Source organism: Oncorhynchus mykiss, chromosome 1 (assembly GCF_057628025.1).
Source record: "Oncorhynchus mykiss isolate SJ-2025 chromosome 1, ASM5762802v1, whole genome shotgun sequence".
In the NCBI taxonomy this organism is placed as follows: Eukaryota; Metazoa; Chordata; class Actinopteri; order Salmoniformes; family Salmonidae; genus Oncorhynchus; species Oncorhynchus mykiss.
Genome location: NC_143022.1, coordinates 3,889,946 through 4,034,124, shown reverse-complemented (window position 1 = coordinate 4,034,124; position 144,179 = coordinate 3,889,946). Strand labels below are relative to the sequence as shown.

General features: G+C 44.2%; 3 protein-coding genes across 5 annotated transcripts in view; all 3 read left to right on the top strand.

The window, feature by feature from the left end:
* Positions 1-4,929, top strand: part of amotl2a (angiomotin like 2a) — a 14,454-nt gene extending 9,525 nt beyond the window's left edge. Inside the window, exons 8-10 of the mRNA XM_036981812.2 lie at positions 1-287; positions 2,285-2,524; positions 3,372-4,929. The exon at positions 1-287 is cut by the window's left edge and continues 123 nt beyond it. Of these exons, the coding sequence (XP_036837707.2) occupies positions 1-287; positions 2,285-2,524; positions 3,372-3,454 (610 nt within the window). The 3' untranslated portion in view covers positions 3,455-4,929. The remainder of the gene's footprint in view (positions 288-2,284; positions 2,525-3,371) is intronic.
* A 61,725-nt stretch (positions 4,930-66,654) lies between these two features.
* inpp5d (inositol polyphosphate-5-phosphatase D) lies at positions 66,655-130,940 on the top strand. Of its 3 annotated transcripts, none has more exons than XM_036981538.2 (27): positions 66,655-67,145; positions 68,609-68,672; positions 81,866-82,001; positions 88,333-88,498; positions 88,948-89,088; positions 91,364-91,454; positions 92,592-92,669; positions 93,048-93,125; positions 93,396-93,519; positions 95,907-96,010; positions 97,639-97,741; positions 97,968-98,164; positions 98,807-98,924; positions 100,108-100,204; positions 100,691-100,829; positions 105,270-105,378; positions 107,146-107,234; positions 107,955-108,036; positions 108,145-108,234; positions 108,425-108,535; positions 116,703-116,782; positions 116,903-116,990; positions 128,216-128,362; positions 128,456-128,522; positions 128,622-128,855; positions 129,205-129,674; positions 130,476-130,940. In XM_036981538.2, the coding sequence occupies exons 1-27, from the start codon at positions 67,003-67,005 to the stop codon at positions 130,523-130,525; spliced, it is 3,396 nt and encodes a 1,131-aa protein (XP_036837433.2). In that variant the 5' UTR covers positions 66,655-67,002; the 3' UTR covers positions 130,526-130,940. The 3 variants fall into 3 exon arrangements, 2 of the variants coding, with proteins under 2 accessions (XP_036837433.2, XP_090088501.1); XR_005052360.2 differs by having other exon boundaries at positions 66,764-67,145; positions 128,593-128,855; XM_090232375.1 differs by lacking the exons at positions 128,216-128,362; positions 128,456-128,522; positions 128,622-128,855; positions 129,205-129,674; positions 130,476-130,940 and adding an exon at positions 117,233-117,605 and having other exon boundaries at positions 66,722-67,145.
* A 2,899-nt stretch (positions 130,941-133,839) lies between these two features.
* lsm2 (LSM2 homolog, U6 small nuclear RNA and mRNA degradation associated) lies at positions 133,840-142,004 on the top strand. Its single transcript, XM_036981414.2, has 5 exons — positions 133,840-133,934; positions 134,304-134,371; positions 139,236-139,266; positions 139,352-139,411; positions 141,368-142,004. The coding sequence occupies exons 1-5, from the start codon at positions 133,932-133,934 to the stop codon at positions 141,491-141,493; spliced, it is 288 nt and encodes a 95-aa protein (XP_036837309.1). The 5' UTR covers positions 133,840-133,931; the 3' UTR covers positions 141,494-142,004.
* The last annotated feature ends 2,175 nt before the right edge of the window (positions 142,005-144,179 follow it).

The window sequence follows — 144,179 nt, the reverse complement described above, 5'->3', positions numbered from 1 at the left end:
CTCCATCAGCAACGAGCAACATTACCTCCGTCCAGCCAGGTCCGTCCCCTCAATCAGCACCGAGCAGCAGGACCTCCGTCCAGCCAGGTCCGTCCCCTCAATCAGCACCGAGCAGCAGGACCTCCGTCCAGCCAGGTCCGTCCCCTCAATCAGCACCGAGCAGCAGGACCTCCGTCCAGCCAGGTCCGTCCCCTCCATCAGCACCGAGCAGCAGGACCTCCGTCCAGCCAGGTCCGTCCCCTCCATCAGCACTGATGGCCCAGTGGAGCAACCCATCCAGGGGAAAGGTGAGCTCTAGGGCCCAGGTCACAAGTCAAACACTAAGTCTGGGTCCCAAATAGTACCCTATAGTGCTCTACTCAGGGCTCTTCTTAAGACTCTACTTGGGGCTCTAATTAGGGCTCTACTTAGGGCTCTAATTAGGGCTCTGCTTAGGGCTCTGCCTAGTGCTCTACTTACTTTCGCTTACTTAGCTGGTGTGAAATGCAGTTAGCTAGTTGAGCGTACTTAAACACCCAGGTCAAACAGAGAGGGATGCTATGTTAGCTAGCTGGCTATGGCTATCCAACAGAGAGGGATGCTATGTTAGCTAGCTGGCTATGACTATCCAACAGAGAGGGATGCTATGTTAGCTAGCTGGCTATGGCTATCCAACAGAGAAGGATGCTATGTTAGCTAATTGGCTACGGCTATCTAACAGAGAGGGATGCTATGTTAGCTAGCTGGCTATGGCTATCCAACAGAGAGGGATGATATGTTAGCTAGCTGGCTATGGCTATCCAACTGAGAGGGATGCTATGTTATCTAGCTGGCTATGGCTATCCAACAGAGAGGGATGCTATGTTAGCTAGCTGGCTACGGCTATCCGACACTGGTAACTCTTCCAAGTCAAGGTAAAGCTTTTAGTTTTATTAATGTATTGCCACCGGGCCCCGCCGGTGTAACTGCTAAACTGCTTGCTGCTGACTGCACACAGTACTGCAGGATAGTAGCAGCTTTACTAACACGGTAGTTCTAGTAACCATGTTGACTGTCAAACGATTTAGCTTATGTCTAGCGGTTATCAGTTATGATATGAAGGTTTGGCTTGGAGTGTCTTTTTTTTGTTGTTGCCTGGTCACAAGACAGCTGATCTGTTGTGCACTGTAATCCACAAGCGAGGGGAAAAGGTGAGATGAGGAGAGAACGTAGATAGATGAGAGTAGGAATTATATATACAACGAGCTGTTTGCATGTGTCTGGTATGAAAGTGAACTGTGTTTGCGTGTGATCAGGGGGTATATTCAACTCCCCTCACCTGGTTGTCTAGGTCTCAGTAAGGAACTCCCCTCACCTGGTCGTCTAGGTCTTAGTAAGGAACTCCCCTCACCTGGTCATCTAGGTCTCAGTAAGGAACTCCCCTCACCTGGTTGTCTAGGTCTCAGTAAGGAACTCCCCTCACCTGGTCGTCTAGGTCTTAGTAAGGAACTCCCCTCACCTGGTCATCTAGGTCTCAGTAAGGAACTCCCCTCACCTGGTTGTCTAGGTCTCAGTAAGGAACTCCCCTCACCTGGTCGTCTAGGTCTCAGTAAGGAACTCCCCTCACCTGGTCGTCTAGGTCTTAATTAAAATAGAAAAACCAAAACCCCACAGACACCCGGCCCTCTGTGGAATGAGTTTGACATCCTTCACCTACACTGATTGAAGTGGAATCAACAAGTGACATCAATAAGGGATCATAGCTTTCACCTGGATTCACCTGGTCAGTCGATGTCATGGGAAAAAGCAGGTGTTCCTAATGTTTTGTTTACTCGGTGTAGCTCCTCCCTGAAGAATCTTTGTTGAATTATGACATCGCCTGTCTTCTTCTTTTGAGTGTTCTGGGCGGAGGGGGGGGGGGGGGGGGGGGGGTTCACAGGTCACAGGTCATAACGCCTGGAGGAATGTCAGATCTTAAACAGCCCATGTCATTATCTCAAGAGAGAACTGGCGTCTGTTGAGTGCTTAGTGCGTAGTGTCGCCAGACAGAATGTTAAACTTCCTAAAATAACTACTGTTGGGGAGAAATCCCGGTGAGGGACCTTCCTCGAGTAGATGATGACATTTTTGTTGTTGTAATAAAAATGCATGTACTGTATGTTGTTTCCCCTCTCCGGGATAGCCGCTCTAGGATAGATGTGGCAGGGAAGCTGACAGAGTAGATGTTTGAGCGTGCGTGATTGGTTGATCTGGTAATTAACCATCTTCCTCTTGTTGTCTGTGCTCAGACAATTAACCATCTTCCTCTTGTTGTCTGTGCTTGTAGGGAAGAGCCTCTCTGATGACCAGACGGCTGCTGCAATGTCTCCTCTCTCCCTGCCCCCGCACCAACACCCCTACGCCCCGTTGGCCCTGCCCACGCTGTTGCTCCTGTCCAAGCCCCAGAGCAGGGACTGCAGCACCCAGTGTGACCGTGATGTGCTAGCCCAGGAGACGGATCTTACAGTGGATCCCACCAGCATGCTAGCACCCTCTGAGACTTCCTCGACCTCAACACCTGCCTGCGGTGTGTAGCCTACTGTTTCCTATTCCTGAAATGTTTGTTGTGTGTGTAGAAACAGTACCCGGGACCCAGAATGAGCTCGGACACCTAGTCACCAATGAGCTCGGACACCTAGTCACCTATGAGCTCGGACACCTAGTCACCTATGAGTTCGGACACCTTGTCACCTATGAGCTCGAACACCTAGTCACCTATGAGCTCGGACACCTAGTCACCTATGAGCTCGAACACCTAGTCACCTATGAGTTCGGACACCTAGTCACCTATGAGTTCGGACACCTAGTCACCTATGAGCTCGGACACCTAGTCACCTATGAGCTCGGACACCTAGTCACCTATGAGCTCGGACACCTAGTCACCTATGAGCTCGGACACCTAGTCACATACAATACAGAGAAAATTACGTGTTGAGTGGATTTACAACGGAACACAGGCTTTATACGATGATGTAATAACAAATAATTTTATCTGTGTGCTGGTTGAAGTGTAACCAGACACCCCAGGGTCACAGCAGACCGTCTGCATCCCAAATGGCACCCTTCCAGGCTCAGAGAGGGGAAGTAGTGGACTTATTCATTCGTACCAGCCAGAGTTACAGCATGTGTCTGTGTGTGTTGGCTACGGAGTCACCGTTTAGTCAAGGCCGGTAGCTTCCCAAGTAGCAGACATTACAGCTTGATTGTCTTTGTCAAACATCACGGCTTGATTGTCTTTGTCAAACATCACGGCTTGATTGTGGCCCACTGACCCTCTGTCTATGTTGTACTGCTTAACTCATTGTGGAGCTGAAATCCTGCAGTTTTTAATCTAGTGTCTAAAACATGGTTATTTTTTTTCCTTTACACCTCAGAGCACTTCCTGGCACCACTCAACACACACCAGAGCTCCAGAAGTTCAGACTCAGCAGCAGAAGTGGTGGAAATCCTAGTTTAAGAAACGCCGAACTGTGGGATCCGCTGTGGGATGGATGGTGACAACACGGTAGACGACCGAGAGATCCTCATGTCCTGTATGTCCCTCCCAACGAGGAGAAGACAACCTGTCTGTCTCTGGTCAGACTGACCTCCAGATGGACACTTCCTTTGGAGAAGGACAGACAGTTTGGAGACAGTGTGGAGAATGTTTGGAGACATGGACATGTTCTCCCTACCTACGTACCTAGCTACCTAGCTACCTACCTACCTACCTAACAATCTACCTACGTACCTACCTAACTATCTATCTACCTACCTAACAATCTACCTACCTACCTAACAATCTACCTACCTACCTACCTACCTTCCTACCTATCTACCTACCTACCTATCTACGTACCTACGTACCTACCTACCTACCTACCTACCTAACTATCTACCTACGTACCTACATACCTACCTACCTAACTATCTACCTACATACCTACCTACCTACCTACCTACCTACCTACCTACCTACCTACCTACCTACCTACCTACCTACCTACCTACCTTCCTACCTACCTAACTATCTACCTACCTACCTACCTACGTACCTACATACCTACCTACCTACCTACCTACCTACGAGGGAAGAATCCAGAAGTGGATTCAGAAGTGTTTAGCAGACAGAGCAGAGTGGAGAGCTGCTCTTCCCTGGACCATTTCTCTCTTTTCCACCTAGAAAAGTGAAGAGGAACTTTAGTTGTCTGTGTTCTCTAGTGAACCTGCCAGGTGTAACTAGTGGACCTGCCAGGTGTAACTAGTGAACCTGCCAGGTGTAACTAGTGAACCTGCCAGGTGTAACTAGTGGACCTGCCAGGTGTAACTAGTGAACCTGCCAGGTGTAACTAGTGGACCTGCCAGGTGTAACTAGTGAACCTGCCAGGTGTAACTAGTGAACCTGCCAGGTGTAACTAGTGGACCTGCCAGGTGTAACTAGTGAACCTGCCAGGTGTAACTAGTGAACCTGCCAGGTGTAACTAGTGAACCTGCCAGGTGTAACTAGTGGACCTGCCAGGTGTAACTAGTGGACCTGCCAGGCGTAAGTAGTGGACCTGCCAGGTGTGAGTAGTGGACCTGCCAGGTGTTCTCTAGTGGACCTGCCAGGTGTTACTAGTGGACCTGCCAGGTGTTACTAGTGGACCTGCCAGGTGTTACTAGTGGACCTGCCAGGTGTTACTAGTGGACCTGCCAGGTGTTCTCTAGTGGACCTGCCAGGTGTTCTCTAGTGGACCCGCCAGGTGTTCTCTAGTGGACCTTCCAGGTATAACTAGTGGACCTGCCAGGTGTTCTCTAGTGGACCTGCCAGGTGTCACTATGACAGTCTCCGTCTAAAAGCCTCCAAGGTGCACGGACAGGATTCTGCATCGCTGCACAAGCCTGTATGTCATTGGTGTTATGTTTTAATTTAATGTATTTATATTCCTATTAAAGTGTTGCTCATTGTGTGAAGAGTTGAGTTGTGTTGTTTGGCCTTTAAGAAAGTCGGTCTGTCTGTCTGTCTGTCTGTCTGTCTGTCTGTCGATCAGCCTATCAGTGTGTGTCTCCACCCCTGCTGGTCTATACACATCTATTCATACTGCATATCTGTTTCCTTCAAGGACAGACAGTGTGTTAGCTACATTGAGCTCACCATGCCAAGTCAAATGATCCAACATGCCTGGATCAAATTCTCCCACAGCTACTCAAGCTTGTTCTACAATTACACACATCCTACCTATAATACTTTGACAGTAATATGTGTGCTTAGTGAAGTCAGTTGTACTAGTAATCTCTCCTCCTACCCAGACAGCCTCTACCCAGAATGCCACTCCCCCCGCCCGCCCTACCTCTCTCCCACTCTCCTACACACTCCGAGAAACATTCTATCTAGTCTGACCCCTCACCCTGATAACATGGCATGCATTCTGAGGAGTCTATCTAGTCTGACACCTCACCCTGTTAACATGGCATGCATTCTGCATTCTGAGGAGTCTATCTAGTCTGACACCTCACCCTGTTAACATGGCATGCATTCTGCATTCTGAGGAGTCTATCTAGTCTGACACCTTACCCTGTTAACATGGCATGCATTCTGCATTCTGAGAATCGATTCTCTTTTTCAGTCTATTTATTTCTGTCAAGCCTCCATGGTAGCAGGAGCATCTGAGCGTCTTCTAAATCGATGACAGGTTGTATTCAGCTACATGTCTTAGAGAGAGAGAGAGAGAGAGAGAGAGAGAGAGAGAGAGAGAGAGAGAGAGAGAGAGAGAGAACCGTTAACTGGTCAATGTCTCTGTCAGAACCAGTAGCAGGTCAATGTCTCTGTCAGAACCAGTAGCAGGTCAATGTCTCTGTCAGAACCGTTAGTTGGGTCAATGTCTCTGTCAGAACCGTTAGTTGGGTCAATGTCTCTGTCAGAACCGTTTGTATTTTGATGAACACCCATGTCGCTATTTAATATAACTTTGTTTACATAAAGGGTTGTTATTTTGAAATGAGAGAAGAAGTTCATGTATTTTGTATATTATTTCCTTTTTAAGTACTTGGTAATGTGAGACACAATGCCAGAGGTTAGATACTAACCGTACGGCAGGGTTCAGAGTAAACAAACCCTTTGCTCTCTCTGGTTGAACTGTGATCTTCTGAAATGGGGCATTTCATTAATATAAATAAAACCTTAATATATATCTTTAAAACTTGGTTTAAAATGTACTTCCACACACTGTGTACTTGCAAATATGTAAATCATGAAAGGGCAACAATTCAATCACATAGCTTTCAAAGTTGTACACACACAACTTGTACATCTATACAACAGCTCCTGTGTCAGGAATAGAGTGGTCACCTCACAGACATGTATTACAAGTTAGTTCAAGGCCCTCTTGTCAGACCCCCTAGACAGGCATGAATATCATCTTCCCTATAAAGCAGTGAGGAATGTCGCTTCATTCCAACTCTGCCACGTGTTTGACTGTTGGCAAGCAACCTGTATCACATTTTACACACACACACACACACACAAACACACACACACACACACACACACACACACACTATACCCCCTTGCCCAGTCAGGAGGAGGAATGCAAAGTATTTTCTCTAGTTCACAAAACAAAGAGTCTGTCTAGTTGTCAGTTGTGCTGGTCTCTTTCTTAGCACTCCTTTACCAGTAGACAAGGCTGGTCTGTATCAATAGACAAGGCTGGTCTCTCTCTTAGCACTCCTTTACCAGTAGACAAGGCTGGTCTGTATCAATAGACAAGGCGGGTCTCTTTCTTAGCAGTCCTTTACCAGTAGACAAGGCTGGTCTGTATCAATAGACAAGGCTGGTCTCTCTCTTAGCACTCCTTTACCAGACTGGTCTCTTTCTTAGCACTTCTTTACCAGTAGTCAAGGCTGGTCTCTCTCTTAGCACTCCTTTACCAGACTGGTCTCTTTCTTAGCACTTCTTTACCAGTAGTCAAGGCTGGTCTCTCGCTTAGCACTCCTTTACCAGACTGGTCTCTTTCTTAGCACTCCTTTACCAGTAGACAAGGCTGGTCTCTTTCTTAGCACTCCTTTACCAGTAGACAAGGCTGGTCTGTATCAATAGACAAGGCTGGTCTCTCTCTTAGCACTCCTTTACCAGTAGACAAGGCTGGTCTTTCTCTTAGCACTCCTTTACCAGTAGACAAGGCTGTTCTCTCTCTTAGCACTCATTTTCCAGTAGACAAGGCTGTTCTCTCTCTTAGCACTCCTTTTCCAGTAGACAAGGCTGTTCTCTCTCTTAGCACTCCTTCACCAGTAGACAAGGCTGTTCTCTCTCTTAACACTCCTTTACCAGTAGACAAGGCTGGTCTCTCTCTCTTGCCACTCCTTCACCAGTAGACAAGGCTGGTCTCTCTCTTAGCACTCCTTTACCAGTAGACAAGACTGGTCTCTCTCTTAGCACTCCTTTACCAGTAGACAAGGCTGTTCTCTCTCTTACCACTCCTTCACCAGTAGACAAGGCTGTTCTCTCTCTTACCACTCCTTTACCAGTAGACAAGGTTGGTCTCTCTCTTAGCACTCCTTTATCAGTAGACAAGGCTGGTCTCTCTCTTAGCACTCCTTTTCCAGTAGACAAGGCTGTTCTCTCTCTTAGCACTCCTTCACCAGTAGACAAGGCTGTTCTCTCTCTTACCACTCCTTTACCAGTAGACAAGGCTGGTCTCTCTCTCTTGCCACTCCTTCACCAGTAGACAAGGCTGGTCTCTCTCTTAGCACTCCTTTACCAGTAGACAAGACTGGTCTCTCTCTTAGCACTCCTTTACCAGTAGACAAGGCTGTTCTCTCTCTTACCACTCCTTCACCAGTAGACAAGGCTGTTCTCTCTCTTACCACTCCTTTACCAGTAGACAAGGCTGGTCTCTCTCTTAGCACTCCTTTACCAGTAGACAAGGCTGGTCTCTCTCTTAGCACTCCTTCACCAGTAGACAAGGCTGTTCTCTCTCTTACCACTCTTTTACCAGTAGACAAGGCTGGTCTCTCTCTTAGCACTCATTCACCAGTAGACAAGGCTGGTCTCTCTCTTAGCACTCCTTCACCAGTAGACAAGGCTGTTCTCTCTCTTACCACTCTTTTACCAGTAGACAAGGCTGGTCTCTCTCTTAGCACTCATTCACCAGTAGACAAGGCTGTTCTCTCTCTTACCACTCCTTCACCAGTAGACAAGGCTGTTCTCTCTCTTACCACTCCTTTACCAGTAGACAAGGCTGGTCTCTCTCTTAGCACTCCTTTACCAGTAGACAAGGCTGGTCTCTCTCTTAGCACTCCTTTTCCAGTAGACAAGGCTGTTCTCTCTCTTAGCACTCCTTCACCAGTAGACAAGGCTGTTCTCTCTCTTACCACTCCTTTACCAGTAGACAAGGCTGGTCTCTCTCTCTTGCCACTCCTTCACCAGTAGACAAGGCTGGTCTCTCTCTTAGCACTCCTTTACCAGTAGACAAGACTGGTCTCTCTCTTACCACTCCTTCACCAGTAGACAAGTAGTTAGCAAATGTTAGCTTGTAGCCTGCTTCAAATTTGCATTAGCTAAATACCATAATACCTGGGTCTGGTTCACTCCATGGTTTACTACTATAGTCCCTGGGTCACTCCATGGTTTACTACTATAGTCCCTGGGTCACTCCATGGTTTACTACTATAGTCCCTGGGTCACTCCATGGTTTACTACTATAGTCCCTGGGTCACTCCATGGTTTACTACTATAGTCCCTGGGTCACTCCATGGTTTACTACTATAGTCCCTGGGTCACTTCATGGTTTACTACTATAGTCCCTGGGTCACTCCATGGTTTACTACTATAGTCCCTGGGTCACTCCATGGTTTACTACTATAGTCCCTGGGTCACTCCATGGTTTACTACTATAGTCCCTGGGTCTGGGTCACTCCATGGTTTACTACTATAGTCCCTGGGTCACTCCATGGTTTACTACTATAGTCCCTGGGTCACTCCATGGTTTACTACTATAGTCCCTGGGTCACTCCATGGTTTACTACTATAGTCCCTGGGTCACTCCATGGTTGACTACTATAGTCCCTGGGTCACTCCATGGTTTACTACTATAGTCCCTGGGTCACTCCATGGTTTACTACTATAGTCCCTGGTTCACTCCATGGTTTACTACTATAGTCCCTGGGTCACTCCATGGTTTACTACTATAGTCCCTGGGTCACTCCATGGTTTACTACTATAGTCCCTGGGTCACTCCATGGTTTACTACTATAGTCCCTGGTTCACTCCATGGTTTACTACTATAGTCCCTGGGTCACTCCATGGTTTACTACTATAGTCCCTGGGTCACTCCATGGTTTACTACTATAGTCCCTGGGTCACTCCATGGTTTACTACTATAGTCCCTGGGTCACTCCATGGTTTACTACTATAGTCCCTGGGTCACTCCATGGTTTACTACTATAGTCCCTGGGTCACTCCATGGTTTACTACTATAGTCCCTGGGTCACTCCATGGTTTACTACTATAGTCCCTGGTTCACTCCATGGTTTACTACTATAGTCCCTGGGTCACTTCATGGTTTACTACTATAGTCCCTGGGTCACTCCATGGTTTACTACTATAGTCCCTGGGTCACTCCATGGTTTACTACTATAGTCCCTGGGTCTGGGTCACTCCATGGTTTACTACTATAGTCCCTGAGTCACTCCATGGTTTACTACTATAGTCCCTGGGTAACTCCATGGTTTACTACTATAGTCCCTGGGTCACTCCATGGTTTACTACTATAGTCCCTGGTTCACTCCATGGTTTACTACTATAGTCCCTGGGTCACTTCATGGTTTACTACTATAGTCCCTGGGTCACTCCATGGTTTACTACTATAGTCCCTGGGTCACTCCATGGTTTACTACTATAGTCCCTGGGTCACTCCATGGTTTACTACTATAGTCCCTGGGTCACTCCATGGTTTACTACTATAGTCCCTGGGTCACTCCATGGTTTACTACTATAGTCCCTGGGTCACTCCATGGTTTACTACTATAGTCCCTGGGTCACTCCATGGTTTACTACTATAGTCCCTGGGTCACTCCATGGTTTACTACTATAGTCCCTGGGTCACTCCATGGTTTACTACTATAGTCCCTGGGTCACTCCATGGTTTACTACTATAGTCCCTGGGTCTGGGTCACTCCATGGTTTACTACTATAGTCCCTGGGTCACTCCATGGTTTACTACTATAGTCCCTGGGTCTGGGTCACTCCATGGTTTACTACTATAGTCCCTGGGTCTGGGTCACTCCATGGTTTACTACTATAGTCCCTGGGTCACTCCATGGTTTACTACTATAGTCCCTGGGTCACTCCATGGTTTACTACTATAGTCCCTGGGTCTGGGTCACTCCATGGTTTACTACTATAGTCCCTGGGTCACTCCATGGTTTACTACTATAGTCCCTGGGTCACTCCATGGTTTACTACTATAGTCCCTGGGTCACTCCATGGTTTACTACTATAGTCCTTGGGTCACTCCATGGTTTACTACTATAGTCCCTGGGTCTGGGTCACTCCATGGTTTACTACTATAGTCCCTGGGTCACTCCATGGTTTACTACTATAGTCCCTGGGTCACTCCATGGTTTACTACTATAGTCCCTGTGTCACTCCATGGTTTACTACTATAGTCCCTGGGTCACTCCATGGTTTACTACTATAGTCCCTGGGTCACTCCATGGTTTACTACTATAGTCCCTGGGTCTGGGTCACTCCATGGTTTACTACTATAGTCCCTGGGTCACTCCATGGTTTACTACTATAGTCCCTGGGTCACTCCATGGTTTACTACTATAGTCCCTGGGTCTGGGTCACTCCATGGTTTACTACTATAGTCCCTGGGTCACTCCATGGTTTACTACTATAGTCCCTGGGTCACTCCATGGTTTACTACTATAGTCCCTGGGTCTGGGTCACTCCATGGTTTACTACTATAGTCCCTGGGTCTGGGTCACTTCATGGTTTACTACTATAGTCCCTGGGTCACTCCATGGTTTACTACTATAGTCCCTGGGTCACTCCATGGTTTACTACTATAGTCCCTGGGTCACTCCATGGTTTACTACTATAGTCCCTGAGTCACTCCATGGTTTACTACTATAGTCCCTGGGTCACTCCATGGTTTACTACTATAGTCCCTGGGTCACTCCATGGTTTACTACTATAGTCCCTGGGTCACTCCATGGTTTACTACTATAGTCCCTGGGTCACTCCATGGTTTACTATTATAGTCCCTGGGTCACTCCATGGTTTACTACTATAGTCCCTGGGTCACTCCATGGTTTACTACTATAGTCCCTGGGTCACTCCATGGTTTACTACTATAGTCCCTGGGTCACTCCATGGTTTACTACTATAGTCCCTGGGTCACTCCATGGTTTACTACTATAGTCCCTGGGTCACTCCATGGTTTACTACTATAGTCCCTGGGTCTGGGTCACTCCATGGTTTACTACTATAGTCCCTGGGTCACTCCATGGTTTACTACTATAGTCCCTGGGTCTGGGTAACGCCATGGTTTACTACTATAGTCCCTGGGTCACTCCATGGTTTACTACTATAGTCCCTGGGTCTGGGTCACTCCATGGTTTACTACTATAGTCCCTGGGTCACTCCATGGTTTACTACTATAGTCCCTGAGTCACTCCATGGTTTACTACTATAGTCCCTGGGTCTGGGTCACTCCATGGTTTACTACTATAGTCCCTGGTTCACTCCATGGTTTACTACTATAGTCCCTGAGTCACTCCATGGTTTACTACTATAGTCCCTGGGTCACTCCATGGTTTACTATTATAGTCCCTGGGTCACTCCATGGTTTACTACTATAGTCCCTGGGTCACTCCATGGTTTACTACTATAGTCCCTGGGTCTGGGTCACTCCATGGTTTACTACTATAGTCCCTGGGTCTGGGTCACTCCATGGTTTACTACTATAGTCCCTGGGTCACTCCATGGTTTACTACTATAGTCCCTGGGTCACTCCATGGTTTACTACTATAGTCCCTGGGTCTGGGTCACTCCATGGTTTACTACTATAGTCCCTGGGTCACTCCATGGTTTACTACTATAGTCCCTGGGTCACTCCATGGTTTACTACTATAGTCCCTGGGTCACTCCATGGTTTACTACTATAGTCCCTGGGTCACTCCATGGTTTACTACTATAGTCCCTGGGTCACTCCATGGTTTACTACTATAGTCCCTGGGTCACTCCATGGTTTACTACTATAGTCCCTGGGTCACTCCATGGTTTACTACTATAGTCCCTGGGTCACTCCATGGTTTACTACTATAGTCCCTGGGTCACTCCATGGTTTACTACTATAGTCCCTGGGTCACTCCATGGTTTACTACTATAGTCCCTGGGTCTGGGTAACTCCATGGTTTACTACTATAGTCCCTGGGTCACTCCATGGTTTACTATTATAGTCCCTGGGTCACTCCATGGTTTACTACTATAGTCCCTGGGTCTGGGTCACTCCATGGTTTACTACTATAGTCCCTGGGTCACTCCATGGTTTACTACTATAGTCCCTGGGTCACTCCATGGTTTACTACTATAGTCCCTGGGTCACTCCATGGTTTACTACTATAGTCCCTGGGTCACTCCATGGTTTACTACTATAGTCCCTGAGTCACTCCATGGTTTACTACTATAGTCCCTGGGTCACTCCATGGTTTACTACTATAGTCCCTGGGTCACTCCATGGTTTACTACTATAGTCCCTGGGTCACTCCATGGTTTACTACTATAGTCCCTGGGTCACTCCATGGTTTACTACTATAGTCCCTGGGTCACTCCATGGTTTACTACTATAGTCCCTGGGTCACTCCATGGTTTACTACTATAGTCCCTGGGTCACTCCATGGTTTACTACTATAGTCCCTGGTTCACTCCATGGTTTACTACTATAGTCCCTGGGTCACTTCATGGTTTACTACTATAGTCCCTGGGTCTGGGTCACTCCATGGTTTACTACTATAGTCCCTGGGTCTGGGTCACTCCATGGTTTACTACTATAGTCCCTGGGTCACTCCATGGTTTACTACTATAGTCCCTGGGTAACTCCATGGTTTACTACTATAGTCCCTGGGTCACTCCATGGTTTACTACTATAGTCCCTGGGTCTGGGTCACTCCATGGTTTACTACTATAGTCCCTGGGTCTGGTTCACTCCATGGTTTACTACTATAGTCCCTGGGTCACTCCATGGTTTACTACTATAGTCCCTGGGTAGCTCCATGGTTTACTACTATAGTCCCTGGGTCACTCCATGGTTTACTACTATAGTCCCTGGATCTGGGTCACTCCATGGTTTACTACTATAGTCCCTGGGTCACTCCATGGTTTACTACTATAGTCCCTGGGTCTGGGTCACTCCATGGTTTACTACTATAGTCCCTGGGTCACTCCATGGTTTACTACTATAGTCCCTGGGTCACTCCATGGTTTACTACTATAGTCCCTGGGCCTGGGTCACTCCATGGTTTACTACTATAGTCCCTGGGTCACTCCATGGTTTACTACTATAGTCCCTGGGTCTGGGTCACTCCATGGTTTACTACTATAGTCCCTGGGTCACTCCATGGTTTACTACTATAGTCCCTGGGTCACTCCATGGTTTACTACTATAGTCCCTGGGTCACTCCATGGTTTACTACTATAGTCCCTGGGTCACTCCATGGTTTACTACTATAGTCCCTGGGTCACTCCATGGTTTACTACTATAGTCCCTGGGTCACTTCATGGTTTACTACTATAGTCCCTGGGTCACTCCATGGTTTACTACTATAGTCCCTGGGTCACTCCATGGTTTACTACTATAGTCCCTGGGTCACTCCATGGTTTACTACTATAGTCCCTGGGTCACTCCATGGTTTACTACTATAGTCCCTGGGTCTGGGTCACTCCATGGTTGACTACTATAGTCCCTGGGTCACTCCATGGTTTACTACTATAGTCCCTGGGTCTGGGTCACTCCATGGTTTACTACTATAGTCCCTGGGTCACTCCATGGTTTACTACTATAGTCCCTGGGTCACTCCATGGTTGACTACTATAGTCCCTGGGTCACTCCATGGTTTACTACTATAGTCCCTGGTTCACTCCATGGTTTACTACTATAGTCCCTGGGTCACTCCATGGTTTACTACTATAGTCCCTGGGTCACTCCATGGTTTACTACTATAGTCCCTGGGTCACTCCATGGTTTACTACTATAGTCCCTGGGTCACTCCATGGTTTACTACTATAGTCCCTGGGTCACTCCATGGTTGACTACTATAGTCCCTGGGTCACTCCATGGTTTACTACTATAGTCCCTGGGTCACTCCATGGTTTACTACTATAGTCCCTGGGTCACTCCATGGTTTACTACTATAGTCCCTGGTTCACTCCATGGTTTACTACTATAGTCCCTGGGTCACTTCATGGTTTACTACTATAGTCCCTGGGTCACTCCATGGTTTACTACTATAGTCCCTGGGTCACTCCATGGTTTACTACTATAGTCCCTGGTTCACTCCATGGTTTACTACTATAGTCCCTGGTTCACTCCATGGTTTACTACTATAGTCCCTGGGTCACTTCATGGTTTACTACTATAGTCCCTGGGTCTGGGTCACTCCATGGTTTACTACTATAGTCCCTGGGTCTGGGTCACTCCATGGTTTACTACTATAGTCCCTGGGTCACTCCATGGTTTACTACTATAGTCCCTGGGTAACTCCATGGTTTACTACTATAGTCCCTGGGTCACTCCATGGTTTACTACTATAGTCCCTGGGTCTGGGTCACTCCATGGTTTACTACTATAGTCCCTGGGTCTGGTTCACTCCATGGTTTACTACTATAGTCCCTGGGTCACTCCATGGTTTACTACTATAGTCCCTGGGTAACTCCATGGTTTACTACTATAGTCCCTGGGTCACTCCATGGTTTACTACTATAGTCCCTGGATCTGGGTCACTCCATGGTTTACTACTATAGTCCCTGGGTCACTCCATGGTTTACTACTATAGTCCCTGGGTCTGGGTCACTCCATGGTTTACTACTATAGTCCCTGGGTCACTCCATGGTTTACTACTATAGTCCCTGGGTCACTCCATGGTTTACTACTATAGTCCCTGGGTCACTCCATGGTTTACTACTATAGTCCCTGGGTCACTCCATGGTTGACTACTATAGTCCCTGGGTCACTCCATGGTTTACTACTATAGTCCCTGGGTCACTCCATGGTTTACTACTATAGTCCCTGGGTCACTCCATGGTTTACTACTATAGTCCCTGGGTCACTCCATGGTTTACTACTATAGTCCCTGGGTCACTCCATGGTTTACTACTATAGTCCCTGGGTCACTCCATGGTTTACTACTATAGTCCCTGGGTCACTTCATGGTTTACTACTATAGTCCCTGGGTCACTCCATGGTTTACTACTATAGTCCCTGGGTCACTCCATGGTTTACTACTATAGTCCCTGGGTCACTCCATGGTTTACTACTATAGTCCCTGGGTCACTCCATGGTTTACTACTATAGTCCCTGGGTCTGGGTCACTCCATGGTTGACTACTATAGTCCCTGGGTCACTCCATGGTTTACTACTATAGTCCCTGGGTCTGGGTCACTCCATGGTTTACTACTATAGTCCCTGGGTCACTCCATGGTTTACTACTATAGTCCCTGGGTCACTCCATGGTTGACTACTATAGTCCCTGGGTCACTCCATGGTTTACTACTATAGTCCCTGGTTCACTCCATGGTTTACTACTATAGTCCCTGGGTCACTCCATGGTTTACTACTATAGTCCCTGGGTCACTCCATGGTTTACTACTATAGTCCCTGGGTCACTCCATGGTTTACTACTATAGTCCCTGGGTCACTCCATGGTTTACTACTATAGTCCCTGGGTCACTCCATGGTTGACTACTATAGTCCCTGGGTCACTCCATGGTTTACTACTATAGTCCCTGGGTCACTCCATGGTTTACTACTATAGTCCCTGGGTCACTCCATGGTTTACTACTATAGTCCCTGGTTCACTCCATGGTTTACTACTATAGTCCCTGGGTCACTTCATGGTTTACTACTATAGTCCCTGGGTCACTCCATGGTTTACTACTATAGTCCCTGGGTCACTCCATGGTTTACTACTATAGTCCCTGGGTCTGGGTCACTCCATGGTTTACTACTATAGTCCCTGAGTCACTCCATGGTTTACTACTATAGTCCCTGGGTAACTCCATGGTTTACTACTATAGTCCCTGGGTCACTCCATGGTTTACTACTATAGTCCCTGGGTCTGGGTCACTCCATGGTTTACTACTATAGTCCCTGGGTCACTCCATGGTTTACTACTATAGTCCCTGGGTCACTCCATGGTTTACTACTATAGTCCCTGGGTCACTCCATGGTTTACTACTATAGTCCCTGGGTCACTCCATGGTTTACTACTATAGTCCCTGGGTCACTCCATGGTTTACTACTATAGTCCCTGGGTCACTCCATGGTTTACTACTATAGTCCCTGGGTCACTCCATGGTTTACTACTATAGTCCCTGGGTCACTCCATGGTTTACTACTATAGTCCCTGGGTCACTCCATGGTTTACTACTATAGTCCCTGGGTCACTCCATGGTTTACTACTATAGTCCCTGGGTCACTCCATGGTTTACTACTATAGTCCCTGGGTCACTCCATGGTTTACTACTATAGTCCCTGGGTCTGGGTCACTCCATGGTTTACTACTATAGTCCCTGGGTCACTCCATGGTTTACTACTATAGTCCCTGGGTCTGGGTCACTCCATGGTTTACTACTATAGTCCCTGGGTCTGGGTCACTCCATGGTTTACTACTATAGTCCCTGGGTCACTCCATGGTTTACTACTATAGTCCCTGGGTCACTCCATGGTTTACTACTATAGTCCCTGGGTCTGGGTCACTCCATGGTTTACTACTATAGTCCCTGGGTCACTCCATGGTTTACTACTATAGTCCCTGGGTCACTCCATGGTTTACTACTATAGTCCCTGGGTCACTCCATGGTTTACTACTATAGTCCCTGGGTCACTCCATGGTTTACTACTATAGTCCCTGGGTCTGGGTCACTCCATGGTTTACTACTATAGTCCCTGGGTCACTCCATGGTTTACTACTATAGTCCCTGGGTCACTCCATGGTTTACTACTATAGTCCCTGGGTCACTCCATGGTTTACTACTATAGTCCCTGGGTCACTCCATGGTTTACTACTATAGTCCCTGGGTCACTCCATGGTTTACTACTATAGTCCCTGGGTCTGGGTCACTCCATGGTTTACTACTATAGTCCCTGGGTCACTCCATGGTTTACTACTATAGTCCCTGGGTCACTCCATGGTTTACTACTATAGTCCCTGGGTCTGGGTCACTCCATGGTTTACTACTATAGTCCCTGGGTCACTCCATGGTTTACTACTATAGTCCCTGGGTCACTCCATGGTTTACTACTATAGTCCCTGGGTCTGGGTCACTCCATGGTTTACTACTATAGTCCCTGGGTCTGGGTCACTTCATGGTTTACTACTATAGTCCCTGGGTCACTCCATGGTTTACTACTATAGTCCCTGGGTCACTCCATGGTTTACTACTATAGTCCCTGGGTCACTCCATGGTTTACTACTATAGTCCCTGAGTCACTCCATGGTTTACTACTATAGTCCCTGGGTCACTCCATGGTTTACTACTATAGTCCCTGGGTCACTCCATGGTTTACTACTATAGTCCCTGGGTCATTCCATGGTTTACTACTATAGTCCCTGGGTCACTCCATGGTTTACTATTATAGTCCCTGGGTCACTCCATGGTTTACTACTATAGTCCCTGGGTCACTCCATGGTTTACTACTATAGTCCCTGGGTCACTCCATGGTTTACTACTATAGTCCCTGGGTCACTCCATGGTTTACTACTATAGTCCCTGGGTCACTCCATGGTTTACTACTATAGTCCCTGGGTCACTCCATGGTTTACTACTATAGTCCCTGGGTCTGGGTCACTCCATGGTTTACTACTATAGTCCCTGGGTCACTCCATGGTTTACTACTATAGTCCCTGGGTCTGGGTAACTCCATGGTTTACTACTATAGTCCCTGGGTCACTCCATGGTTTACTACTATAGTCCCTGGGTCTGGGTCACTCCATGGTTTACTACTATAGTCCCTGGGTCACTCCATGGTTTACTACTATAGTCCCTGAGTCACTCCATGGTTTACTACTATAGTCCCTGGGTCTGGGTCACTCCATGGTTTACTACTATAGTCCCTGGGTCACTCCATGGTTTACTACTATAGTCCCTGAGTCACTCCATGGTTTACTACTATAGTCCCTGGGTCACTCCATGGTTTACTATTATAGTCCCTGGGTCACTCCATGGTTTACTACTATAGTCCCTGGGTCACTCCATGGTTTACTACTATAGTCCCTGGGTCTGGGTCACTCCATGGTTTACTACTATAGTCCCTGGGTCTGGGTCACTCCATGGTTTACTACTATAGTCCCTGGGTCACTCCATGGTTTACTACTATAGTCCCTGGGTCACTCCATGGTTTACTACTATAGTCCCTGGGTCTGGGTCACTCCATGGTTTACTACTATAGTCCCTGGGTCACTCCATGGTTTACTACTATAGTCCCTGGGTCACTCCATGGTTTACTACTATAGGCCCTGGGTCACTCCATGGTTTACTACTATAGTCCCTGGGTCACTCCATGGTTTACTACTATAGTCCCTGGGTCACTCCATGGTTTACTACTATAGTCCCTGGGTCTGGGTCACTCCATGGTTTACTATTATAGTCCCTGGGTCTGGGTCACTCCATGGTTTACTACTATAGTCCCTGGGTCACTCCATGGTTTACTACTATAGTCCCTGGGTAACTCCATGGTTTACTACTATAGTCCCTGGGTCACTCCATGGTTTACTACTATAGTCCCTGGGTCACTCCATGGTTTACTACTATAGTCCCTGGGTCACTCCATGGTTTACTACTATAGTCCCTGGGTCACTCCATGGTTTACTACTATAGTCCCTGGGTCACTCCATGGTTTACTACTATAGTCCCTGGGTCACTCCATGGTTTACTACTATAGTCCCTGGGTCACTCCATGGTTTACTACTATAGTCCCTGGGTCACTCCATGGTTTACTACTATAGTCCCTGGGTCACTCCATGGTTTACTACTATAGTCCCTGGGTCACTCCATGGTTTACTACTATAGTCCCTGGGTCTGGGTAACTCCATGGTTTACTACTATAGTCCCTGGGTCACTCCATGGTTTACTATTATAGTCCCTGGGTCACTCCATGGTTTACTACTATAGTCCCTGGGTCTGGGTCACTCCATGGTTTACTACTATAGTCCCTGGGTCACTCCATGGTTTACTACTATAGTCCCTGGGTCACTCCATGGTTTACTACTATAGTCCCTGAGTCACTCCATGGTTTACTACTATAGTCCCTGGGTCACTCCATGGTTTACTACTATAGTCCCTGGGTCACTCCATGGTTTACTACTATAGTCCCTGGGTCACTCCATGGTTTACTACTATAGTCCCTGGGTCACTCCATGGTTTACTACTATAGTCCCTGGGTCTGGGTAACTCCATGGTTTACTACTATAGTCCCTGGGTCACTCCATGGTTTACTATTATAGTCCCTGGGTCACTCCATGGTTTACTACTATAGTCCCTGGGTCTGGGTCACTCCATGGTTTACTACTATAGTCCCTGGGTCACTCCATGGTTTACTACTATAGTCCCTGGGTCACTCCATGGTTTACTACTATAGTCCCTGAGTCACTCCATGGTTTACTACTATAGTCCCTGGGTCACTCCATGGTTTACTACTATAGTCCCTGGGTCACTCCATGGTTTACTACTATAGTCCCTGGGTCACTCCATGGTTTACTACTATAGTCCCTGGGTCACTCCATGGTTTACTACTATAGTCCCTGGGTCACTCCATGGTTTACTACTATAGTCCCTGGGTCACTCCATGGTTTACTACTATAGTCCCTGGGTCACTCCATGGTTTACTACTATAGTCCCTGGTTCACTCCATGGTTTACTACTATAGTCCCTGGGTCACTTCATGGTTTACTACTATAGTCCCTGGGTCTGGGTCACTCCATGGTTTACTACTATAGTCCCTGGGTCTGGGTCACTCCATGGTTTACTACTATAGTCCCTGGGTCACTCCATGGTTTACTACTATAGTCCCTGGGTAACTCCATGGTTTACTACTATAGTCCCTGGGTCACTCCATGGTTTACTACTATAGTCCCTGGGTCTGGGTCACTCCATGGTTTACTACTATAGTCCCTGGGTCTGGTTCACTCCATGGTTTACTACTATAGTCCCTGGGTCACTCCATGGTTTACTACTATAGTCCCTGGGTAACTCCATGTTTTACTACTATAGTCCCTGGGTCACTCCATGGTTTACTACTATAGTCCCTGGATCTGGGTCACTCCATGGTTTACTACTATAGTCCCTGGGTCACTCCATGGTTTACTACTATAGTCCCTGGGTCTGGGTCACTCCATGGTTTACTACTATAGTCCCTGGGTCACTCCATGGTTTACTACTATAGTCCCTGGGTCACTCCATGGTTTACTACTATAGTCCCTGGGCCTGGGTCACTCCATGGTTTACTACTATAGTCCCTGGGTCACTCCATGGTTTACTACTATAGTCCCTGGGTCTGGGTCACTCCATGGTTTACTACTATAGTCCCTGGGTCACTCCATGGTTTACTACTATAGTCCCTGGGTCACTCCATGGTTTACTACTATAGTCCCTGGGTCTGGGTCACTCCATGGTTTACTACTATAGTCCCTGGGTCACTCCATGGTTTACTACTATAGTCCCTGGGTCACTCCATGGTTTACTACTATAGTCCCTGGGTCACTCCATGGTTTACTACTATAGTCCCTGGGTCACTCCACAGTTTACTACTATAGTCCCTGGGTCACTCCATGGTTTACTACTATAGTCCCTGGGTCTGGGTCACTCCATGGTTTACTACTATAGTCCCTGGGTCACTCCATGGTTTACTACTATAGTCCCTGGGTCACTCCATGGTTTACTACTATAGTCCCTGGGTCTGGGTCACTCCATGGTTTACTACTATAGTCCCTGGGTCACTCCATGGTTTACTACTATAGTCCCTGGGTCTGGGTCACTCCATGGTTTACTACTATAGTCCCTGGGTCACTCCATGGTTTACTACTATAGTCCCTGGGTCACTCCATGGTTTACTACTATAGTCCCTGGGTCACTCCATGGTTTACTACTATAGTCCCTGGGTCACTCCATGGTTTACTACTATAGTCCCTGGGTCACTCCATGGTTTACTACTATAGTCCCTGAGTCACTCCATGGTTTACTACTATAGTCCCTGGGTCACTCCATGGTTTACTACTATAGTCCCTGGGTCACTCCATGGTTTACTACTATAGTCCCTGGGTCACTCCATGGTTTACTACTATAGTCCCTGGGTCACTCCATGGTTTACTACTATAGTCCCTGGGTCACTCCATGGTTTACTACTATAGTCCCTGGGTCACTCCATGGTTTACTACTATAGTCCCTGGGTCACTCCATGGTTTACTACTATAGTCCCTGGGTCACTCCATGGTTTACTACTATAGTCCCTGGGTCACTCCATGGTTTACTACTATAGTCCCTGGGTCACTCCATGGTTTACTACTATAGTCCCTGAGTCACTCCATGGTTTACTACTATAGTCCCTGGGTCTGGGTCACTCCATGGTTTACTACTATAGTCCCTGGGTCACTCCATGGTTTACTACTATAGTCCCTGGGTCACTCCATGGTTTACTACTATAGTCCCTGGGTCACTCCATGGTTTACTACTATAGTCCCTGGGTCACTCCATGGTTTACTACTATAGTCCCTGGGTCTGGGTCACTCCATGGTTTACTACTATAGTCCCTGGGTCACTCCATGGTTTACTACTATAGTCCCTGGGTCTGGGTCACTCCATGGTTTACTACTATAGTCCCTGGGTCTGGGTCACTCCATGGTTTACTACTATAGTCCCTGGGTCTGGGTCACTCCATGGTTTACTACTATAGTCCCTGGGTCACTCCATGGTTTACTACTATAGTCCCTGGGTCACTCCATGGTTTACTACTATAGTCCCTGGGTCACTTCATGGTTTACTACTATAGTCCCTGGGTCACTCCATGGTTTACTACTATAGTCCCTGGGTCTGGGTCACTCCATGGTTTACTACTATAGTCCCTGGGTCACTCCATGGTTTACTACTATAGTCCCTGGGTCACTCCATGGTTTACTACTATAGTCCCTGGGTCACTCCATGGTTTACTACTATAGTCCCTGGGTCACTCCATGGTTTACTACTATAGTCCCTGGGTCACTCCATGGTTTACTACTATAGTCCCTGGGTCTGGGTCACTCCATGGTTTACTACTATAGTCCCTGGGTCTGGGTCACTCCATGGTTTACTACTATAGTCCCTGGGTCACTCCATGGTTTACTACTATAGTCCCTGGGTCACTCCATGGTTTACTACTATAGTCCCTGGGTCACTCCATGGTTTACTACTATAGTCCCTGGGTCACTCCATGGTTTACTACTATAGTCCCTGGGTCACTCCATGGTTTACTACTATAGTCCCTGGGTCTGGGTCACTCCATGATTTACTACTATAGTCCCTGGATCACTCCATGGTTTACTACTATAGTCCCTGGGTCTGGGTCACTCCATGGTTTACTACTATAGTCCCTGGGTCACTCCATGGTTTACTACTATAGTCCCTGGGTCTGGGTCACTCCATGGTTTACTACTATAGTCCCTGGGTCACTCCATGGTTTACTACTATAGTCCCTGGGTCACTCCATGGTTTACTACTATAGTCCCTGGGTCACTCCATGGTTTACTACTATAGTCCCTGGGTCACTCCATGGTTTACTACTATAGTCCCTGGGTCACTCCATGGTTTACTACTATAGTCCCTGGGTCACTCCATGGTTTACTACTATAGTCCCTGGGTCACTCCATGGTTTACTACTATAGTCCCTGGGTCACTCCATGGTTTACTACTATAGTCCCTGGGTCACTCCATGGTTTACTACTATAGTCCCTGGGTCTGGGTCACTCCATGGTTTACTACTATAGTCCCTGGGTCTGGGTCACTCCATGGTTTACTACTATAGTCCCTGGGTCACTCCATGGTTTACTACTATAGTCCCTGGGTCACTCCATGGTTTACTACTATAGTCCCTGGGTCACTCCATGGTTTACTACTATAGTCCCTGGGTCACTCCATGGTTTACTACTATAGTCCCTGGGTCACTCCATGGTTTACTACTATAGTCCCTGGGTCACTCCATGGTTTACTACTATAGTCCCTGGGTCACTCCATGGTTTACTACTATAGTCCCTGAGTCACTCCATGGTTTACTACTATAGTCCCTGGGTCACTCCATGGTTTACTACTATAGTCCCTGGGTCACTCCATGGTTTACTACTATAGTCCCTGGGTCTGGGTCACTCCATGGTTTACTACTATAGTCCCTGGGCCACTCCATGGTTTACTACTATAGTCCCTGGGTCACTCCAAGGTTTACTACTATAGTCCCTGGGTCACTCCATGGTTTACTACTATAGTCCCTGGGTCACTCCATGGTTTACTACTATAGTCCCTGGGTCACTCCATGGTTTACTACTATAGTCCCTGGGTCACTCCATGGTTTACTACTATAGTCCCTGGGTCACTCCATGGTTTACTACTATAGTCCCTGAGTCACTCCATGGTTTACTACTATAGTCCCTGAGTCACTCCATGGTTTACTACTATAGTCCCTGAGTCACTCCATGGTTTACTACTATAGTCCCTGGGTCTGGGTCACTCCATGGTTTACTACTATAGTCCCTGGGTCACTCCATGGTTTACTACTATAGTCCCTGGGTCACTCCATGGTTTACTACTATAGTCCCTGGGTCACTCCATGGTTTACTACTATAGTCCCTGGGTCACTCCATGGTTTACTACTATAGTCCCTGGGTCTGGGTCACTCCATGGTTTACTACTATAGTCCCTGGGTCACTCCATGGTTTACTACTATAGTCCCTGGGTCACTCCATGGTTTACTACTATAGTCCCTGGGTCACTCCATGGTTTACTACTATAGTCCCTGGGTCACTCCATGGTTTACTACTATAGTCCCTGGGTCACTCCATGGTTTACTACTATAGTCCCTGGGTCACTCCATGGTTTACTACTATAGTCCCTGGGTCTGGGTCACTCCATGGTTTACTACTATAGTCCCTGGGTCTGGGTCACTCCATGGTTTACTACTATAGTCCCTGGGTCACTCCATGGTTTACTACTATAGTCCCTGGGTCACTCCATGGTTTACTACTATAGTCCCTGGGTCACTTCATGGTTTACTACTATAGTCCCTGGGTCTGGGTCACTCCATGGTTTACTACTATAGTCCCTGGGTCACTCCATGGTTTACTACTATAGTCCCTGGGTCACTCCATGGTTTACTACTATAGTCCCTGGGTCACTCCATGGTTTACTACTATAGTCCCTGGGTCACTCCATGGTTTACTACTATAGTCCCTGGGTCACTCCATGGTTTACTACTATAGTCCCTGGGTCACTCCATGGTTTACTACTATAGTCCCTGGGTCACTCCATGGTTTACTACTATAGTCCCTGGGTCACTCCATGGTTTACTACTATAGTCCCTGGGTCTGGGTCACTCCATGGTTTACTACTATAGTCCCTGGGTCACTCCATGGTTTACTACTATAGTCCCTGGGTCTGGGTCACTCCATGGTTTACTACTATAGTCCCTGGGTCACTCCATGGTTTACTACTATAGTCCCTGGGTCACTCCAAGGTTTACTACTATAGTCCCTGGGTCACTCCATGGTTTACTACTATAGTCCCTGGGTCACTCCATGGTTTACTACTATAGTCCCTGGGTCACTCCATGGTTTACTACTATAGTCCCTGGGTCTGGGTCACTCCATGGTTTACTACTATAGTCCCTGGGTCTGGTTCACTCCATGGTTTACTACTATAGTCCCTGGGTCTGGGTCACTCCATGGTTTACTACTATAGTCCCTGGGTCACTCCATGGTTTACTACTATAGTCCCTGGGTCACTCCATGGTTTACTACTATAGTCCCTGGGTCTGGGTCACTCCATGGTTTACTACTATAGTCCCTGGGTCACTTCATGGTTTACTACTATAGTCCCTGGGTCACTCCATGGTTTACTATTATAGTCCCTGGGTCACTCCATGGTTTACTACTATAGTCCCTGGGTCACTCCATGGTTTACTACTATAGTCCCTGGGTCTGGGTCACTCCATGGTTTACTACTATAGTCCCTGGGTCACTCCATGGTTTACTACTATAGTCCCTGAGTCACTCCATGGTTTACTACTATAGTCCCTGGGTCACTCCATGGTTTACTACTATAGTCCCTGGGTCTGGGTCACTCCATGGTTTACTACTATAGTCCCTGGGTCACTCCATGGTTTACTACTATAGTCCCTGGGTCTGGGTCACTCCATGGTTTACTACTATAGTCCCTGGGTCACTCCATGGTTTACTACTATAGTCCCTGGGTCACTCCATGGTTTACTACTATAGTCCCTGGGTCTGGGTCACTCCATGGTTTACTACTATAGTCCCTGGGTCTGGTTCACTCCATGGTTTACTACTATAGTCCCTGGGTCTGGGTCACTCCATGGTTTACTACTATAGTCCCTGGGTCACTCCATGGTTTACTACTATAGTCCCTGGGTCTGGGTCACTCCATGGTTTACTACTATAGTCCCTGGGTCACTCCATGGTTTACTACTATAGTCCCTGGGTCACTCCATGGTTTACTACTATAGTCCCTGGGTCACTCCATGGTTTACTACTATAGTCCCTGGGTCACTCCATGGTTTACTACTATAGTCCCTGGGTCTGGGTCACTCCATGGTTTACTACTATAGTCCCTGGGTCACTCCATGGTTTACTACTATAGTCCCTGAGTCACTCCATGGTTTACTACTATAGTCCCTGGGTCACTCCATGGTTTACTACTATAGTCCCTGGGTCTGGGTCACTCCATGGTTTACTACTATAGTCCCTGGGTCACTTCATGGTTTACTACTATAGTCCCTGGGTCACTCCATGGTTTACTACTATAGTCCCTGGGTCACTTCATGGTTTACTACTATAGTCCCTGGGTCACTCCATGGTTTACTACTATAGTCCCTGGGTCACTCCATGGTTTACTACTATAGTCCCTGGGTCACTCCATGGTTTACTACTATAGTCCCTGGGTCACTCCATGGTTTACTACTATAGTCCCTGGGTCACTCCATGGTTTACTACTATAGTCCCTGGGTCACTCCATGGTTTACTACTATAGTCCCTGGGTCACTCCATGGTTTACTACTATAGTCCCTGGGTCACTCCATGGTTTACTACTATAGTCCCTTGGTCACTCCATGGTTTACTACTATAGTCCCTGGGTAACTCCATGGTTTACTACTATAGTCCCTGGGTCTGGGTCACTCCATGGTTGACTACTATAGTCCCTGGGTCACTCCATGGTTTACTACTATAGTCCCTGGGTCACTCCATGGTTTACTACTATAGTCCCTGGGTCACTCCATGGTTTACTACTATAGTCCCTGGGTCACTCCATGGTTTACTACTATAGTCCCTGGGTCACTCCACGGTTTACTACTATAGTCCCTGGGTCACTCCATGGTTTACTACTATAGTCCCTGGGTCTGGGTCACTCCATGGTTGACTACTATAGTCCCTGGGTCTGGGTCACTCCATGGTTTACTACTATAGTCCCTGGGTCACTCCATGGTTTACTACTATAGTCCCTGGGTCACTCCATGGTTTACTATTATAGTCCCTGGGTCTGGGTCACTCCATGGTTTACTACTATAGTCCCTGGGTCTGGGTCACTCCATGGTTTACTACTATAGTCCCTGGGTCACTCCATGGTTTACTACTATAGTCCCTGGGTCTGGGTCACTTCATGGTTTACTACTATAGTCCCTGGGTCACTCCATGGTTTACTACTATAGTCCCTGGGTCACTTCATGGTTTACTACTATAGTCCCTGGGTCACTCCATGGTTTACTACTATAGTCCCTGGGTCACTCCATGGTTTACTACTATAGTCCCTGGGTCACTCCATGGTTTACTACTATAGTCCCTGGGTCACTCCATGGTTTACTACTATAGTCCCTGGGTCACTCCATGGTTTACTACTATAGTCCCTGGGTCACTCCATGGTTTACTACTATAGTCCCTGGGTCACTCCATGGTTTACTACTATAGTCCCTGGGTCACTCCATGGTTTACTATTATAGTCCCTGGGTCACTCCATGGTTTACTACTATAGTCCCTGGGTCACTCCATGGTTTACTACTATAGTCCCTGGGTCTGGGTCACTCCATGGTTTACTACTATAGTCCCTGGGTCTGGGTCACTCCATGGTTTACTACTATAGTCCCTGGGTCACTCCATGGTTTACTACTATAGTCCCTGGGTCACTCCATGGTTTACTACTATAGTCCCTGGGTCTGGGTCACTCCATGGTTTACTACTATAGTCCCTGGGTCACTCCATGGTTTACTACTATAGTCCCTGGGTCTGGGTCACTCCATGGTTTACTACTATAGTCCCTGGGTCACTCCATGGTTTACTACTATAGTCCCTGGGTCACTCCAAGGTTTACTACTATAGTCCCTGGGTCACTCCATGGTTTACTACTATAGTCCCTGGGTCACTCCATGGTTTACTACTATAGTCCCTGGGTCACTCCATGGTTTACTACTATAGTCCCTGGGTCTGGGTCACTCCATGGTTTACTACTATAGTCCCTGGGTCTGGTTCACTCCATGGTTTACTACTATAGTCCCTGGGTCTGGGTCACTCCATGGTTTACTACTATAGTCCCTGGGTCACTCCATGGTTTACTACTATAGTCCCTGGGTCACTCCATGGTTTACTACTATAGTCCCTGGGTCTGGGTCACTCCATGGTTTACTACTATAGTCCCTGGGTCACTTCATGGTTTACTACTATAGTCCCTGGGTCACTCCATGGTTTACTATTATAGTCCCTGGGTCACTCCATGGTTTACTACTATAGTCCCTGGGTCACTCCATGGTTTACTACTATAGTCCCTGGGTCTGGGTCACTCCATGGTTTACTACTATAGTCCCTGGGTCACTCCATGGTTTACTACTATAGTCCCTGAGTCACTCCATGGTTTACTACTATAGTCCCTGGGTCACTCCATGGTTTACTACTATAGTCCCTGGGTCTGGGTCACTCCATGGTTTACTACTATAGTCCCTGGGTCACTCCATGGTTTACTACTATAGTCCCTGGGTCTGGGTCACTCCATGGTTTACTACTATAGTCCCTGGGTCACTCCATGGTTTACTACTATAGTCCCTGGGTCACTCCATGGTTTACTACTATAGTCCCTGGGTCTGGGTCACTCCATGGTTTACTACTATAGTCCCTGGGTCTGGTTCACTCCATGGTTTACTACTATAGTCCCTGGGTCTGGGTCACTCCATGGTTTACTACTATAGTCCCTGGGTCACTCCATGGTTTACTACTATAGTCCCTGGGTCTGGGTCACTCCATGGTTTACTACTATAGTCCCTGGGTCACTCCATGGTTTACTACTATAGTCCCTGGGTCACTCCATGGTTTACTACTATAGTCCCTGGGTCACTCCATGGTTTACTACTATAGTCCCTGGGTCACTCCATGGTTTACTACTATAGTCCCTGGGTCTGGGTCACTCCATGGTTTACTACTATAGTCCCTGGGTCACTCCATGGTTTACTACTATAGTCCCTGAGTCACTCCATGGTTTACTACTATAGTCCCTGGGTCACTCCATGGTTTACTACTATAGTCCCTGGGTCTGGGTCACTCCATGGTTTACTACTATAGTCCCTGGGTCACTTCATGGTTTACTACTATAGTCCCTGGGTCACTCCATGGTTTACTACTATAGTCCCTGGGTCACTTCATGGTTTACTACTATAGTCCCTGGGTCACTCCATGGTTTACTACTATAGTCCCTGGGTCACTCCATGGTTTACTACTATAGTCCCTGGGTCACTCCATGGTTTACTACTATAGTCCCTGGGTCACTCCATGGTTTACTACTATAGTCCCTGGGTCACTCCATGGTTTACTACTATAGTCCCTGGGTCACTCCATGGTTTACTACTATAGTCCCTGGGTCACTCCATGGTTTACTACTATAGTCCCTGGGTCACTCCATGGTTTACTACTATAGTCCCTTGGTCACTCCATGGTTTACTACTATAGTCCCTGGGTAACTCCATGGTTTACTACTATAGTCCCTGGGTCTGGGTCACTCCATGGTTGACTACTATAGTCCCTGGGTCACTCCATGGTTTACTACTATAGTCCCTGGGTCACTCCATGGTTTACTACTATAGTCCCTGGGTCACTCCATGGTTTACTACTATAGTCCCTGGGTCACTCCATGGTTTACTACTATAGTCCCTGGGTCACTCCATGGTTTACTACTATAGTCCCTGGGTCACTCCATGGTTTACTACTATAGTCCCTGGGTCTGGGTCACTCCATGGTTGACTACTATAGTCCCTGGGTCTGGGTCACTCCATGGTTTACTACTATAGTCCCTGGGTCACTCCATGGTTTACTACTATAGTCCCTGGGTCACTCCATGGTTTACTATTATAGTCCCTGGGTCTGGGTCACTCCATGGTTTACTACTATAGTCCCTGGGTCTGGGTCACTCCATGGTTTACTACTATAGTCCCTGGGTCACTCCATGGTTTACTACTATAGTCCCTGGGTCTGGGTCACTTCATGGTTTACTACTATAGTCCCTGGGTCACTCCATGGTTTACTACTATAGTCCCTGGGTCACTTCATGGTTTACTACTATAGTCCCTGGGTCACTCCATGGTTTACTACTATAGTCCCTGGGTCACTCCATGGTTTACTACTATAGTCCCTGGGTCACTCCATGGTTTACTACTATAGTCCCTGGGTCACTCCATGGTTTACTACTATAGTCCCTGGGTCACTCCATGGTTTACTACTATAGTCCCTGGGTCACTCCATGGTTTACTACTATAGTCCCTGGGTCACTCCATGGTTTACTACTATAGTCCCTGGGTCACTCCATGGTTTACTACTATAGTCCCTGGGTCACTCCATGGTTGACTACTATAGTCCCTGGGTCACTCCATGGTTTACTACTATAGTCCCTGGGTCACTCCATGGTTTACTACTATAGTCCCTGGGTCACTCCATGGTTTACTACTATAGTCCCTGGGTCACTCCATGGTTTACTACTATAGTCCCTGGGTCTGGGTCACTCCATGGTTTACTACTATAGTCCCTGGGTCACTCCATGGTTTACTACTATAGTCCCTGGGTCACTCCATGGTTTACTACTATAGTCCCTGGGTCACTCCATGGTTTACTACTATAGTCCCTGGGTCACTCCATGGTTTACTACTATAGTCCCTGGGTCACTCCATGGTTTACTACTATAGTCCCTGGGTCACTCCATGGTTTACTACTATAGTCCCTGGGTCACTCCATGGTTTACTACTATAGTCCCTGAGTCACTCCATGGTTTACTACTATAGTCCCTGGGTCACTCCATGGTTTACTACTATAGTCCCTGGGTCACTCCATGGTTTACTACTATAGTCCCTGGGTCACTCCATGGTTTACTACTATAGTCCCTGGGTCTGGGTCACTCCATGGTTTACTACTATAGTCCCTGGGTCACTCCATGGTTTACTACTATAGTCCCTGGGTCTGGGTCACTCCATGGTTTACTACTATAGTCCCTGGGTCACTCCATGGTTTACTACTATAGTCCCTGGGTCACTCCATGGTTTACTACTATAGTCCCTGGGTCACTCCATGGTTTACTACTATAGTCCCTGGGTCACTCCATGGTTTACTACTATAGTCCCTGGGTCACTCCATGGTTTACTACTATAGTCCCTGGGTCTGGGTCACTCCATGGTTTACTACTATAGTCCCTGGGTCTGGTTCACTCCATGGTTTACTACTATAGTCCCTGGGTCTGGGTCACTCCATGGTTTACTACTATAGTCCCTGGGTCACTCCATGGTTTACTACTATAGTCCCTGGGTCACTCCATGGTTTACTACTATAGTCCCTGGGTCTGGGTCACTCCATGGTTTACTACTATAGTCCCTGGGTCACTTCATGGTTTACTACTATAGTCCCTGGGTCACTCCATGGTTTACTATTATAGTCCCTGGGTCACTCCATGGTTTACTACTATAGTCCCTGGGTCACTCCATGGTTTACTACTATAGTCCCTGGGTCTGGGTCACTCCATGGTTTACTACTATAGTCCCTGGGTCACTCCATGGTTTACTACTATAGTCCCTGAGTCACTCCATGGTTTACTACTATAGTCCCTGGGTCACTCCATGGTTTACTACTATAGTCCCTGGGTCTGGGTCACTCCATGGTTTACTACTATAGTCCCTGGGTCACTCCATGGTTTACTACTATAGTCCCTGGGTCTGGGTCACTCCATGGTTTACTACTATAGTCCCTGGGTCACTCCATGGTTTACTACTATAGTCCCTGGGTCACTCCATGGTTTACTACTATAGTCCCTGGGTCTGGGTCACTCCATGGTTTACTACTATAGTCCCTGGGTCTGGTTCACTCCATGGTTTACTACTATAGTCCCTGGGTCTGGGTCACTCCATGGTTTACTACTATAGTCCCTGGGTCACTCCATGGTTTACTACTATAGTCCCTGGGTCTGGGTCACTCCATGGTTTACTACTATAGTCCCTGGGTCACTCCATGGTTTACTACTATAGTCCCTGGGTCACTCCATGGTTTACTACTATAGTCCCTGGGTCACTCCATGGTTTACTACTATAGTCCCTGGGTCACTCCATGGTTTACTACTATAGTCCCTGGGTCTGGGTCACTCCATGGTTTACTACTATAGTCCCTGGGTCACTCCATGGTTTACTACTATAGTCCCTGAGTCACTCCATGGTTTACTACTATAGTCCCTGGGTCACTCCATGGTTTACTACTATAGTCCCTGGGTCTGGGTCACTCCATGGTTTACTACTATAGTCCCTGGGTCACTTCATGGTTTACTACTATAGTCCCTGGGTCACTCCATGGTTTACTACTATAGTCCCTGGGTCACTTCATGGTTTACTACTATAGTCCCTGGGTCACTCCATGGTTTACTACTATAGTCCCTGGGTCACTCCATGGTTTACTACTATAGTCCCTGGGTCACTCCATGGTTTACTACTATAGTCCCTGGGTCACTCCATGGTTTACTACTATAGTCCCTGGGTCACTCCATGGTTTACTACTATAGTCCCTGGGTCACTCCATGGTTTACTACTATAGTCCCTGGGTCACTCCATGGTTTACTACTATAGTCCCTGGGTCACTCCATGGTTTACTACTATAGTCCCTTGGTCACTCCATGGTTTACTACTATAGTCCCTGGGTAACTCCATGGTTTACTACTATAGTCCCTGGGTCTGGGTCACTCCATGGTTGACTACTATAGTCCCTGGGTCACTCCATGGTTTACTACTATAGTCCCTGGGTCACTCCATGGTTTACTACTATAGTCCCTGGGTCACTCCATGGTTTACTACTATAGTCCCTGGGTCACTCCATGGTTTACTACTATAGTCCCTGGGTCACTCCATGGTTTACTACTATAGTCCCTGGGTCACTCCATGGTTTACTACTATAGTCCCTGGGTCTGGGTCACTCCATGGTTGACTACTATAGTCCCTGGGTCTGGGTCACTCCATGGTTTACTACTATAGTCCCTGGGTCACTCCATGGTTTACTACTATAGTCCCTGGGTCACTCCATGGTTTACTATTATAGTCCCTGGGTCTGGGTCACTCCATGGTTTACTACTATAGTCCCTGGGTCTGGGTCACTCCATGGTTTACTACTATAGTCCCTGGGTCACTCCATGGTTTACTACTATAGTCCCTGGGTCTGGGTCACTTCATGGTTTACTACTATAGTCCCTGGGTCACTCCATGGTTTACTACTATAGTCCCTGGGTCACTCCATGGTTTACTACTATAGTCCCTGGGTCACTCCATGGTTTACTACTATAGTCCCTGGGTCACTCCATGGTTTACTACTATAGTCCCTGGGTCACTCCATGGTTTACTACTATAGTCCCTGGGTCACTCCATGGTTTACTACTATAGTCCCTGGGTCACTCCATGGTTTACTACTATAGTCCCTGGGTCACTCCATGGTTTACTACTATAGTCCCTGGGTCACTCCATGGTTTACTACTATAGTCCCTGGGTCACTCCATGGTTGACTACTATAGTCCCTGGGTCACTCCATGGTTTACTACTATAGTCCCTGGGTCACTCCATGGTTTACTACTATAGTCCCTGGGTCACTCCATGGTTTACTACTATAGTCCCTGGGTCACTCCATGGTTTACTACTATAGTCCCTGGGTCACTCCATGGTTTACTACTATAGTCCCTGGGTCACTCCATGGTTTACTACTATAGTCCCTGGGTCACTCCATGGTTTACTACTATAGTCCCTGGGTCTGGGTCACTCCATGGTTTACTACTATAGTCCCTGGGTCACTCCATGGTTTACTACTATAGTCCCTGGGTCTGGGTCACTCCATGGTTTACTACTATAGTCCCTGGGTCACTCCATGGTTTACTACTATAGTCCCTGGGTCACTCCATGGTTTACTACTATAGTCCCTGGGTCACTCCATGGTTTACTACTATAGTCCCTGGGTCACTCCATGGTTTACTACTATAGTCCCTGGGTCACTCCATGGTTTACTACTATAGTCCCTGGGTCACTCCATGGTTTACTACTATAGTCCCTGGGTCACTCCATGGTTTACTACTATAGTCCCTGAGTCACTCCATGGTTTACTACTATAGTCCCTGGGTCACTCCATGGTTTACTACTATAGTCCCTGGGTCTGGGTCACTCCATGGTTTACTACTATAGTCCCTGGGTCACTCCATGGTTTACTACTATAGTCCCTGGGTCACTCCATGGTTTACTACTATAGTCCCTGGGTCACTCCATGGTTTACTACTATAGTCCCTGGGTCACTTCATGGTTTACTATTATAGTCCCTGGGTCACTCCATGGTTTACTACTATAGTCCCTGGGTCACTCCATGGTTTACTACTATAGTCCCTGGGTCACTCCATGGTTTACTACTATAGTCCCTGGGTCACTCCATGGTTTACTACTATAGTCCCTGGGTCACTCCATGGTTTACTACTATAGTCCCTGGGTCACTCCATGGTTTACTACTATAGTCCCTGGGTCACTCCATGGTTTACTACTATAGTCCCTGGGTCACTCCATGGTTTACTACTATAGTCCCTGGGTCACTCCATGGTTTACTACTATAGTCCCTGGGTCTGGGTCACTCCATGGTTTACTACTATAGTCCCTGGGTCACTCCATGGTTTACTACTATAGTCCCTGGGTCACTCCATGGTTTACTACTATAGTCCCTGGGTCTGGGTCACTCCATGGTTTACTACTATAGTCCCTGGGTCACTCCATGGTTTACTACTATAGTCCCTGGGTCTGGGTCACTCCATGGTTTACTACTATAGTCCCTGGGTCTGGGTCACTCCATGGTTTACTACTATAGTCCCTGGGTCACTCCATGGTTTACTACTATAGTCCCTGGGTCACTCCATGGTTTACTACTATAGTCCCTGGGTCACTCCATGGTTTACTACTATAGTCCCTGGGTCACGCCATGGTTTACTACTATAGTCCCTGGGTCTGGGTCACTCCATGGTTTACTACTATAGTCCCTGGGTCACTCCATGGTTTACTACTATAGTCCCTGGGTCACTCCATGGTTTACTACTATAGTCCCTGGGTCACTCCATGGTTTACTACTATAGTCCCTGGGTCACTCCATGGTTTACTACTATAGTCCCTGGGTCACTCCATGGTTTACTACTATAGTCCCTGGGTCTGGGTCACTCCATGGTTTACTACTATAGTCCCTGAGTCACTCCATGGTTTACTACTATAGTCCCTGGGTCTGGTTCACTCCATGGTTTACTACTATAGTCCCTGGGTCACTCCATGGTTTACTACTATAGTCCCTGGGTCACTCCATGGTTTACTACTATAGTCCCTGGGTCACTCCATGGTTTACTACTATAGTCCCTGGGTCACTCCATGGTTTACTACTATAGTCCCTGGGTCACTCCATGGTTTACTACTATAGTCCCTGGGTCTGGGTCACTCCATGGTTTACTACTATAGTCCCTGGGTCACTCCATGGTTTACTACTATAGTCCCTGGGTCACTCCATGGTTTACTACTATAGTCCCTGGGTCACTCCATGGTTTACTACTATAGTCCCTGGGTCACTCCATGGTTTACTACTATAGTCCCTGGGTCTGGGTCACTCCATGGTTTACTACTATAGTCCCTGGGTCACTCCATGGTTTACTACTATAGTCCCTGGGTCACTCCATGGTTTACTACTATAGTCCCTGGGTCACTCCATGGTTTACTACTATAGTCCCTGGGTCACTCCATGGTTTACTACTATAGTCCCTGGTTCACTCCATGGTTTACTACTATAGTCCCTGGGTCACTCCATGGTTTACTACTATAGTCCCTGGGTCACTCCATGGTTTACTACTATAGTCCCTGGGTCACTCCATGGTTTACTACTATAGTCCCTGGGTCACTCCATGGTTTACTACTATAGTCCCTGGGTCACTCCATGGTTTACTACTATAGTCCCTGGGTCACTCCATGGTTTACTACTATAGTCCCTGGGTCACTCCATGGTTTACTACTATAGTCCCTGGGTCACTCCATGGTTTACTACTATAGTCCCTGGGTCACTCCATGGTTTACTACTATAGTCCCTGGGTCACTCCATGGTTTACTACTATAGTCCCTGGGTCACTCCATGGTTTACTACTATAGTCCCTGAGTCACTCCATGGTTTACTACTATAGTCCCTGGGTCACTCCATGGTTTACTACTATAGTCCCTGGGTCACTCCATGGTTTACTACTATAGTCCCTGGGTCTGGGTCACTCCATGGTTTACTACTATAGTCCCTGGGTCACTCCATGGTTTACTACTATAGTCCCTGGGTCACTCCATGGTTTACTACTATAGTCCCTGGGTCACTCCATGGTTTACTGTAGGCCTATAGGCTGGTTCTCCCTAGACTCATCATTCCCAATGTTTTTCAGAGGGTACCTTATACACATGCATAACTCAGGGGCTAGATCCAATGTTTTTCTGTGGGTTTATTCTTCTAGGTCTACACATACCTTTGGGGTGATGCCGGTGGTTATCTGGCTGAGAGGTCGTAATTATATGACTGAGCGCTGAGCCAAGGTTAAACATCTGTGTTCCCTGAGCTCCCATTTCCTTGGTTCCTCGCTGCATCGCTCAGAGCGGAGGGAGGTTCCTGGAAATCAGTTGCTTCAGCAAGCCCACTATCATCCACCCTTCTCCCTCCTCTCCACCTCTTTCCACCCGAGATCTCTCCTACCCCGCAGGGACTGCGTGAGCATTCCTGAGACATCTGGAGTTTTCCAAGAAAGATTCCATTGGTTTTGCTGTATGCCTGCCAAAAGGTGACTGTTTCATATTGGTTTACTACATGCCTGCCATAACTTGTTATGGCTGCAATCCCCCTATCGGGATAAGTGTCATCAACAACCGCTGAATAGCATAGCGCTACATTCAATAAATATGACTACAAATATTTATATTCTTGAAATCACAAGTGCAATATAGGAAAACACAGCTGAGCCTTTTGTTAATCCACCTGTCATGTCAGATTTTGAGATTATGCTTTACAGCGAAAGCAATCCAAGCGTTTGTGTCAGTTTATCGATCGCATGACAAAACATTAAGTACGCTTAGTATCAGGAAGCTTGGTCACGAAAATCAGAAAAGCAATCAAATTAATCGTTTACCTTTGATGATCTTCGGATGTTTTCACTCACGAGACTCCCAGTTACACAACAAATGTTCCTTTTGTTCCATAAAGATTATTTTTATATCCAAAATACCTCTGTTTGTTTGTTGCGTTATGTTCAGAAATCCACAGGAAAGAGCAGTCACGACAACGCAGACAAATTCCAAATAGTTTCCATAATGTCCACAGAAACATGTTAAACGTTTTTTTATAATCAATCCTCAGGTTGTTTTTAAAATATATAATTGATAATATAATCAACCGCAAATGTCTTTCACAGTAGGAGAGGGAAAAGCAATACCTACCCAAACTCTGTTGCGCAAAACTCATGTGACCACTTGCCGGGATGTTATCGTTCTGGCTCATTTTTTCAAAATAAAAGCCTGAAACTATGTCTGAAGACTGTTGACACCTTGAGGAAGCGATAGGAAAATCTGGTTAATATCCCTTTAAATCCAGCAAAGGAAGGCTATGGAACATGGAGCTTTCAAAATAGAAGCCACTTCCTGTTTTGAGTTTCCTCAGGGTTTCACCTGCAATATCAGTTCTGTTATACTCACAGACAATATTTTGACAGTTTTGGAAACTTTAGAGTGTTTTCTAATAATAATATGCATATATTAGCAACTGAGACTGAGGAGCTGGCCATTTACAATGGGCACATTTTCATCCAAGCTACTCAATACTGCCCCTGCAGTCATAAAAGATAAGGTGACTGTTTCCTGTTGGTTTGCTGCCTGCCTGTCATAAGGTGACTGTTTCCTGTTGGTTTGCTGCATGCCTGCCATAAGGTGACTGTTTCCTGTTGGTTTGCTGCATGCCTGCCATAAGGTGACTGTTTCCTGTTGGTTTGCTGCATGCTTGCCATAAGGTGACTGTTTCCTGTTGGTTTGCTGCATGCCTGCCATAAGGTGACTGTTTCCTATTGGTTTGCTGCCTGCCTGCCTGCCTGCCATAAGGTGACTGATTCCTGTTGGTTTGCTGCCTGCCTGCCATAAGGTGACTGTTTCCTATTGGTTTGCTGCCTGCCTGTCTGCCTGCCATAAGGTGACTGATTCCTGTTGGTTTGCTGCCTGCCTGCCATAAGGTGACTGTTTCCTGTTGGTTTTCTGCATGCCTGCCATAAGGTGACTGTTTCCTGTTGGTTTGCTGCATGCTTGCCATGAGGTGACTGTTTCCTGTTGGTTTGCTGCATGCCTGCCATAAGGTGACGGTTTCCTGTTGGTTTGCTGCCTGCCTGTCATAAGGTGACTGTTTCCTGTTGGTTTGCTGCATGCCTGTCATAAGGTGACTGTTTCCTGTTGGTTTTCTGCATGCTTGCCATAAGGTGACTGTTTCCTGTTGGTTTGCTGCATGCCTGTCATAAGGTGACTGTTTCCTGTTGGTTTGCTGCATGCCTGCCATAAGGTGACTGTTTCCTGTTGGTTTGCTGCCTGCCTGTCATAAGGTGACTGTTTCCTGTTGGTTTGCTGCATGCCTGCCATAAGGTGACTGTTTCCTGTTGGTTTGCTGCCTGCCTGTCATAAGGTGACTGTTTCCTGTTGGTTTGCTGCATGCCTGCCATAAGGTGACTGTTTCCTGTTGGTTTGCTGCCTGCCTGCCATAAGGTGACTGTTTCCTGTTGGTTTGCTGCATGCTTGCCATAAGGGGACTGTTTCCTGTTGGTTTGCTGCATGCCTGTCATAAGGTGACTGTTTCCTGTTGGTTTGCTGCCTGCCTGTCATAAGGTGACTGTTTCCTGTTGGTTTGCTGCATGCTTGCCATAAGGTGACTGTTTCCTGTTGGTTTGCTGCATGCCTGCCATAAGGTGACTGTTTCCTGTTGGTTTGCTGCATGCCTGCCATAAGGTGACTGTTTCCTGTTGGTTTGCTGCATGCTTGCCATAAGGGGACTGTTTCCTGTTGGTTTGCTGCATGCCTGCCACAAGGTGACTGTTTCCTGTTGGTTTTCTGCATGCTTGCCATAACGATGTATCAGATATCTGATCTTCAGGTCAATGTGGCTTGAAGCTTTAACACCTGTCACTGCTGTCCAATATGATTGTAATGAAAGTAAACACCTTTGGACAAACAATATGTTGGACATCATGACAGATCGTATGTTAAGCATTGTAGAGTTAGGAGAGGACAAAACTCTTAAGAGAGTTTATCCCAAATTTCTCACGAGTTTTTAATCGGCATTTATTATATAGTGAAAGATTGTTCCTGAAACACATTCATGTATATTAGAGTCAATGGTCCGTGTCTCACTGTAGAGGACGCCAACAAAGCAAAGTTGAGCTCAGGCCTCTCACTCTTGGCTTTGGATACATTTATCCCCCCTCAAACTATGTCAGAGAAATACTCAGTAAAGAGAGAGAGAGAGAGAGAGACAGAGAGAGAGACAGACAGACAGAGACAGAGAGAGAGAGAGACAGACAGAGAGAGAGACAGACAGACAGAGAGACAGAGAGACAGAGAGACAGAGACAGAGAGACAGAGACAGAGAGAGAGACAGACAGAGAGAGAGACAGACAGACAGGGACAGAGAGAGAGACAGAGAGAGAGACAGACAGAGAGACAGACAGACAGGGACAGAGAGAGAGACAGACAGAGAGAGAGAGAGACAGAGAGAGAGACAGACAGACAGAGAGAGAGACAGACAGAGAGAGAGACAGACAGAGAAAGACAGAGAGAGAGCTAGAGATTCATTCAACCATGAACTTCCTGCCCAGAGTGGAGCAGAAAGGAATGTGGTTCTCCCCCCCCCCCCCCCCCCCTCGCCTTATCTCTTTTCCACATAAACCAGGTCATTATGGCCCGAGCAAAAGGCATATAGACTACAGTCTTTATCTGCGTCCCACTTGCCACCCTATATACTGTACGGATGTATTTGAGCCAGTATCCTAGACCGTGGCTGACTTTGTAGTCCCGGGATTCAGCCAAGGGACAATTATTTTCTCTTCAGAGGATGGTCGGAGGGCTTGGAACACAATTACAAATCATTTGTAGACTGCAAATTGACCGCAAGAAAGTCAAACAGATATAATATTTTAATTAAAACATTAACAATTTTAAATCCTTGCTTCGATTTGTATTTGATCAGGTCTCTCTATTATGCGTGGAAATACTTGGGATCAGATGAACCAAATTAAAATCACTTGGAGCTGATATCCTGTGTTTTTTTTTGTTTTTTTACAGTTGAAAATTCAAACACGTGAGCCACCAGTTGGGAAATCCTGGTGTAAAAGTCCATCTAGACAAGTTGGTTCCTAGACTGTGGGTCGTCCTGCCAGACAGACTACAGTATGAGCAGCACAGAAGGTGCAGAAGAACAGGAAGTGGTGAGAAGCCTGATCGAATCAAAGTGTTACTGTGTCTGGTCCATGGAGCTGTGGGAGGAGTTAGGTTGGTATTCAGGGCAGAGGCAGAACGCAATAGCCCGGTCATGACTAAGCTATAATGGTTGTTTGGGTGAGGCATCATCACCAAGCCAGGTGTTTCTATCTATTCAGGTAAAGTAGACAAATTGTCAGAAATGATACATCTAAGTCTACTTTACAACAATGAAGGATTATACTGCCTAGACTTGACTGAACCCACAATGATACAGACCATAGGGAATTGAGCTACAGAGAAGTCTGGAGATTCAGGGTTGTCATCAAGTCATCAGAGACATGGGCTGAGTCTGACACGGCACCTTAAACTCTAGGGGCTCTGGTCTAAAGTAGTGCACTATGGAAGGAATAGGGGCTCTGGTCTAAAGTAGTGCACTATGGAGGGAATAGGGGCTCTGGTCTAAACTAGTGCACTATGAAGGGAATAGGGGCACTGGTCTAAAGTAGTGCACTATGGAGGGAATAGGGGCTCTGGTCTAAAGTAGTGCACTATATAGGGAATAAGGCTCTGGTCTAAAGTAGTGCACTATATAGGGAATAAAGCTCTGGTCTAAAGTAGTGTACTATATAGGGAATAAGGCTCTGGTCTAAAGTAGTGTACTATATAGGGAATAAGGCTCTGGTCTAAAGTAGTGTACTATATAGGGAATAAGGCTCTGGTCTAAACTAGTGCACTATGAAGGGAATAGGGGCGCTGGTCTAAAGTAGTGCACTATATAGGAAATAAGGCTCTGGTCTAAAGTAGTGCACTATATAGGGAACAGAGTGCCATTTGGGAATCAGCCATTCTGTTTATTCTGTGGTTTACCTATGATGCATATTCCCAGGTCCTGCGCTGCCTAAAAACAAGCTCATTGCGGTGATCAACTAGACAGGCATCAGCTTCCTGGATGTGGAGAGGAGACTGCTGCAGCTCTCCTACCCAGAGGTCACTAGGAGTCAACACCATGAGGTACAGAAAGATAAGTCAACGGTCATAGTTTCAGGCATGCACAGTTGGTTGGGAGCGCGGAGTTTAGTGGGACTGAAAATGGCAATCTGCAATTCAGACAACAACGCTGCGGCATCCCACCACTCTTTTGTTAAACAGTTGTGCGGCTGGAGAAATTTAACCACTCGCAAATTCCTAGAAAGAGCTATGAATTCAAGGATCGGACCATCCATGATCTGTGTGGTATCGATTTCCTCTCCTTCCCTCAGGGGAGGGCAAGACGTTTGGCCAGTCTGTGACTCTCCGGACTCTGAAGGGAGACTTCTCTCTGAAATGCGGTGATGACTGGGAACATAGCAGAGCTGGTGCATATGTTTCTGGGAGGACTGAGGGAACGCTCTCAGTATGCTGTGGCCCTGCAGGAAGTCAACCAAAGTTAGTCAGACACAAACACCAAACAAATTACTTAAGAGACGTTACTTTTCTTTAGCAAACTTTAAATCAAGTTTTATATCCAGTACCAGTCAAGGGTATTTATTTTTACTATTTTCTAAAATTGTAGAATAATAGTGAAGACGTCAACACTATGAATACCACATATGTACTAACACTATGAAATGCCACATATGTACTAACGCAGAAAGTGGTAAACAAACTAAATATATTTTATGTTCACCCTTTGCCTTGATGAATGAGTAGGTGTGTCCAAACTTCTGACGTACACAGGAAGTAGTATGTGAACCCTTTGTAATTACCTGGATTTCTGCATAAATTGGTCATAGATTTTTTTTACCTGATCTTCATCTAAGCCACAATAATAGACAAAACACAGTCTGCTTAAACTAATAACACACAAACAAATATACATTTTCATGCGTAAACATTCACAGTGCAGGGTGGGAGAAGTATGTGAACCCTTGGATTTAATAACTGGTTGACCCTCCTTTGGCAGCAATAACCTCAACCAAACATTTTCTGTAGTTGTGGATCAGATCGGCAAATTACAAACAACCATAAATATATTCATTTATATTGACGTCCTAAAAAGTGTCACTATTCACTGCACATCTCCCTAACCTTAAAAAAAATAAACTGTATTCATTTCACATTAAAACAATATTTTAATTGCACATCATACCGATCTTTCAAATCAATACACCGGACCAGCACTAGGGGGCAGTGGAGTTGTTTCTCTTACTTAGACAACCTTGTCCAAAGGAAAACTTTAACTTTTTAAATGTGCTTGGGGAGGCTATTCCATAGACAAATGCCTGGTTGGAAAAACGTGCTGAACGTTCTCCATTTTTAGACAATTTATCTTACCGTCAACTGATGAACATCAAGGCTTTTAGAGATACTTTTGTAATCCTTTCCAGCTTTATGCAAGTCAACAATTCTTAATCTTAGGTCTTCTGAGATCTATTTTGTTCAAGGCAGGGTTCACATCAAACAATGCTTCTGGTGAACAGCAAACTCACATTTTGTGAGTGTTTTTTACAGGGCAAGGCAGCTCTAACCAACATCTCCAATCTGGTCTCATTGATTGGACTCCAGGTTAGCTGACACCTGACTCCAATAAGCTTTTGGAGAAGTCATTAGCCTATGGGGTTTAGATACGATTTCCAACCTAAACTGTGAATGTTTAAATGATGTATTCAATATAGACAAGAAAAATACAACAATTTGTGTGTTATTAGTTGAAGCACACTGTGTTTGTCTATTATTGCGACTTAGAAGAAGATCAGATGTAATTTGATGACCAATTTATGCAGAAATCCAGGTATTTCCAAAGGGTACACATACTGTTTCTTGCCACTGTGTATGTTTTTAAATATACTGAAACGAGTAGTATTTCACCTGTATTCATTACTATCTCTATGTCTTATTCTCTCACCCCCCCCCCCCTCTCTCCCGCTCACCTCCCTCTCATCCCCCTCTCTCTCTACCCCTCTTTCCCTCTCATACCCCATCTCTCCCGCTCTCTCCATCTCTCCCTCTCTCTCTCCCCCCATCTCTCTCCATCTCTCCCTCTCTATCTCGCCCCCATCTCTCTCTCTCTCGCCCCATCTCTCTCCCGCTCTCTCCATCTCTACCTCTCTCTCCCCCCATCTCTCTCCATCTCTCCCTCTCTATCTCGCCTCCATCTCTCTCTCTCTCTCGCCCCATCTCTCTCCGCTCTCTCCATCTCTCCCTCTCTCTCTCCCCCCATCTCTCCACATCTCTCTCTCTCTCTCTCTCTCTCTCTCTCTCTCTCTCTCTCTCTCTCTCTCTAGATAACCCTACGTTTCTGAGCTTTAAGAAAGGAGAGCTGATAGTCCTCATTAAAGACGATGAGCTGACTGTCGGCCGCGGCTGGATCAAGGGCAAGAACGAACGCACCAGTAAGACAGGGGCGGTACCCACCGACGCTATCCTGGTCCTGCCCACTCTCACTAAACCCACCAATGAATTCATGGTATGAACACATAGTCCTGCCCACTCTCACTAAACCCACCAATGAAGTCATGGTATGAACACATAGTCCTGCCCACTCTCACTAAACCCACCAATGAAGTCATGGTATGAACACATAGTCCTGCCCACTCTCACTAAACCCACCAATGAAGTCATGGTATGAACACATAGTCCTGCCCACTCTCACTAAACCCACCAATGAAGTCATGGTATGAACACATAGTCCTGCCCACTCTCACTAAACCCACCAATGAAGTCATGGTATGAACACATAGTCCTGCCCACTCTCACTAAACCCACCAATGAAGTCATAGTCCGTATGTTTCTGAAGTGGATAATGGTTTCTAGGAACTCAGTGCAAAGATATGTGCAAAGTGCAAATATATGGAATAAATGCAAAGATATGGAATAAGTGCAAAGATATGGAATAAGTGCAAATATATGGAATAAATGCAAAGATATGGAATAAGTGCAAACCAGTTTGTCTGGATAAGAGGATACATCTCCTTTTGTTACCACGTGTCACGGATCCCTCCGGAACTTTCCTCACGCACACCTGTCCCCTGTTCACCTGTCCCCTGTTCACCTGTCCCCTTGCCACCTGTTCCCTGTCCACCTGTCCCCTGTTCTCCTCTCCCCTGTTCACCTGTCCCCTGCTTACCTATCCCCTGTTCACCTGTCCCCTTGCCACCTGTCCCCTGTTCTCCTCTCCCCTGTTTACCTGTCCCCTGTTCGCCTGTCCCCTGTTCACCTGTCCCCTATTCACCTGTCCCCTGTTTACCTGTCCCCTATTTACCTGTCCCCTGTTCACCTGTCCCCTAGTCACCTGTCCCCTGTTCACCTGTCCCCTGTTCACCTGTCCCCAATTCCCATTGATTACTATTTGTATTTATGTGCCCTTTGGTTTCCATGGTCTTGTTCGATTATTGTTCCAATGTCCGTTGGTGCGTGTGAGTACCTGTGCTGTGTGTTTTGGGCTTTCGTGACCTTGTGGATTGCGCAGATGATTATGGGTCTCGTCCCGTGTGTTAATCAGTGTATGCGTATGTATTTATTTGAGGTACTCCTCACTCTTTTGTTTGGGTTTCAACCCTGTGTTTTTGTTACGTGTTTGTTTGGTCTTCGTCCCTGTGTCTTTAGACGGCACGCTGTAATTTGGACTTTACGCATTCCTGCGCCTGTCTCCCGATCCTTCATACCAACGTTACATCACGGTTGGTTCCATATCCTTAAAGGTTGAAGAGCCCAGGATCACAGACCCCACCTCTTCTCTCGTGGTTGGATCACAGAATCACCTCTTCTCTCGTGGTTGGATCACAGACTCACCCCTTCTCTCATGGTTGGATGGTGGGCCTGATTGGCATGCACAGTATTTGACAGACTGTTTTCAGAGATGTTTCAGTTCCTTTTCTTGCCCGTCATTTACCTATCCTGGGTGATTTTAATACTGTTTTCAGATATGTGTTCCTTCCTTTCCATGACCTGTGTGTACCTATCCTGAAGTACATGGGAGTCTACCCCACCAGGCAGATACAGAGTCCTCTAGAGTTGACAGACCAGATCTTTGACCCAGCCACCAAGGACGAGGCCCTGAGAGACAAGATCTACTGTCAGATCATGAAACAAATGACCAGCAACAACAACAGGTAGGCTTTAAGGGCCCGTTTCCCAGACGCAAATTAGATGAAGCGTAATCCATTGATCAAGTAGTTACTGGTAGATATTAGTGACATAAGCACTATATTACTACGATATTGTGATTATTACCCCCAGCAGCACTGTCGTGGCACAGTTTCTCTGGACCCCTGCAAATGTCGGAGTTACCCCCCCCCCCCCCCCCTATATACAGTATATATATTTTTAAATCTATTGAGTCAACGGTCAGCTACTCACAATGTATAGGCTGCTGTAGTCATTCTCAGTGGCATTAGGCTATGTTGTTCAACATAATTATAATGAGAGAGAGAGATCTTCAAAAAAAGTATAATCATACACTAAGGTTACTGGAGAAAATAATCTGCTACTGAAAATATCAAGATAATCTTCTAGGATGAATCACGAACGGATCTTGTTTCATTCTTTTCATTTTAACAAGAGAGGAAAAGCAGAACTGGCATCAGCCCTCGATCGCACATGCTGACCGTCATGACGCTCACCGCCCACAGGTCTGATTAAAGAGCTGCAGTCTAGACAGGCCTGTTTTCAGAAAAGCTTCCTGATTGGACATATGGAGAATGAGCAAACTCATGACACGGATACCCCAAAGGACCCATCAATCAAAGTAGCGCATTTCACTCAGACACTTAAAGCAAATCACATTTCTCCTTTCCCTAAAAAACGTATTTAAAAAAACACAACCTTGCCTTAGCTTCCGTTCTGCAGGATACGAAAAATGCTTATAGGCCTACATTGTAGGATAATCCTAAATCAATGTAGCCTATTATGTATATTGACGAGGAACGTTTTAAGGGGAGATATAGAGAAAGCAGTAATACAGGCCTAGGCTATATGAAGATGAAATGGACAACCATTTGAAAGTAGAAACACAGGCCTGCAACCCACTGATCAGCCTGTCCAGCGCCTACTGATCAGCCTGTCCAGAGCCTACTGATCAGCCTGTCCAGAGCCTAATGATCAGCCTGTCCAGAGCCTAATGATCAGCCTGTCCAGAGCCTAATGATCAGCCTGTCCAGAGCCTACTGATCAGCCTGTCCAGAGCCTAATGATCAGCCTGTCCATAGCCTACTGATCAGCCTGTCCAGAGCCTAATGATCAGCCTGTCCAGAGCCTACTGATCGGCCTGTCCAGAGCCTACTGATCAGCCTGTCCAGAGCCTACTGATCAGCCTGTCCAGAGCCTACTGATCAGCCTGTCCAGAGCCTACTGATCAGCCTGTCCAGAGCCTAATGATCAGCCTGTCCAGAGCCTAATGATCAGCCTGTCCAGAGCCTAATTATCAGCCTTTCCAGAGCCTAATGATCAGCCTGTCCAGAGCCTAACTGATCAGCCTTTCCAGAGCCTACTAATCAGCCTGTCCAGAGCCTAATGATCAGCCTGTTCAGAGCCTAATGATCAGCCTGTCCAGAGCCTAATGATCAGCCTGTCCAGAGCCTACTGATCAGCCTGTTCAGAGCCGAATGATCAGCCTGTCCAGAGCCTAATGATCAGCCTGTCCAGAGCCTAATGATCAGCCTGTCCAGAGCCTAATGATCAGCCTGTCCAGAGCCTAATGATCAGCCTGTCCAGAGCCTAATGATCAGCCTGTCCAGAGCCTACTGATCAGCCTGCCAGAGCCTAATGATCAGCCTGTCCATAGCCTACTGATCAGCCTGTCCAGAGCCTAATGATCAGCCTGTCCAGAGCCTACTGATCGGCCTGTCCAGAGCCTACTGTGATCAGCCTGTCCAGAGCCTACTGATCAGCCTGTCCAGAGCCTACTGATCAGCCTGTCCAGAGCCTAATGATCAGCCTGTCAAGAGCCTAATGATCAGCCTGTCCAGAGCCTAATGATCAGCCTGTCCAGAGCCTAATGATCAGCCTGTCCAGAGCCTAATTATCAGCCTTTCCAGAGCCTAATGATCAGCCTGTCCAGAGCCTAACTGATCAGCCTTTCCAGAGCCTACTAATCAGCCTGTCCAGAGCCTAATGATCAGCCTGTTCAGAGCCTAATGATCAGCCTGTCCAGAGCCTAATGATCAGCCTGTCCAGAGCCTACTGATCAGCCTGTTCAGAGCCGAATGATCAGCCTGTCCAGAGCCTAATGATCAGCCTGTCCAGAGCCTACTGATCAGCCTGTTCAGAGCCTAATGATCAGCCTGTCCAGAGCCTAATGATCAGCCTGTTCAGAGCCTAATGATCAGCCTGTCCAGAGCCTAATGATCAGCCTGTCCAGAGCCTAATGATCAGCCTGTCCAGAGCCTAATGATCAGCCTGTCCAGAGCCTAATGATCAGCCTGTCCAGAGCCTAATGATCAGCCTGTCCAGAGCCTACTGATCAGCCTGTCCAGAGCCTAATGATCAGCCTGTTCAGAGCCTAATGATCAGCCTGTCCAGAGCCTAATGATCAGCCTGTTCAGAGCCTAATGATCAGCCTGTCCAGAGCCTAATGATCAGCCTGTCCAGAGCCTAATGATCAGCCTGTCCAGAGCCTACTGATCAGCCTGTCCAGAGCCTAATGATCAGCCTGTTCAGAGCCTAATGATCAGCCTGTCCAGAGCCTAATGATCAGCCTGTTCAGAGCCTAATGATCAGCCTGTCCAGAGCCTAATGATCAGCCTGTTCAGAGCCTAATGATCAGCCTGTCCAGAGCCTACTGATCAGCCTGTTCAGAGCCTAATGATCAGCCTGTCCAGAGCCTAATGATCAGCCTGTTCAGAGCCTAATGATCAGCCTGTCCAGAGCCTACTGATCAGCCTGTCCAGAGCCTAATGATCAGCCTGTCCAGAGCCTAATGATCAGCCTGTCCAGAGCCTACTGATCAGCCTGTCCAGAGCCTAATGATCAGCCTGTCCAGAGCCTAATGATCAGCCTGTCCAGAGCCTAATTATCAGCCTTTCCAGAGCCTAATGATCAGCCTGTCCAGAGCCTAACTGATCAGCCTTTCCAGAGCCTACTAATCAGCCTGTCCAGAGCCTAATGATCAGCCTGTTCAGAGCCTAATGATCAGCCTGTCCAGAGCCTAATGATCAGCCTGTCCAGAGCCTACTGATCAGCCTGTTCAGAGCCGAATGATCAGCCTGTCCAGAGCCTAATGATCAGCCTGTCCAGAGCCTAATGATCAGCCTGTCCAGAGCCTAATGATCAGCCTGTCCAGAGCCTAATGATCAGCCTGTCCAGAGCCTAATGATCAGCCTGTCCAGAGCCTACTGATCAGCCTGCCAGAGCCTAATGATCAGCCTGTCCATAGCCTACTGATCAGCCTGTCCAGAGCCTAATGATCAGCCTGTCCAGAGCCTACTGATCGGCCTGTCCAGAGCCTACTGTGATCAGCCTGTCCAGAGCCTACTGATCAGCCTGTCCAGAGCCTACTGATCAGCCTGTCCAGAGCCTACTGATCAGCCTGTCAAGAGCCTAATGATCAGCCTGTCCAGAGCCTAATGATCAGCCTGTCCAGAGCCTAATGATCAGCCTGTCCAGAGCCTAATTATCAGCCTTTCCAGAGCCTAATGATCAGCCTGTCCAGAGCCTAACTGATCAGCCTTTCCAGAGCCTACTAATCAGCCTGTCCAGAGCCTAATGATCAGCCTGTTCAGAGCCTAATGATCAGCCTGTCCAGAGCCTAATGATCAGCCTGTCCAGAGCCTACTGATCAGCCTGTTCAGAGCCGAATGATCAGCCTGTCCAGAGCCTAATGATCAGCCTGTCCAGAGCCTACTGATCAGCCTGTTCAGAGCCTAATGATCAGCCTGTCCAGAGCCTAATGATCAGCCTGTTCAGAGCCTAATGATCAGCCTGTCCAGAGCCTAATGATCAGCCTGTCCAGAGCCTAATGATCAGCCTGTCCAGAGCCTAATGATCAGCCTGTCCAGAGCCTAATGATCAGCCTGTCCAGAGCCTAATGATCAGCCTGTCCAGAGCCTACTGATCAGCCTGTCCAGAGCCTAATGATCAGCCTGTTCAGAGCCTAATGATCAGCCTGTCCAGAGCCTAATGATCAGCCTGTTCAGAGCCTAATGATCAGCCTGTCCAGAGCCTAATGATCAGCCTGTCCAGAGCCTAATGATCAGCCTGTCCAGAGCCTACTGATCAGCCTGTCCAGAGCCTAATGATCAGCCTGTTCAGAGCCTAATGATCAGCCTGTCCAGAGCCTAATGATCAGCCTGTTCAGAGCCTAATGATCAGCCTGTCCAGAGCCTAATGATCAGCCTGTTCAGAGCCTAATGATCAGCCTGTCCAGAGCCTACTGATCAGCCTGTTCAGAGCCTAATGATCAGCCTGTCCAGAGCCTAATGATCAGCCTGTTCAGAGCCTAATGATCAGCCTGTCCAGAGCCTACTGATCAGCCTGTCCAGAGCCTAATGATCAGCCTGTCCAGAGCCTAATGATCAGCCTGTCCAGAGCCTACTGATCAGCCTGTCCAGAGCCTAATGATCAGCCTGTTCAGAGCCTAATGATCAGCCTGTCCAGAGCCTAATGATCAGCCTGTTCAGAGCCTAATGATCAGCCTGTCCAGAGCCTACTGATCAGCCTGTCCAGAGCCTAATGATCAGCCTGTCCAGAGCCTACTGATCAGCCTGTTCAGAGCCTAATGATCAGCCTGTCCAGAGCCTAATGATCAGCCTGTCCAGAGCCTAATGATCAGCCTGTCCAGAGCCTAATGATCAGCCTGTCCAGAGCCTAATGATCAGCCTGTCCAGAGCCTAATGATCAGCCTGTTCAGAGCCTAATGATCAGCCTGTCCAGAGCCTAATGATCAGCCTGTCCAGAGCCTAATGATCAGCCTGTCCAGAGCCTAATGATCAGCCTGTCCAGAGCCTACTGATCAGCCTGTCCAGAGCCTAATGATCAGCCTGTCCAGAGCCTACTGATCAGCCTGTCCAGAGCCTACTGATCAGCCTGTCCAGAGCCTAATGATCAGCCTGTCCAGAGCCTACTGATCAGCCTGTCCAGAGCCTAATGATCAGCCTGTCCAGAGCCTACTGATCAGCCTGTCCAGAGCCTAATGATCAGCCTGTCCATAGCCTACTGATCAGCCTGTCCAGAGCCTACTGATCAGCCTGTCCAGAGCCTACTGATCAGCCTGTCCAGAGCCTAATGATCAGCCTGTCCAGAGCCTACTGATCAGCCTGTCCAGAGCCTACTGATCAGCCTGTCCAGAGCCTAATGATCAGCCTGTCCAGAGCCTACTGATCAGCCTGTCCAGAGCCTAATGATCAGCCTGTCCATAGCCTACTGATCAGCCTGTCCAGAGCCTACTGATCAGCCTGTCCAGAGCCTACTGATCAGCCTGTCCAGAGCCTAATGATCAGCCTGTCCAGAGCCTACTGATCAGCCTGTCCAGAGCCTACTGATCAGCCTGTCCAGAGCCTACTGATCAGCCTGTCCAGAGCCTAATGATCAGCCTGTCCAGAGCCTACTGATCAGCCTGTTCAGAGCCTACTGATCAGCCTGTCCAGAGCCTACTGATCAGCCTGTCCAGAGCCTAATGATCAGCCTGTCCAGAGCCTAATGATCAGCCTGTCCAGAGCCTACTGATCAGCCTGTCCAGAGCCTACTGATCAGCCTGTCCAGAGCCTACTGATCAGCCTGTCCAGAGCCTAATGATCAGCCTGTCCAGAGCCTACTGATCAGCCTGTCCAGAGCCTACTGATCAGCCTGTCCAGAGCCTACTGATCAGCCTGTCCAGAGCCTAATGATCAGCCTGTCCAGAGCCTACTGATCAGCCTGTTCAGAGCCTAATGATCAGCCTGTCCAGAGCCTAATGATCAGCCTGTTCAGAGCCTAATGATCAGCCTGTTCAGAGCCTAATGATCAGCCTGTCCAGAGCCTACTGATCAGCCTGTCCAGAGCCTAATGATCAGCCTGTCCAGAGCCTACTGATCAGCCTGTTCAGAGCCTAATGATCAGCCTGTCCAGAGCCTAATGATCAGCCTGTCCAGAGCCTAATGATCAGCCTGTCCAGAGCCTAATGATCAGCCTGTCCAGAGCCTAATGATCAGCCTGTCCAGAGCCTAATGATCAGCCTGTTCAGAGCCTAATGATCAGCCTGTCCAGAGCCTAATGATCAGCCTGTCCAGAGCCTAATGATCAGCCTGTCCAGAGCCTAATGATCAGCCTGTCCAGAGCCTACTGATCAGCCTGTCCAGAGCCTAATGATCAGCCTGTCCAGAGCCTACTGATCAGCCTGTCCAGAGCCTACTGATCAGCCTGTCCAGAGCCTAATGATCAGCCTGTCCAGAGCCTACTGATCAGCCTGTCCAGAGCCTAATGATCAGCCTGTCCAGAGCCTACTGATCAGCCTGTCCAGAGCCTAATGATCAGCCTGTCCATAGCCTACTGATCAGCCTGTCCAGAGCCTACTGATCAGCCTGTCCAGAGCCTACTGATCAGCCTGTCCAGAGCCTAATGATCAGCCTGTCCAGAGCCTACTGATCAGCCTGTCCAGAGCCTACTGATCAGCCTGTCCAGAGCCTAATGATCAGCCTGTCCAGAGCCTACTGATCAGCCTGTCCAGAGCCTAATGATCAGCCTGTCCATAGCCTACTGATCAGCCTGTCCAGAGCCTACTGATCAGCCTGTCCAGAGCCTACTGATCAGCCTGTCCAGAGCCTAATGATCAGCCTGTCCAGAGCCTACTGATCAGCCTGTCCAGAGCCTACTGATCAGCCTGTCCAGAGCCTACTGATCAGCCTGTCCAGAGCCTAATGATCAGCCTGTCCAGAGCCTACTGATCAGCCTGTTCAGAGCCTACTGATCAGCCTGTCCAGAGCCTACTGATCAGCCTGTCCAGAGCCTAATGATCAGCCTGTCCAGAGCCTAATGATCAGCCTGTCCAGAGCCTACTGATCAGCCTGTCCAGAGCCTACTGATCAGCCTGTCCAGAGCCTACTGATCAGCCTGTCCAGAGCCTAATGATCAGCCTGTCCAGAGCCTACTGATCAGCCTGTCCAGAGCCTACTGATCAGCCTGTCCAGAGCCTAATGATCAGCCTGTCCAGAGCCTAATGATCAGCCTGTCCAGAGCCTAATGATCAGCCTGTCCAGAGCCTACTGATCAGCCTGTCCAGAGCCTACTGATCAGCCTGTCCAGAGCCTAATGATCAGCCTGTCCAGAGCCTACTGATCAGCCTGTCCAGAGCCTACTGATCAGCCTGTCCAGAGCCTAATGATCAGCCTGTCCAGAGCCTAATGATCAGCCTGTCCAGAGCCTAATGATCAGCCTGTCCAGAGCCTACTGATCAGCCTGTCCAGAGCCTAATGATCAGCCTGTCCAGAGCCTAATGATCAGCCTGTCCAGAGCCTAATGATCAGCCTGTCCAGAGCCTAATGATCAGCCTGTCCAGAGCCTAATGATCAGCCTGTCCAGAGCCTACTGATCAGCCTGTCCAGAGCCTAATGATCAGCCTGTCCAGAGCCTACTGATCAGCCTGTCCAGAGCCTAATGATCAGCCTGTCCAGAGCCTAATGATCAGCCTGTTCAGAGCCTAATGATCAGCCTGTCCAGAGCCTAATGATCAGCCTGTCCAGAGCCTAATGATCAGCCTGTCCAGAGCCTAATGATCAGCCTGTCCAGAGCCTACTGATCAGCCTGTCCAGAGCCTAATGATCAGCCTGTCCAGAGCCTAATGATCAGCCTGTCCAGAGCCTAATGATCAGCCTGTCCAGAGCCTAATGATCAGCCTGTCCAGAGCCTACTGATCAGCCTGTCCAGAGCCTACTGATCAGCCTGTCCAGAGCCTACTGATCAGCCTGTCCAGAGCCTAATGATCAGCCTGTCCAGAGCCTAATGATCAGCCTGTCCAGAGCCTAATGATCAGCCTGTCCAGAGCCTACTGATCAGCCTGTCCAGAGCCTACTGATCAGCCTGTCCAGAGCCTACTGATCAGCCTGTCCAGAGCCTACTGATCAGCCTGTCCAGAGCCTAATGATCAGCCTGTCCAGAGCCTACTGATCAGCCTGTCCAGAGCCTACTGATCAGCCTGTCCAGAGCCTAATGATCAGCCTGTCCAGAGCCTACTGATCAGCCTGTCCAGAGCCTAATGATCAGCCTGTCCAGAGCCTACTGATCAGCCTGTCCAGAGCCTAATGATCAGCCTGTCCAGAGCCTAATGATCAGCCTGTCCAGAGCCTAATGATCAGCCTGTCCAGAGCCTAATGATCAGCCTGTCCAGAGCCTAATGATCAGCCTGTCCAGAGCCTAATGATCAGCCTGTCCAGAGCCTAACTGATCAGCCTGTCCAGAGCCTAATGATCAGCCTGTCCAGAGCCTACTGATCAGCCTGTCCAGAGCCTACTGATCAGCCTGTCCAGAGCCTAATGATCAGCCTGTCCAGAGCCTAATGATCAGCCTGTCCAGAGCCTAATGATCAGCCTGTCCAGAGCCTAATGATCAGCCTGTCCAGAGCCTAATGATCAGCCTGTCTCCAATTGTAGTATTTCTATTAAAAAAACAATAGTATATATATATAGAATAACTCAGAAACCCGAAAAAACTAAACAGGGAAAACAGTATTAAACAAAATGTAAAACTGATTTTATCGGGCCCTACAACCGTAAAAGTATTTAAACCTTTTTGTTATGGCAAGCCTGTATAAGTTCAGTAGTAAAAATGTAAAAATGTGCTTAATGTCACATAATAAGTTGCATGGACTACATCTGTGTGCAGGTCTGGGATAAGGTGTAATGTCCGGTGAACAGGTCAGGGTTCCATAGGCAGAACTGCGGAAAATGGATCAGCAACATGACCAGGTGGACTGTCAGGTCCCTCAGTTGAGCAGTGAATTTCAAACACAGATTCAACCACAAAGACCAGGGAAGTTTTCTAATGCCTCGCAAATAAGGGCACCTATTGGTAGATGGGCAAAAATAAAAAGCAAGCCTCCCAAGTGACGCAGCGGTCTAAGACACTGCATCGCAATGCTAGCTGTGCCACTAGAGATTCTGGTTTCGAATCCAGGCTCCAGCTGGCTGCGACCGAGAGACCTCTTAGACACTCTTAGACACTTACTCAGAAAGACTAACATGAAGTGGTACAGGGTTGAATAGTTAATTAATTAAGATTTATTACTGTTTTTAATTGAATTACAACAATTAGGGTTGGAGGTTAGGGGTTAGAGGTTAGAGGTTAGGGTGGTTGTACTGTAATGTGTGTTGTCTATCAGGATAGAGCCCAGGAAGCTGCCTCCTCACCAGGTGGAGGTTAGGGTTAGAGGTCAGGGGTTAGAGGTTAAGGTGGTTGTACTGTAACGTGTGTTATCTATCAGGATAGAGCCCAGGAAGCTGCCTCCTCACCAGGTGGAGATAGATGCCATCCAGCAGAATTCCACTCAGATCTTCCCCAAGGTCCACTTCCACAACGACACAGAAGAGGTAACACAAGGGGTTCCCTCCATCACATTCCCTGTTGCCAAATGTTCAGATAAACTTCTAATAAATCCTTCCAAAAGAATAAAACGTATCTATGCCCTACATGTCACCTGTAAGTTTGATATCAATGTCGTATAAAAACACTTCCAGTCCCTCTAAAAAAACATGTTTTTCCACTTCCAGATAGGAACGATTGTCCTGGCAAATGTTGTTTCTTTTGTTGCTCCTGGAGACAATCTTCCAAGAACACACATACCGTACCTGTACTGTACTGTCCTGTGTAATCCTCCATTCCCATGCTCACTCCATACTCCTCATCTTCCTCCTCCTTCACCTCCACTTTCCCTCTCCTTTTCCTCTCCTCCCTCTTCCTCCTCTCCTCCCTCTTCCACCTCCCCCTCAACCTACTCCTCTTCCCACTCTTCCTCCTCTAACTCCTCGCCTCCTCCTCCTCCTCCCCGTCTTCCTCCTCCTCTCCTTCCTCTTCCCACCCTCTCCTTCCTCCTCTTCCTCCTCCTTCTCCTTCTCCTCCTTCACCTCCACTTCCTCTCCTCCCTCTTCCTCCTCCTCTTCTCCTCCCTCTTCTTCCTCATCCTCCTCCCCCTCTTCCTGTTCCTCTCCACCCTATTCCTCCTCCCCCTCAACCCACTCTTTGAGGGCAACACCAGCACTAGGATCAGGGACCTCTGTCAGACCATCTCCACCAAACTCCAGCTGGTCTCATCTGACGGCTTCAGCATCTTTGTCAAAACACCCGACAAGGTTTGTCATCAATACAACATCACATGGCATAGTAATTATCTGGTGGGGGTTTATATAGCTCTTAGCCCCCTCTGTAGATGCCTACTGGACAACATTTATTTGTATTGCTTCTAAAATATTTTTAATACATTTTTATCTTATTAACACTTTGTTCTAGCTAGCTATTTGTGTCAGTTGCTATCAAGTAAACACAATGATATAGTATTGCATTATTATAGTACTACTATTATAATATTGTATTATACCTGTGTGTATTATACAGTATATCACAAAAGTGAGTACACCCCTCACATTTTTGTAAATATTTGAGTATATCTTTTCATGTGACAACACTGAAGAAATGACACTTTGCTACAATGTAAAGTAGTGAGTGTACAGCTTGTTTAACAGTGTAAATTTGCTGTCCCTTCAAAATAACTCAACACACAGCCATTAATGTCTAAACCGCTGGCAACAAAAGTGAGTACACCCCTAAGTGAAAATGTCCAAATTGGGCCCAATTAGCCATTTTCCCTCCCCGGTGTCATGTGACTCGTTAGGTCTCAGGTGTGAATAGGGAGCAGGTGTGTTACATTTGGTGTCATCGCTGTCACACTCCCTCATACTGACTGGTCACTGTCATTGTGCGCTCTGAACGCTCTGAGAGCGAAACACTCTGAATTTACAAACAGACAATCTGACAACGCTCTGAATTTACAAACAGACAATCTGACAACACTCTGAATTTACAAACAGACAATCTGACAACGCTCTGAATTTAGAAAACGGACAATCTGACAACGCTCTGAATTTACAAACAGACAATCTGACAACGATCTGAATTTACAAACGGACCATCTGACAACGCTCTGAATTTACAAACAGACAATCTGACAACGCTCTGAATTTACAAACAGACAATCTGACAACGCTCTGAATTTACAAACAGACAATCTGACAACGCTCTGAATTTACAAAAAGACAATCTGACAACGCTCTGAATTTACAAACAGACAATCTGACAACGCTCTGAATTTACAAACAGACAATCTGACAACGCTCTGAATTTACAAAAAGACAATCTGACAACGCTCTGAATTTACAAACAGACAATCTGACAACGCTCTGAATTTACAAACAGACAATCTGACAACACTCTGAATTTACAAACAGACAATCTGACAACGCTCTGAATTTACAAACAGACAATCTGACAACGCTCTGAATTTACAAACAGACCATCTGACAACGCTCTGAATTTACAAACAGACAACCTGACAACGCTCTGAATTTACAAACAGACAACCTGATAGAGCTCTGAATTTACAAACAGACAATCTGACAACGCTCTGAATTTACAAACAGACAATCTGACAACGCTCTGAATTTACAAACAGACAATCTGACAACGCTCTGAATTTACAAACAGACAATCTGACAACGCTCTGAATTTACAAACAGACAATCTGACAACGCTCTGAATTTACAAACAGACAATCTGACAACGCTCTGAATTTACAAACGGACAATCTGACAACGCTCTGAATTTACAAACAGACAATCTGACAACGCTCTGAATTTACAAACGGACAATCTGACAACGCTCTGAATTTACAAATGGACAATCTGACAATGCTCTGAATTTACAAATGGACAATCTGACAACGCTCTGAATTTACAAACAGACAATCTGACAACGCTCTGAATTTACAAACAGACAACCTGACAACGCTCTGAATTTACAAACAGACAATCTGACAACGCTCTGAATTTACAAACAGACAACCTGACAACGCTCTGAATTTACAAACAGACAACCTGACAACGCTCTGAATTTACAAACAGACAACCTGACAACGCTCTGAATTTACAAACAGACAATCTGACAACGCTCTGAATTTATAAACAGACAACGCTCTGAATTTACAAACAGACAAACAGACAACGCTCTGAATTTACAAACAGACAACCTGACAACGCTCTGAATTTACAAACGCCCAACTCTGAACATACTCTGGCACTCCAGAGTGAATTTATAAATGTACACACCCAAAGTAGTAGAAGTGAGGTAACTACGTAAATTATACTCTGAATCGGTATTCATGTTACAATAAGGAATTACCCTTTACCATGTCAACAAATTGGGGAAAACTATTATTTTCCCATTGACCCCCAGTGTAAAAGAGCCAACTCTCGTCCTTGATTTTTTTGTTTTACTTAAATTGTGGGGATTTTTTGATTTATTATCTGGTTTAATATATCTCGAAATGTTTGGATGAAAGATGAATTCACTTCAAAGTGATTCAAATTGTAGAAAATTCTAGAACAACAGCGTTGTTTACAAATGGCAGGTAAGATTTCTCCATGTAATTATGATGCACAGTCATAAGGTAAGATTTCTCCATGTAATTATGATGCACAGTCATAAGGTAAGATTTCTCCATGTAATTATGATGCACAGTCATAAGGTAAGATTTCTCCATGTAATTATGATGCACAGTCATAAGGTAAGATTTCTCCATGTAATTATGATGCACAGTCATAAGGTAAGATTTCTCCATGTAATTATGATGCACAGTCATAAGGTAAGATTTATCCATGTAATTATGATGCACAGTCATAAGGTAAGATTTATCCATGTAATTATGATGCACGCAAATGCAACCGGTGTGATGTGGCGAGCTAATAACGTTTCAACCGGTGTGATATGGAGAGCTAATAACGTTTCAACCGGTGTGATATGGCGAGCTAATAACGTTTCAACCGGTGTGATATGGCGAGCTAATAACGTTTCAACCGGTGTGATGTGGCGAGCTAATAACGTTTCAACCGGTGTGATGTGGCGAGCTAATAAAGTTTCAACCGGTGTGATGTGGCGAGCTAATAACGTTTCAACCGGTGTGATATGGCGAGCTAATAACGTTTCAACCGGTGTGATGTGGCGAGCTAATAACGTTTCAACCGGTGTGATATGGCGAGCTAATAACGTTTCAACCGGTGTGATATGGCGAGCTAATAACGTTTCAACCGGTGTGATATGGCGAGCTAATAACGTTTCAACCGGTGTGATGTGGCGAGCTAATAACGTTTCAACCGGTGTGATGTGGCGAGCTAATAAAGTTTCAACCGGTGTGATGTGGCGAGCTAATAACGTTTCAACCGGTGTGATGTGGCGAGCTAATAACGTTTCAACCGGTGTGATGTGGCGAGCTAATAACGTTTCAACCGGTGTGATGTGGCGAGCTAATAACGCTTCAACCGGTGACGTCACTCTCTCTGAGACCTTGACGTAGTTGTTCCCCTTGCAGAACCGCAGCTTTTGTGGAACGATAGGAAACTCTGGAGGGTTCTGATGTCTTGCCTGGGTTTGTTTACATGATGTCTAGCCTGGGTTTGTTTACATGATGTCTAGCCTGGGTTTGTTTACATGATGTCTAGCCTGGGTTTGTTTACATGATGTCTTGCCTGGGTTTGTTTACATGATGTCTAGCCTGGGTTTGTTTACATGATGTCTTGCCCGGGTTTGTTTACATCATGTCTTGCCTGGGTTTGTTTACATGATGTCTTGCCTGGGTTTGTTTACATGATGTCTTGCCTGGGTTTGTTTACATGATGTCTAGCCTGGGTTTGTTTACATGATGTCTTGCCTGGGTTTGTTTACATGATGTCTTGCCTGGGTTTGTTTACATGATGTCTTGCCTGGGTTTGTTTACATGATGTCTAGCCTGGGTTTGTTTACATGATGTCTTGCCTGGTTTTGTTTACATGATGTCTTGCCTGGCTTTGTTTACATGGTGTCTTGCCTGGCTTTGTTTACATGATGTCTTGCCTGGCTTTGTTTACATGATGTCTTGCCTGGCTTTGTTTACATGATGTCTTGCCTGGCTTTGTTTACATGATGTATTGCCTGGGTTTGTTTACATGATGTCTTGCCTGGGTTTGTTTACATGATGTCTTGCCTGGGTTTGTTTACATGATGTCTAGCCTGGGTTTGTTTACATGATGTCTAGCCTGGGTTTGTTTCACATGATGTCTTGCCTGGGTTTGTTTACATGATGTCTTGCCTGGGTTTGTTTACATGATGTCTTGCCTGGGTTTGTTTACATGATGTCTTGCCCGGGTTTGTTTACATCATGTCTTGCCTGGGTTTGTTTACATGATGTCTTGCCTGGGTTTGTTTACATGATGTCTTGCCTGGGTTTGGTTACATGATGTCTAACCTGGGTTTGTTTACATGATGTCTTGCCTGGGTTTGTTTACATGATGTCTAGCCTGGGTTTGTTTACATTATGTCTTGCCTGGGTTTGTTTACATGATGTCTTACCTGGGTTTGTTTACATGATGTCTAGCCTGGGTTTGTTTACATGATGTCTAGCCTGGGTTTGTTTACATGATGTCTAGCCTGGGTTTGTTTAAATGTCTTGCCTGGGTTTGTTTACATGATGTCTAGCCTGGGTTTGTTTACATGATGTCTAGCCTGGGTTTGTTTACATGATGTCTAGCCTGGGTTTGTTTACATGATATCTTGCCTGTGTTTGTTTACATGATGTCCTGCCTGGGTTTGTTTACATGATGTCTTGCCTGGGTTTGTTTACATGATGTCTTGCCTGGGTTTGTTTACATGATGTCTTGCCTGGGTTTGTTTACATGATGTCTTGCCTGGGTTTGTTTACATGATGTCTTGCCTGGGTTTGTTTACATGATGTCTTGCCTGGGTTTGTTTACATGATGTCTTGCCTGGGTTTGTTTACATGATGTCTTGCCTGGGTTTGTTTACATGATGTCTTGCCTGGGTTTGTTTACATCATGTCTTGCTTGGGTTTGTTTACATGATGTCTAGCCTGGGTTTGTTTACATGATGTCTAGCCTGGGTTTGCTTTGTCGCCCTGACAGTTTGATATTTCATAATCACAAATTATGTAAATGACATTTCCTGAGTCTGGCTTGAATGTTCTGGAACGGTAGGTAGCTAGTACTCACTCACTCACCTGGCTGCTAGACAACAAGAGAATTGTGTTTGAAAAATGTCACGTTTTTGCTGTGAGCCAATTCGGTAACCAAGGTGACCATGTGTACCATCGTGGGCACGATAGGCTAACAATGGGAATTCCAAACCACCTGTTGTATATCGTGGGCAGGATAGGCTAACAATGGGAATTCCAAACCACCTGTTGTCTATCGTGGGCACGATAGGCTAACAATGGGAATTCCAAACCACCTGTTGTATATCGTGGGCAGGATAGGCTAACAATGGGAATTCCAAACCACCTGTTGTATATCGTGGGCAGGATAAGCTAACAATGGGAATTCCAAACCACCTGTTGTATATCGTGGGCAGGATAAGCTAACAATGGGAATTCCAAACCACCTGTTGTATAAGCACATGTTGTGTAATAAAATCGTATTCTCACTAATTAGAAAAGATATTCAATGTTTCTGTCACCCCAACATATACAAATCATTTCTAAAAAATCTTGTTTATTTGTAATAAACAAATGTGTGTGTACTGTATATATTTGTCACATGTAATAATTCCTTAACATTCCGTGGTAAATCCTATACCAAACATGGAGCCATTCAGACAAAATAATATTGCAACATTGTTTTCAATAATTTATGCAATCCTATGTTTTGGCATTTCCATTATCAGCATTTTGTAGCTTGGAGTAGGAAGAGCTGATTAAAACAAGACCTTTAAATCAGACAAAACAGTGATCAACGCTAAACACACTGTCGTTATTAGGAGGGATTTCAATTTGAACTGTCAAATACCTACATGTTCTGATTTGAGTTTGCAAGTCTGTTTGTTTGCAAACTGTCGGTTCAATACATTGTAGTTGCTCCGCAGGCCCAGATAATTATATTGTAAGATATTTCACTTCCTGCAGTAAGGTAGCTACATACTATGCCCATGTCAGATAAAGTACACAGACTGGGTTCAACATAGTAAGGTAAGGTACATACTATGGCCATGGTAGGTAGCTGACTGGGCTTACTGTTATCACCTGTTTACCTTTTTCATAGTTATTCACTAATAGTGCATCTTTACTTTGGGATTGTAAATTAATAACTTGTTAAAAATCCATTGTATGTTTGTCCCCTATTGTGCTATATATCTCTATTGTGCTATATGTCCCCTATAGTTATATATTTCTCCTATAGTGATAAATGTCTCTATAGTGATATACAGTGCCTTGTGAAAGTATTCGGCCCCCTTGAACTTTGCGACCTTTTTCCACATTTCAGGCTTCAAACATAAAGATATAAAACTGTATTTTTTTGTGAAGAATCAACAACAAGTGGGACACAATCATGAAGTGGAACGACATTTATTGGATATTTCAAACTTTTTTAACAAATCAAAAACTGAAAAATTGGGCGTGCAAAATTATTCAGCCCCCTAAGTTAATACTTTGTAGCGCCACCTTTTGCTGCGATTACAGCTGTAAGTCGCTTGGGGTATGTCTCTATCAGTTTTGCACATCGAGAGACTGAAATGTTTTCCCATTCCTCCTTGCAAAACAGCTCGAGCTCAGTGAGGTTGGATGGAGAGCATTTGTGAACAGCAATTTTCAGTTCTTTCCACAGATTCTCGATTGGATTCAGGTCTGGACATTCTAACACCTGGATATGTTTATTTTTGAACCATTCCATTGTAGATTTTGCTTTATGTTTTGGATCATTGTCTTGTTGGAAGACAAATCTCAGGTCTTTTGCAGACTCCATAAGGTTTTCTTCCAGAATGGTCCTGTATTTGGCTCCATCCATCTTCCCATCAATTTTAACCATCTTCCCTGTCCCTGCTGAAGAAAAGCAGGCCCAAACCATGATGCTGCCACCACCATGTTTGACAGTGAGGATGGTGTGTTCAGGGTGATGAGCTGTGTTGCTTTTACGCCAAACATAACATTTTGCATTGTTGCCAAAAAGTTCAATTTTGGTTTCATCTGACCAGAGCACCTTCTTCCACATGTTTGGTGTGTCTCCCAGGTGGCTTGTGGCAAACTTTAAACAACACTTTTTATGGATATATTTAAGAAATGGCTTTCTTCTTGCCACTCTTCCATAAAGGCCAGATTTGTGCAATATACGACTGATTGTTGTCCTATGGACAGAGTCTCCCACCTCAGCTGTAGATCTCTGCAGTTCATCCAGAGTGATCATGGGCCTCTTGGCTGCATCTCTGATCAGTCTTCTCCTTGTATGAGCTGAAAGTTTAGAGGGACGGACAGATCTTGGTAGATTTGCAGTGGTCTGATACTCCTTCCATTTCAATATTATCGCTTGCACAGTGCTCCTTGGGATGTTTAAAGCTTGGGAAATCTTTTTGTATCCAAATCCGGCTTTAAACTTCTTCACAACAGTATCTCGGACCTGCCTGGTGTGTTCCTTGTTCTTCATGATGCTCTCTGCGCTTTTAACGGACCTCTGAGACTATCACAGTGCAGGTGCATTTATACGGAGACTTGATTACACACAGGTGGATTGTATTTATCATCATTAGTCATTTAGGTCAACATTGGATCATTCAGAGATCCTCACTGAACTTCTGGAGAGAGTTTGCTGCACTGAAAGTAAAGGGGCTGAATAATTTTGCACGCCCAATTTTTCAGTTTTTGATTTGTTCAAAAAGTTTAAAATATCCAATAAATGTCGTTCCACTTCATGATTGTGTCCCACTTGTTGTTGATTCTTCACAAAAAAATACAGTTTTATATCTTTATGTTTGAAGCCTGAAATGTGGCAAAAGGTCGCAAAGTTCAAGGGGGCCGAATACTTTCGCAAGGCACTGTATATACTGTATGTCCTCTATAGTGATATATGTCCCCTATAGTGATATATGTCCCCTATAGTTATATACGGTATGTCCTCTATAGTGATATAGTCTGTCACATATAGTGCATACATTGTACAGTGTAGGCTGAGGTTAGAAAAGCCTGTTTCAGTGGTTAAATAACGATGTGATTTGCATCAAGATTAGAGAAGCCTGTTTCAGTGGTTAGTAAGTAACTGTACTTGAGTTGCATCACACTAATACATAACGTAGTTAGGTCTCCACTGAAACCCTCATGCCGTCCTCTTCTAGATATACAGGTAACTGCCCAAATAAACACCCACATACAGTGTGTTAATAAGGGCGTTGGGCCACCGTGAGCAGCCAGAACAGATTCAATGCACCGTGGCATAGATTCTAAAGGGTCTGGACCTCCTATCTGGGGACCAGAAATGCCATTAGTTTGTGTTTTGTGATTGGTGATTGTGTTTTCCACCAATCACCAGTCTCCATCGCCGCTCCAGAATCTCCCGTTCAAACAAGGTTGAGATCTGGTGACTGAGACGGCCATATGGTTTACATATAATGGCTTGCCCAGCATTTTTATACATGACCCTAAGCATGATGGGATGTTAATTGCTTATTTAACCCAGGCCCTGGTCAAAAGTGGTGCCTTATATTTATTATATTTTATTTATTTATTTCACCTTTATTTCACCTTTATTTAACCAGGTAGGCCAGTTGAGAACACCTTTATTTAACCAGGTAGGCCAGTTAAGAACAAGTTCTCATTTACAACTGCGACCTGGCCAAGATAAAGCAAAGCAGTTCGACACAAACAACAACACAGAGTTACACATGGAAGAAGCAAGCGTACAGTCAATAACACAATAGAAAAAAAAGAAATTCTATATACAGTGTGTGTAAATGAAGTGAGGAGGTAAGGCAATAAATAGGCCATAGTAGCAAAGTAATTACAACTTAAAATTAACACTGGAGTGATAGATGAGCAGATGATGAGCAGATGGTGATGTGCAAGTAGTGATACTGGTGTGCAAAAGAGCAGAAAAGTAAAAAACAATATGGGGATGAGGTAGGGGGAAATGAGGTAGGGGGAAATGAGGTAGGGGGAAATGAGGTAGGGGGAAACGAGGTAGGGGGAAACGAGGTAGGGTGAAACGAGGTAGGGGGAAACGAGGTAGGGGGAAAAATGAGGTAGGGGAAAAATGAGGTAGGGGGAAATGAGGTAGGGGGAAAAATGAGGTAGGGGGAAATGAGGTAGGAAATAGGGTGACATTTAAGAATCATGCACAGACAGGATAGAAACCTTCAGGGCTCAGTAACACCTCATTTTGTAGGTCATGTGACTCAGACTGTGGGTTCTCCTTTCAGGTCATGTGACTCAGACTGTGGGTTCTCCTTTCAGGTCATGTGACTCAGACTGTGGGTTCTCCTTTCAGGTCATGTGACTCAGACTGCGGGTTCTCCTTTCAGGTCATGTGACTCAGACTGCGGGTTCTCCTTTCAGGTCATGTGACTCAGACTGTGGGTTCTCCTTTCAGGTCATGTGACTCAGACTGTGGGTTCTCCATTCAGGTCATGTGACTCAGACTGTGGGTTTTCTTTTCAGGTCATGTGACTCAGACTGGGTTCTCTTTTCAGGTTATGTGACTCAGACTGTGGGTTCTCTTTTCAGGTCATGTGACTCAGACTGCGGGTTCTCTATTCAGGTCATGTGACTCAGACTGCGGGTTCTCCTTTCAGGTCATGTGACTCAGACTGCGGGTTCTCCTTTCAGGTCATGTGACTCAGACTGCGGGTTCTCCTTTCAGGTCATGTGACTCAGACTGCGGGTTCTCCTTTCACGTCATGTGACTCAGACTGCGGGTTCTCCTTTCAGGTCATGTGACTCAGACTGCGGGTTTTCTATTCAGGTCATGTGACTCAGACTGTGGGTTTTCTTTTCAGGTCATGTGACTCAGACTGCGGGTTCTCCTTTCAGGTCATGTGACTCAGACTGGGTTCTCTTTTCAGGTTATGTGACTCAGACTGTGGGTTCTCTTTTCAGGTCATGTGACTCAGACTGCGGGTTCTCTATTCAGGTCATGTGACTCAGACTGTGGGTTTTCTTTTCAGGTCATGTGACTCAGACTGGGTTCTCTTTTCAGGTTAAGTGACTCAGACTGGGTTCTCTTTTCAGGTAATGTGACTCAGACTGTGGGTGCATGTGTATGTAGTAACCTGTAGTAACCAGTAGGAACCAGTTGTGACCAGTAGGAAATTGTAGTGACCTGTAGTAACCAGTAGTGACCACTAGGAACCAGTAGTGACCAGTAGTAACCAGTAGGAACCAGTAGTGACCAGTAGGAACCAGTAATGACCATTAGGAACCAGTGGTGACCAGCAGAACCAGTAGTGACCAGTGGTGACCAGTAGGAACCAGTAGTGACCAGTAGTGACCAGTAGGAACCAGTAGTGACCAGTAGTGACCAGTAGGAACCAGTAGTGACCAGTAGTGACCAGTAAGAACCAGCGGTGACCAGTAGGAACCTGTAGTGACCAGTGGTGACCAGTAGGAACCAGTAGTGACCAGTAGTGACCAGTAGGAACCAGCGGTGACCAGTAGGAGCCAGTAGTAACCAGTAGGCTCTCTCTGTAAAGTAAGTGTAAGTGTGGCTAGGCCTAGAACTTAGACCTTGAGTCTATTTCCCAGCCAACCTGCACTGTACTAGAATCCTAACCAGATGGTTTATTGGGTTTCCTGAAACTATTCAAAGCAGCATATCTTCCTCTTCATTAGCCTAATGCTAACAGCGCTGATACAGATGTGTCAGATGTGATAACAAAAACCACATACCCTACACCCACACAGATGGAACCTTCTCATGACTCCTTCCCTTTTCAGACCAGGGGTTGTGAGTTCCAAATGGAACCCTATTGACTATATAGTGCACTACTTTAGATCAGAGCCCTATGGCACCCTATTACCTATATAGTGCACTACTTTAGACCCATAGGGTGCCATTTGGGATGCATCCCAGAACAGATGAAACATGTATATTCTAACCTCTCACAGGCTAAAACACAGGCCACTACATGTATGTTTTCTATCAGACAGTTCAACATGACAGTGGTGGAAATATAGTTTTAGCCTTGGGTAACTATTACAACAGTGTGACAAAGGTCTGTGACCAGCAGTTGTGTGCGTGTGCGTGTGTGTGTGTGTGTGTGTGTGTGTGTGTGTGTGTGTGTGGTGGTAGTGGTTCAGCTCTCTCTCTCTGGCCCTCCTCTCTCTTTCTAACTTCTCAAATGAGGAAGTTCACAGCTGTGTTTGTAGCAGCTTCCTTTTTACAGCTTTCGACTCACTAACAGGAAGAGAGAGAGAGAGATATAGAGAGTAAGAGAGAAACAGAGAGTAAGGGAGAGAGCAAGAGAGAAGACTGTGAGAAACATGTCTGTAGCTGAGTGTTTTCAGTAGAGAACTGAACTCTGTCTGTAGCTGAGTGTTTTCAGTAGAGAACTGAACTCTCTAGCTGAGTGTTTTCAGTAGAGAACTGAACTCTCAAGAACCAGGATGTCTACGTCGTACCAGCCATGGCACCATGGTAATATCACCCGATCTAAGGCTGAGGATCTGCTCTCCAAGGCAGCTAAGGATGGGAGCTTCCTCCTCCGGGACAGTGAGTCCATACAGGGTGCCTATGCCCTCTGTGTTCTGTAAGTAAAATGTCCATTCTGACTACTTTTTGAAGATACATATATCTTTAAAAAAAGATATATATATATAAACTGACAGTTTAACAGTCCAATATTCTGTTGGAAAGATCAAATTGAGGAAGGAAGATTATGTTGAGAACTCGTCCCTTATACCTCTTCGTATGCAGAGAGAGAGAGACAAACAAGGAAATAATTGACAGCTAAACATTTACTGAGCTACAAATGCTGTTGTACAAAGTTCAAATTGAGGAAGGAAGATGATTTTGAAGTCTTGACTCTGCAATGCACAGATCAAAGTAGCTTGGAGTAGGGAGAGCTGATTTTAAAATACGACTTTTTAAATCTGACAAAAACAATGATCAACGCTGATCGCACTGTTTATTTTTTTGGGGAGCGATTTCAATCTGAAACCGGCAAATACCGACTTGTATATTATTTCGGATTTAGGACATATTCTCCTGCAGTGCAGTGTAGAGCGCAACTCTGCCTAATGACAGCGTTTGGGAGGTACAGCAGAACAATGTGACGTTGACTTTCTGTTTCCTTACATCATGACATAAATCATGCCAACAAGTACATCGGTTGGGAATTTTAAAAAAAATGTTTTGCTCAAGACTTTGATTAACCAGAGAAACTGTCTAGAATACTGTTGTTGTTGCATGCAGTTATATATATATATATATATATATATATATATATATATATATATATATATATATATATATATAGCAGGGACTATATGTAACGTAGATTTTTAAAAGTACACCTGCTGGCTGCAGCGAACAACTCACCGGCACATACAGTCGTGCTGTAAAGCTGGGTGGACTCCGTTGTACAACTCACGTCACACATCTCTGTGTCGCTCTGAGCTTTTATTAGAATAATTGCTAAACAAAATAAAAGAACGGTCATGTACACTTTTCCATTGTACACGAAAGACCAACGGAAGTGTGTTTGAGTGCATGCCGTCTGTCATTACTGCACCTGTCACACGCTGCTGTGAAACGTCAGTTACTTTAAACCAGAAACCCAGACCCAACCTCTTCAGACCCAGACCCAGTCTGCTTTTCAATACCCAGTCTGCTTCTCAAGACCCAGACGGCTTCTCAATACCCAGTCTGCTTCTCAAGACCCAGACCACTTTTCAAGACCCAGACGACTTCTCAAGACCCAGTCGGCTTCTCAAGACCCAGTCGGCTTCTCAAGACCCAGACTGCTTCTCAAAACCCAGTCTGCTTCTCAAGACCCAGACGGCTTCTCAATACCCAGTCTGCTTCTCAAGACCCAGACCACTTTTCAAGACCCAGACGACTTCTCAAGACCCAGTCGGCTTCTCAAGACCCAGTCGGCTTCTCAAGACCCAGACTGCTTCTCAAAACCCAGACCGCTTCTCAAGACCCAGACCGCCAGATCAAGACATCTCTGTAAACTGTATTATGATAACCCATCTTTCCTATTTCCAGGTTCCAGAACTGTGTGTATACCTACAGGATCCTACCCAATGAGGAGAGGAAACTCTCTGTCCAGGTCAGTCAGACAGCTCCACAATATATATTCTTACCAAATGCAATGTGAGGGATCTGCACCCTGTTTTGGGAGTGGATCCCCCTACACAGCATTTAATGGTATTATTTTCATGTAATATCTAAGAAGTAATCTAACAGTGCCCCAACAACTACCTAATACACACAAATCTAAAGGGGTGAATGAGAACATGTACATATAAATATATGGATGAGCAATGGCCGATCGACATAGGCAAGATGCAATAGATGGTATAAAATACAGTATATACATATGATATGAGTTTTGTAAGATATGTAAACATTATTAATGTGACATTACTTAAAGTGACTAATGATCCATTTATTAAAGTGGCCAGTGATTGGATCTCAATGTAGGCAGCAGCCTCTCTGAGTTAGTGATGGTTGTTTATCAGTCTGATGACCTTGAGATAGAAGCTGTTCTTCAGTCTCTCTGTCCCAGCTTTGATGCACCTGTACTGACCTCGCCTTCTGGGTGGTAGGCAGTGGCTCGGGTAGATGTTGTCCTTGATGATCTTTTTGGCCTTCCTGTGACATCGGGTGGTGTAGGTGTCCTGGAGGGCAGGTAGTTTGCCCCCGGTGAGAGCCTTGCGGTTGAGGGCGGTGCAGTTGCCGTACCAGGCTGTGATACAGCCCGAAAAAGATGCTCTCGATTGAGCACCTGTAAAATTTTGTCAGGGTTTTGGGTGACAAGCCAAATTTCTTCAGCCTCCATCCAAGATGGCGTAGCAGTCAGACATCTTTGTCTTTGTCCTGTCATGTCCCTTGTATATACATATTTTTATATATTTTTCTTCGCATTACTTTTTATAATATTGTCCTAAACCTCAACTTCTAAATTCTCTCCTGCAACCCGCTTCACCCAATGTGGCGTGGATCTGTTTTTTTTCTAAAATATTTCTATTTACCCCGAACTGGAATCCCTCAACTGAAGCTAGCCAGCTAACTATCTACCAGCTATCAGTCAGCAAACCACTGCTAGCGGTCATCAGCTAACCTTTAGCTCTGAAAGCTCTCGCCAGTTCGTACAACGTGACTCAAACCAGAGCATAACGGACCTATTTTTTTCTCTCCTTATCCCCGGATTCCTACCGCAAACTCAGAACATTTTCATCTGGATCTTCGCAACTATCTAACCGCAATCCCGGGTGACTACTCCTGGCTAGTGTTTCCATCCCGGAGCAAGCACCAATTAGCCTGAAGCTAGCCCGGCTAGGGCTCCTGGGCTACTGACTGCTAGTTTGTTAGCATCGGCCTGCTAACTGTCTGAATCGCCGTGTCCCCGGCCAGCCCAACCACTCACTGGACCCATATGTTCACTCGGCTACGCATGCCTCTCTCTAATATCAATATGCCTCGTCCATTACTATCCTGGTTAGTGATTACTGTCTTATTTCACTGTAGAGCCTCTAGCCCTGCTCAAAATGCCTTAACCAACGTTGTTCCACCTCCTACATATGCGATGACATCACCTGGTTTAAACATCTCTAGAGACTAGAGGTCGACCGATTATGATTTTTTTCAACGCCGATTCCGATTATTGGAGGACCAAAAAATCCGATAGCGATTTAATCGGCCGATGTAAAAAATAAAAATAAAACGTATTTGTAATAATTATCTCATGGTCACCCTTATCATATAGTCAGTATATTAGAGGTCGACCGATTATGATTTTTCAGCGCCGATACCGATTACTGGAGGACCAAAAAAGCCGATACCGATTAATCGGCCATTTGTTTTTGTTTTTTTGTAATAATGATAATTAGAACAATACTGAATGAACACTTATTTTAACTTAATATAATACATCAATAAAAATCCATTTATCCTTAAATAAATAGTTGAAACATGTTCAATTTGGTTTAAATAATGCAAAAACAAAGTTTTGGAGAAGAAAGTAAAAGTGCAATATGTGCCATGTCAAAAAGCTAACGTTTAAGTTCCTTGCTCAGAACATGAGAACATATGAAAGCTGGTGGTTCCTTTTAACATGAGTCTTCATATTCCAAGGTATGAGGTTTTAGGTTGTAGTTATAGTATTTATGGACTCTCTCTATACCATTTGTATCTCATATACCTTTGACTATTGGATGTTCTTATTGGCACTTTAGTATTGCCAGTGTAACAGTATAGCTTCCGTCCCTCTCCTCACCACAAACCAGGAACACATCGACAACAGCCACCCTCGAAGCAGCGTTACCCATGCAGAGCAAGGGGAACAACTACTCCAAGTCTCAGAGCGAGTGACGTTTGAAACGCTATTAGCGCGCACCCCGCTAACTAGCTAGCCATTTCACATCGCTTACACCTGCCTAATCTCGGGAGTTGATAGGCTTGAATTTTACGAAAATAATAAACAGCGCAATGCTTGAAGCACAGGGAAGAGCTGCTGGCAAACGCACAAAAGTGCTGTTTGAATGAATGCTTACGAGCCTGCTGCTGCCTACCACCGCTCAGTCAGACTGCTCTATCAAATATCAAATCATAGACTTAATTATAACATAATAACACACAGAAATACGAGCCTTTGGTCATTAATATGGTCGAATCCGGAAACTATCATTTCGAAAACAAAAAGTTTATTCTTTCAGTGAAATACGGAACTGTTCGGTATTTTATCTAACGGGTGGCATCCATAAGTCTACATATTCCTGTTACATTGTACAACCTTCAATGTTATGTCATATTTACGTAAAATTCTGGCAAATTAGTTCGCAACGAGCTACACGGCCCAAACTGTTGCATATACCCTGACTCTGCATGCAATGAACGCAAGAGAAGTGACACAATTTCACCTGGTTAATATTGCCTGATAACCTGGATTTCTTTTAGCTAAATATGCAGGTTTAAAAATATATGCTTCTGTGTATTGGTTTTAAGAAAGGCATTGGTGTTTATGGTTAGGTACAGTCCAACGATTGTGCTTTTCTTGCAAATGCGCTTTTGTTAAATCATCCCCCTGCGTTGCATCGATTATATGCAACGCAGGACACGCTAGATAAACTAGTAATATCATCAACCATGTGTAGTTAACTAGTGATTACGATTGATTGATTGTTTTTTATAAAATAAGTTTAATGCAAGCTTGTAACTTACCTTGGCTTCTTACTGCATTCGCGTAACAGGCAGGCTCCTCGTGGAGTGCAATGAGAGGCAGGTGGTTAGAGTGTTGGACTAGTTAACTGTAAGGTTGCATGATTGAATCCCGGAGCTGACAAGGTAAAAATCTGTCATTCTGCCTCTGAACAAGGCAGTTAACCCACCGTTCCTAGGCCGTCATTGAAAATAAGAATGTGTTCTTAACTGACTTGCCTAGTTAAAAAGGTGTAAAAAAATGTTTGGGGCCAAATCGGTGTACAAAAATACCAATTTCCGATTGTTTTGAAAACTTGAAATCAGCCCTAATTAATCAGTCATTCCGATTAATCGGTCTACCTCTACTAGAGACTATATCTCTCTCATCATTACTCAATGCCTAGGTTTACCTCCAATGTACTCACACCCTACCTTGCCTTTGTCTGTACACTATGCCTTGAATCTATGCTATCGTTCCCAGAAACCTGCTCCTTTTACTCTCTGTTCCGAACGTGCTAGACGGCCAGTTCGTACAGCCTTTAGCCGTACCCTTTTCCTACTTCTCCTCTGTTCCTCTGGTAATGTAGAGTTTAATCCTGACCCTGCAGTGCCTAGCTCCACTCCCACTCCCCAGGTGCTCTCATTTGTTGACTTCTGTAACCGTAAAAGCCTTGGTTTCATGCATATAAACATTAGAAGCCTACTCCCTAAGTTGTTTTTACTCACTGCTTTAGCACACTCTGCCAACCCGGATGTCTTAGCCGTGTCTGAATCCTGGCTTAGGAAACCCACCAAAAACCCTGAAATCTCCATCCCTAACTATAACATTTTCTGCCAAGATAGAACTGCCAAAGAGGGCGGTGTTCCAATCTACTGCAAAGATAGCCTGCAGAGTTCTGTCTTACTATCCAGGTCTGTACCCAAACAATTCAAGTTTCTACTTCTGAAAATTCACCTTTCCAGAAACACTGTTGCCGCATGCGAATGTGAATTGATTGCCCCCAATCTATCTTCTGAGCTCGTGCTACTAGGTGACCTAAACTGGAACATGCTTAACACCCCGGCCATCCTACAATCTAAGCTTGATGCCCTCAATCTCAAACAAATGATCAATGAACCTACCTGGTACAACCCCAAATCCGTAAACACGAGCACCCTCATAGATATCATCCTAACTAACTCGCCCTCCAAATACACCTCTGCTGTTTTCAATCAAGATCTCAGCAATCACTGCCTCATTGCCTGCATCCGTAATGGGTCTGTGACCAAACGACCACTCCTCATCACTGTGAAACACTCCCTAAAACACTTCTGCGGGCAGGCCTTTCTTCTGCGGGGTATCCTGGAATGACATTGATCTCATCCCGTCAGTAGAGGATGCCTGGTTATTCTTTAAAAGTGCCTTCCTCACCATCTTAAATAAGCATGCCCCATTCAATTGTTTTTAACTAGGAATAGATATAGTCCTTGGTTCACTTCAGACCTGTCTGCTCTTCACCAGCACAAAAACATCCTGTGGCGTTCTGCATTAGCATCAAATAGCCCCCGTGATATGCAACTTTTCAGGGAAGTTAGGAACAAATATACACAGGCAGTTAGGAAAGCTAAGGATAGCTTTTTCAAACAGACATTTGCATCCTGTAGTACAAACTCCAAAAAGTTCTGGGACACTGTAAAGTTTGTTTATTCCATGTGTAACTCTATGTTGTTGTATGTGTCGAACTGGTTTGCTTTATCTTGGCCAGGTTGCAGTTGTAAATGAGAACTTGTTCTCAACTGGCCTACCTGGTTAAATAAACTAACAGCATTCTTACATAGGTATTCCTCTTGTCCAGATGGGATAGGGCAGTGTGAAGTGTGGTGACGATTGCGTCGTATGTGCACCTGTTGGGGCGGTGTGCAAACTGAAGTGGGTCTAGGGTGGCCGGTAAGGTGGAGGTGATATGATTCTTGACTAGACTCTCAAAGCACTTGATGATGACAGACTGTTTATTGTTGCAGTCCACTTCCAGGTGTTGGGTGTTAAGGGGTATTTTAAGAGCCATTTCTCAATTTCTCATGCATCAGGCAACTTCTGCTTTTGCTTTCAATGCCTTCAGAAATGAAGACAGGCCACATGTGGTGGGAAAGTTCTGGAATTTAGCATTTTACTGTGAATATTGTGTAACCTATTATGGTTATGCATTGCACAAAATCAACTTGTATTGTTTGCACAGTGTTTGGGCCAATTCAAGTCAGGGGCTAAAATGTGAGAGCTCTGTAAAACTAGACACTTGATATTAACTGTCACGTTCTTGGGCTGTAAATGAGTTACACTGCTCCTGTCCTCTATTCAATAAAGAGACTGTACACTACATTCTCTATTCAATTAACAGACTGTACAGTACAGTCCATATTCAATTAACAGACTGTACACTACAGTCTCTATTCAATTAACAGACTGTACACCACAGTCTCTATTCAATTAACAGACTGTACACCACAGTCTCTATTCAATTAACAGACTGTACACCACAGTCTCTATTCAATTAACAGACTGTACACCACAGTATCTATTCAATTAACAGACTGTACAGTACAGTCCATATTCAATTAACAGACTGTACACCACAGTCTCTATTCAATTAACAGACTGTACACCACAGTCTCTATTCAATTAACAGAGTGTACACTACAGTCTCAATTAACAGACTGTACACCACAGTCTCTATTCAATAAACAGACTGTACACTGCTCCTGTCCTCTATTCAATAAACAGACTGTACAACACAGTCTCTATTCAATAAACAGACTGTACACCACAGTCTCTATTCAATAAACAGACTGTACACTACAGTCTCTATTCAATAAACAGACTGTACACCACAGTCTCTATTCAATTAACAGACTGTACACCACAGTCTCTATTCAATAAACAGACTGTACACCACAGTCTCTATTCAATAAACATACTGTACGCCACAGTCTCTATTCAATTAACAGACTGTACACCACAGTCTCTATTCAATTAACAGACTGTACACTACAGTCTCAATTAACAGACTGTACACCACAGTCTCTATTCAATAAACAGACTGTACACTGCTCCTGTCCTCTATTCAATAAACAGACTGTACAACACAGTCTCTATTCAATAAACAGACTGTACACTACAGTCTATTCAATAAACAGACTGTACACCACAGTCTCTATTCAATAAACAGACTGTACACTGCTCCTGTCCTCTATTCAATAAACAGACTGTACACCACAGTCTCTATTCAATAAACATACTGTACGCCACAGTCTCTATTCAATTAACAGACTGTACACTACAGTCTCTATTCAATAAACAGACTGCACGCTACAGTCTCTATTCAATAAACAGACTGTACACCACAGTCTCTATTAAATAAACAGACTGTACACCACAGTCTCTATTCAATAAACAGACTGTACACCACAGTCTCTATTCAATAAACAGACTGTACACCACAGTCTCTATTCAATAAACAGACTGTACACCACAGTCTCTATTCAATAAACAGACTGTACACCACAGTCTCTATTCAATAAACAGACTGTACACCACAGTCTCTATTCAATAAACAGACTGTACACCACAGTCTCTATTCAATAAACAGACTGTACACCACAGTCTCTATTCAATAAACAGACTGTACACCACAGTCTCTATTCAATTAACAGACTGTACACTACAGTCTCTATTCAATAAACAGACTGTACACCACAGTCTCTATTCAATTAACAGACTGTACACTACAGTCTCTATTCAATAAACAGACTGTACACCACAGTCTCTATTCAATAAACAGACTGTACACCACAGTCTCTATTCAATAAACAGACTGTACACCACAGTCTCTATTCAATTAACAGACTGTACACTACAGTCTCTATTCAATAAACAGACTGTACACTACAGTCTCTATTCAATAAACAGACTGTACACCACAGTCTCTATTCAATAAACAGACTGTACACCACAGTCTCTATTCAATAAACAGACTGTACACCACAGTCTCTATTCAATAAACAGACTGTACACTGCTCCTGTCCTCTATTCAATAAACAGACTGTACACTACAGTCTCTATTCAATAAACAGACTGTACACTACAGTCTCTATTCAATAAACAGACTGTACACTACAGTCTCTATTCAATTAACAGACTGTACACTACAGTCTCTATTCAATAAAAGGTGTGTACAGCACAGCGGGTGTAGCTCCATCCTTGACTGAGATTTAAATACATTTGGTTATAATACATTACTATACATTCCCTTATTACTGTGGCAGTCAGAATATTCCAAACCTGGAGACCATACTACAGTACACAGTTAGATAGATTAGATTAGTTATTAATTTATCTATTGTAGCTGGAAAGCATGAAAGTCATCAATGCTGATTTACAAGTTCTTGAGTTTTAACTTGCCCTATACACAGAAATGAAGGCTACTGTAGATCATACAGGCTACTCTGCTAATGCTGAAGGGTACTGCAATTCCTAAGAAGGGTACTGCAATTCCTAACAGGCTACTCTGCTGACGTTGAAGTGTACTTGTAGTTCCTAACAGGCTACTCTGCTAATGTTGAAGTGTACTTGTAGTTCCTAACAGGCTACTCTGCTAATGTTGATCAAAAGCTTCTTCCTCTTTCAGTTGCAGGAGGTTTTAAATGATCCCCTAGCGTGGGCGTATGACAAGCCACAAGGCTCATCTCGTGGTGCTTAACAGAAAAGAACGGAAACTTCACAAAGAAAAACAACATACACAGTGGCAGTGAAAGGGGCTATAAAAAATAAAAAAAAAAGTGACTTGGTAGTTAATACGCCCTTGGAATGTAGCCTAACAGTTCAAAGTCCTGTATAACAGTATGTCAGCTGTATGATCGTGATAGAAGGAAAACCTGTCATTCAGAACAACATGACCTAAAGTCTCTGGAAACAGTAAAGCCCTCTAAGATCTTGCCCTTGTGATGCTACACTGATCTATATCTGCACCATAAATATCTATACCAGCACCAGAAAGATCTATACCTGCACCATAAATATCTATACCTGCACCAGAAATATCTATACCTGCACCAGAAATATCTATACCTGCACCAGAAATATCTATACCTGCACCATAAATAGCTATAACTGCACCAGAAAGATCTATACCAGTACCAGAAAGATCTATACCTGACCATAAATATCTATACCAGCACCAGAAAGATCTATACCTGCACCATAAATATCTATACCTGCACCATAAATATCTATACCAGCACCATATATATCTATACCAGCACCAGAAATATCTATACCAGCACCAGAAATATCTAGACCTGCACCATAAATATCTATACCAGCACCAGAAATATCCATACCTGCACCATAAATATATATACCTGCACCAGAAATATCCATACCTGCACCATAAATATATATACCTGCACCAGAAAGATCTATACCTGCACCAGAAATATCTAGACCTGCACCAGAAATATCTATACCAGCACCATATATATCTATACCAGCACCATATATATCTATACCAGCACCAGAAATATCTATACCTGCACCAGAAATATCTAGACCTGCACCATAAATATCTATACCTGCACCATAAATATCTATACCTGCACCAGAAATATCTGTACCTGCACCAGAAATATCTAGACCTGCACCATAAATATCTATACCTGCACCAGAAATATCTAGACCTGCACCAGAAATATCTAGACCTGCACCATAAATATCTATACCTGCACCAGAAATATCTATACCTGCACCAGAAATATCTATACCTGCACCAGAAATATCTATACCTGCACCAGAAATATCTATACCTGCACCAGAAATATCTATACCTGCACCAGAAATATCTATACCTGCACCATAAATATCTATACCTGCACCAGAAATATCTAGACCTGCACCATAAATATCTATACCTGCACCATAAATATTTATACCTACACCAGAAATATTTATACCTACACCATAAATATCTATACCAGCACCATAAATATCTATACCTGCACCATAAATATCTATACCTGCACCAGAAATATCTATACCTGCACCATAAATATCTATACCTGCACCAGAAATATCTAGACCTGCACCATAAATATCTATACCTGCACCAGAAATATCTATACCTGCACCAGAAATATATATACCTGCACCAGAAAGATCTATACCAGTACCAGAAAGATCTATACCTGCACCATAAATATCTATACCAGCACCAGAAAGATCTATACCTGCACCATAAATATCTATACCAGCACCAGAAAGATCTATACCTGCACCAGACATATCTATACCAGCACCATATATATCTATACCAGCACCAGAAATATCTATACCAGCACCAGAAATATCTATACCTGCACCAGAAATATCTATACCTGCACCAGAAATATCTATACCTGCACCAGAAATATCTATACTTGCACCATAAATAGCTATAACTGCACCAGAAAGATCTATACCTGCACCAGAAATATCTAGACCTGCACCAGAAATATCTATACCTGCACCAGAAATATCTATACCTGCACCAGAAATATCTATACCTGCACCAGAAATATCTATACCTGCACCATAAATATCTAGACCTGCACCAGAAATATCTAGACCTGCACCATAAATATCTATACCTGCACCATAAATATTTATACCTACACCAGAAATATTTATACCTACACCAGAAATATCTATACCAGCACCATAAATATCTATACCTGCACCATAAATATCTATACCTGCACCAGAAATATCTATACCTGCACCAGAAATATCTATACCTGCACCAGAAATATCTAGACCTGCACCATAAATATCTATACCTGCACCAGAAATATCTATACCTGCACCAGAAATATATATACCTGCACCAGAAAGATCTATACCAGTACCAGAAAGATCTATACCTGCACCATAAATATCTATACCAGCACCAGAAAGATCTATACCTGCACCATAAATATCTATACCAGCACCAGAAAGATCTATACCTGCACCAGACATATCTATACCAGCACCATATATATCTATACCAGCACCAGAAATATCTATACCAGCACCAGAAATATCTATACCTGCACCAGAAATATCTATACCTGCACCAGAAATATCTATACCTGCACCAGAAATATCTATACTTGCACCATAAATAGCTCTAACTGCACCAGAAAGATCTATACCAGTACCAGAAATATCTATACCTGCACCATAAATATCTATACCTGCACCATAAATATCTATACTTGCACCATAAATATCCATACCTGCACCAGAAATATCCATACCTGCACCAGAAATATCTATACCTGCACCATAAATATCCATACCTGCACCAGAAATATCTATACCTGCACCAGAAATATCTATACTTGCACCATAAATAGCTATAACTGCACCAGAAAGATCTATACCAGTACCATAAATATCTATACTTGCACCATAAATATCCATACCTGCACCAGAAATATCCATACCTGCACCAGAAATATCTATACCTGCACCATAAATATCTATACCTGCACCATAAATATCTATACCTGCACCATAAATATCTATACCTGCACCATAAATATCTATACCTGCACCATAAATATCTATACCTGCACCATAAATATCCATACCTGCACCAGAAATATCCATACCTGCACCAGAAATATCTATACCTGCACCATAAATATCTATACCTGCACCAGAAATATCCATACTTGCACCAGAAATATCTATACTTGCACCATAAATATCTATACCTGCACCATAAATATCCATACCTGCACCAGAAATATCTATACCTGCACCAGAAATATCTATACCTGCACCATAAATATCCCTACCTGCACCATAAATATCCATACCAGCACCAGAAATATCTATACCTGCACCAGAAAGATCTATACCTGCACCAGAAATATCTATACCTGCACCATAAATATCCATACCTGTACCATAAATATCTATACCTGCACCAGAAATATCTATACCTGCACCATAAATATCCATACCTGCACCAGAAATATCTATACCTGCACCAGAAATATCTATACCTGCACCATAAATATCCCTACCTGCACCATAAATATCCATACCAGCACCAGAAATATCGATACCAGCACCAGAAAGATCTATACCTGCACCAGAAATATCTATACCTGCACCATAAATATCCATACCTGCACCATAAATATCTATACCTGCACCAGAAATATCCATACCTGCACCATAAATATCTATACCTGCACCAGAAATATCTATACCTGCACCATAAATATCCATACCTGCACCATAAATATCCATACCTGCACCATAAATATCCATACCAGCACCAGAAATATCGATACCAGCACCAGAAAGATCTATACCTGCACCAGAAATATCTATACCAGTGTCGTGTCTTTGGCTATGCCGGATGAAGTGATATGACATGCTATTCTATAAAACAATTTCTCCGTAATTAATATTACCTGATTGAGCTAATCATGTAAATGTAGTTAACTAGAGAGTCGGGCATCACAAAATAATATTTATAGAGCTGTTATCTTACGAATAAACTCTTAAAGACATAGTAATATTTCACATCAATAGCAGTCAATATTAAACGTCATCTTAATTCAGTCTCATCTGAAAGTTGGAAATTCTTATCTGCACAAACCCTGGCTAACAAATTGAATCAGCAATACAAAATTGGGTTTAATTATTTATTTACTAAATGCCTAACTAATCACACATAATTATACATGCACATAATTAAATCATAACTTGATTACAAATTACGTCATAAAGGAAAACGTCCCTAGCGGGCGGAACAGATAAGGCAGCTTGTTGCACAAAAGAAAAGGGGCTGGGTTTGAGTGAAAGAGCGGGAAGACTGAGGAACAAAGGGCGAAGCTGTGCTATCGTAAATACAATATCTTATGCATTCTCAATTACCACCCATTTGGAAAAGGAAAATGCAATAAATATTTACTCTGAGCTGCGCTTCGGTAGGTTGGTGGTAGATGGAAGGCCGTGTTGCCCAACCGAGTCCTTTTGAAGAATGTCTCGGGTGGTCAATTGGATACGTTGTAGTAACGTCGTTGTGTGATACACGGGATACTCTGTCTGTTCCTTCCTAACCCTAATTTGCAGCGGCTGTTGCTAACTCAACGTCTAGGAGGTATCACTTCTGTAGTGAATAAGAGTTCAAAGTTCATACCATTCGCAACCAAAGCTCACGCTGATGTTGGCTTCATTCTGTAGTTATTATCTGAACCATTCTGACATCGGACCGTCGTCCTCACGTCCTCGGAACAGGAGGTTATATTGTCGTCTAGGGCTTATATAGGAAGGGAGAGGAGGGCGTGTTTGAAAAGTTTTATAGCCCATGTCCCTTCACAGGGGCGGGCCACTGATTGAGCAGAGCCCTATCTTATGAAAACCCAAATCTCACATTTTAGAAGCTAAAATCACATTTCATCCCATCACAAAACATTTCATATTCAAACATTTAAATTGAACAACAATTCCATGTGAATCCGATAACTATAATGTGTAGACTTTCCACTGTAGTTTGTCATCTTATCATTGATGAGAATGTCTCAGATGACAACCGAACTGACATCATATTCATTATGTACCAACGCATATGTTCAGTTGGTCGGATTACCAGAATATAGTTCATTTCCCCCCACATTCTGATGTTCCCAGAATCTCTATGTTAACCAAGGGTTTTGCAAATGTAACATCAGTAGGGTAGAGAGAGGAAAAAGGGGGGGAAGAGGTATTTATGACTGTCATAAACCTACCCCCAGGCCAACGTCATGACACCAGCACCATAAATATCTATACCAGCACCATAAATTAAGCACCAAGTAGAGACATAAGAAGAAAGGCTACTAGCCTGTGTCTTCCTGTTGTGCTCTGTAGTGTACTTGTCTTGATGTGGTGCTCTGTAGTGTTATTGTCTTGCTGATGTTGTGCTCTCTAGAGTTCTAGCCTGTGACTGATGTTGTGCTCTCTAGACTCCTAGCCTGTGACTGATGTTATTTCTAGACTCAGTAGTATGTGCCACTAACCAGTGTTTGTTGTTTCTCTGTCTCTGTCTCCAGGCCTCTGAGGGTGTCCCTATCCGGTTCTTCTCTGTGCTGGCTGACCTGGTGGAGACGTACTACAGTCCCAACATGGGTCTGGCTACACACCTGCAGTTCCCTGTTCAGAAAGAGGAGGAGCCAGAGGAGGAGCCAGGTCAGATAATAACCTGCTTATTATCTTTCTGTGTTTCAAAGGGTACCCTATGGGACCTGGTCAAAGGTAGTGCACTATGTAGGGAGTATGGTTTCATTTGTGATTTAGCCATTCTCTCGTATTATGTTTTGCTACAGCTGAGCTAACCCAAGGTAGCTTGGATCTGACCTAACCCAAGTTAGCTTGGTGGTCCCAGATCTGACCTAACCCAAGGTAGCTTGGATCTGACCTAACCCAAGTTAGCTTGGTGGTCCCAGATCTGACCTAACCCAAGGTAGCTTGGTGGTCCCAGATCTGACCTAATCCAAGGTAGCTTGGATCTGACCTAATCCAAGGTAGCTTGTTGGTCCCAGATCTGACCTAACCCAAGGTAGCTTGGATCTGACCTAACCCAAGTTAGCTTGGTGGTCCCAGATCTGACCTAATCCAAGGTAGCTTGGATCTGACCTAACCCAAGTTAGCTTGGTGGTCCCAGATCTGACCTAACCCAAGGTAGCTTGGATCTGACCTAACCCAAGGTAGCTTGGATCTGACCTAACCCAAGGTAGCTTGGTGGTCCCAGATCTGTTTATGTTGTATAGCCAACTTCTACTGTACCTCAATAACTCCAGTAACCCTGCACACTGTAATTATGTGTGTGGCCCTGAGCCTGTATATAGCTTGCATTTCCTTCGATATACTTTGAAACTTGAAAACGTGAAACCTCTAATACCTGTCCAAAATTGTAATCAGTAAGATAAATGTGGGTTCACTTTTTTCCCCGAAGAGGCAATAGAAGAAGACAAAACGATCTATCGAACGCATTTGTCGTGTCATCATAGTGATCTCTGACTTGTGGTCAGACTGGCTTAACTTAAACTTGCACGTTTTTTTTCTGATGCTGAATTGAATGTCATTAAGAAAACGTTACTTTCTAAATTTAAAAGTACTCCAAGAAGTAATCATCTAGTTGTGTAATCTGATTACAATATTTTTTAGCTGATAATGTAACTGAGTTTGTTTTTTAAATAATCAGATTACATACAATCCAACACAGTTAAGGTAGATACACTAAATCAAATCAAATCAAATGTATTTATAAAGCCCTTACATCAGCTGATGTCACAAAGTGCTATGCAGAAACCCAGCCTAAAACCCCAAACAGCAAGCAATGCAGGTGTAGAAGCACGGTGTCTAGGAAAAACTCCCTAGAAAGGCCAAAACCTAGGAAGAAACCTAGAGAGGAACCAGGCTCTGAGGGGTGGCCAGTCCTCTTCTGGCTGTGCCGGGTGAGGATTATAACAGAACATGGCCAAGATGTTCAAATGTTCATAGATGACCAGCATGGTCAAATAATAATAATCACAGTAGTTGTCGAGGGTGCAACAAGTCAGCACCTCAGGAGTAAATGTCAGTTGGCTTTTCATAGCCGATCATTCAGAGTATCTCTACCGCTCCTGCTGTCTCTAGAGAGTTGAAAAGATCAGGTATGGGACAGGTAGCACATCCGGTGAACAGGTCAGGGTTCCATAGCCGCAGGCTACATGACCAAGAGTATGTGGACACCTGCTCGTCGAACATCTCATTCCAAAATCATGTGCATTAATATGGAGTTGGTCCCCCCTTTGTTGCTATAACAGCATGGACTCTTCTGGGAAGGCTTTCCACTAGATGTGCGAACATTGCTGAGGGAACTGCTTCCATTCAGCCACAAGAGCATTAGTGAGGTCGGGCACTGATGTTGTGCAATTAGGCCTGGCTTGCAGTCTGCTTTCCAATTCCTTCCAAAGGTGTTTGATGGGGTTGAGGTCAGGGCTCTGTGCAGGCCAGTCAAGTTCTTCCACATCAATCTCAACAAACCATTTCTGTATGGACCTCGCTTTGTGCACAGGGGCATTGCCATGCTGAAACAGGAAAAGGCCTACCCCAAACTGTTGCCACAATGTTGGAAGCACAGAATCATCTAGACGATTTGTGCTGCGCGCTTCAGCACTCGGCGGTCATGTTCTGTGAGCTTGTGTGGCCTACCACTTCGCGGCTGAGCCATTGTTGCTCCTAGACATTTCCACCTCACAATAACAGCATTTACAGTTGACCTGGGCAGTTCTAGAGGGGCAGAAATTTTAGGAACTGACTTGTTGAAAAGGTGGCACCCTATGACAGTGCCACGTTGAAAGTCAATGAGCTCTTCAGTTAGGCCATTCTACTGCCAATGTTTGTCTTTGGAAATTGTATGGGTGTCTTCTCGATTTTATACACCTGTCAGCAATGGGTGTGGTTGAAATAGCCAAATTCATTAAATTGAAGGAGTGTCCACATACTGTACTATATATAGTGTATTTACGTGTTAAGTGGGGCACCAGAGTCATTGAGGTAGATATATAACAAATACAGTGCAAATAGCAGAATTTCTTATAAGTTTCCGGGTTAGAATCCCGCTCCTTGAAAGCAGCAGCTCTACCCTTTAGCTCGATGCGGATGTTGCCTGTAATCCATGGCTTCTGGTTGGAGTATGTACGTACGGTCACTGTGGTGACAACGTCATCGATGCACTTATTGATAAAGCCAGTGACTGATGTGGTGTACTCCTCGATGCCATCAGAAGAATCCCGGAACATATTCCAGTCTTTGCTAGCAAAACAGTCCTGTAACTTAGCATCTGCGTCATCTGACCACTTCCGTATTGATCTAGTCACTGGTACTTCCTGCTTTAGTTTTGCTTGTCAGCAGGAATCAGTAGGATAGAGTTATGGTCACATTTGCCAAATAGAGGGTGACGGAGAACTTTGTACACATCTCTGTGTGTGGAGTAAAGGTGGTCTAGAGTTTTGTTTCCTCTGGTTGCACATGTAACATGCTGGTAGAAATGAGGTAAAACACATGTAAGTTTCCCTGCATTAATTATCCCCGGCCACTAGGAGTGTCACCTCTGGATGAGCATTTTCTTGTTTGCTTATGGCCTTATAGAGTTGGTTGAGTGGCCTTATAGAGTTGGTTGAGTGGGGTCTTAGTTCCAAATTATTCAGCCCCCTTAAGTTAATACTTTGTAGCGCCACCTTTTACTGCGATTACAGCTGTAAGTCGCTTGGGGTATGTCTCTATCAGTTTTGCACATCGAGAGACTGACATTTTTTCCCATTCCTCCTTGCAAAACAGCTCGAGCTCAGTGAGGTTGGATGGAGAGCATTTGTGAACAGCAGTTTTCAGTTCTTTCCACAGATTCTCCATTGGATTCAGGTCTGGACTTTGACTTGGCCATTCTAACACCTGGATATGTTTATTTTTTAAACATTCCATTGTAGATTTTGCTTTATGTTTTGGATCATTGTCTTGTTGGAAGACAAATCTCCGTCCCAATCTCAGGTCTTTTGCAGACTCCATCAGGTTTTCTTCCAGAATGGTCCTGTATTTGGCTCCATCCATCTTCCCATCAATTTTAACCATCTTCCCTGTCCCTGCTGAAGAAAAGCAGGCCCAAACCATGATGCTGCCACCACCATGTTTGACAGTGGGGATGGTGTGTTCAGCTGTGTTGCTTTTACGCCAAACATAACGTTTTGCATTGTTGCCAAAAAGTTCAATTTTGGTTTCATCTGACCAGAGCACCTTCTTCCACATGTTTGGTGTGTCTCCCAGGTGGCTTGTGGCAAACTTTAAACGACACTTTTTATGGATATCTTTAAGAAATGGCTTTCTTCTTGCCACTCTTCCATAAAGGCCAGATTTGTGCAATATACGACTGATTGTTGTCCTATGGACAGAGTCTCCCACCTCAGCTGTAGATCTCTGCAGTTCATCCAGAGTGATCATGGGCCTCTTGGCTGCATCTCTGATCAGTCTTCTCCTTGTATGAGCTGAAAGTTTAGAGGGACGGCCAGGTCTTGGTAGATTTGCAGTGGTCTGATACTCCTTCCATTTCAATATTATCGCTTGCACAGTGCTCCTTGGGATGTTTAAAGCTTGGGAAATCTTTTTGTATCCAAATCCGGCTTTAAACTTCTTCACAACAGTATCTCGGACCTGCCTGGTGTGTTCCTTGTTCTTCATGATGCTCTCTGCGCTTTTAACGGACCTCTGAGACTATCACAGTGCAGGTGCATTTATACGGAGACTTGATTACACACAGGTGGATTGTAATTTATCATCATTAGTCATTTAGGTCAACATTGGATCATTCAGAGATCCTCACTGAACTTCTGGAGAGAGTTTGCTGCACTGAAAGTAAAGGGGCTGAATAATTTTGCACGCCCAATTTTTCAGTTTTTGATTTGTTAAAAAAGTTTGAAATATCCAATAAATGTCGTTCCACTTCACGATTGTGTCCCACTTGTTGTTGATTCTTCACAAAAAAATACAGTTTTATATCTTTATGTTTGAAGCCTGAAATGAGGCAAAAGGTCACAAAGTTCAAGGGGGCCGAATACTTTCGCAAGGCACTGTACATGTGTCTGATATCATTTTAAAGGTAATCTTGTTGTTAATCCCACCAAAGTGTCCGTTTTCAAATAGGCTTTTCAGCGAAAGCACTACAAACGATTATGTTAGGTCTCCACCAAACCACAATAAGCACAGCCATTTTCCAGCAAAATATAGCATTCACAAAAAGCTGAAATAAAGATAAAATGAATCACTAACCTTGAATTATCTTCATCAGATAACACTCATAGGACTTCATGTTACACAATACATGCATGTTTTGTTTGATAAAGTTCATATTTATATAAAAAAATCTGAGTTTACATTGGTTTATTAGATTCACTAGTTCCAAAAACATCAAGTGATTTTGCATAGCCACATAGTTTCAACAGAAATACTCATCATAAATGTAGATGATAATACAAGTTGTACACATGGAATTATAGATATACCTCTCCTTAATGCAACCGCTGTGTCAGATTTCAAAAAAGGTTTACGGGAAAAAAACAACACATGCAATAATCTGAGAGGGCGCTCAGAACAGAAGCCAAATTAGCCGCCATATTGGAGTCAACAGAAACCAGAAAATACATGATAAATGTTTCCTTTGTTTCCTTTGATGAACTTATTCAGAATGCAGTGCTAGGAATCCCAGGTCCACAATAAATGCTTGATTTGTTCGAAAATGTCCGTTATTTATGTCCAATTAGCTACTTTGGTTAGCGCGCTTGGTAGACAATTCCAAAGTTACAAAGCACGTCCACTATAACGTGACGAAATGTCCAAAAGTTCCGTAGAAACATGTCAAACGATGTACTGAATCAATCTTTAGAATGTTGTTTACATCAATCTTGTTCCAACCGGAGAATTAGAATGACTTCAGATGAGCGATGGAACGCAGGTCCTTCATCTGTGAACGCGCATAGTGAAATGTGGTCAACTCGTGGCAGTGGTGACTATTTCCTGTCTCATTCGACCCCCCTTCACATTAGAGTCATCAGACAAAGTTCTATTGACTGTTGACATCTAGTGGAAGGCGTAGGAAGTGAAAACTCATCCATATCCCGCTGTAATTTCAATGAGAGCTTGGTTGAAATTCTGCCACCCCCAGAAAAAATACAAACAGGAAGTGGAATTTCTCAGGTTTTTGCCTGCAATATGAGTTCTGTTATACTCACAGACGTAATTCAAACAGTTTTAGAAACTTCAGAGTGTTTTCTATCCAATACTAATAATAATATGCATATATTAGCAACTGAGACTGAGTAGCTGGCCGTTTACAATGGGCACCTTTTCACCCAAGCTACTCAATACTGCCCCTGCAGCCATAAAAAGTTAACACTTTTTTGGTTACTGCATGATTCCATATTTATTATTTCATAGTTTTGATGTCTTCACTATTTTTCTACAATCTAGAAAGTAGTCCAAATTATGAAAAACCCTTGAATGAGTCAGGGTGTCAAAACCTTTTTCTTAAATACTTATTTTCCACCATAATTTGCAAATAAATTCATTAAAAATCCTACAATGTTATTTTCTGGATTTGTTTTCTAATTTTGTCTGTCATAGTTGAAGTGTACCTATGATGAAAATTACAGGCCTCTCTCATCTTTTAAAGTGGGAGAACTTGCACAATTGGCAATTGGCTGACTAAATACTTTTTTGCCCCACTGTATCTACCTCAATGACTCCAGTACTCCTGTTAACATGTATATACTGTTCAGTACCAGTCAAAGGTTTTGAAACCCTGAATATACATTATCAACAGGAGTACTGGAATCATTGAGGTAGATATGTTAACAGGAGTAAAGGTGACTGTAGGTGCTGTTAGGTAAGTAGTAGTTAAGTAGTAGTAATTCAAGTACTACACAGGGGTATGATACTGATAACTTTCATTATGTCCAACCGTTTGACTGTTGTGGTTGTTCGTCTCCAGATCCAGCTAAATACCCACCTCAGCTACCACCCAGGAAAGGCCCAGGAGGGCTGTCAGCCAATGGCAGTAAAGAGACCCATGGGGGAGAGTCACAGACTTCAGAGCTCGCCTGTGCTTCCCTGAGAGACACATACCTACAGAGGCTGCAACAGTTGGACATGTCTAAGTATGCTCATTTGGGACCCACAAAATCTTCTCAGAGTGTTGATCTGAGATCAGGTGCCACCCTATCGATGTAATCTTATTCATTATTGATCAGGCAAAAATGTATCTTAGATCAGCTTTTTTTGACTTGATAGGTTTCTGCCTTTCTAGGGAGTTTTTCCTAGCCATTGTGCTTCTACACCTGCATTGCTTTGCTGTTTTGGGGGTTTTAGGCTGAGTTTCTGTACAGCACTTTGAGATATCAGCTGATGTAAGAAGGGCTTTATAAATAAATTTGATTTAATACACTGAGACACTTATCATTCTACTATGAGCTGCAAAATGCTGATTGAGTGTCTTCAGTAGTATTGTGGGACTGACGACGTGTTGCATTGTGTTACCCAGCTGCCAATCTTTTAGTTAGGCATCAACAAAACTAATCACACTGACTGCTAATTCATTGTCTTCCAGCCTGCCGGAAGAGCACCAACAATCCATCCAGGAATACTTCCACACCTCACTCTGTCTCGATGCTGAGCAAGCCCAGAATGGGAATCCCAACTTTCCCCGTCTGAAAAAGCTCACTATGGGAATTTGCAAACATCTTAACAGGTACAGGAGACTTACAGACAATAGCTAGCTACAGTGGTGTCCCAGATTGTTGACACACTTGGTGTGGTGACCACTGATTGGCTGGATACCCTGGTCGCGATGTGGTTAAAGCAACATAAGTCGTTTTTATTGACACTCTTGATAAAGATTAACAATGATGACTGTATAAAATAAATAATAAAAAAAACGGAGTTCTATTGAATGCATCAACAACAACAACAACAAAAAGGGGGAAATTATAATATTTTATACTTGTACTTTCGCTCAGAGGAAGAGATTTTGGTTTGTTTTTGTTTTTTTTCTCAAGAAGGTTAGGGGTCAAAATTATTGACAGCCCTAAATATTCTTATATACCAAGTCATCAAAAGTTTACTATTTGCTCACATATTTTTACCACAAAATGACTACATTACCAGTAACAGGGGAGGTTAGCATGTCTTGGAGGTACGATCTAACCTCACCATTACCAATAACAAGGGAGGTTAGCATGTCTTGGAGATACGATCTAACCTCACCATTACCAATAACAAGGGAGGTTAGCATGTCTTGGAGGTATGATCTACCCTCTCACCATTACCAATAACAGGGGAGGTTAGCATGTCTTGGAGATACGATCTAACCTCACCATTACCAATAACAAGGGAGGTTAGCATGTCTTGGAGGTATGATCTAACCTCACCATTACCAATAACAGGGGAGGTTAGCATGTCTTGGAGATGTGATCTACCCTCTCTCAACACGTTTGAGGCATCACAAGCTTGATGTAGTCATTGAGTGCTAGGAATATGGGACCAAATACTAAACATTTGATTACTTTATTTATATAGCAAGTATTTTTAGGGGTGTCAATCATTTTGACCCCTACTTAAAAAAAACCAGTTTAGTTACTTTAGTTACTATGCTCCCAGCCTCTAGTTACTATGCCCCTAGCCTCTAGTTACAATGCCCCCAGCCTCTAGTTACTATGCCCCCAGTCTCTAGTTACTATGCCCCCAGTCTCTAGTTACTATGCTCCCATCCTCTAGTTACTATGCCCCTAGCCTCTAGTTACAATGCCCCCAGCCTCTAGTTACTATTCCCCCAGCCTTTAGTTACTATGCCCCCAGCCTCTAGTTACTATGCCCCCAGTCTCTAGTTACTATGCCCCCAGCCTCTAGTTACTATGCCCCCAGCCTTTAGTTACTATGCCCCCAGCCTTTAGTTACTATGCCCCCAGCCTCTAGTTACTATGCCCCCAGCCTTTAGTTACTATGCCCCCAGCCTCTAGTTACTATGCCCCCAGGCTTTAGTTACTATGGCCCCAGTCTTTAGTTACTATGCTCCCAGCCTTTAGTTACTATGTCCCCAGTCTTTAGTTACTATGCCCCCAGCCTTTAGTTACTATGCCCCCAGCCTGTAGTTACTATGCCCCCAGCCTTTAGTTACTATGCCCCCAGTCTTTAGTTACTATGGCCCCAGTCTTTAGTTACTATGCCCCCAGCCTTTAGTTACTATGCTCCCAGCCTTTAGTTACTATGCTCCCAGCCAGAGAACCTGAGGGGGACCAAGAGGCATGGAGAGGCGTCTTTAGTTACTATGCTCCCAGTCTTTAGTTACTATGCCCCCAGCCTCTAGTTACTATGCCCCCAGCCTTTAGTTACTATGCCCCCAGCCTTTAGTTACTATGCCCCCAGCCTTTAGTTACTATGCCCCCAGCCTTTAGTTACTATGCCCCCAGCCTCTAGTTACTATGCCCCCAGCCTTTAGTTATTATGCTCCCAGCCAGAGAACCTGAGGGGGGCTGAAACTGTGGACATATTTAAAAGAGATCTTAAAACACATATTTTTAGCTTTGCTCTTCCTTTTGGGAGCTTTTTAGTTGTTCAGTTCGTCTTTTTTTCCTGTAAAGGACATTGTGTTGTATTCTGTCTGAAATGTGCTGTATAAATAAAGCTTGATTTGATTTGATAACATTTTCGGAGCAATTTGCATTAATAGAAAATAAGATAATCCCCCAAAAAAATTGGAGCATAAAATACAGCCCAGTATTTGAATTATTTATTTTAGACAGTCATTATTATAATTTTGGACCCCACTGTATATATCTGCAACATTTAAAGCACTCAGCATTCCCTGTTAACCACAGGGTTGGGGTCAATTCATGGAAATTAACTGAATAGAAATGGAATTGATTGACTCCAACCCTGGAAAACAACATTTGATGAACCCTAACCCTTGTGGGATGAATTAAGTATTTTCGGTTGAATTTACATTTTTTGTGCTCCTGTGTTGTCAGTGAGATCTCCCGTACCCTGCCCACTCTGGAGGCCTTCCAGAGGCTTCTAGACCAACAGCTGTCCCCAGGGGTCGGCCGAATGAGAAGTCAGGTGGGTTGTTATTATAATCAACCTTATATTAGCCGTTATTTTAACATCAGTATTCAGTAAGGAGATGGGACAGTATTAGCTGCATTCAAGATGGTATTATTTTAACATCAGTATTCAGTACGGAGATGGGACAGTATGAGCTGCATTCAAGATGGTATTATTTTAACATCAGTATTCAATAAGGAAACAGGTCGGTATGAGGATCCATTCTCGACTAGAGGGTCTTTGTCTTTCTGTAAAATGACTAATAATGCTATCTGATTGTAGGTATATAGATGCTGCATGGTAACAGGTGGCTATTATTAACAATTTATCAGACACTTCTGTTTAGTTTTACTGTCATCTTTGGTCTAGTGTACAGTATTTATATCTCTGGTCTAGTGTACAGTATTTATATCTCTGGTCTAGTGTACAGTATGTATATCATCTCAGGTCTAGTGTACAGTATTTATATCTCTGGTCTAGTGTACAGTATTTATATCTCTGGTCTAGTGTACAGTATTTATATATCTGGTCTAGTGTACAGTATGTATATCATCTCTGGTCTAGTGTCCAGTATTTATATATCTGGTCTAGTGTACAGTATTTATATAATCTCTGGTCTAGTGTACAGTATTTATATCTCTGGTCTAGTGTACAGTATTTATATCATCTCTGGTCTAGTGTACAGTATTTATATCATCTCTGGTCTAGTGTACAGTATTCATATAATCTCTGGTCTAGTGTACAGTATTTATATCTCTGGTCTAGTGTACAGTATTTATATAATCTCTGGTCTAGTGTACAGTATTTATATAATCTCTGGTCTAGTGTACTGTATTTATATCTCTGGTCTAGTGTACTGTATTTATATCTCTGGTCTAGTGTACAGTATTTATATCTCTGGTCTAGTGTACAGTATGTATATCATCTCTGGTCTAGTGTACAGTATTTATATCTCTGGTCTAGTGTACAGTATTTATATCATCTCTGGTCTAGTGTACAGTATTTATATCATCTCTGGTCTAGTGCACAGTATTTATATTATCAAGTCCTTTGTGTTTTTAATGATATTTCCTATGTGATGCGCTGAAGGCTGCCTCTGCCCTAATTCTTGGTTTATGTTGAATTCACGTTTCTGCTTTTATTAACTTCTAGGTGTCAGCAGATTCAGGTCAGGCTGTGTCATTCAGGCTGGAACAAATTACCAAACTGCTCTACTCCATCGAGGATAAAGTAATGTTTAACACTATTCTAAACTTAGGGCCTGTCCCATTCTCTAAATAGTGCACTGCTTTCGATCAGGGCCCATAGATCTCTGGTCATAAGTAGGTCACTATATAGGGAATATGTTTGACATTTGGGACGCAATCTTATTCTGACATTTGATTTTAGATTTTTTTTATTTTTATTCAACGTTAGCAACGTTAGCAAACGCTTGTTCATTTACTATTTCTATCAATCACTAACTGACCCTGGTGTAGATGATCTCTCACATGTTGTAACGTCTTTCCTGTTACACTTTGACCAAAACCAGACCTGAAACAGAAGCATACAGTGAAAGGAGTAAATGCTTCCTTTTCACATACTGTAGTTTCCTTTTCTTTCCTACAGGCCAAAGCTGCTCTGTTTGAGTCGGTAGGATATGACGGAAGCCACAGGAAGTCTCTAATACCACCTATTACATTTGAAGTAAGTTGAACAAAATGAGATACTGCATGATAACAATGTTACCACATATATCAATCTATATCAAATATATATAATATATAAATATAAATATATATATATTATATAATATCAAAGGCACAGCGGATTATGAAACTTATCTGAAACAAAAAATCAATAAAATAATCTCTATTATCCATTAGGGTAAACTCCAAATTGTCTTTGCACGGTTTAATTGAACAAGGAACAAGGTTCCTTTTGGGGAATTTATGAGGTCGTGGTCTTCTTTTACAGGTCAAATCAGAGTTGCTTGGTCTCACAAACAAGATGTTCATCAAGGTGGATGTGGAAACTGGGAAGATATACTTCAAGAAGTATAAAGACGGACCAGAAGATAAATACTTTGTACACAATAAAAGTAAGTACTTTATTCCTCCTATAATCGTAAATAGTTTTTATATTGTTGTTTTTACATTCTGGGCTGTATCTAGGCCTTAGACTGCGTTTACATTCTGTATCTAGGCCTTAGACGGGGTTACTTTCTGGGCTGTATCTAGGCCTTAGACTGCGTTTACATTCTGTATCTAGGCCTTAGACTGGGGTTACTTTCTGGGCTGTATCTAGGCCTTAGACTGGGTTTACATTCTGGGCTGTATCTAGGCCTTAGACTGGGTTTACATTCTGGACTGTATCTAGGCCTTAGACTGCGTTTACATTCTGTATCTAGGCCTTAGACGGGGTTACTTTCTGGGCTGTATCTAGGCCTTAGACTGCGTTTACATTCTGTATCTAGGCCTTAGACTGGGGTTACTTTCTGGGCTGTATCTAGGCCTTAGACTGGGTTTACATTCTGGGCTGTATCTAGGCCTTAGACTGGGTTTACATTCTGGGCTGTATCTAGGCCTTAGACTGGGTTTACATTCTGGACTGTATCTAGGCCTTAAACTGGGGTTACATGCTGGGCTGTATCTAGGCCTTAGACTGGGTTTACATTCTGGACTGTATCTAGGCCTTAGACTGGGGTCACACGAAGCAACTTTCATGCAATTTTAGTTGCAGTTGCAAGTGGCATAATCTCAAGCAATTTTGCTGTTACATGAAGTTACTCTAACGCCATTAAAATTGCATGCAATAGCCAATCAAATTGAAGCTGCTTATTTGAGAATTCTAAACTCACCCCATGTCATCTGATGCATTACATTAGATTGAAAACACCAAAATTAGATTGAAAACACCAACAACACAGCTACAGTTGAAGTCAGAAGTTTACATACACATTAGCCAAATAGATTGAAACTCAGTTTTTCACAGTTCCTGACATCAATCAATCAATCAAATTTATTTTATATAGCCCTTCGTACATCAGCTGATATCTCAAAGTGCTGTACAGACATCTAATCCAAGTAGACATTCCCTGTCTTAGGTCAGTTTGGATCACCACTTTAATTGAAGAATGTGAAATGTCAGAATAACAGTAGAGAGAATGATTTATTTCAGCTTATATGTCTTTCATCACATTCCCAGTGGGTCAGAAGTTGACATACACTCAATTAGTATTTGGTAGCATTGCCTTTAAATTGTTTAACTTGGTTCAAACGTTTCGGGTAGCCTTCCTCAAGCTTCCCACAATAAGTTGGGTGAATGTTGGCCCATTCCTCCTGACAGAGCTAGTGTAACTGAGTCAGGTTTGTAGGCCTCCTTTTCAGTTCTGCCCACAAATGTTCTATGGGATTGAGGTCAGGGCTTTGTGATGGCCACTCCAATACCTTGACTTTGTTGTCCTTAAGCCATTTTGCCACAACTTTGGAAGTATGCTTGGGGTCATTGTCCAATTGGAAGACCCATCTTCGACCAAGCTTTAACTTAACTGATGTCTTGAGATGTTGCTTCAATATATCTACATAATTTTCCTGCCTCATGATGCCATCTATTTTGTGAAGTGCACCAGTCCCTCCTGCAGCAAAGCACCCCCACAACATGATGCTGCCACCCCCGTGCTTCACGGTTGGGATGGTGTTCTTCGGCTTGCAAGCCTCCCCCTTTATCCTCCAAACATAACGATGGTCATTATGGCCAAACAGTTCTATTTTTGTTTCATCAGATCAGAGGACATTTCTCCAAAAAGTATGATATTTGTCCCCATGTGCAGTTGCAAACCGTAGTCTGTTTTTTATGGCGGTTTTGGAGCAGTGGTTTCTTCCTTGCTGAGCGGCCTTTCAGGTTATGTCGATATAGGACTTGTTTTACTGTGGATATAGATACTTTTGTACCTGTTTCCTCCAGCATCTTCACAAGGTCCTTTGCTGTTGTTCTGGGATTGATTTGCACTTTTCGCACCAAAGTACGTTCATCTCTAGGAGACAGAACGCGTCTCCTTCCTGAACGGTATGACGGCTGCGTGGTCCCTGCATCTCCTGTTGTGCTAGTCTCTGTTCTGTCAACGCTGATCGCTGGTTGTGCTTGTGCAGCACTGACAGCTCTGTTGACATGACAACTGGGTCAGAATTCTGAACCTTTCGATTGGATCATGTGTCAAAAGTGTTTGTTTTGACTGGCTGTTGCTTGCAACTAGTTGCACAAAGTTGAAACGTTTCCATGGTTGCAGATGAGTTGCTTATGCAGGGGAGTGTTTCATGAAGCAGTCAAGAAGCAACTCATTTGCAAAACAACTAAAATTGGCATGTAAATTGCGTCGTGTAACGACAGCCTTGGTCAAGAGTAGTGCCATATAAAGGGAAAAGGGTATCATTTGGGAAGTAATCTAAGACACTTGTGGACATAGCCTTAAATCTATGTCATGTGTAGTTTTACAGCTGGTGAAATCCCAGAAAGTTGCCAAACTGGTGATCGTGGTGGAGACCGAGAAGGAGAAGACTCTGAGGAAAGAGTTTGTCTTCGACGATACAAAGGTATACCTCAGAGAAACCATAGTGCCTTCCTTGACTTATTCCACATTTTGCTGTTTTACAGACTGAATTTAAAACGGATTAAATTGATTTTTAGAATTGTTTGTAGATTTTTTTGCAAATTTATTGAACATTTATCACAGAAATATCTCATTTACATAAGTATTCACACCATTTTTAGGTCTTGCCATAGATTTTCAAATAGATTTAAGTCAAAACTGTAACTCGACCACTCAGGAGCATTAACTGTCTTCTTGGTAAGCAACTCCAGTGTAGATTCAGCCTTGTGTTTTAGGTTATTGACCTGCTGAAAGGTGAATTCTTCTCCAGTGTCTGTTGGGAAGCAGACTGAATCAGGTTTTCCTTTGGGATTTTGCCTGTGCTTACAGTATCTCCATTCTGTATCTTTTTTTATCCTGAAAAACTCCCCAGGCCTTAACAACTATAGCCATACCCATAACATGATGCAGCCACCACTACGCTTGAAAATATGGAGAGTGGTATTCAGCAATGTGTTGTGTTGGATTTGCCCCAAACATAACAATTTGTATTCAGGACAAAAAGTTAAATTCTTTGCCACGTTTGTTTGCAGTATTACTTTAGCGCCTTGTTGCAAACAGGATGCATGTTTTGGAAGAATTTGTTTTAACGTATAGGCTTCCTTCTTTTCACTCTGTCATTTAGGTTAGTATTGTGAAGTAACTACAATGTTGTTGATCCGTCCTCAGTTTTAAAGTCACCATTGGCCTCATGTTGAAATCCCTTTCCTTCCTCTCCGGCAACTGAGTTAGGAAGGACGCCTGTATCTTTGTAGTGACTTGGTGTATTGATACACCATCCAAAGTGTAATTAATAACTACAGCCTGCACAAAGGGATATTCAATGTCTAGCTTTAAAAAAATAAAAATGTTATACCCATCTACCTTCTTTGTGAGGCTTTGGAAAACCTCCCTGGTCTTTATGGTTGAATCTGTGTTTGAAATTCACTGCTGGACTGAGGGACCTTACAGATCATTGTATGTGTGAGGTACAGAGATGAGGGACCTTACAGATAATTGTATGAGTGGGGTACAGAGATGAGGGACCTTACAGATAAATGTATGTGTGGGGTACAGAGATGAGGGACCTTACAGATAAATGTATGTGTGGGGTACAGAGATGAGGGACCTTACAGATAAATGTATGTGTGGGGTACAGAGATGAGGGACCTTACAGATAATTGTAGGGTAGAGAGATGAGGTAGTCATTCAAAAATCATGTTGAACACTATTATTGCACACAAAGTCCATGCAATTTAAATCATTTTTACTCCTGAACTTATTTAGGCTTGCCTAAACAAAAAGGATGGAATACTTATTGATTCAAGACATTTCAGCTTTTCATTTATAAAAATTTCAAAAAACATAAATCCACTTTGACTTACTGGCCTATTGTGTGTATAAAAAAAAAACACACAAAAAAAACACACAAAAAAAACACAATTTAATCCATATTGAATTCAGGCTGTAACACAACGAAATGTGTAAAAAGTCAAGGGTGTGAATACTTTCTGAAGGCCTTGTACACGTACCATCAAGCTATGGCTTCATGTAAACTGTGTGGTCATCTTTCTGATGTGTGTGTGTGACCAGAAAAGAGAGGGGTTCTGTCAACTCCTTCAGCAGATGAAGAACAAACACTCGGACAAGCCTGAGCCAGATATGATCACTGTGTTCGTTGGTACCTGGAATATGGGTAAAATGGCCGCCTTCGATGTCTACATTAACTAAAATACATAGAACAATCTACCCAGTGCATCAATTTGTTGATAATAAATACTTTATTTATCAATTATTATCAATATTGTTCGATATTGTTACTTCAGCTCAGTCGATAATTATTTTGCTCAAGAACTCAACAGCTAATTGATTGATTGGGACAATTAAACAATTGAACGATTGATAATTACCTCTTCCTCCAGGTAACGCCAGTCCCCCCCACAGCATAGCATCCTGGTTCCAGTGTAAGGGTCAGGGCAAGACCAGGGACGACACGGCCGACCACATTCCTCATGACATCTATGTGATCGGGACTCAGGAAGATCCCCTGGGGGAGAAGGAGTGGATAGACACACTGAAGAGTGCCTTGAGAGGAACCACCAACATCAGCTTCAAACAAGTCAGTTACTATCTCAACACTCAGTGCCAGTTTCCAAGACACATATTAAGCCTAGTCCTGGACTACAAAGCACTTTCAATTTAGATTTTCCATTGACTTTGCTAGGCTTAATCTGAGGACAAGGTTTAATCTGAGGATAGGGCTTAATCTGAGGATAGGGCTTAATCTGAGGATAGGGCTTAATCTGAGGATAGGGCTTAATCTGAGGATAGGGCTTAATCTGAGGATAAAGCTTAATCTGAGGATAGGGCTTAATCTGAGGATAGGGCTTAATCTGAGGATAAGGCTTAATCTGAGGATAGGGTTTAATCTGAGGATAGGGCTTAATCTGAGGATAGGGCTTAATCTGAGGATAGGGCTTAATCTGAGGATAGGGTTTAATCTGAGGACAAGGCTTAATCTGAGTCCGGGAAACCTCCCCTTAAAGTTTAGTTACTTACTCCTGATTTCTACACTGGTATTATGTAGGTTACACATTACAACTAATCTCATCCACCTGAGATGACTGTATATGTGGTTGCAATTAAGCCTTGGGACATTACATTAAAACAAATGACAGTGACTGATTGTAATAGAATTCACCATTTAAAAAAAAATATGAATGTGTTTTATTGTAATTATTATGTGTTTTATTTTGTTCAGATAGCCATCCAAACGCTATGGAACATCCGCATCGTTGTGCTAGCCAAGCCAGAGCACGAAAACAGAATCTCACACATCTTTTCAGACAGCGTTAAGACAGGGATCGCCAACGCACTGGGTAAATCCCATCATCTCACTACAGACCTATCAGCTCACTGCAGAATCATCCACCCACTGCAGACTCATCCACTCACTGCAGACTCATCCACTCACTGCAGACCCACCAATTCACTGCAGACCCATCAATTCACTGCAGACCCATCAATTCACTGCAGACCCATCAATTCACTGCAGACCCACCAGCTCACTGCAGACCCATCAATTCACTGCAGACCCATCAATTCACTGCAGACCCATCAATTCACTGCAGACCCATCAATTCACTGCAGACCCATCAATTCACTGCAGACCCACCAATTCACTGCAGACCCATCCACTCACTGCAGACCCATCAATTCACTGCAGACCCATCAATTCACTGCAGACCCATCAATTCACTGCAGACCCACCAATTCACTGCAGACCCACCAATTCACTGCAGACCCATCAATTCACTGCAGGCCCATCAATTCACTGCAGACCCACCAGCTCACTGCAGACCCATCAATTCACTGCAGACCCACCAGCTCACTGCAGACCCATCAATTCACTGCAGACCCATCAATTCACTGCAGACCCACCAATTCACTGCAGACCCACCAATTCACTGCAGACCCACCAATTCACTGCAGACCCATCAATTCACTGCAGACCCACCAGCTCACTGCAGACCCATCAACTCACTGCAGACCCATCAATTCACTGCAGACCCACCAGCTCACTGCAGACCCATCAATTCACTGCAGACCCACCAGCTCACTGCAGACCCATCAATTCACTGCAGACCCATAAATTCACTGCAGACCCATCAATTCACTGCAGACCTATCCACTCAATGCAGACCCATCCACTCACTGCAGACCCATCCACTCACTGCAGACCCATCCACTCACTGCAGACCTATCCACTCAATGCAGACCCATCCACTCACTGCAGACCCATCCACTCACTGCAGACCCATCAACTCACTGCACACTCTTTGGCCCAATTTCCCAGACACAGATGATAACCTAGTTCTGGTTTAAAATGCATGTGCAATGAAGATTCTCCAATGAAATTGCTTTTTTAGGTCCAAGACTAGACTTAATCTGTGTCTGGGAAACTGGCCTTCTTTTTATTAACAAACCCTGAGACGATGAAAGGGCACAAACAGTAGAGAGGCCTAACGTCACATCCATGTTGTTTTTCCCTTTATGTTCTAGGAAATAAGGGAGCAGTGGGCGTGTCCTTCATGTTCAACGGTACTTCCTTTGGCTTCGTCAACAGTCACCTGACTTCGGGGAGCGAGAAGAAGCTCAGGTGAGCTATACAGGGATTTAAAAAAAAAATGTCTGACAAATTATATAATCAGAATGTAACAATCCTCAAGCATTTTAAATAGTTCTGAACCCCTAGAAACCAGTTTATGTTGAAAGCAAAATGGAGCTAAATCAAAACAACAACAAAAAAAATATTCCACTGACACAATATTAGAATATTTAGCATCTCCTCAAAATGCCTCTAAACTCTTACAATTTTTTTGGGGGGGGGGGGGGGGTGGTTGTTTTATGCTCCAGTATTATTCAGGATGTCTGTTGTTATCTGTGGCCTGTCTGCTCTATTTCTTGAATAGCCTTTAACTGACTCTGTTCATTTCTGTTTGATGAAATAAGGAACACGAAGATATGAGTCTGCATATTGCAAAAAAAATAGCTAAACGGGAGAAAAGAAGATGCCACATCTCTTCATATCTCAAGTACTTGAAAGCAAGACATTTATTTTCTCAACATTTATTTCTCTTACCAGACGCAACCAGAATTACGTCAGCATCCTACGTTTCTTGAATCTTGGAGATAAGAAACTGAATCCTTTTGACATCACACATCGATTCACTCATCTGTTCTGGCTTGGGGATCTGAATTATCGAATTGAATTGCCATCCACAGTAAGTTGAACTAGCATAGCAGTTAACGCTGGATGTGGAGATTGTATTGTAATGAAATTTGGGGGGGGTAGCCTGACCGGGACTCTAACCTGGGTCCAGCAACTGTCAACTCAACCTTAACCGTTATGCTAAGAGATCTGAACCTTTTAAAGAGGTTGTTGTAACAGTATAATTTTTAAACCGTCCCCTCGCCCATACCCGGGCGCGAACCAGGGACCTTCTGCACACATCAACAACTGACACCTACGAAGCGTCGTTACCCATCGCTCCACAAAAGCCGCGGCCCTTGCAGAGCAAGGGGAACTACTACTTCAAGGTCTCAGAGCAAGTGACGTCACTGATTGAAACGCTATTTAGCGCCCACGCTAACTAAGCTAGCCGTTTCACATCCGTTACACTGTGTTGGGTTAAGGTTGCTACAGTATCAACAGCTCTGAACTGCTCTATCGACTATCAACAACTCTCAACTGCTCTATCGACTATCAACAACTCTCACCTGTTCTATCGACTATCAACAACTCTCAACAACTTCATCACCACCATCAGACACACATAACTGCACCACATATCACACTTTCACAAAATGTATGAATGCATGGCTCAAGATCAATCAGACTTGTGATCCAAATCCCTAGCTGTGTATTCCCGCTTTCCATGTTGTCTGTTGTCTGTAGCTTGTGAGTTGTGGAAACACTTTGTTGCTTTTATGAATTTTGTCTTGTTGCTTTTTGTTCTATGTTGCTCTGTATGTATGCTACGTCTTGCTTGTTCTATGTTGCTCTGTCTGTATGCTATGTCTTGCTTGCCCTATGTTGCTCTGCGTGTGCTCACTGCCCAATGATTGTCTATATTGTAATTGTTTTTAATAGCCTGCCCAGGGACTGCGGTTGAAAATTAGGCGAGAGCAGTCCGTACAGTATATACATATGAGATGAGTAATGTAGGGTATGTAAACATTATATAAAGTTGCATTGTTTAAGTGACTAGTGATACATTTATTACATCCAATTATTAATTATTAAAGTGGCTTGAGATTGAGTCTGTATGTTGGCAGCAGCCACTCAATGTTAGTGATGGCTGTTTAACAGTCTGATGGCCTTGAGATAGAAGCTGTTTTTTCAGTCTCTCGGTCCCCGCTGTACCAGGCCGTGACACAGTCCGACAGGATGCTCTCGATTGTGCATCTGTAAAAGTTTGTGAGTGTTTTTGGTGACAAGCCAAATTTCTTCAGCCTCCTGAGGTTGAAGAGACGCTGTTGTGCCTTCTTCACCACGCTGTCTGTGTGGGTGGACCAATTCAGTTTGTCTGTGATGTGTATGCCGAGGAACTTAAAACTTGCTACCCTCTCCACTACGGTTCCATCGATGTGGATAGGGGGGTGCTCCCTCTGCTGTTTCCTAAAGTCCACGATCATCTCCTTTGTTTTGTTGACGTTGAGTGAGAGGTTATTTTCCTGACACCACACTCCGAGGGCCCTCACTTCCTCCTTGTAGGCCATCTCGTCGTTGTTGGTAATCAAGCCTACCACTGTAGTGTCGTCTGCAAACTTGATGATTGAGTTGGAAGTGTGCTTGGCCACGCAGTCGTGGGTGAACAGGGAGTACAGGAGAGGGCTGAGCACACACCCTTATGGGGCCCCAGTGTTGAGGATCAGCGGGGTGGAGATGTTGTTTCCTACCCTCACCACTGTGGGGCGGCCCAACAGAAAGTCCAGGACCCAGTTGCATAGGGCAGGGTCGAGACCCAGGGTCTTGTGATTAATGACGAGTTTGGAGGGTACTATGGTGTTAAATGCTGAGCTGTAATCGATGAACAGCATTCTTACATAGGTATTTCTCTTGTCCAGATGGGATAGGACAGTGTGCAGTGTGATGGTGATTGCATCGTCTGTGGACCTATTGGGGCAGTAAGCAAATTGGAGTGGGTCTAGGGTGTCAGGTAGGGTGGAGGTGATATGGTCCTTGACTAGTCTCTCAAAGCACTTCATGATGACGGAAGTGAGTGCTACGGGGCGGTAGTCGTTTAGCTCAGTTACCTTAGCTTTCTTGGGAACAGGAACAATGGTGGCCCTCTTGAATAATGTGGGAACAGCAGACTGGGATAGGGATTGATTGAATATGTCCGTAAACACACCAGCCAGCTGGTCTGCGCATGCTCTGAGGATGTGGCTAGGGATGCCAACTGGGCTGGCAGCCTTGCGTGGGTTAACACGTTTAAATGTTTTACTCACGTTGGCTGTGGTGAAGGAGAGCCCGCAGGTTTTGGTAGCGGGCCGTGTCAGTGGCACTGTATTGTCCTCAAAGCGAGCAAAGAAGTTGTTTAGTTTGTCTGGGAGCAAGACATCGGTGTCTGCTATGGGGCTGGTTTTCTTTTTGTAATCCGTGATTGACTGTAGACCCTGCCACATACGTCTGGTGTCTGAGCCGTTGAATTGCGACTCTACTTTGTCTCTATACTGACGCTTAGCTTGTTTGATTGCCATGCGGAGGGAATAGCTACACTGTTTGTATTCGGTCATGTTTCTGGTCACCTTGTCATGATTAAAATCAGTGGTTCACGCTTTCAGTTTTGGCAAATGCTGCCATCAATCCACGGTTTCTGGTTGGAGAAGGTTTTAATAGTCACTGTGGGTACCACATGCACTTGCTAATAATAAACTCCCTCACCAAATCAGTGTATACATCAATGTTGTTGTCCGATGCTATCCGGAACAAATTCCAGTCCACGTGTTCAAAGCAATCTTGAGGCGTGGAATCAGATTGGTCGGACCAGCGTTGAACAGTCCTGAGCACAGGCGTTTCCTGTTTTGTTTCTGTCTATAGGCTGGGAGCAACAAAATGGAGTCGTGGTCAGATTTGCCGAAAGGAGGGCGAGGGAGGGCTTTGTATGCATCACGGAAATTAGAGTAGCAATGATCCAGAGTTTAGCCAGACTGGGTCGCACATTTGATATTGAGTTTGAGTTTGAGTTTATTTTTATTTTTACAGGGACAGTGCACATTAATCAACGTTTCAGTAAAAGTGCCGGTTTTAGCCAGCCGGCTAATTTTCAACCGCAGTCCCTGGGCAGGTTATTAAAAACAATTACAATATAGACAATAGCAGCATAGAACAAGCAAGACATAGCAACATAGGACAAGCAAGACATAGCATACAGAGCAACATAGGACAAGCAAGACGTAGCATACAGACAGAGCAACATAAAACAAAAAGCAGCAAGACAAAATTCATAAAAGCAACAAAGTGTTTCCACACCTCACAAGCTACAGACAACAGACAACATGGAAAGCGGCAACACACAGCTAGGGACCATGTTCACAAATCTGATTGACCTTTAGCCATGTCTTCAAGCATTTTGTGAAAGTGTGATATGTGGTGATGTTATGTGTGTCTGATGGCAGTGTATTCCAGACATGGGAAGCTCTCACAGAGAATGCAGATTTACTAAAGGTGCTTTTCCTTAAGGGAACTATACAGTCACCTCTCATGGCAGACCTTGTGGATCTGCTGCCATATGTCTGGGTTTTCTGTTTAACAAAAATATTGAGTGGAGGGGGAGCCAGGCCATTAAGGATCTTGAATACAAGACATGCGTCGGTGTATTGCACAAGATTTTCCCAACTCAAGAGCTCATGCTTTCTAAGAATGTGACAATGATGATGGCTATTGGGCTTCCTATCAAGCACTTTGAGAGCCTGTTTGTAGACAGACTGAATAGGTTTTAATGTTGTACAGCAAGCTTGGGCCCAACTAGTCAAGCAGTATGTTAAGTGGGGGAGTATCATAGTTTCGAAGTACAGTTTTGCTACCTCTGTAGTCAAACAATTTCTTATAAATCGGAAATTAGCTAGGTTGAATTTGGTTATTTGAATTACCTTTTTCACATGCTTTTTAAAAGAGGTTGGAATCAAGTATGATGCCAAGGTACTTAGCATTGCTGATAAAATGTAGGGAGCCTTGTTTTCAGATTAGCCTTGTTAAAATACCCAGCTACAATAAATGCAGCCTCAGGATATGTGGTTTCCAGTTTACATAGAGTCCAATGAAGGTCTTTCAGGGCCGTCGAGGTGTCTGCTTGGGGGGGATATACACAGCTCTCAACTGCTTTATCGACTATCAACAGCTCTCAACCACTGCTCATCTAAATTTGTATTCATGTGCTTATTGAATGTGCTGTTACACACCAAGTAAGTAAGCGTAAGCAAGCAAGTAGTGTAAAGGACATGGACCAGAGGAGTGCACTACTTTTTAAAACTTGATCTAACCCTGATCTACAGTAGTTCACTAATATAGGGATGAGGGTGCCATTTGGGATAAAGCCAGCATGCAGTTCATGTTCCCTATTTCCCTAGCAGCAGTTAGGCTAAATAGAGACAGTGCTGTTCTGATGACACTGTGCAGGAAGAGAGAGCAGCTACTTTGCATTGTGTTCCCTTAACAGGAAGCCGAGAGCATCGTGACCAAGATCAAACAGCAGCAGTACCAGGAACTGCTGTGTAGAGACCAGCTCACCATTGAGAAAGGAGAGGGGAAAGTATTCCTACACTATGGTAAGACATGGCCACTAGAAACACACATTCTGTCATAGCTAACTATGACTAAAGTAAATTAAACTTCACTAGGCTATATGATGTTTATGGAAAAATGTGAGGATGAAATTGGTGGTCATTGATAAGTGACTTTGATGAAAGTAATACATTTTTATGTCAAAGCCATGGTCATTGAATGGGCACAACTAGCCATTGAGTGAACACATCTACAGCATGTTAGCCTTGGTAAACTATAGGCTAGCTAGCCCCGGAGCCATGACTCTAGCTAGCCCTACCAGTAAACTATAGGCTAGCTAGGCTAGCTCTACCAGAGAGTAAACTATAGGCTAGCTAGCCCTACCAGAGAGTAAACTACAGGCTACCTAGCCCTACCAGAGAGTAAACTACAGGCTAGCTAGCCCTACCAGAGAGTAAACTATAGGCTAGCTAGCACTACCAGAGAGTAAACTATAGGCTAGCTAGCACTACCAGAGAGTAAACTATAGGCTAGCTAGCACTACCAGAGAGTAAACTATAGGCTAGCTAGCACTACCAGAGAGTAAACTATAGGTTAGCTAGCACTACCAGAGAGTAAACTATAGGCTAGCTAGCACTACCAGAGAGTAAACTATAGGCTAGCTAGCACTACCAGAGAGTAAACAATAGGCTAGCTAGCACTACCAGAGAGTTAACTACAGGCTAGCTAGCACTACCAGATAGTAAATTATAGGCTAGCTAGCACTACCGGAGAGTAAACTATAGGCTAGCTAGCCCCAGAGCCATGACTCTAGCTAGCCCTACCAGAGAGTAAACTATAGGCTACCTAGCCCTACCAGATAGTAAACTATAGGCTACCTAGCCCTACCAGATAGTAAACTATAGGCTACCTAGCCCTACCAGATAGTAAACTATAGGCTACCTAGCCCTACCAGATAGTAAACTATAGGCTAGCTAGCCCTACCAGAGGTAAACTATAGGCTACCTAGCCCTACCAGATAGTAAACTATAGGATAGCTAGCCCTACCAGATAGTAAACTATAGGCTAGCTAGCCCTACCAGAGAGTAAACTATAGGCTAACTAGCCCTACCAGAGAGTAAACTATAGGCTAGCTAGCCCTACCAGATAGTAAACTATAGGCTAGCTAGCCCTACCAGAGAGTAAACTATAGGCTAGCTAGCCGTACCAGAGGTAAACTATAGGCTAGCTAGCCCTACCAGAGGTAAACTATAGGCTAGCTAGCCCTACCAGAGAGTAAACTATAGGCTAGCTAGCCCTACCAGAGGTAAACTATAGGCTAGCTAGCACTACCAGAGGTAAACTATAGGCTAGCTAGCCCTACCAGAGTGTAAACTATAGGCTAGCTAGCACTACCAGAGAGTAAACTATAGGCTAGCTAGCCCTACCAGAGGTAAACTGTAGGCTAGCTAGCACTACCAGAGAGTAAACTATAGGCTAGCTAGCCCTACCAGAGGTAAACTATAGGCTAGCTAGCACTACCAGAGGTAAACTATAGGCTAGCTAGCCCTACCAGAGGTAAACTATAGGCTAGCTAGCCCTACCAGATAGTAAACTATAGGCTAGCTAGCCCTACCAGAGGTAAACTATAGGCTAGCTAGCCCTACCAGATAGTAAACTATAGGCTAGCTAGCACTACCAGTAAACTATAGGCTAGCTAGTTCCTGAGCACCACTTCACCAGGTCAAATTCCTGGTACATGTAATTGACAAATAATGGTGATTCTGACATCTCTCTCTATATATATTTTTTATTATTTAATCTCATCACAGATGAGGAGGAGATCACGTTCGCGCCCACGTATCGTTTCGAGAGAGACACACGCGAGAAATATGCCTACACCAAGGCCAAAGCCACTGGGGTAAGTTTACTGTGTGTGTTTCCTGCGATGCTGAATGGCACAGGTGGCCCTCATACAGTTTGAGGAAATAAGCAGATATCTGAGAGCACAAGTCCACAGCTTGGCTGTTTATTATTTTACCTTGTAGAGAAGTCCCAAATGGCATCCTATTCCATACATAGCCCATGGGACTCTGGTCAAAAGTAGTGCACTATATAGGGAATAGGGTTCCATAGAGCTCTGGTCTAAAGTAGTGCACTATATAGGGAATAGGGCTCCATATCAAATCAAATGTATTTATATAGCTCTTCTTACATCAGCTGATATATCAAAGTGCTGTACAGAAACCCAGCCTAAAACCCCAAACAGCAAGCAATGCAGGTGTAGAAGCACGGTGGCTAGGAAAAACTCCCTAGAAAGGCCAGAACCTAGGAAGAAACCTAGAGAGGAACCAGGCTATGTGGGGTGGCCAGTCCTCTTCTGGCTGTGCCGGGTGGAGATTATAACAGAACATGGCCAAGATGTTAAAATGTTCATAAATGACCAGCATGGTCAAATAATAATAATCACAGTAGTTGTCGTGGGTGCAACAGGGCTCTGGTCTAAAGTAGTGCACTATATAGGGAATAGGGTTCCATAGGGCTCTGGTCAAAAGTAGTGCACTATATAGGGAATAGGCCTGCCATCAAACCAATGCTGATTTTTCAGAACGACTGAAATATAAATTCTTCTCCCTCACAGACTAAATACAATCTACCATCATGGTGTGATCGCGTTCTACGGAGGTCCTACCCCTTGGTGCATGTGTTCTGTCAGTCATACGGTGAGACTACTGCCATGATAATTGATTCATTGCAATTAACGAACAAAATATGTGTCATTTTAGTTCATGTTATTACCAATTCTATAATTTTTGCAACCTCTCTTGAAGGGTGCACCAATGACATTATGACCAGTGACCACTCTCCAGTTTTCTCCACATTTGAAGTCGGAGTGTCATCACAGTTTGTCTCCAAGCATGGTACAGCTTCTTACTTCACTAGACAACTACACCGTGCTGGCTGTGTGTGACTAATGCACGTGTGTCTGACATCACTGTATTTTACGAAATGATCTAACCTCAGAAGAAGATGTTCTTGTGTTTTACCGTGTGCAAATCTATGGACAAAGACAACTGCCTTTCCAATGATATTTCTATATTTTCTTTCCAGATCCCAACAGTGTGTCTCAGGGTGGGATCAAGTTCATGAACTGTGTTGCCACCCTCATGACAAAGTCCAAGACCAAGTTCTTCCTCGAATACCACTCCAGCTGCTTAGAGAGTAAGACTGGGCTACTTCCATTTTCCATCTGACCACAGTGGTCAGTGGATCATAGGATAACACTAAAAACATATCAAGCGCCCCAACTGAACTGGAGCCTAACTCACAGTGACTCCACACTAGCCTGAGTGCTATAGTACGAAGCAAACTAGACCTACTCAGGTTTTTATAAAGCTAGCCAGCTTCAGTTAGCTTCACATTCCAGATCAGGCTTTTGTAAAATTGTATTTATTGTATTTCACCTTTATTTAATTAACCAGGTAGACTAGTTGAGAACACCTTTATTTAACCAGGTAGGCCAGTTGAGAACACCTTTATTTAACCAGGTAGACTAGTTGAGAACACCTTTATTTAACCAGGTAGGCCAGTTGAGAACACCTTTATTTAACCAGGTAGGCTAGTTGAGAACACCTTTATTTAACCAGGTAGGCCAGTTGAGAACACCTTTATTTAACCAGGTAGGCTAGTTGAGAACACCTTTATTTAACCAGGTAGGCCAGTTGAGAACACCTTTATTTAACCAGGTAGGCCAGTTGAGAACACCTTTATTTAACCTGGTAGGCTAGTTGAGAACACCTTTATTTAACCAGGTAGACTAGTTGAGAACACCTTTATTTAACCAGGTAGGCCAGTTGAGAACACCTTTATTTAACCAGGTAGGCCAGTTGAGAACACCTTTATTTAACCAGGTAGGCTAGTTGAGAACACCTTTATTTAACCTGGTAGGCTAGTTGAGAACACCTTTATTTAACCAGGTAGACTAGTTGAGAACACCTTTATTTAACCAGGTAGGCTAGTTGAGAACACCTTTATTTAACCAGGTAGGCCAGTTGAGAACACCTTTATTTAACCAGGTAGGCCAGTTGAGAACACCTTTATTTAACCAGGTAGGCTAGTTGAGAACACCTTTATTTAACCAGGTAGGCTAGTAGAGAACACCTTTATTTAACCAGGTAGGCTAGTTGAGAACACCTTTATTTAACCAGGTAGGCTAGTTGAGAACACCTTTATTTAACCAGGTAGGCCAGTTGAGAACACCTTTATTTAACCAGGTAGGCTAGTTGAGAACACCTTTATTTAACCAGGTAGACTAGTTGAGAACACCTTTATTTAACCAGGTAGGCTAGTTGAGAACACCTTTATTTAACCAGGTAGGCTAGTTGAGAACACCTTTATTTAACCAGGTAGGCCAGTTGAGAACACCTTTATTTAACCAGGTAGGCTAGTTGAGAACACCTTTATTTAACCAGGTAGGCCAGTTGAGAACACCTTTATTTAACCAGGTAGGCTAGTTGAGAACACCTTTATTTAACCAGGTAGGCCAGTTGAGAACACCTTTATTTAACCAGGTAGGCTAGTTGAGAACACCTTTATTTAACCAGGTAGGCCAGTTGAGAACACCTTTATTTAACCAGGTAGGCTAGTTGAGAACACCTTTATTTAACCAGGTAGACTAGTTGAGAACACCTTTATTTAACCAGGTAGGCTAGTTGAGAACACCTTTATTTAACCAGGTAGGCTAGTTGAGAACACCTTTATTTAACCAGGTAGGCCAGTTGAGAACACCTTTATTTAACCAGGTAGGCTAGTTGAGAACACCTTTATTTAACCAGGTAGGCCAGTTGAGAACACCTTTATTTAACCAGGTAGGCTAGTTGAGAACACCTTTATTTAACCAGGTAGGCCAGTTGAGAACACCTTTATTTAACCAGGTAGGCTAGTAGAGAACACCTTTATTTAACCAGGTAGGCTAGTTGAGAACACCTTTATTTAACCAGGTAGGCTAGTTGAGAACACCTTTATTTAACCAGGTAGGCCAGTTGAGAACACCTTTATTTAACCAGGTAGGCTAGTTGAGAACACCTTTATTTAACCAGGTAGGCTAGTTGAGAACACCTTTATTTAACCAGGTAGGCTAGTTGAGAACACCTTTATTTAACCAGGTAGGCCAGTTGAGAACACCTTTATTTAACCAGGTAGGCCAGTTGAGAACACCTTTATTTAACCAGGTTGGCTAGTTGAGAACACCTTTATTTAACCAGGTAGGCTAGTTGAGAACAAGTTCTCATTTACAAGTGCGACCTGACCAAGATAAAGCAAAGCAGTGCGACACAAACAACAACACATGGAATAAACAAACATGGGAATAAACAAACATACGGTCAACAGTACAATAGAGAAAGTCTATATACAGTGTGTGCAAATGAGGTAGGATAACGAAGGTAAGGCAATAAATAGGCCATAGTGGCGAGATAATTACAATATAGCAATTAAACACTGGAGTGATAGATGTGTAGAAGATGAGTGTACAAGTAGAGATACTGGGGTGCAAAGGTGCAAAATAATAAATACCAGTATGGGGATGAGGTAGGTAGATAGATGGGCTATTTACAGATGGGCTATGTACAGGTGCAGTGATCTGTGAGCTGCTCTGACAGCTGGTGCTTAAAGCTATTGAGGGAGATAACTGTCTCCAGTTTCAGTGATTTTTGCAGTTCGTTCCAGTCATTGGCAGCAGAGAACTGGAAGGAAAGGCGGCCAAAGGAGGAATTGGCTTTGGGGGTGACCAGTGAAATATACCTGCTGAAGCGCGTGCTACGGGTGGGTGCTGCTATGGTGACCAGTGAGCTGAGATACGGCGGGGCTTACCTAGCAAAGACTTATAGATTACCTGCAGCCAGTGGGTTTGGCAACGAATATGTAGCGAGGGCCAGCCAACAGGTCGCAATGGTGGGTAGTATATAGGGCTTTGGTGACAAAACGGATGGCACTGTCATAGACTGCATCCAATTTGCTGAGTGTTGGAGGCTATTTTGTAAATGACATCGCCAAAGTCAAGGATTGGTAGGATAGTCAGTTTTACGAGGGTATGTTTGGCAGCATGAGTGAAGGATGCTTTGATGCTGAATAGGAAGCCGATTCTAGATTTTTGGGATTGGAGATGCTTAATGTGAGTCTGGAAGGAGAGTTTACAGTCTAGCCAGATACCTAGGTATTTGTAGTTGTCCGCATATTCTAAGTCAGAACCGTCCAGAGTAGTGATGTTGGACAGGCGGGCAGGTGCGGGCAGCAATCGGATGAAGAGCATGCATTTAGTTTTACTTGCATTTAAGAGCCGTTGGAGGCCACGGAAGGAGAGTTGTATGGCATTGAAGCTTGTCTGGAGGTTAGTTAACACAGTTAACACAGTGTCCAAAGAAGGGCCAGAAGTATACAGAATGGTGTCGTCTGCGTAGAGGTGGATCAGAGAATCACCAACAGCAAGAGCGACATCATTGATATATACAGAGAAAAGAGTCGGCCCGAGGATTGAACCCTGTGGCACCCCCATAGAGACTGCCAGAGGTCCGGACAACAGGCCCTCCGATTTGACACACTGAACTCTGTCTGATAAGTAGTTAGTGAACCAGGCGAGGCAGTCATTAGAGAAACCAATGCTGTTGAGTCTGCCGATAAGAATGTGGTGATTGACAGAGTCGAAAGCCTTAGCCAGGTCGATGAAGACGGCTGCACAGTATTGTCTCTTATCGATGGCGGTTATGATATCGTTTAGCGTGGCTGAGGTGCACCCATGACCAGCTCGGAAACCAGATTGTATAGCGGAGAAGGTACGGTGGGATTCAAAATGGTCGGTGATCTGTTTATTAACTTGGCTTTCGAAGACCTTAGAAAGGCATGGTAGGATAGATATGGGTCTGTAGCAGTTTGAGTCTAGAGTGTCATGACCGCTGCAGCTTTCCAATCTTTGGGGATCTCAGACGATACGAAAGAGAGGTTAAACAGGCTAGGCATAGGGGTGGCAACAATTTCGACAGATCATTTTAGAAAGAGAGGGTCCAGATTGTCTAGCCCGGCTGATTTGTAGGGGTCCAGATTTTGCAGCTCTTTCAGAACATCAGCTATCTGGATTTGGGTGAAGGAAAAATGGGGGAGGCTTGGGCAAGTTGCTGTGGGGGGCGCAGGGCTGTTGACCGGGATAGGGATAGCCAGGTGGAAAGCATGGCCAGCCGTAGAAAAATGCTTATTGAAATTCTCAGTTATCGGTGTTGACAGTGTTTCCTAGCCACAGTGCAGTAGGCAGCTTGGAGGAGGTGCTCTTATTCTCCATGGACTTTACAGTGTCCCAGAACTTTTTTGAGTTTGTGCTACAGGATGCACATTTCTGTTTGAAAAAGCCAGCCTTTGCTTTCCTAACTGCCTGTGTATATTGGTTTCTAACTTCCCTAAAAAGTTGCATGTCGCGATGCTAATGCAGTACGCCACAGGATGTTTTTGTGCTGGTCAAGGGCAGTCAGGGTTGGAGTGAACCAAGAGGTATATCTGTTCCTGGTTGTACATTTTTTTAAGGGGGCTTATATAATTAAGATGGTGAGGAAAGCACTTTTAAAGAACCAGGCATCCTCTACTGACGGAATGAGGTTAATATCCTTCCAGGATACTCGGGCCAAGTTGATTAGAAAGGCCTGCTCGCTGAGCGTTTGACAGTGATGAAGAGTGGTCGTTTGACCGCAGTCCCATTACGGATGCGGTTTTATAAAGCTAGCCAGCATCAGTTAGCTTCACATTCCAGATCAGGCTTCATCCATACTACGATGGTGGATAATGTCCATCTGCTGCTAACTCTAGCGGGCTTGTAACTGTGTGTGCATGTTGCACATGGGCTAGTTGAACACCAGACCAAAGATGGTACAGTATGAAGATAGGCAGAAGCTGCTTCTCCAGTAGAAATTCCCGATCACACTTGTAGGCGATGTCATGGCGACGTTGGCTAGCTATGCTCATGCACAGAAACATGTCATCGGGTCTAACGGTCGACTCTCGCCGAACTGCGCATGTGGCACTCTTTCGATATAACGTTTTTGACTAAAATTGACGTGTCAGTTTGTCAAGCTCACGAGGTTGGAGTCATAACAAGTTCCACTACTTAATAATCTACGTTTTTTTCCTTTAGCGTTCACGAAAATGAACAACTAAGAAATCATTTTTCACTCCTCTCATTGACTTCTCAAACCCCGGCCTGGTCTGTTTCGCAAAAGCGTTCCCAGAAGTCTCGTGATGTTGCGCCTCTGGGTTTAGAAACTCTGTGGTCGAACTCTTCGTTGAGACAAAAAAATAAGTGATCTTGCAAATTCTCCAGACGATGTTGTGAAATAGGTTTTTAGAAGTGTCATCTTTATTTTATTACTTATTGTTAATGCCTTCTTCGGTGGGTTTATGGGGAGGCAGGTAGCCTAGTGGTTAGAGCGTTGGATCAATAACCTGAAAGGTTGCTAGATCTTATTTTGTGGGCTTAACATCGCAAAACCACATTTTCCCACTCCTATCTGTGGAACAGTTTGTTGTGTTCTGGCTATAGACATACAGTATAATCTGTAGAAGGGGTTTGAACCTCTAGCCCTGGCAGTTTGACTGTTCATCTCATGGGTACAGCTTGTTGTGTTCTGGCTATAGACATACAGTATAATCTGTAGAAGGGGTTTGAACCTCTAACCCTGGCAGTTGGACTGTTAATCTCATGGGTACAGCTTGTTGTGTTCTGGCTATAGACATACAGTATAATCCATTGAAGGGGTTTGAACCTCTAACCCTGGCAGTTGGACTGTTAATCTCATGGGTACAGCTTGTTGTGTTCTGGCTATAGACATACAGTATAATCCATTGAAGGGGTTTGAACCTCTAACCCTGGCAGTTGGACTGTTCATCTCATGGGTACAGCTTGTTGTGTTCTGGCTATAGACATACAGTATAATCTGTAGAAGGGGTTTGAACCTCTAACCCTGGCAGTTGGACTGTTCATCTCATGGGTACAGCTTGTTGTGTTCTGGCTATAGACATACAGTATAATCTGTAGAAGGGGTTTGAACCTCTAACCCTGGCATTTGGACTGTTCATCTCATGGGTACACTAGCAATGACTGCCAATCTTAATTTGAATGGGAACAGCCATCTATGGATTATGTTTATGGTTGGTTGCAGCTGTCATTTGACAAATTTCAGAATACAATTAGTTTCATTACTAAATTATCATTACTATATGATAGGTATTTTAATTAACATTATTTTCTTCATCTTTTTTTTTTACACACAAAAACGATTTGATGAATAAAATATTTAATCAGTTGTCTTCCTCAAAATGACGAGGATGATGATACAATCTTTGTGAGAGGGTGGGAATCTGATTTCATTGGTCCTCAACTCACAGCTCAGACATTTCATTCAGTATAGTGGAGTTAGCCTGCCTTGGAGCAGGTTAGTTCTGGAAACAGGATAAACAGAGTTAGCCCTGAGTTAGCCTGCCCTGGACCAGGTTAGTTCTGAAGGATTCGTTGCCATAGAAATGTACCTGGCTAAAAGGCGAGCCACTATCGTATGACCGCTTATCCCGAGTTGAACTCAGAGTTGACCAAAGGTACCTTGCTAACTCCTCAAACCCGCTACGTAGTACAGTGCCTTGCGAAAGTATTCGGCCCCCTTGAACCTTGCGACCTTTTGCCACATTTCAGGCTTCAAACATAAAGATATAAAAATGTATTATTTTGTGAAGAATCGACAAGAAGTGGGACACAATCATGAAGTGGAACGACATTTATTGGATATTTCAAACTTTTTTAACAAATCAAAAACTGAAAAATTGGGCGTGCAAAATTATTCAGCCCCTTTACTTTCAGTGCAGAAAACTCTCTCCAGAAGTTCAGTGAGGATCTCTGAATGATCCAATGTTGACCTAAATGACTAATGATGATAAATACAATCCACCTGTGTGTAATCAAGTCTCCGTATAAATGCACCTGCACTGTGATAGTCTCAGAGGTCCGTTAAAAGCGCAGAGAGCATCATGAAGAACAAGGAACACACCAGGCAGGTCCGATATACTGTTGTGAAGAAGTTTAAAGCCGGATTTGAATACAAAAAGATTTCCCAAGCGTTAAACATCCCAAGGAGCACTGTGCAAGCGATAATATTGAAATGGAAGGAGTATCAGACCACTGCAAATCTACCAAGACCTGGCCGTCCCTCTAAACTTTCAGAGGCCCATGATCACTCTGGATGAACTGCAGAGATCTACAGCTGAGGTGGGAGACTCTGTCCATAGGACAACAATCAGTTGTATATTGCACACATCTGGCCTTTATGGAAGAGTGGCAAGAAAAAAGCCATTTCTTAAAGATATCCATAAAAAGTGTTGTTTAAAGTTTGCCACAAGCCACCTGGGAGACACACCAAACATGTGGAAGAAGGTGCTCTGGTCAGATGAAACCAAAATTGAACTTTTTGGCAACAATGCAAAACGTTATGTTTGGCGTAAAAGCAACACAGCTCATCACCCTGAACACACCATCCCCACTGTCAAACATGGTGGTGGCAGCATCATGGTTTGGGCCTGCTTTTCTTCAGCAGGGACAGGGAAGATGGTTAAAATTGATGGGAAGATGGATGGAGCCAAATACAGGTCCATTCTGGAAGAAAACCTGATGGAGTCTGCAAAAGACCTGAGACTGGGACGGAGATTTGTCTTCCAACAAGACAATGATCCAAAACATAAAGCAAAATCTACAATGGAATGGTTCAAAAATAAACATATCCAGGTGTTAGAATGGCCAAGTCAAAGTCCAGACCTGAATCCAATCGAGAATCTGTGGAAAGAACTGAAAACTGCTGTTCACAAATGCTCTCCATCTAACCTCATTGAGCTCGAGCTGTTTTGCAAGGAGAAATGGGAAAAAATGTCAGTCTCTCGATGTGCAAAACTGATAGAGACATACCCCAAGCGACTTACAGCTGTAATCGCAGCAAAAGGTGGCGCTACAAAGTATTAACTTAAGGGGGCTGAATAATTCTGCACGACCAATTTTTCAGTTTTTGATTTGTTAAAAAAGTTTGAAATATCCAATAAATGTCGTTCCACTTCATGATTGTGTCCCACTTGTTGTTGATTCTTCACAAAAAAAATACAGTTTTAAATCTTTATGTTTGAAGCCTGAAATGTGGCAAAAGGTCGCAAAGTTCAAGGGGGCCGAATACTTTCGCAAGGCACTGTATATATCCCTCAAGGTCCCAGGTCTAGTTGTCTTGCAATCTCTTACCATTCATTGTCATGCCAAACTGGATTTGGCTATACGGCACAAACAGATCTGGGATCAGGCTAACTGCACACATCCTGTCCACAGAATTTGTCAAGAGCTCGGAAGGAGAGAACCAAGATCACTCTGATGGGAACATCAAGGTTCGGTTTGGAAATCAAGTTGAGGTAAATTTACATTTTGACGCTTCTTTCAAGTACAATACTAAAGCTAATTGTCTTACGATATGGTGTATTTGATGCAAAAGAGTTGTTGAGTGTCTGAACTCCTGTCGTGTCTTTTTAAAGCTCGTCCCTATCATCTCAGACCCAGAGTATCTGTTGGATCAGCACATTCTCCTGTGTGTCAAGTCCACAGACTGTGATGAATCCTATGGTGAGAAAGTAGGACAACTGTGGTCTGTTTGGAACGACTCGTTGTTAGAATGACACAGACCACATTTGGGCTGGTGTAAATACTAGTCTAGGTCTGTGACTCTTGATCATCTAGTTCTGTCTTAATCTCCGTCTAGCTCCGTCTGTCTCCGCCTGTCTACGACTGTCTTCGCCTGTCTACGACTGTCTTCGTCTAGCTCTGTCTTTCTTTTGTCTTGTCTCATCACTGCAACTCCCGTACAGACTCGGGAGAGGCGAAGGTCGAGAGCCGTGCGTCCATCCGAAACACAACCCAACCGCACTGCTTCTTAACACAGCGCGCATCCAACCCGGAACCCAGACAATCCGCCCTGCTTCTTGACACAATGCCAACTTAACCCGGAAGCCAGCTGCACCAATGTGTCGTACACCTAGCGACCTGGTCAGCGTGCACTGCGCCCAGCCTGCCACAGGAGTCGTTAGTGCGCGATGAGACAAGGATATCCCTGCCGGCCAAACCCTCCCTAACCCAGACGACGGTTCTCCCAGTCACGGCCGGCTGCGACAGAGTCTGGGCTCGAACCCAGAGTCTCTGGTGGCACAGCTAGCACTGCGATGCAGTGCCTTAGACCACTGCGCCACCCGGGAGGCCCGTGCCTTTCTTCGTCTAGCTCTGTCATCTAGCTCTGTCTTTCATCGTCTAGCTCTGTCATCTAGCTCTGTCTTTCATCGTCTAGCTCTGTCATCATCTAGCTCTGTCTTTCATCGTCTAGCTCTGTCATCATCTAGCTCTGTCTTTCATCGTCTAGCTCTGTCTTTCATCGTCTAGCTCTGTCTTTCATCGTCTAGCTCTGTCTTTCATCGTCTTGCTCTGTCTTTCTTCGTCTAGCTCTGTCTTTCTTCGTCTAGCTCTGTCTTTCATCGTCTAGCTCTGTCTGTCTTCATCTAGCGCTCTGTCTTTCTTCGTCTAGCTCTGTCTTTGTCTAGCTCTGTCTGTCTTTGTCTAGCTCTGTCTGTCTTCGTCTAGCTCTGTCTTTCTTCGTCTAGCTCTGTCTTTCTTCGTCTAGCTCTGTCTGTCTTCGTCTAGCTCTGTCTGTCTTCGTCTAGCTCTGTCTTTCTTCGTCTAGCTCTGTCTTTCATTGTCTAGCTCTGCCTTTCTTCGTCTAGCTCTGTCTGTCTTCGTCTAGCTCTGCCTGTCTTTCTTCATCTAGCTCTGCCTGGCTTCGTCTAGCTCTGTCTTTCATTGTCTAGCTCTGTCTGTCTTCATCTAGCGCTCTGTCTTTCATCGTCTAGCTCTGTCTTTGTCTAGCTCTGTCTTTCTTCGTCTAGCTCTGTCTTTCTTCGTCTAGCTCTGTCTTTGTCTAGCTCTGTCTGTCTTTGTCTAGCTCTGTCTTTCTTCGTCTAGCTCTGTCTTTCTTCGTCTAGCTCTGTCTGTCTTCGTCTAGCTCTGTCTTTCTTCGTCTAGCTCTGTCTTTCATTGTCTAGCTCTGTCTTTCATTGTCTAGCTCTGTCTGTCTTCATCGAGCTCTGTCTTCGTCTAGCTCTGCCTGTCTTTCTTCGTCTAGCTCTGTCTGTCTTCGTCTAGCTCTGTCTGTCTTCGTCTAGCTCTGTCTTTCATCGTCTAGCTCTGTCTTTCATCATCTAGCTCTGTCTTTCATCATCTGGCTCTGTCTTTCATCGTCTAGCTCTGTCTTCCTTCGTCTAGCTCTGTCTTCCATCGTCTAGCTCTGTCTTCCTTCGTCTAGCTCTGTCTTCCTTCGTCTAGCTCTGTCTTCCTTCGTCTAGCTCTGTCTTCCTTCGTCTAGCTCTGTCTTTCATCGTCTAGCTCTGTCTTTCATCGTCTAGCTCTGTCTTTCATCGTCTAGCTCTGTCTTTCATCGTCTAGCTCTGTCTTTTATCGTCTAGCTCTGTCTGTCATCATCGAGCTCTCTCTTTGTCTAGCTCTGTCTTCGTCTAGCTCTCTGTCTTCGTCTAGCTCTGTCTTTGTCTAGCTCTGTCTTTGTCTAGCTCTGTCTTTGTCTAGCTCTGTCTTCATCTAGCTCTGTCTTCCATCGTCTAGCTCTGTCTTTCATCGTCTAGCTCTGTCTTTCATCGTCTAGCTCTGTCTTTCATCGTCTAGCTCTGTCTTTCATCGTCTAGCTCTGTCTTTCATCGTCTAGCTCTGTCTTCCTTCGTCTAGCCCTGTCTTTCTTCGTCTAGCCCTGTCTTTCATCGTCTAGCTCTGTCTTTCATCGTCTAGCTCTGTCTTTCATCGTCTAGCTCTGTCATCTAGCTCTGTCTTTCATCGTCTAGCTCTGTCATCATCTAGCTCTGTCTTTCATCGTCTAGCTCTGTCATCATCTAGCTCTGTCTTTCATCGTCTAGCTCTGTCTTTCATCGTCTAGCTCTGTCTTTCATCGTCTAGCTCTGTCTTTCATCGTCTTGCTCTGTCTTTCTTCGTCTAGCTCTGTCTTTCTTCGTCTAGCTCTGTCTTTCATCGTCTAGCTCTGTCTGTCTTCATCTAGCGCTCTGTCTTTCTTCGTCTAGCTCTGTCTTTGTCTAGCTCTGTCTGTCTTTGTCTAGCTCTGTCTGTCTTCGTCTAGCTCTGTCTTTCTTCGTCTAGCTCTGTCTTTCTTCGTCTAGCTCTGTCTGTCTTCGTCTAGCTCTGTCTGTCTTCGTCTAGCTCTGTCTTTCTTCGTCTAGCTCTGTCTTTCATTGTCTAGCTCTGCCTTTCTTCGTCTAGCTCTGTCTGTCTTCGTCTAGCTCTGCCTGTCTTTCTTCATCTAGCTCTGCCTGGCTTCGTCTAGCTCTGTCTTTCATTGTCTAGCTCTGTCTTTCATTGTCTAGCTCTGTCTGTCTTCATCTAGCGCTCTGTCTTTCATCGTCTAGCTCTGTCTTTCTTCGTCTAGCTCTGTCTTTCTTCGTCTAGCTCTGTCTTTCTTCGTCTAGCTCTGTCTTTGTCTAGCTCTGTCTGTCTTTGTCTAGCTCTGTCTTTCTTCGTCTAGCTCTGTCTTTCTTCGTCTAGCTCTGTCTGTCTTCGTCTAGCTCTGTCTTTCTTCGTCTAGCTCTGTCTTTCATTGTCTAGCTCTGTCTTTCATTGTCTAGCTCTGTCTGTCTTCATCGAGCTCTGTCTTCGTCTAGCTCTGCCTGTCTTTCTTCGTCTAGCTCTGTCTGTCTTCGTCTAGGTCTGTCTGTCTTCGTCTAGCTCTGTCTTTCATCGTCTAGCTCTGTCTTTCATCATCTAGCTCTGTCTTTCATCATCTGGCTCTGTCTTTCATCGTCTAGCTCTGTCTTCCTTCGTCTAGCTCTGTCTTCCATCGTCTAGCTCTGTCTTCCTTCGTCTAGCTCTGTCTTCCTTCGTCTAGCTCTGTCTTCCTTCGTCTAGCTCTGTCTTCCTTCGTCTAGCTCTGTCTTTCATCGTCTAGCTCTGTCTTTCATCGTCTAGCTCTGTCTTTCATCGTCTAGCTCTGTCTTTCATCGTCTAGCTCTGTCTTTTATCGTCTAGCTCTGTCTGTCATCATCGAGCTCTCTCTTTGTCTAGCTCTGTCTTCGTCTAGCTCTCTGTCTTCGTCTAGCTCTGTCTTTGTCTAGCTCTGTCTTTGTCTAGCTCTGTCTTTGTCTAGCTCTGTCTTCATCTAGCTCTGTCTTCCATCGTCTAGCTCTGTCTTTCATCGTCTAGCTCTGTCTTTCATCGTCTAGCTCTGTCTTTCATCGTCTAGCTCTGTCTTTCATCGTCTAGCTCTGTCTTTCATCGTCTAGCTCTGTCTTCCTTCGTCTAGCCCTGTCTTTCTTCGTCTAGCCCTGTCTTTCATCGTCTAGCTCTGTCTTTCATCGTCTAGCTCTGTCTTTCATCGTCTAGCTCTGTCATCTAGCTCTGTCTTTCATCGTCTAGCTCTGTCATCATCTAGCTCTGTCTTTCATCGTCTAGCTCTGTCATCATCTAGCTCTGTCTTTCATCGTCTAGCTCTGTCTTTCATCGTCTAGCTCTGTCTTTCATCGTCTAGCTCTGTCTTTCATCGTCTTGCTCTGTCTTTCTTCGTCTAGCTCTGTCTTTCTTCGTCTAGCTCTGTCTTTCATCGTCTAGCTCTGTCTGTCTTCATCTAGCGCTCTGTCTTTCTTCGTCTAGCTCTGTCTTTGTCTAGCTCTGTCTGTCTTTGTCTAGCTCTGTCTGTCTTCGTCTAGCTCTGTCTTTCTTCGTCTAGCTCTGTCTTTCTTCGTCTAGCTCTGTCTGTCTTCGTCTAGCTCTGTCTGTCTTCGTCTAGCTCTGTCTTTCTTCGTCTAGCTCTGTCTTTCATTGTCTAGCTCTGCCTTTCTTCGTCTAGCTCTGTCTGTCTTCGTCTAGCTCTGCCTGTCTTTCTTCATCTAGCTCTGCCTGGCTTCGTCTAGCTCTGTCTTTCATTGTCTAGCTCTGTCTTTCATTGTCTAGCTCTGTCTGTCTTCATCTAGCGCTCTGTCTTTCATCGTCTAGCTCTGTCTTTCTTCGTCTAGCTCTGTCTTTCTTCGTCTAGCTCTGTCTTTGTCTAGCTCTGTCTGTCTTTGTCTAGCTCTGTCTTTCTTCGTCTAGCTCTGTCTTTCTTCGTCTAGCTCTGTCTGTCTTCGTCTAGCTCTGTCTTTCTTCGTCTAGCTCTGTCTTTCATTGTCTAGCTCTGTCTTTCATTGTCTAGCTCTGCCTTTCTTCGTCTAGCTCTGTCTGTCTTCGTCTAGCTCTGCCTGTCTTTCTTCATCTAGCTCTGCCTGGCTTCGTCTAGCTCTGTCTTTCATTGTCTAGCTCTGTCTTTCATTGTCTAGCTCTGTCTGTCTTCATCGAGCTCTGTCTTCGTCTAGCTCTGCCTGTCTTTCTTCGTCTAGCTCTGTCTGTCTTCGTCTAGCTCTGTCTGTCTTCGTCTAGCTCTGTCTTTCATCGTCTAGCTCTGTCTTTCATCATCTAGCTCTGTCTTTCATCATCTGGCTCTGTCTTTCATCGTCTAGCTCTGTCTTCCTTCGTCTAGCTCTGTCTTCCATCGTCTAGCTCTGTCTTCCTTCGTCTAGCTCTGTCTTCCTTCGTCTAGCTCTGTCTTCCTTCGTCTAGCTCTGTCTTCCTTCGTCTAGCTCTGTCTTTCATCGTCTAGCTCTGTCTTTCATCGTCTAGCTCTGTCTTTCATCGTCTAGCTCTGTCTTTCATCGTCTAGCTCTGTCTTTTATCGTCTAGCTCTGTCTGTCATCATCGAGCTCTCTCTTTGTCTAGCTCTGTCTTCGTCTAGCTCTCTGTCTTCGTCTAGCTCTGTCTTTGTCTAGCTCTGTCTTTGTCTAGCTTTGTCTTTGTCTAGCTCTGTCTTCATCTAGCTCTGTCTTCCATCGTCTAGCTCTGTCTTTCATCGTCTAGCTCTGTCTTTCATCGTCTAGCTCTGTCTTTCATCGTCTAGCTCTGTCTTTCATCGTCTAGCTCTGTCTTTCATCGTCTAGCTCTGTCTTCCTTCGTCTAGCCCTGTCTTTCTTCGTCTAGCCCTGTCTTTCATCGTCTAGCTCTGTCTTTCATCGTCTAGCTCTGTCTTTCATCGTCTAGCTCTGTCTTCCTTCGTCTAGCCCTGTCTTCATCTAGCTCTGTCTTTCATCATCTAGCTCTGTCTTTCATCGTCTAGCTCTGTCTTTCATTTTCTAGCTCTGTCTTTCATCGTCAAGCTTTGTCTTTCATCGTCTAGCTCTGTCTTTCATTGTCTAGCTCTTGTCTTTCATCGTCTAGCTCTGTCTTTCATCGTCTAGCTCTGTCTTCCTTCGTCTAGCTCTTTCTTCGTCTAGCCCTGTCTTTCATCGTCTAGCTCTGTCTTTCATCGTCTAGCTCTGTCTTTCATCGTCTAGCTCTGTCTTCCTTCGTCTAGCCCTGTCTTCATCTAGCTCTGTCTTTCATCATCTAGCTCTGTCTTTCATCGTCTAGCTCTGTCTTTCATCGTCTAGCTCTGTCTTCCTTCGTCTAGCCCTGTCTTCATCTAGCTCTGTCTTTCATCATCTAGCTCTGTCTTTCATCGTCTAGCTCTGTCTTTCATCGTCTAGCTCTATCTTTCATCGTCTAGCTCTGTCTTTCATCGTCTAGCTCTGTCTTTCATCGTCTAGCTCTTGTCTTTCATCGTCTAGCTCTGTCTTTCATCGTCTAGCTCTGTCTTCCTTCGTCTAGCTCTGTCTTCGTCTAGCCCTGTCTTTCATCGTCTAGCTCTGTCTTTCATCGTCTAGCTCTGTCTTTCATCGTCTAGCTCTGTCTTTCATCGTCTAGCTCTGTCTTTCATCGTCTAGCTCTGTCTTTCATCATCTGGCTCTGTCTTTCATCGTCTAGCTCTGTCTTCCTTCGTCTAGCTCTGTCTTCCATCGTCTAGCTCTGTCTTTCTTCGTCTAGCTCTGTCTTTCTTCGTCTAGCTCTGTCTGTCTTCGTCTAGCTCTGTCTGTCTTCGTCTAACTCTGTCTTTCTTCGTCTAGCTCTGTCTTTCATTGTCTAGCTCTGCCTTTCTTCGTCTAGCTCTGTCTGTCTTCGTCTAGCTCTGCCTGTCTTTCTTCATCTAGCTCTGCCTGGCTTCGTCTAGCTCTGTCTTTCATTGTCTAGCTCTGTCTTTCATTGTCTAGCTCTGTCTTCATCTAGCGCTCTGTCTTTCATCGTCTAGCTCTGTCTTTCATCGTCTAGCTCTGTCTTTCTTCGTCTAGCTCTGTCTTTCATCGTCTAGCTCTGTCTTTCATCGTCTAGCTCTGTCTTTTATCGTCTAGCTCTGTCTGTCATCATCGAGCTCTCTCTTTGTCTAGCTCTGTCTTCGTCTAGCTCTCTGTCTTCGTCTAGCTCTGTCTTCGTCTAGCTCTGTCTTTGTCTAGCTCTGTCTTTGTCTAGCTCTGTCTTCATCTAGCTCTGTCTTCCATCGTCTAGCTCTGTCTTCCATCGTCTAGCTCTGTCTTTCATCGTCTAGCTCTGTCTTTCATCGTCTAGCTCTGTCTTTCATCGTCTAGCTCTGTCTTTCATCGTCTAGCTCTGTCTTCCTTTTTATAGCCCTGTCTTTCTTCGTCTAGCCCTGTCTTTCATCGTCTAGCTCTGTCTTTCATCGTCTAGCTCTGTCTTTCATCGTCTAGCTCTGTCTTCCTTCGTCTAGCCCTGTCTTCATCTAGCTCTGTCTTTCATCGTCTAGCCCTGTCTTTCATCGTCTAGCTCTTGTCTTTCATCGTCAAGCTCTGTCTTTCATCGTCTAGCTCTGTCTTTCATTGTCTAGCTCTTGTCTTTCATCGTCTAGCTCTGTCTTTCATCGTCTAGCTCTGTCTTCCTTCGTCTAGCTCTTTCTTCGTCTAGCCCTGTCTTTCATCGTCTAGCTCTGTCTTTCATCGTCTAGCTCTGTCTTTCATCGTCTAGCTCTGTCTTCCTTCGTCTAGCCCTGTCTTCATCTAGCTCTGTCTTTCATCATCTAGCTCTGTCTTTCATCGTCTAGCTCTGTCTTTCATCGTCTAGCTCTGTCTTTCATCGTCTAGCTCTGTCTTTCATCGTCTAGCTCTGTCTTCCTTCGTCTTGCTCTGTCTTCGTCTAGCCCTGTCTTTCATCGTCTAGCTCTGTCTTTCATCGTCTAGCTCTGTCTTTCATCGTCTAGCTCTGTCTTTCATCGTCTAGCTCTGTCTTTCATCGTCTAGCTCTGTCTTTCATCGTCTAGCTCTTGTCTTTCTTCGTCTAGCCCTGTCTTTCATCGTCTAGCTCTGTCTTTCATCGTCTAGCCCTGTCTTTCATCGTCTAGCTCTGTCTTTCATCGTCTAGCTCTGTCTTTCATCGTCTAGCTCTGTCTTCGTCTAGCTCTGTCTTCGTCTAGCTCTGTCTTCGTCTAGCTCTGTCTTCGTCTAGCTCTGTCATCGTCTAGCTCTGTCTGTCATCGTCTAGCTCTGTCTTTCATCGTCTAGCTCTGTCTTTCATCGTCTAGCTCTGTCTTTCATCGTCTAGCTCTTGTCTTTCATCGTCTAGCTCTGTCTTTCATCGTCTAGCTCTGTCTTCGTCTAGCCCTGTCTTTCATCGTCTAGCTCTGTCTTTCATCGTCTAGCTCTGTCTTTCATCGTCTAGCTCTGTCTTTCATCGTCTAGCTCTGTCTTTCATCGTCTAGCTCTTGTCTTTCTTCGTCTAGCCCTGTCTTTCATCGTCTAGCTCTGTCTTTCATCGTCTAGCCCTGTCTTTCATCGTCTAGCTCTGTCTTTCATCGTCTAGCTCTGTCTTTCATCGTCTAGCTCTGTCTTCCTTCGTCTAGCTCTTTCTTCGTCTAGCCCTGTCTTTCATCGTCTAGCTCTGTCTTTCATCGTCTAGCTCTGTCTTTCATCGTCTAGCTCTGTCTTCCTTCGTCTAGCCCTGTCTTCATCTAGCTCTGTCTTTCATCATCTAGCTCTGTCTTTCATCGTCTAGCTCTGTCTTTCATCGTCTAGCTCTGTCTTTCATCGTCTAGCTCTGTCTTTCATCGTCTAGCTCTGTCTTTCATCGTCTAGCTCTGTCTTTCATCGTCTAGCTCTGTCTTTCATCGTCTAGCTCTTGTCTGTCTTCGTCTAGCCCTGTCTTTCATCGTCTAGCTCTGTCTTTCATCGTCTAGCTCTGTCTTTCATCGTCTAGCTCTGTCTTTCATCGTCTAGCTCTGTCTTTCATCGTCTAGCTCTGTCTTTCATCGTCTAGCTCTTGTCTTTCTTCGTCTAGCCCTGTCTTTCATCGTCTAGCTCTGTCTTTCATCGTCTAGCCCTGTCTTTCATCGTCTAGCTCTGTCTTTCATCGTCTAGCTCTGTCTTTCATCGTCTAGCTCTGTCTTCGTCTAGCTCTGTCTTCGTCTAGCTCTGTCTTCGTCTAGCTCTGTCATCGTCTAGCTCTGTCTGTCATCGTCTAGCTCTGTCTTTCATCGTCTAGCTCTGTCTTTCATCGTCTAGCTCTGTCTTTCATCGTCTAGCTCTTGTCTTTCATCGTCTAGCTCTGTCTTTCATCGTCTAGCTCTGTCTTCGTCTAGCCCTGTCTTTCATCGTCTAGCTCTGTCTTTCATCGTCTAGCTCTGTCTTTCATCGTCTAGCTCTGTCTTTCATCGTCTAGCTCTGTCTTTCATCGTCTAGCTCTTGTCTTTCTTCGTCTAGCCCTGTCTTTCATCGTCTAGCTCTGTCTTTCATCGTCTAGCCCTGTCTTTCATCGTCTAGCTCTGTCTTTCATCGTCTAGCTCTGTCTTTCATCGTCTAGCTCTGTCTTCGTCTAGCTCTGTCTTCGTCTAGCTCTGTCTTCGTCTAGCTCTGTCATCGTCTAGCTCTGTCTGTCATCGTCTAGCTCTGTCTTTCATCGTCTAGCTCTGTCTTTCATCGTCTAGCTCTGTCTTTCATCGTCTAGCTCTGTCTTTCATCGTCTAGCTCTGTCTTCGTCTAGCTCTGTCTTCGTCTAGCTCTGTCATCGTCTAGCTCTGTCTTTCATCGTCTAGCTCTGTCTTTCATCGTCTAGCTCTGTCTTTCATCGTCTAGCTCTGTCTTTCATCGTCTAGCTCTGTCTTTCATCGTCTAGCTCTGTCTTTCATCGTCTAGCTCTGTCTGTCATCGTCTAGCTCTGTCTGTCATCGTCTAGCTCTGTCTGTCATCGTCTAGCTTTGTCATCGTCTAGCTCTGTCTGTCATCGTTAGCTCTGTCTGTCATCGTCTAGCTCTGTCTTTCATCGTCTAGCTCTGTCTTTCATCGTCTAGCTCTGTCTTTCATCGTCTAGCCCTGTCTTTCATCGTCTAGCTCTGTCTTTCATCGTCTAGCTCTGTCTTTCATCGTCTAGCTCTGTCTTTCATCGTCTAGCCCTGTCTTTCTTCGTCTAGCTCTGTCTTTCATCGTCTAGCTCTGTCTTTCATCGTCTAGCCCTGTCTTTCATCGTCTAGCTCTGTCTTTCATCGTCTAGCCCTGTCTTTCATCGTCTAGCTCTGTCTTTCATCGTCTAGCTCTGTCTTTCATCGTCTAGCTCTGTCTTTCATCGTCTAGCTCTGTCTTTCATCGTCTAGCCCTGTCTTTCATCGTCTAGCTCTGTCTTTCATCGTCTAGCTCTGTCTGTCATCGTCTAGCTCTGTCTTTCATCGTCTAGCTCTGTCTTTCATCGTCTAGCTCTGTCTGTCATCGTCTAGCCCTGTCTTTCATCGTCTAGCTCTGTCTTTCATCGTCTAGCCCTGTCTTTCATCGTCTAGCTCTGTCTTTCTTCGTCTAGCTCTGTCTGTCATCGTCTAGCTCTGTCTGTCATCGTCTAGCTCTGTCTGTCATCGTCTAGCTTTGTCATCGTCTAGCTCTGTCTGTCATCGTCTAGCTCTGTCTGTCATCGTCTAGCTCTGTCTTTCATCGTCTAGCTCTGTCTGTCATCGTCTAGTTCTGTCTGTCATCGTCTAGCTCTGTCTGTCATCGTCTAGCCCTGTCTGTCATCGTCTAGCTCTGTCTGTCATCGTCTAGCTCTGTCTGTCATCGTCTAGCCCTGTCTGTCATCGTCTAGCCCTGTCTGTCATCGTCTAGCCCTGTCTGTCATCGTCTAGCCCTGTCTGTCATCGTCTAGCCCTGTCTGTCATCGTCTAGCCCTGTCTGTCATCGTCTAGCTCTGTCTGTCATCGTCTAGCCCTGTCTGTCATCGTCTAGCTTATGAACTGTAACTCAGTAAAATCTTTGAAATTGTTGCATGTTTTATTTATATTTTTGTTCAGAATAGTTCATCTAGCTCTCAGAGAGGAAAAGACAGCTTCTTCCAATCCTCCTCTCCTCCTCCTCTTCTCTCCTCTTCCCTCCCTCTTCTCTCCTCCTCTCATCTTCTCTCCTCCTCCTGCTCCTCTTCTGCTCACCTCTTCTCTCCTCCTCTTCTCCTCTACTCCTATTCTCCTGTCCTCCTCTTCTCTCCTCCCTCCTCTCTTCTCTCCTCCTCCCCTTCTCTTCTCTCCTCCTCTCATCTTCTCTCCTCCTCCTCTTCTCTCCTCCTGCTCTCATCTTCTCTCCTCCTCCTGCTCCTCTTCTGCTCACCTCTTCTCTCCTCCTCTTCTCCTCTCCTCCTATTCTCCTCTCCTCCTATTCTCCTCTTCTCTCCCCCCCCCTCTTCTTCTCTCCTCTCTTCTCTCCTCCTCTTCTCTTCTCTCCTCCACTTCTCTTCTCCTGCTCTTCTCTCCTCCTCTTCTCTCCTCTTCTCTTCATCTTCTCTCCTCCTCCTCTTCTGCTCGCATCTTCTCTCCTCCCTCCTTTTCTCTTCTGTCCTCCTCCTCTTCTCTCCTCCTCCTCTTCTCCTCTTCTCTCCTCCTTCTTCTCCTGCTCCCTGACATGGTGTCATCCCTACAGGAGAGGGCTGTGTGGCTCTGCGAGCGGCAGAGTCCTCCTATACAGAGTTCCAGGTGACGCTGACGCACCACGGCGAGCGGACAGGCACCCTGACAGGGGGAGTACAACTGCGTACTTCTGGGGGCAAACAGACCGAGAAGTTATACGGTGAGAGGCTGAGAACCAATGTCATAGTGTACCACTGATGTCTCAACAAAATGATGTTTTCTCTTGTTGCTAAACACACTCCTCCTTTTTCAGATTTCATCCAAGTGGAAAGGGATGATTCTGGTGCCCCAAAAGGAAAAGGAGTGGATTCCAACAACAAGTGAGCAGTCTCTCTCTTCACTCATGGCTATTTTACAATCTTGTGATCTCAGTTACTATTGTGAGATCAGGACATCTGGTTATTTCTCCTGTTCAATAGGTTCGCTTTTCCTCATCCCACTGATATCACCAACCCCAGTTACATGGGGGTGGGCTACAAGTCTGTAGGTGTGACAGACAGGGGCTGGAGCTACAGCATGTCCCCCAGATCAGGCTCCGGAGGTGGGGGTGTCGGTGGGCACGGGGGCAAGGACCAGACCCCCGTCTTTCCCAGAAAGACTGTCTACGACCACAGCGCTGTGCGAAGCCCCACAGGAAAAGCAGTGGACAACGTGTACGTTAATCAACCACCAAAAAAAACCATCTAACGCTTTTTATAGTTTTACAAACTCTCTGACAGGCCGGGGTTTTCTCGAACAACAGACTGAACTCCTGTGAAATATATTTTCAGTCCAGGGGTTCCGGGAGAACGACGCTTGGTAAATTGGAGGGAATTTGTTGAGGACTTCTAATATGTGGATTCACGTTATTTAGGCATACTTGGGACTGAACAATATTGCTTTCTATTTCCCTCACAGAGTAGACAATGTACTGAGAGTGAAGAGATTAATTGACACCTCATTGTGAGTCTGTGAAGCTGAACTCTGAATGACCTGGGTGTGTGTGTCTGTCCTGTCTTCCAGAGGTGAGGACGAGAAGCCAGCGGAGATGTTTGACAACCCTCTGTACGGCTCCATGGGAAAGTCTGGAGGAGGAGCTAAAGACTCACCAGACCCTCAGTCCTCCAAGGACCACCTGACCGCTCCAGACCCCTACTTCTCCTTCCCCAAACCCTCTGACCAGGACCCTGACCGCCCCCCGGTCCCCACCCCGCGTAACCGCTCTTACACCTGTTCTGAGACCAAGCCCCCGTCTTCCGTCCCTACCTCCTTCACCTCCCTCCATCCCCTGCCCTACACCAAGAACCCTGTGAAACCGTCACGCTCCGAGGGGGGCATGGTACTAACGGCCAATAAGCCGCCTCTGCCCATGAAGTCCCGCCCAGGCCAGGCGGAGGCCACGTCCACTAAGCCCAGAGACTACCGAGACAGCTCGGAGCTGCCCAGCAAACTCCGCCCAACTTCAAGGCCCATCCAGCCCCTCCCCAAAGAAGGTTAGACTCCACCCTCTGTTCACATATCAGGCAACCAGCCTCTGTTCACATATCAGGCAACCAGCCTCTGTTCACATATCAGGCAACCAGCCTCTGTTCACATATCAGGCAACCAGCCTCTGTTCACATATCAGGCAACCAGCCTCTGTTCACATATCAGGCAACCAGCCTCTGTTCACATATCAGGTAACCAGCCTCTGTTCACATATCAGGCAACCAGCCTCTGTTCACATATCAGGCAACCAGCCTCTGTTCACATATCAGGCAACCAGCCTCTGTTCACATATCAGGCAATCAGCCTCTGTTCACATATCAGGCAACCAGCCTCTGTTCACATATCAGGCAACCAGCCTCTGTTCACATATCAGGCAATCAGCCTCTGTTCACATATCAGGCAACCAGCCTCTGTTCACATATCAGGCAACCAGCCTCTGTTCACATATCAGGCAATCAGCCTCTGTTCACATATCAGGCAACCAGCCTCTGTTCACATATCAGGCAACCAGCCTCTGTTCACATATCAGGCAACCAGCCTCTGTTCACATATCAGGCAACCAGCCTCTGTTCACATATCAGGCAACCAGCCTCTGTTCACATATCAGGCAACCAGCCTCTGTTCACATATCAGGCAACCAAGTTGCTAATAGCTTCTGTGGTCATGTTTTTAAACTAAAGATACCGCAGAGGAAGAGGTTGTGTACATTAAACTGTACATAGTCAACACAACAGGCTGATGAAAACCAACATGGCCTTTCTTTCTGTATTTGAAAACATTTCTCTTGTCCCCCCCCCCCCCCCCAGCTCTTCATGAGACAACTCAACCCTCGAAGATGGGCCGTTCAGTGAAATGACTGTCTGCTCCTGTCCCAGACGTTGGAAACTAGATGTTAAATGGGGGTGATAACTCAATACAACGTCTCACCCAGTCACTCCACGGCTCGTCTCACTCACTCTCCCAAAAACATGTTTCTGTACAAACTCGTCGTTCCTTTTCCATTTTCGTTAGACTATATTACTGGAAGTCCATAAGACATTTTAGGAATTGTCTTCATGTCTCCTCTTTTGTCTCGTGGATTTTTTGTTGTTGTAGAGTCCTCCTTATACAAAGTATCATTGTTCTGTTTTTGCCGTTGCCGTTGACCACCACAAGAACTCTTTAGATTACAGGAATCATTTTGAAGACTTTTGAAAACAATCTCAATGTGTGTTCCTTGTATCTGGTGTTTGGTCAAATCAGTACTATTATTAAAACTAAAAGGAATCAGACTCACCTGCCTCTCCATTTCATTTGATTATTCATTTATCACATCTGCTTTGAGCCTGCCTATCTGCACACAGTTACTATTCACTTTACGAAACAGAGCTAGATGAAGACAGAGCTAGAGGAAGAAAGGCAGAGCTAGATGATGACAGAGCTAGATGAAGACAGACAGAGCTAGATGAAGACAGAGCTAGAGGAAGACAGAGCTAGAGGAAGAAAGACAGAGCTAGAGGAAGAAAGACAGAGCTAGAGGAAGACAGAGCTAGAGGAAGAAAGACAGAGCTAGATGAAGACAGAGCTAGATGAAGACAGAGCTGGAAGAAGACAGAGCTAGAGGAAGAAAGACAGAGCTAGAGGAAGACAGAGCTAGAGGAAGAAAGACAGAGCTAGATGAAGACAGAGCTAGATGAAGACAGAGCTAGAGGAAGAAAGACAGAGCTAGATGAAGACAGAGCTAGATGAAGACAGAGCTAGATGAAGACAGAGCTAGAGGAAGAAAGACAGAGCTAGATGAAGAAAGACAGAGCTAGATGAAGACAGAGCTAGATGAAGACAGAGCTAGAGGAAGAAAGACAGAGCTAGATGAAGACAGAGCTAGATGAAGACAGACAGAGCTAGATGAAGACAGAGCTAGAGGAAGACAGAAATAGAGGAAGAAAGACAGAGCTAGAGGAAGACAGAGCTAGATGAAGAAAGACAGAGCTAGAGGAAGACAGAGCTAGAGGAAGAAAGACAGAGCTAGATGAAGACAGAGCTAGATGAAGACAGAGCTAGAGGAAGAAAGACAGAGCTAGATGAAGACAGAGCTAGAGGAAGAAAGACAGAGCTAGAGGAAGACAGAGCTAGAGGAAGAAAGGCAAAGCTAGATGAAGACAGAGCTAGATGAAGACAGAGCTAGAGGAAGAAAGACAGAGCTAGATGAAGACAGAGCTAGATGAAGACAGAGCTAGAGGAAGAAAGACAGAGCTAGAGGAAGACAGAGCTAGAGGAAGAAAGACAGAGCTAGATGAAGACAGAGCTAGATGAAGACAGAGATAGATGAAGACAGAGCTAGAGGAAGAAAGACAGAGCTAGAGGAAGAAAGACAGAGCTAGATGAAGACAGAGCTAGAGGAAGAAAGACAGAGCTAGAGGAAGACAGAGCTAGATGAAGACAGAGCTAGAGGAAGACAGAGCTAGACGAAGACAGAGCTAGATGAAGACAGAGCTAGAGGAAGAAAGACAGAGCTAGAGGAAGACAGAGCTAGATGAAGACAGAGCTAGATGAAGACAGAGCTAGAGGAAGACAGAGCTAGATGAAGACAGAGCTAGATGAAGACAGAGCTAGAGGAAGAAAGACAGAGCTAGATGAAGACAGAGCTAGATGAAGACAGAGCTAGATGAAGACAGAGCTAGAGGAAGAAAGACAGAGCTAGATGAAGACAGAGCTAGATGAAGACAGAGCTAGATGAAGACAGAGCTAGAGGATGAAAGACAGAGCTAGATGAAGACAGAGCTAGATGAAGACAGAGCTAGAGGAAGAAAGACAGAGCTAGAAGAAGACAGAGCTAGATGAAGACAGAGCTAGATGAAGACAGAGCTAGATGAAGACAGAGCTAGATGAAGACAGAGCTAGATGAAGACAGAGCTAGAGGATGAAAGACAGAGCTAGATGAAGACAGAGCTAGAGGAAGAAAGACAGAGCTAGAGAAAGACAGAGCTAGATGAAGACAGAGCTAGAGGAAGAAAGACAGAGCTAGATGAAGACAGAGCTAGATGAAGACAGAGCTAGAGGAAGACAGACAGAGCTAGAGGAAGACAGAGCTAGATGAAGACAGAGCTAGAGGAAGACAGAGCTAGAGGAAGAAAGACAGAGCTAGAGGAAGACAGAGCTAGAGGAAGAAAGACAGAGCTAGATGATGACAGAGCTAGATGATGACAGAGCTAGCCCAGTGTCCAACTATCCATTATATATATTTTTTAGGAGACTGAAAAGATTTGGCACGGGGTCCCCAGATCCTCAAAAAAGTTCTACAGCTGCACCATCGAGAGCATCCTGACCGGTTGCATCGCCGCCTGGTATGGCAACTGCTCGGCGCTACAGAGGGTAGTGCGAACGGCCCAGTACATCACTGAGGCCAAGCCTCCTGACAATACATATATATATATATATTAAAAAAATAAGACTCCAGTCACCCAGGTGTTCTCTCTGCTACCGCACAGCAATGGGTACCTGAGCACCAAGTCTAGGACCAAAAGGCTCCTTAACAGCTTCTACCCCCAAGCCATTAGACTGCTGTACATATAATCAAATGGCCACCCAAACTATTTACATTGATTTTGTTTTTACACTGCTGCTACTCACTGTTTATTACCTATGCATATTCACTTTACAAATGACCTCGACTAACCTGCACCCCTGCACATTGACTCGGTACAGGTACTTTTCTTGTTACTTTTTATTGATTAAAAAATATATAAATATACTTTAGTTTATTTAGTAGATATTTTCTTAACTCTATTTCTTGAACTGCATTGTTGGTTAAAGGCTTGTAAGTAAGCATTTCATAGGTAAGGTCTACTACACTAGTTGTATTCCGCATTTCACAGGTAAGGTCTACTACACTAGTTGTATTCCGCGCATGTGACAAATACAAGTTGATTTGGTTTGAAATGCTACCACCTGCTGGTATGTTAACAGTATTGCATTAGTGTGGATATATTTAGAATCACGTGGCAACGTCATTGGATTGGAGAAAAATCATTTATCCTTCTTTTAGTAACTCCATAGAAGATATACAAAGTACATTAATTAGCCTACTTATCCTACTCGGTCCATAAATGTATTACATAAGGAGAAAAATAAAATAAATTGCGTAAAATAAGATTTTATTAATGAAAATGTCAGCGCGCATCACAAATGTTTCTTCCACAATCATTACGTATTTTAAAACCGACCAAATGGTATCGTCGTGACATCATCAACCTGAGACGAGGAAGCAGCGCTGAAAACTGAAAATGGTGACAATCTTGCGTGCTTTAGTTTGCTATATTGTAATCGTTTTTATCTCGTTTACGATGTTACAAAGTATGTTGATAGTTATCATTTAACTCGCATAGTTAAAACTGCATCTATATAACGTTAAGTCAAACATATACGACCGGTTTCAGGCCAGCTAGCATGTCTGAAGAATGAGCATGTCGTTTATCAGCTAGCAAACATTTGAGCCTAGCTAGCTAGGTAATTACTATAAATAATTGTTGCATAAAAATCATTAAGTTTACGGCCCTGGTCTCCTAGTTAGCGCAAGGAATGCCAGACTACTAACGCTATCAATGATTCGTAACGCTGTAGCTAGTTAAGGTTAAATGTGTTTTTCTGTGTTGCAGCTTTTCTACTCCTTTTTCAAGTCCCTGGTGGGGAAGGACGTGGTGGTGGAGCTCAAAAATGACTTGAGGTTTGTATTATGTAGTTAGTGGCAGAATTCACATAACGTCATTGTTTTATAATAACGCGTTTAACTTTTTTTTTTATAGCGCGTTTTCGTTAGACAAAATCTGAAATCGTTTGATCAAAAAAATAAACAAGTATTTTTTATTAAAATATATATATATATATATATATATATATATGCTACAACAGCTAGGTGAAGTCTGAGTGGTTGTTGAAGCCTCCAGCAGATGAACGAACAGCCGCTGTGGCCGTGAGAGAATCTGGAAACTCAAAAGAGAGATGTTTTAACACACCGTTTAAAAAAAACTATGGCGCCCGACATGGTTCAATGTACCAATAACCCAGTACGATCTACTTTTGCCGTTTTTCTTTTATTCTAATTGTCGGGAATCTTGGAGCAAGAATTGGGATCATGTATATTGTGGTAATGAAGATAAATGGATAATAACTGACTGTAATGTATAATACGTTGAATTTAGCAAACGAGGAGTCCATTCATTGAGGTATAAAATAATTGGGAAAGAAAACAGGGCTTCTATTTTTAGGTCCCTCCCCGTTTTGTTCAGTTTGCGTCTGTTTAAGAAATGTTTTGCAGCATCATTTGAGTAATTTTCAAATAGAGAGATACATGGACCATATAGAGCCCCACAGTGGTGTCGTAATACCCATAAAATCAGCCTCCGTTACAATTATTTGAATAATTCAATGGATGTTCTGTGCACAAAAGTGTCATCAATTTTCGAATCAGTCTTCTCAATGAGGCGATCACTGGAAATGGTCTTTCTGGGCTTGACGTCAGTTAAACTGCAGTACAGAAAGCAAGAATGTAGGAAAAATTGACTGCTTCCAGACCTGAACCCTGGCCACTTGAAGTGGTTTCCTCTAGTTGCCACAGTCAAAATTGGCAATGCAAAATGTTATTTTTGGTCTTAATTTAAGTTTAGCTGTGTGTTTTTAGGTTTAATGTCACATTTAAGAAGAGAAATTGAAAGAAAAAAAAATGGGGTTTATGACTGTTGCTGTGGCAACTAGTGACGACTCCTTGAAGTGCATGTTGGGGCTTCCGCTATTCTTTCTGCTCCTCTGGGAATAGCTGGTCTAACACAACAACAACAGAGACCCGAAAAGAAAGGAGGACCAAGGCACTCTCCATATAATTGATTAAAATGCCTTTATTTGTTCAATAGAAACAAAGTTGTGTTTTTTTAAACCGACGTGTTTCGACTGCATGGCCTTCGTCAGGGAGAGCAAAAAAAAAGGAATACAATGTCCTCTTTTGAACAGCTCTTCAATTGCCCTCAGCTATGTTTAGACTGTTGTTCATGTTTTGCTGTGTTCTAGTGTACTATGGAATATATTGCTTTCTTATTCTTGACACCTATCCCAGTCATATTTAAGGTTAGAACTACCTTTACTATATTTAAGGTTAGAACTACATTTACCATATTTAAGGTTAGAACTACCTTTACTATATTTAAGGTTAGAACTACATTTACCATATTTAAGGTTAGAACTACATTTACCATATTTAAGGTTAGAACTACATTTACCATATTTAAGGTTAGAACTACCTTTACCATATTTAAGGTTAGAACTACCTTTACTATATTTAAGGTTAGAACTACATTTACTATATTTAAGGTTAGAACTACCTTTACTATATTTAAGGTTAGAACTACCTTTACCATATTTAAGGTTAGAACTACATTTACTATATTTAAGGTTAGAACTACATTTACTATATTTAAGGTTAGAACTACCTTTACCATATTTAAGGTTAGAACTACCTTTACCATATTTAAGGTTAGAACTACCTTTACTATATTTAAGGTTAGAACTACCTTTACCATATTTAAGGTTAGAACTACATTTACTATATTTAAGGTTATAACTACATTTACCATATTTAAGGTTAGAACTACATTTACCATATTTAAGGTTAGAACTACATTTACCATATTTAAGGTTAGAACTACATTTACCATATTTAAGGTTAGAACTACATTTACTATATTTAAGGTTATAACTACATTTACCATATTTAAGGTTAGAACTACATTTACCATATTTAAGGTTAGAACTACATTTACTATATTTAAGGTTAGAACTACATTTACTATATTTAAGGTTAGAACTACATTTACTATATTTAAGGTTAGAACTACATTTACTATATTTAAGGTTAGAACTACATTTACCATATTTAAGGTTAGAACTACATTTACCATATTTAAGGTTAGAACTACATTTACTATATTTAAGGTTAGAACTACATTTACCATATTTAAGGTTAGAACTACATTTACCATATTTAAGGTTAGAACTACATTTACCATATTTAAGGTTAGAACTACCTTTACCATATTTAAGGTTATAACTACATTTACTATATTTAAGGTTAGAACTATATTTACCATATTTAAGGTTAGAACTACATTTACCATATTTAAGGTTAGAACTACATTTACCATATTTAAGGTTAGAACTACCTTTACCATATTTAAGGTTATAACTACATTTACTATATTTAAGGTTAGAACTACATTTACTATATTTAAGGTTAGAACTACATTTACTATATTTAAGGTTAGAACTACATTTACCATATTTAAGGTTAGAACTACATTTACCATATTTAAGGTTAGAACTACCTTTACCATATTTAAGGTTAGAACTACCTTTACCATATTTAAGGTTAGAACTACATTTACCATATTTAAGGTTAGAACTACATTTACCATATTTAAGGTTAGAACTACATTTACCATATTTAAGGTTAGAACTACATTTACTATATTTAAGGTTAGAACTACATTTACTATATTTAAGGTTAGAACTACATTTACTATATTTAAGGTTAGAACTACATTTACTATATTTAAGGTTAGAACTACATTTACCATATTTAAGGTTAGAACTACATTTACTATATTTAAGGTTATAACTACATTTACCATATTTAAGGTTAGAACTACATTTACTATATTTAAGGTTATAACTACATTTACCATATTTAAGGTTAGAACTACATTTACTATATTTAAGGTTAGAACTACATTTACCATATTTAAGGTTAGAACTACATTTACTATATTTAAGGTTAGAACTACATTTACCATATTTAAGGTTAGAACTACCTTTACTATATTTAAGGTTAGAACTACATTTACCATATTTAAGGTTAGAACTACATTTACCATATTTAAGGTTAGAACTACATTTACTATATTTAAGGTTAGAACTACATTTACCATATTTAAGGTTAGAACTACATTTACCATATTTAAGGTTAGAACTACATTTACCATATTTAAGGTTAGAACTACATTTACTATATTTAAGGTTAGAACTACATTTACCATATTTAAGGTTAGAACTACATTTACTATATTTAAGGTTAGAACTACATTTACTATATTTAAGGTTAGAACTACATTTACCATATTTAAGGTTAGAACTACCTTTACTATATTTAAGGTTATAACTACATTTACCATATTTAAGGTTAGAACTACATTTACTATATTTAAGGTTAGAACTACATTTACCATATTTAAGGTTAGAACTACATTTACTATATTTAAGGTTAGAACTACATTTACCATATTTAAGGTTAGAACTACCTTTACTATATTTAAGGTTAGAACTACATTTACCATATTTAAGGTTAGAACTACATTTACTATATTTAAGGTTAGAACTACATTTACTATATTTAAGGTTAGAACTACATTTACTATATTTAAGGTTAGAAGTGTCCTGATACTTCTAGTTTGGAGTTGTATTTTTATGATCACACAGCTACAGTATTTCACCCTTTTAATGTGTATAGTATTGCTTACTAGGTGTTGTCCAATCAATTGTGTAACCACTCCCTCTTCCAATTAGGGCTAATTGGAAAAGCTGTTCAAAAGAGGACATTGTATAATTTTTGTTGTACTCCCTGATGAAGGCCATGCCAGGCCATTCTATTGAACATGCCATACAAATAGAGGCATTTTAATTAATTACATGAAGAGTGCCTTGATCCTCCTTTTTGATGACCAATTCACCCCCTTTTACCAAAGAGCACCTTCTATCTACCAAAATGTACTATTGTGTACCTTAGTAGCGCGTCCCTTCCTCCTCTTTCTACTACAACAGAGACCCACTTGAACGCTTGCTTACAGCTGCACCACGGGGTCGGACAGGCCGTTGGCTTAAATTATCGTCATGTCTGCTCTGCGGTGTCCGACCCTGTAGTGTAAGGTGTCGGATCTGCTGGCTAGCTAATCCACTTTCCTTCATCTGAGGGTTGTTTTTGTAAAGGATGGGTGTAAATCAATTTTGTCTACGAAGGCAGACAACACCCTATACAATTTTTTTATGGAAATTAATTTTGTGAGAAGCACACAAAATACACAATATGTTATAATACATGCAATTAAAATAAAACAAAGAATTGAGTGTACACATTTTCCCGTAGTCCCGGTGACACGAGGTCAGCCCACGCCACAGGGCTCTGGGAGAACTTGTTTTCATACCTAGAAGATGTAGACAAAGACATTTAGGAGCACAGTGAAAGCTCTTTAAGGTATTAATAAAGCTAGAAACTTTCATTTTTCTAGGAGCTCCTAAATTAAACTTCAAGGTCGCACAGTAACAATATTTAGGCGCATATGCGAGTCCCACTGTAGAACCCGGTGTCCTTGGTCCCACTATTCAACAGCCTGGTTAACGTTGGAATGAAGTGGGTGGTGTCCACTATGTGGGTGGGATGTCCTTGTCTTTTACCTGAAGGCCCCCCCCATGCACTGAAAACCTCACAATTGAAAGCTTGAGATGACAGATGTTGATTTTGCAAGTTACACATCTTTGTCTATTTTCAGCATCTGTGGAACACTTCACTCGGTTGATCAGGTAAGACTAGAAGACAACCCAAACCACATTCATCACTTTTAAATGGGCGCCTACGTTGTGCTCACTGTAGTTCTTTCTCTTGCAGTACCTGAACATTAAACTGACGGACATCAGTGTCACGGATCCAGAGAAGTATCCACATATGGTGAGTTGTCCTGTCCATACATTGGACAATATAGGGCTGGTTTCCCAGACATATTCACAGTGCATTGGGTAAGTAATTCAGACCCCTTGACTTTCCACATTTTATGTTACAGCCTTTATTATACACATTTATTAAATTGTTTTGTTTTCCCCTCATCAATCTACACATAATGACATCACAATACCCCATAATGACATCACAACACCCCATAATGACAAAGCAAAACATTTTTTTTTTGTTTTTTTTTTTGGCAAATGTATTCAAATTTTAAACAGATTACATTTAAATAAGTATTCAGACCCTTTACTCAGTACCTTTGGCAGCAATTACAGCCTCAAGTCTTCTTGGGTATGACGCTACAAGCTTGGCACACCTGTATTTGGGGAGTTTCTCCCCATTCTTCTCTGCAGATCCTCTCAAGCTCTGTCAGGTTGGATGGGGAGCGTCGCTGCACAGCTATTTTCAGGTCTCTCCAGAGATGTTAGATTGGGTTCAACTCCGGGCTCTGGCTGGGCCACTCAAGGACATTCAGAGACTTGTCCCAAAGCCACTCCTGTGTTGTCATGGCTGTGTGCTTAGGGTAGTTGTCCTGTTGGAAGGTGAACCTTCAACCCAGTCTGGGGTCCTGAGTGCTCTGGAGCAGGTTTTCATCAAGGATCTCTCTGTACTTTGCTCTGTTCATCTTTCCCTCAATCCTGATTAGTCTCCCAGTCCCATCCACTGAAAAACATCCCCACAGCATGATGCTGTCACCACCATGCTTCACCGTAGGGATGGTGCCAGGTTTCCTCCAGACGTGACGCTTGGCATTCAGGCCACAGAGTTCAATCTTGGTTTCATCAGACCAGAGAATCTTGTTTCTCATGGTCTGAGAGTCCTTTAGGTACCTTTTGGCAAACTTCAAGTGGGCTGTCATGTGCCTTTTACTGAGGAGTGGCTTCTGTCTGGCCACTCTACCGTAAAGGCATGATTGGTGGAGTGTTGTAGAATGGTTGTCCTTCTGGAAGGTTCTCCCATCTCCACAGAGGAACTCAGGAGCTCTGTCAGAGTGACCATTGGGTTCTTGGTCACCTCCCTGACCAAGGCCCTTCTCCCCTGATTGCTCAGTTTGGCCGGGCATCCGGCCTCTAGGAAGAGACTTGGTGGTTCCAAACTTCTTCCATTTAAGAATGATGGAGGTCACTGTGTTCTTGGGGACCTTCAATGCTGCAGAATTTTTTTGGTACCCTTCCCCAGATCTGTGCCTCGACACAATCCTGTCTCAGAGCTCTACGGACAATTCCTTCTACCTCGTGGCTTGTTTTCAGCTCTGACATGAACTGTGTAAATAAGTTATTTCTGTTTTTTATTTTTTTTAATACATTTGCGAACATTTTTACACCTGTTTTTACGTTGTAATTATGGGGTGTTGTGATGTCATTATGGGGTGTTGTGATGTCATTATGGGGTGTTGTGATGTCATTATGGGGTGTTGTGATGTCATTATGGGTGTTGTGTGTGTAGATAGTGGGAAAAAAATTAAATTACATTTTCGAGTAAGGCTGTAACAAACTTTGAGGGGGGTTCAGAATAATTTCAGAAGGTGTAGTCTAGGCTTAAATCCGTGTCTAGGAAACCAGCCCTTAACTAAAAGCTCTGCTTCTGACATTGACTGGATGTACTGTAATACCCCAATTCCTCTCTTCACATCACCATCTTCAGAACAGATGATGCTGTGAAATAAATCAATAAGGGATTATTGACTGTTCTCCTGTTGTTTCTCCTCCTCTCTCTAAAGTGATCAATTCAGCCTCTCCCCCCCCCCCTCTCTCTCTCTAGTGATCAATTCAGCCTGTTTCTCCTCCTCTCTCTAGTGATCAAGTCAGCCTGTTGTTCCCCCCCCCCCCCCCCCCCTCTCTCTCTAGTGATCCATCCAGCCTGTTTGTCTAATCCTGTTCTGTTATCTTCTGTCACCAGTTATCAGTGAAGAACTGTTTCATCCGAGGCTCTGTGGTGCGATACGTCCAACTGCCTGCAGATGAGGTTGACACTCAGCTGTTACAGGACGCTGCTCGCAAGGAGGCACTGCAGCAGAAGCAATGACGCTTTAACACAATGACATCATGGCTGGGGGGGGGGGGGGGGTGTTTGAAAGATGGACAGAGATGGTTTTTAGTTCGGTTGTAAACAATCATTCGGGTATCAAAATGAAATCTGTTTGCATAGAAGCCCCTGATGTGTTCCTTGTCGACCCTATTTTGCCACATTGGTATTGCAGTGCTTCAGTGTCACTTACCTCAAATGCCAACTAAGGTCTCCCAGCTCTTTGCTACCCTCCTGTTTTGTAAACATTCGGACCTCCAATACTTTCATTTCTCTGTTCTACACGGCGCCACTATTTGCTGATGTCAGAAACGACCAGATTCTGCCTGTTTTTTTAATTTTATTTTATTGATGTCCTTGAGAAGCGGTGTCCAGAATGAATATGTTCTCCTTCTGAGGAGAATATTCTCTGCTCTTCTTTTCCTTTCTAAAAACCTGTTTTGAGCTTGTAAAGACTCATATTATTTACATCGCCCTTTTTGATGTGTAAATAAACCTTGTTTAAATCCTGTTCTTATCGTTTTGAATACAATACACCTGAGGGATGGTCACTAACGTTTCTATTTATTATTTTATACAGTCTTTATTTTTATTTATTATGGATACATATTAGTTCCTGCCAAGGTAGCAGCTACTCTTCCTGGGGTTCATTATGGCTCCATATTAGTTCCTGCCAAGGCAGCAGCTACTCTTCCTGGGGTTTATTAGGGATCCCCCTCCTCCCCCTGATTTGATTTCAAGTCGGATGGCAGCCTACACACGAAATAACTAATATTGTAAACCATCTAGATGTCACCTTGATACGTAGGCTCAATGGGGAGGGCATGAACAACAACCCCACCCGGGAAACGGCACCCTTCACTCCCGCTTGCCAGGCACTACTGTGTCCGGGCAACAGGAACATCTACCTAGTAGCCAGAGGTGGAATAAACCCAAATGTCACACTTGAGTAAAAGTACAGATAATGTACTTTAATAGAAAATGACTCGAGTGAAAGTCTAAAAGTGTTTGGTTTTAAATATACTTAAGTATCAAAATTTAAAGTATAAATAATGTCATATTTCTTATATTAAGCAAACCAGACGGTACAATTTCATTTTTTATTTGATAATTTATAGATAGCCTGGGGCAGACTCTAGCACTCAGACATAATTTACAGATAGCCTGGGGCACACTCTAGCACTCAGACATTTACAGATAGCCTGGGGCACACTCTAGCACCCAGACATAATTTACAGATAGCCTGGGGCACACTCTAGCACCCAGACATAATTTACAGATAGCCTGGGGCACACTCTAGCACCCAGACATAATTTACAGATAGCCTGGGGCACACTCTAGCACTCAGACATCATTTACAGATAGCCTGGGGCACACTCCAACACTCAGACATCATTTACAGATAGCCTGGGGCACACTCCAACACTCAGACATAATTTACTGATAGCCTGGGGCACACTCTAGCACTCAGACATCATTTACAGATAGCCTGGGGCACACTATAGCACTCAGACATAATTTACAGATAGCCTGGGGCACACTCTAGCACCCAGACATAATTTACTGATAGCCTGGGGCACACTAGCACTCAGACATAATTTACTGATAGCCTGGGGCACACTCTAGCACTCAGACATAATTTACTGACAGCCTGGGGCACACTAGCACTCAGATATAATTTACTGATAGCCTGGGGCACACTAGCACTCAGACATAATTTACAGATAGCCTGGGGCACACTATAGCACTCAGACATCATTTACAGATAGCCTGGGGCACACTCTAGCACTCAGACACAATTTACTGATAGCCTGGGGCACACTCTAGCACTCAGACATAATTTACTGATAGCCTGGGGCACACTAGCACTCAGACATAATTTACTGATAGCCTGGGGCACACTCTAACACTCAGACATAATTTACTGATAGCCTGGGGCACACTCTAGCACTCAGACATAATTTACAAACTAAAGCATTTGTGTTTAGTGAGTCCTCCAGATCAGAGACAGTAGGGATGACCAGGGATGTTCTCTGTTTAGTGAGTCCTCCAGATCAGAGACAGTAGGGATGACCAGGGATGTTCTCTGTTTAGTGAGTCCTCCAGATCAGAGGCAGTAGGGATGACCAGGGATGTTCTCTGTTTAGTGAGTCCTCCAGATCAGGGGCAGTAGGGATGACCAGGGATGTTCTCTGTTTAGTGAGTCCTCCAGATCAGAGGCAGTAGGGATGACCAGGGATGTTCTCTGTTTAGTGAGTCCTCCAGATTAGAAGCAGTTGGAATGACCAAGGATGTTTTCTTGATAAGTGTGGGAATTCGATCATTTTCCTGTCCTGCTAAGCACTCAAAATGTAACGAGTACTTATGAATGTCAGGGAGATTGTATGGAGTAAAAAAAGTACATTTAGTTTCTTTACGAATGTAGTGTAGTAAAAATTTTCAAAAATGTAAATAGTAAAGTGCAGATACAAAAAAAACTTAGTTTGTGCTTTAAAGTATTTACTGAAGTACCTTATACCACTGGCCAATAGGAGGGTGACGGTCACAGTAAGGGGAGGGGCTGTTCGTACCTTCGGCCTGTGGATGATGTCATCTCCAATGAGGTAAACCATCCACTGATTCCATTTGGGCATCTGCTTTCATTCACACCAATTTGAATAACAATTACTGGTTACTTGAATCAGAT

Coding starts and splice junctions, on each gene's coding strand:
- lsm2 (XM_036981414.2), top strand. Junction 139,267..139,351: donor CACTTCACTCGGTTGATCAG/GTAAGACTAGAA, acceptor TTTCTCTTGCAG/TACCTGAACATTAAACTGAC. Junction 139,412..141,367: donor CAGAGAAGTATCCACATATG/GTGAGTTGTCCT, acceptor TTCTGTCACCAG/TTATCAGTGAAGAACTGTTT.
- inpp5d (XM_036981538.2), top strand. CDS start 67,003: ATGTCTACGTCGTACCAGCCATGGCACCATGGTAATATCACCCGATCT. Junction 91,455..92,591: donor TCGGCCGAATGAGAAGTCAG/GTGGGTTGTTAT, acceptor ATTAACTTCTAG/GTGTCAGCAGATTCAGGTCA. Junction 98,165..98,806: donor CCAACATCAGCTTCAAACAA/GTCAGTTACTAT, acceptor TATTTTGTTCAG/ATAGCCATCCAAACGCTATG.